Source organism: Xiphophorus maculatus, chromosome 4 (assembly GCF_002775205.1).
Source record: "Xiphophorus maculatus strain JP 163 A chromosome 4, X_maculatus-5.0-male, whole genome shotgun sequence".
NCBI lineage: Eukaryota > Metazoa > Chordata > Actinopteri > Cyprinodontiformes > Poeciliidae > Xiphophorus > Xiphophorus maculatus.
In genome coordinates this window covers 17,259,512-17,394,668 of record NC_036446.1, presented here as the reverse complement: position 1 = coordinate 17,394,668, position 135,157 = coordinate 17,259,512, and the positions used below count along the sequence as shown (strand labels likewise).

The 135,157-nt window shown below is 37.6% G+C and overlaps 3 protein-coding genes and 2 long non-coding RNA genes across 8 annotated transcripts; 2 read left to right on the top strand and 3 right to left on the bottom strand.

The window, feature by feature from the left end:
* Positions 1-4,360: 4,360 nt before the first annotated feature.
* Positions 4,361-8,580, top strand: LOC102228142 (histamine H2 receptor-like). The gene is made up of 2 exons (XM_005810432.2): positions 4,361-5,200; positions 8,084-8,580. The coding sequence occupies exons 1-2, from the start codon at positions 4,399-4,401 to the stop codon at positions 8,377-8,379; spliced, it is 1,098 nt and encodes a 365-aa protein (XP_005810489.1). The 5' UTR covers positions 4,361-4,398; the 3' UTR covers positions 8,380-8,580.
* A 5,533-nt stretch (positions 8,581-14,113) lies between these two features.
* Positions 14,114-18,124, bottom strand: LOC102225382 (cytochrome b5-like). 2 transcript variants are annotated; one of them, XM_005810423.3, is made up of 5 exons: positions 17,656-18,124; positions 16,603-16,731; positions 14,654-14,680; positions 14,525-14,556; positions 14,114-14,393 (listed from the first exon to the last, which is right to left on the bottom strand). In XM_005810423.3, exons 1-5 carry the CDS (start codon positions 17,845-17,847, stop codon positions 14,300-14,302), a joined length of 474 nt encoding a protein of 157 aa, XP_005810480.1. In that variant the 5' UTR covers positions 17,848-18,124; the 3' UTR covers positions 14,114-14,299. The 2 variants fall into 2 exon arrangements, with proteins under 2 accessions (XP_005810480.1, XP_005810481.1); XM_005810424.3 differs by having other exon boundaries at positions 14,114-14,390.
* A 909-nt stretch (positions 18,125-19,033) lies between these two features.
* dhx38 (DEAH-box helicase 38) lies at positions 19,034-36,853 on the top strand. The gene is made up of 27 exons (XM_005810425.3): positions 19,034-19,274; positions 20,193-20,527; positions 20,639-20,826; positions 21,046-21,207; positions 21,298-21,460; positions 21,727-21,845; positions 21,934-22,004; positions 22,110-22,265; positions 22,990-23,151; positions 23,433-23,540; positions 23,968-24,089; positions 24,184-24,321; positions 24,467-24,653; positions 25,517-25,702; positions 25,817-25,957; positions 26,285-26,395; positions 26,608-26,724; positions 26,822-26,929; positions 27,045-27,157; positions 28,175-28,383; positions 30,119-30,273; positions 30,686-30,841; positions 31,084-31,218; positions 31,624-31,749; positions 31,839-31,934; positions 33,159-33,280; positions 35,572-36,853. The coding sequence occupies exons 2-27, from the start codon at positions 20,196-20,198 to the stop codon at positions 35,651-35,653; spliced, it is 3,765 nt and encodes a 1,254-aa protein (XP_005810482.1). The 5' UTR covers positions 19,034-19,274; positions 20,193-20,195; the 3' UTR covers positions 35,654-36,853.
* Positions 36,854-40,990: 4,137 nt separating this feature from the next.
* Positions 40,991-97,636, bottom strand: LOC111608382. Of its 3 annotated transcripts, none has more exons than XR_002752638.1 (6): positions 96,353-97,636; positions 88,268-88,329; positions 63,902-64,002; positions 60,166-60,454; positions 42,144-42,215; positions 40,991-41,595 (listed from the first exon to the last, which is right to left on the bottom strand). It is a non-coding gene; the product is annotated as an uncharacterized LOC111608382 (long non-coding RNA). The 3 variants fall into 3 exon arrangements; XR_002752637.1 differs by lacking the exon at positions 60,166-60,454 and having other exon boundaries at positions 96,353-96,518; positions 97,203-97,636; XR_002752636.1 differs by lacking the exon at positions 60,166-60,454.
* A 31,825-nt stretch (positions 97,637-129,461) lies between these two features.
* On the bottom strand, positions 129,462-131,972 carry LOC111608383. The gene is made up of 2 exons (XR_002752639.1): positions 131,405-131,972; positions 129,462-131,308 (listed from the first exon to the last, which is right to left on the bottom strand). It is a non-coding gene; the product is annotated as an uncharacterized LOC111608383 (long non-coding RNA).
* Positions 131,973-135,157: the final 3,185 nt, after the last annotated feature.

Genomic DNA, 135,157 nt, shown 5'->3' with positions numbered 1-135,157 from the left:
TAGAATTAGATAGCATTACTGCCCACACAGCCCCTCTCACACACAAGCACACATGCACAGATCAAATCGATGGCTACCTTCCTCCACATCAGGAAGTGCTGCGCAGTAGGTGGCCAGAGGAGGAGGCTGCCCACTCACAGGATATTCAATTGCAAGCATGTATGAATTCATCCTCTCTCTTCATCTCTCTCATGTTCGCTTGGGATCAACCACATTTAAACATGCACCTTTGGGCAAGCGGGGCTTTGGCTTTGGCACCCACTCATGCAGACCCAACATAGAAACAAAAACAGATTAAAACACACTCCCTCTGTCGCATAAAATATCTCAGGATTAGTGCTGCCTCACATTTATTAAGAAGTTTTTGGTTTTATGAATGAACAGTGCTATGAAAATGATTTGCAATGCACTTCTTTCCATTAAAAGATTCAACACACAAACCATTTTAACATTTTAAAACATCAAGCTTTATGGTGAACGGCACAGAGAGAAATTAAATCTGTTGCAATCTACGCTGTCCATTTTTTTATTTGGATTTTGCATAGCGACTTTCCAAAATAGGCTCCCAAGTTTAGTTTATGCAGATACATTTTTCCCTATACATGAGATTTATTGTTTTTTAGAAAATCATAGATTTCACATTTTATATGTTTCATACATTGGTGTTTATAAATTCTGCTATGTGGAAGGAAGGGTTTAAGTGAACACACTTTCTCAATCTGTTTAAACCCAATCTGTCTTTTGGGTTTAAAAGTTTGAAAATCAATTAAATGTCAAATGAGTGGGAAGAAAGAAACATTATTATAAAGCACAACATGTATTCAATTCTAAAATTTACAATGAACAGATTAGGGATAACAACTAAAAGTGATTTTCTCTTGTGGGACTTTACACTCCCACTCATCTACATTTCAGGTGTAAAAACTTCAGTTTTGTCAACATTTGTTTACAAGATAATGCAAAATGAGCAAAGCCTCTTTACCATATCATTACAGTGTGAATCAGAGAATGTGGAAATGTGACCTTTAAGTATTATGTAGGATACATGCATTTTGGGGTCTTTGGGTACATGTTCATCTGAATACACAACAGAAATTCAGTTGCTGAAACACGGGTGGGGAGAGATGAATGTTTGATTATTTAATAAATGTTTTTACCTATTTGCGTTAGTGTTAACCAAGTTGCTACTTTTACTTTATTGACTTTGTTGCACTCCAAAATGTTAAATTACTTTCAGTAAGATAGAACATGTTGGTAAAATTAAAGGATTTCTTGAAATTTACAGTCTCTCAGTGGTATGAAGAATTTGCGGTCAATTGTGTAAGACAAATTTAAGCTCTATTATTGCATTTTCGTCTCCTAAAAGCCAATAAACTGACTGAAATTACCAGCACTTCTACCATAAACAGAGGGACTATAATTGGAATTTATGATATTTAGCTTGACTTTATGTAACATCTTATCTCTGCCAGTGATTAAAAACGATTTAAGATGAGTCAGTCTTTTCCTCCAGGGCTTGTGTCTGAGGTTAACAACAGCAATGGGTTTTATAGCTATACTAAAAGCATACATTGAAATTGTTCTGTATAACTTTACACTTTAATAAGGCCATTTTCACTTCTTCATTAGATTTATAAGAAAACATTTTATACTTTGTATTTGCTTTCTACATTATATATTCTTTATAGACACAGAATGAGCAATCTTTCCTGCGAAAAGAGGAAGAATGCATTTTCTCTATTTTCTGTTCATATGTGAAAAAATAAATTAAATATCAAAGTGTGTAGGAAGAAAGAAATTATCTTATGGTAAATGGACTTTACTTATAGCTTTATGAAGTCCCGAGGTCCCCAAAGTGCCTCATTCAGTCATTCATCCTTTCAGACACATTCATACAATGGGGCCATCTGACCACCAATAGCAGGCAAGGCGGGTGAATTGTCTTGCCCAATGACACAATAAGGGAGGCAGATGGAGTGGGACCTCAAACTGGCAACCCAAGATTATGGAATGAACTCCTACCTCTGTCACCCATAAATGCAACATGCATTTTTGCAGCAGAAATGCAAAGGGAAGAAAACAGGTTCATTTAGCACATTGCATAAAGTTTCATAAAACCTAAACCAGAACCTGTAATTATCACGTATCAAGTCTTTTAGACAGAGTCACACTAGCAGCTGCCTCTCAGCTCTGAATACACAGAAGATGGTGTTTGACTGCAGAAATTGAAGCGTGATTGGTTGTGAGACATCAGACTGCAATTTCTGTGGGACCTTTTGAAGAAAGGTGTGTAAACATAGTCCTAAACAACTGCTCCAACTGGCTTCAGTTTGCACTTGTAACAGTATGACAAACACATTATTTTCAGTAGTAATGACTTTTATTGTCCTGGGTTAAAATTCTGACCTGAGTTCTTTCTGCATGGTGTTTGCATGTTCTCCCAGTGCATACATGAGTTCTTCTAGCCCAAAAACAAGCCTGTTAAGTCAATTGATTTCTCTGAATGTGTGGGTGAGTGGTTGTTTATCCTGTGTGTCTGTGATAAACCTGTTCATGGTGTGCCAAACTTCTCGCCCAAAGACAGATGGAGATCGGCACCAGCCACTCCCTGTGAACGTGAATAGATAAGTGGGTAAAGATGATGGAAGGATGGAAATCTGTTACACTGCATAACATAACATTTGCACCTCTCTGTAGGTGTTAATATTGATGAATTACACTTGTAATACCTGGTACAACATATGCCAAATATCTTTCACAGGACCATTCCAAACATCAACAAACCACAGACTGCACCATTTAAAGCCGAACTGACAATGTTAAAAGTTGTTCTCTGTCAGCCATCAACTGCGCTTTCAGTTTCACAAAACAAAAGAATTAAAACACAAATACTGAGTGGATAAAATCTGCAAACATTCAAGGTGAAAACAGCTGGTCTTTTATGTTTCCAGACACAACTATGTTACAAGGCAACATTTTTATAAAGATTTCACTGACAAAAACATTAGCAAAAGACATAAGCTGTAACCTCCTGCTGTCTTATTTCATCCAAAGTGGAATGATTTTTAGTTCATTTAATGAGCTGAACTTTTCTTTTTGTGTGTGTGTGTGTCATTGTTTTTTGAAACAAAGGTTGTTTGTTGAAGCAATTTTTCTTTCCGACTATTTCCTGTAAAATTTCCCTTTTTCTTAGAGTTTCCAAATAAATGCTTATATTTATGAACAAAATTTGTGTGAATTTTGTCTCCCATCTCACCAACACAATATTTGCTGCCTGAATAAATTATAGAATAAATCTTTGATGATGTGTGGAAAAAAATGCAGTCTTTTACCTACTAAATCACACCAATTCTCCATGCATCCTAATGAAGAGGCCCTTTGGTATGATTTGTAAATGATTCTTGTCAAGCCATTTCCTGGTATTTTGCTATGGGGCTGTTACAGAAATATCGCCATGCTTACTTAGCAGAGGATATATGCACTACAAACAAGCTGTCACATATGTCAAAATTTGAAAAGTTTACAATATGTATTCCTTCTAAAATTTGGACAAGATTCTGCTTAAAATATTGATGAATTGGGTATTTCTGCACAAAATGGTGTCAGAACTTTATTTAACATTTAAGGTAGTTGAATGGAAAACATTTGTGTAATTCAGACCTTCCATAGCATAGGGTAACAGCTAAAAATAAAAAGATATTTAGCATACTCTTACCTGGATTTTGTATGGAAGTGCTTCAAGAAAGTTTTCAAATGGGTGGCCATATTGGACCTACTTTCATTACTGGGGTGGCAGATCACTGTCATTGTTAGCAAAGTGAGATGATGGATCAGTCAGTGATGGGCATTCAAAATGAGTACAGTATGAAGGAGAAAAACAGACATAGTCATAAATGTTCCAACTAAACTATTCTCTTTGTGTCCTTTCTTAAGTTAATATCGTGAAATATTTATATACTGGCTGCCCAAGGAGAACAGTCATATATGCATATATAATAATTTATGGTTTTGCATAAATGTGCTGCAGTGAGTGAGGGATTTTTCAGGCTGAAGAGGAAAATTTCTGTTCAGCCTGAATAGAAATTAAATATTTTACTTATTGCTGAATAAGTAAAATATTCAGCAGATATTTTACTTGCTGACTCCTGTATGCAGCGCTTCTCAGTCTGAACTGCTGCAGATGAAGCATTTTGCAGGCTGCGCTGCTGCAGTGGCTGTGACTTCCCGTCACTGATTGCACCAGGTGTGCAGCTGATCTTTTGCCCCACCTCTGAAAGAAAACCTGCAGTTTTGTTTCCTCTCCAGTGTAACTCAATCTATACTCATAGTTTTGTTTCCTTTTTCTCGCCTGTCAACACTTTTTAAGTGCATGATTTACTTACAGTTAAATAAGCAACAATGTACCTAACATTTAACTTCTCCACCTCTAACTACTCCAACCTGTCGGACGCAGACTCTCTGAGACTGCAGGAACTAACCCACCGCTCCGTCAAAATAAGCATCATCATTATACTGGGGGTGATGATCACTTTGGGAAATATAGCAGTTCTCCTGGTCATCACTTCCTCCGTGGCAGGCTGGTCCAGAAACTCCCGGTATTTCCTGCTGTCTCTCACCGCAGCGGACTCTGCGTTCGGGTTGCTGGTAATGCCCCTGAACCTCTGGGTGAGTCTGTTGAAGGACTACAGTGAGGGCCCCGACACTCTTTGTCATGTGGTTGCGTTTTGCAACGCCACCATCTACTCCACTTGCATGTACACGCTGGCCACCATCAGCCTTGAGAGGTATATCGCGGTGTTTTACCCCCTGCAGTACTCCACTCTTATGACCAGGAAGAGGACCCTGCTTCTCATCGCCTTCGCCTGGTGCTTCCCTCTCTTCTTGCTGTCGCCGATCACATTCCCAGATGGCATCATCGAGGTCCACTTCTCCACCGCGTCGCTGGTCTGCAACCCGTCCTACTCTACAAACGTTGCCTACACCTTAAGTTTGACCTGTTTAATATTTTTCCCCTGCTCCATTGTCATGACATATGCAAACTTGAGTGTGTGGTGCGCGGCCAAGAGACAGAGGCTGAAACTGCGCAAATATGGCTGTGCACTGCGCAACAGGCACAATGTTGCCGCAAGAGTGCTCGTACCTGTGATGGCAGCGTACTACACATGTTGGACTCCCTGCATGGCGGTTATGATCTACAGTGGTAAGCAAAGCATCACATCTGAACAGCATTTAATGTGGAAATATGAACAAACTTTTATTCTAAACTTGTTGCCCACACAGCGGCTTCTTATTTAGACATCTCTCATTCACTAACATTTATAGAAAGTGTATATTTGTATATTTTATTTCACAATTTTAGCTTTGTCTTAAATATTTACTAAATTTCACCACTACTGATGGAAAATCATTAAGCAACTTAGATTTTGTGTGTCTCTTTGCTCCTTAGACATTGGGATTTTGATTTTTAAATTAAGCAAAATTAGGCAAACTGAGCAACAGTCTTCTCATTTTTGTCTTTTGTCACAGACAAAATATTTCAGATAATGCCACAGTTTCAGGTGTGGCTTAACACAAGAAATACCGCTGTGACAGCCGATATCATGGCTACATCTGTGATGGCTCTTGAAGCTCCAACTTCAGAGAATCTTCCCCACTTGCTTGAATGGACTTTACTTTATGTTCCTCTCAAAACTGTGACAATCTCTGTTGCCTGTGCTCCTTATTCTACCACACTTACCTTCAACTAAACTTTCCATGATTGTGGCTTTCTACCCTTTTCATGTAAGGGTCATCCACTGTCTGCTAGGCTACTTTCTAGTCAGTGGTTTTCTGTAGGGTTTCATAGGTCAAAACATTTCCTTAACAATTGTTGAACAATCCTCGTTTTGTTATAGCCTATTCTTCAAAGAAACCTACATTTGGGTTTTCAATAGCTGTAATCAATGGTTCTAAAAATCTACAGAAATAACAACTGAAACATACTGCTCTGTTTGAAATGAATCAACATAATGACTTCCATATTTTGAATTGAAGTATGGAAATAACATTTTGTTGATATTCTAACAAATTGAGTTGCACCTGTTTGTCACTTATTGCTCTTGCATCAGTAACTCCTCTAACAGAGTTGTTGTGCTGTGTGTCACAGTGATGACTTGAGACATTCATAGCATGTAGAATCAAATATGCTTATGTCATTTTTGGCTATATGTATTGAATGATACAGAACAGATTTCTGCTTTTGTTACAATTATTTCAGATATTGATCATGTGTATATATGCTCTTTGCATATTATATCAACTTCATATGAGAAAATATTTTATTCCTTGTTGCTTCATAGTAAGACAGACATCTGTCTTTCAAAATTAAACATCTTATCATTTCCCCCATCAAATCTGTCAGTTTCTGCCAAGATTGTGGGAGGAATAGCTGTCAGAGTTATTCATGTAATCATGGGCATGATGTACTTTTTTAAGGCTGGCGATGACTCAGACTTGTTTTTTTTTTTTTTTTTCTTTGGCTTTTTCTAATTTACCTTGATCATGTGAGGGTTTGGAGTGATCAGTGTGAAAGTGGAGTTGTGGCAGAATATTTTTACAAGTGAAGACCTTTTTTTCCCTCTTTTTCAAGCAGGCCTCTAATCTATCAGATACAGATGAAAATCCTTGCAAAGTGAAGCCGAGAGTCTTAATTTAAACTGCAAGTGTGCACTCGTCTAAATGATCACAAGCCCAACAGTAAAGCACTTTACTTGGTTCCACTAAGTCTCAGCTACTTGACCATGAGCTAATTTACTGTAAAGCTCTAAGATATTCATAGCCAATGTCATTACTAGAAACAGGTGAGGCATGCTAGGTGTTTAAATTATATTGTTTTTTATCTGTCTGAAAATGTAAATAATACTTTGTCACTTGTTCATCAGTTTCTGATTGATGATTTAATGAGTGTTGAGTTTTAGGTCTTTCCAAAATGTTTTTTTTTAAATAAGCCCTTTGTGAATCTAATGACAAGGGTATTTAATTGTGTAGATTGACTTGTGTTTTCTACCAGATACTTCATTTTATTTTGTGAAGTTGTTTCTTGTTACCTAGATGGTTGATGTCATGGCTATAAGACTGCAAAGGAGGTTTTAAAATAACTCACCTTAGTAGATACAAATTACTCAACAATGAGGTTGATTTGTGTACCTGGGAATAAAAACGTTGCCACTGATTGCAGAGAAGAGGTCTAAGCAGATATTACATAAAATTATATTTCTAGACAAAAGCAAAGCTCAGCAACATGCTAGTTAAAAATTGCACAGTATAAAATGTACATGCAATTCACAGCACTAAAATGGTATTAAAAATAATTCTCAAAGAGATGATAGATAAAAGATACTTGGCATATGGTAGATAATCGGCTGAAGGATGATGCATCCTGATGAAACAGCCCCATTTCTTTCAGAGCTGTTCTGATACAAACAGAACAGCCCTTTAAAATAATTTTCCTGCTTTGCTTTTAGGCCTTAAAAGAGGGCACTTTGACAGTTAAGCAGTTAGTTTGCACTGTGTCCAGACACACTGTTTACAATGTTGCGGGGATGCACTTGACTACCATATTTATAACCCCAGCATTTGTAATCAGTGCAGAATATCTCTCTCCACGCTTGGCCTGTGTACATATTGAGTTTTTTTATGCTTAAGTTATAGGTTGTATCAGTGCCAAAAATGCATACAATATGCTCTTTTTTTTTTTTTTTAATTATCGCTATCTATTATTTATGTAGAGGCAACAAAGTGCAGCCCAGAAGGTGGAAAAAACTGAGAGAGAATTTTAATTTGGAGCAGAATCTGATATTCATGTCAGATTCCTGCAGCATTAGTCGGATGCAATGAACAGTCGTATTTCTTTGTAGTGCATGACCCTCACGCTGCCCACGAAGAGATGACGTCCTGGGCAGTGAGGCATTTTCCCCCATATGTCCAAAAACCGCCATTGATTATATACAATCAAAAGTGAGATAATATTTTTATTTGAGAGCTGTGCACACTTGTTTCTGTCACTAGGCGGACTCATATTTATTCAACATTTTCTGTCCCACAGCAGTCTCTGGGAGCACAGTACCAGAGTGGATTGAGTTCGTTGTGGTGTGGCTCCCAACCTCCAATGGTTTCCTCAACTGCATCTTTTACTTCTGGATAAACAAAAACTTTCGCAGGAAGTTCCATCTTATTCTGCAGAGGCTGGCTCTGGCCATCTGTCCTGAACTGGCAGACACCTTTGGGTGGAGCAGCACGTCGTCAGCACAGTTCGTCTCGGGAATTTTAGACAACAACAACATGGTTCATGAGCGTACCTCCAGTGTGTCCTCCACCTGCACCTTGCTGAGCTTGGCTTAAAACCCCTGAACCCAGAAACAACAAGAGCGTAAAGGACATGGTCAGTGACCTGCACACTTTTAAAATCCTTGCCCAGTTATTGGTGTTTTAACAAACTAAAGCAAAAATAAACGATCAATTTGTTTGCAGGGCAAATGCTTTAAAATTCTGAGAGACTGTAATGGTGACTATTTCTGTGTAAAACTAAAATACAGTCAGCATCAGTATGAATTACATTATTTTTTAAACTATTATTTCCAACTGAAAACGGATGCACCATTGTCAGGATTTAATTTTCAATCCAAGGTGGCATCCTAAATCAAATTTTTAGTTATTTTTACAGCTAGCCATCACTTTTGGCTGTGCTACGGATAGGCCTGTCATTATTCTGCATACACCTTTTTTTTTTTTTAAATGCGTCAAGCTGAAACTTATCTCAACATATTTCAGTCGTTCACAATCTGTCATTTAGCTCATCAGAAGAAAGTGATATTTAGGCTCCCTCTCATGTGAGATTTTTGTGAAGGCTGCAACCTGGTTTCAAACACTTTGAACTACTGAGGCTACCAACCTTTGTTCATTTTAAACTATTTGACATATACCAACGAAGAGAGGTTAACCTTTAAGTCGCAGCATTTCAGTGCATGCAAGGAGAAAAGTAATTAAGCACCTGGACTGCAGAAAGGTCACAACGTTCATGGCGGGAAGAGACAACTTATATTTGGAGGATCTTGGGCTCAGAGTCTATAAATAATCAGGAGGAATGAACACTTTAGTGTGTTTGTATTCAACATTGCAATAAGCATTTTTGTCTTTAAATAAAGTTTTGTCATGGTAAAGGTTGATTTTTGAATTGAAATATTTTATACACTTTTAAATTGCTGCTTGTTATAATCATCACTAAAAATAGGGAACATGACTGCGTTCATGACTTTTGTATCTGTGTTCCTATATTAGTTGGTACACTTATAAAGACAAAGAATGATTTGAGGATGATGTGCAAAATAAAGTATGATACCTTTGAGTCACTTGTGTGTGTTTTGGGATTTTTTAAGGTCCTATTTTCTGGCTGCATGTTGGTAAACTATTATTATCAATGATTGTCCAAAACCTTGCTTTTTTCCCTCAAATCAGTCCATTGCTTTCTCATGCTGCAGCATTAGAACCATGTGAACTTAAAACAGTTGTACTTCAAATGTGCCGAAGTGCAGAAGGTTTGTAAAGAGTGATTCAAACACCTCAATAACCTATTACCACCATACTTGAGAAACGTCCACATAAGAAATGTCTAAACCAGAATGAACACCGAACTGCTGCTTCATAAGAACTGCATACTCACTTCTGTGATTATTAAATATGAAAAATAAATACAATTTTAGTTTGTTGTAGTCATGATGTGCTTTGTGTCATAACATGTTGAATAATGATGAGTACTGAATTGAATTATGCTAATTTACACCTACCAGAAACATATTAGATAACAGGTTAAGCCACAAGTTTTATATTAAAAACATGTCCAAAATAATTTGAAACTGATATTCTATTTGTAACATTTTGCTTTGGCCTTCAGATAATGATGCTGCAGAAGGTATTAACAATGTATAAGGATCGAAAGGAATATTAACAAGCACTAAAAGCCCAAAAAACTATAATGTTAAAAAAATTTGTGGCACTGTTAATTAGTTCCTTCCCAGTGCATGCATTTTAAACAAATTGTAAGAATTATATGTAAATAAATTGCTGCAAAATATTTTAAAAACTCAGCCTCAGAAATCCAGCAACAGCTGCATCATAGTACTTTGACTGGTCCTTGTCCTTCAGGCAATACAGTGTTTTTGAAAGGCTTTTAGGAGACTCACAAAACTGCAGACTCCAAGCCTGGCAACCACAATATTACACTGTTGGTCTCTGCTAAAAGTCTGTCTATATTTGATAACAAAAGCAATTTATCACAGCTTACTTTCAACTGGATAAGAACAGGTTGACATGACATTTCAACTCTTCCTCTTAATCAAATATAGACAGAGTCTTTGCTCTTGTTGCATCCAAATGTGGTATTTTTTAGCTGTCCTGTGTTTGTTGCCAAGCAGGTCTCTGAAGAGGACGGTGAAGTGTTGCCCATTAGCACCCTAAGTTCTCCTTGAGGATGGCTGCTAATAGATGACAGGCGATTCAGTCATGGCGAGTAATGTTTATCTGATGTTCCTGCAGATGCAACATGCTGTTTTACTGAGCCTGTCATCTTAGTGTTACATCAAGGCCATCAAATACCTAACGGCCTTATGGAAGACTGAAAGTACAGGCAGCAAGAAACTAATGCATGGGTTGTATATTATAGTGTAGCAAAGAAGGACATTTCTAAATAAAAATTCATTTTACTTGTTTTTTATACAGTAGACTCCCAAATTGGTTTAAGAGTCCAATACCAGTCACAATTTAGAGAGTTGCTGTTTTAATTTTAATCCTTACTAAGTGTTTTAAAGACCATGTGTGACATTGATGGATTCACTGTTTTCGCTGAAACCCTACAGATAAACACACAGTCGCTAAATTGGCCGTTTCAGTAGAGATTACAGTAGTTTTTCACGGAAGCAACAGCAACATTCAAATCCTGGGTTTACACTGCCATCTTGCGGTTACATCAAATAATGCAAATAAGGCAAACGGAATTCAACAATTATGTCAGAATTTGTTAGAGAATTTCTGAAAGATTCAATTAATTTTATTACAAGTAGTATGAGTGTTTGTTGTATTTGGGTTTTTTTTCAATATTCCAGAGAATCAATGATAAAAACTGCAGTCACTTAACATCTTTTTTTTCTTTTTTTAAATCAGAAAACATCTTTGTATTTAGTTTTAAAGTAATAAAATGATGGGACTAGGCTGTTGACATCTCTCACTGACTTCAAGCCACAAAAAGGGTGAATCACTGGGTGTGAACATCTACTGTGTATGTTATCAGCCATAGCAACTCTAACTTGTGAGGGCTCTTGTTGAGGGTGCAGATGGAAAGGCTTTTATTTCAATAATGAGTTTTTCCTGCTCTAGTCCACTTACATGCCAGGAAAGTAGCTCACAGGAGCACACAGTTATTTGCTTTTAGAAGGGCTGGACTATAAAAAGGTTATATTGTTGTAATGTAATCTTCACACAATGCAGGATACAAGAACGTTTTAGCAATGACATTTAAAATGAAGTGAGGATTAACTCTGCTTGTAGAGCAAAACAATAGTTGATCAAATTCTGTGTTGCAACTTTATATTTTAAATCAGTTTATAGTTAAGTCTATTATTCAAAAGAATATAACTTAAAATTCTTATTGTAGAATCATTTAACATCTTACTTGTATGAAAAGTTGGGGGTTTTATAATGAGCTGTGTTATAAATGTAAACATATTCATTAATTAACGCTTCTCGTTATCTTCAGATATGCTTGTGTTTACCAGCTTTGACAGAACAAAGGCCCGTCGTTATGTGATTCTGCGACTCTGTCTCTTTATCAATGTTTGAACATCTGCTGTTGAGGATTTGCAGCTAAAACTACCAGCTTAAATTAGGAAAGCAACTTCAGTACATATTTAACAATTTCACATCGTGTGCAACTGACCTGGATCTTTCCCTTTGTGTCTGGGACTAAGGAGTAAAAACAGCAAAGCATGCAATGTTGAAGTATTATTTTAAAACTGTGCACTAAAATATGTTGAATATCACTTAATGGAAACTGAAGTGATTAAATGACACTTGGAAAAGTTTACTAAGGGTAAATTTCTTACACAGACAAAACTAAGTTCAGCGCGGTAAGATGCATCGGTTTTAGATTCTTAAGTCCAAAGATTAGGGTGATGGTAAGGAGGCCTTTCAACTTCAAAGGCTTGGAACTCGAGCAAAATGTTGGTCAACAATAAAAACAGAAATAATTATTTTCTATCACCATTCTACTTTTACATTACTTTAACGACTATTGATAGATTCCTGTCCTATTTCTTATCAGAGACAAACTTTTTGGTTGACTGAAAATAATTTAAAGACAGGGATATGAAAAATTTTGATCTACCTATAAATTCAGTAACAAAAATCAATCTTATGTGAAGATCCATTTTGGAAATACTGTACTTTGGTGCACATAGAGAGCAGCCACATGTTTGTCAACAACTGTCACAGCAGTGGGTGATGCAAGTGGTGGAGTCGTGACCGAGTAAAGTTAGCAGGCAGCTAAGTGGACACATTTTGACCACTTAGATGTCATTATTGACTATCAAAAAACAAATGTGCTCCTCAAGTGTCCAATTACTGTAAAAATGTATATATATTTTTAACACTTTATTTTGCTACACTTTGAATTCAGTTAAGTTTAGTCTTCTTCTTGTTAGCATAATATGAACCTTTCAGAGAGTTCACGCTTAGACCTTTCCCCGCAATTAAAAGGTTGAGATTTGATTTACAAAAAATTTAAAGCGGAGTTTAATTCATGTGAAGATGACAAGACATTTGAGGCATTCTGATTAAAATCCACCAAGTGATTAATCTAAGTTTTGTAGTTTTCTATTATGATCGTATTTTATTTTCTTGAAAAGGTGATCTGCAAAAGAACTGATTTTGCAAAAAGTGTAAAAATAATTTTACAAAAGTTCCTCCACTACACAGGCAGAAATAATGTATTATAGTTTAGTCAATAATGAAGCCTTTTATAAAAATGTCTTTAATCACATCATACCATTTCAGCATACATTTGTTTGTTTACAAATTTGAATGTAATAATTAAGTTTCTACTCAGTTCAAACAGATGTTCAGTAATGACAAAGAGCACAAAATGACAAAAAATGTACCTCTTATCTTAGCAAATGTTCATTGGATAAATTCAAGTATGAATTGAAGATAAATGTTACTACTGATGTTTAATGAAAGGCTAAAATGTAGTACCACAATCCTTAAAGAACTTTTTGTGAATAAAGATAAAATTCAAGACATCTTGAACTAAACGCTATGCAGAACGTATGACCTGAAAACAGATGATTATGATGATCTATGGTAAACAACTGTAGGCTATAAGACCCACATTTATGGTTCAAATGTTAGGAGCAAGTTCCCCAGTTTTCAAACAATACATAAAACAAGCTAAACTTAATGGTGAACTATTTTATCTTTACTAAATTTTTATCTGTAACCCATTTTAGAAAATGGATTGAATGAAGGGTACTAAAACAATATTACTACTTAATGATTTTATATAACAAGACTAGGGAAAGCACATTCTGTCTTAAATAATCACATAGTATACTTCACCATGATTAAAAAAAGACCAACAAATAAAATTTAACACCTAACATATATATATTGGACAGATTGTATTTGCAAGAAAAGTGACAGATGCAATCAGACATGGCTTAGACAGCATAACTGTACATTGAGGAAAAATTACATCCTTGTAAATGAAATTCTGTAACATTTCTCACTGAATGGGTAAATATGGTAGTTATCCAGAATAAAATGAAGGTGTGTCTGCTTTTAATTTGCTTTATGTCAAGCTGTCTATCTTCACACTGTAATGCTGGTCATGTTGTCTCTTGCTGTGGACATGTAAAAAAATCTTTCACTTGAGTGCTAAATTAGTTGGTATAAATTTCAAAGTTTAGCTTGTGGGCCACATTTTCATTTATTTATGAAAAACGCCATTATTACATAAAAAGCATAAGGCATATATATATATATATATATATATATATATATATATATTTTTTTTTTTTTTTTTTTTTTTTTGACTTTGTGTTTCATGCACACTATGTAGCAAAACAAGGACAAATATTTATGAAGTGGTTCCTTCTCTCTTGTAGCAGAAGATGCAAACAGTTGTGTTTTTTTTTCAGCATGAAATGGGTTTGGTCAAAAAATAAAAAGAAAGAAAAAAGCAAGGCCTCCAGATAAGAAGATTGAAATAAAGCTCTCAAGAAGACTTGTGTTCAAACATGAAGAAACGATACAGGACACCAACAACAGCTGCAGCTACGGTGGGTATCAACCACATGGCCCAGGAGCTGCTGAAAAGAAGGCATAGCAATTACATGTTAGTATTACAATCTGTCGTATATTTACAAAGATTTCTAATCATAGTATTTATTACTTCTCAGAATAAAACTTGTGAAACATCTGATAAAACACACAGTCTCACCTGGATTCTCCAGAATCTTTAGCGTCTGCTACCTAAAGCAAAAGAAATGATTTGAATTCAAACAAAAGTTTTGAAAACGAAAATTTTAATTATGTAAAAGTTGGAGGATCAGAGTGGACTGGTGCCTACCTTTGTGTTCTCCTTCTTCCTGTCCTCCTACAAACACATAAATTCACTATTACTGTTTTTAATGTTGCAGCACACAAGCATAATGTCAACATAAGAAAGTGTAGTTGAGATAATTTGTATAATAATTCAATATACACATAAATTCTTACTACATGACGCAGCAATATTTATAGTTTAAGAATAGTGTACAGAAAGTTGAAGTTTCAGAAAGCATCACCTACAAACTGATATGTGATGAATTAAATTATAATTCATCACATATCAATGATGAATTATTGATATCTTATCAATGGGATCATACAGGTTTTATGAAACTACAGTATTTACAAAAAAATATTTTTCATAACATAAATGTAAATGTAGCTGGAGCAAGTAAGCATTTATTGAACTCAATCAGTTTTTCATATGAATGTGCTCCCAACCCCCAGCCAATCACATCAGACAGACATTTACACTAATCTGGGTTCTGCAGGTTTAAACTCAAACTACATCCTTACTAAGGATGAGAAGTTGTGTAATGCAATCAACTGTCTATTGTCGCCACATACTTGCTCAAGAGAAGGGATGGATGACTCCAATCAGCTGGGCTTCATTTGACATCGTTTGCATTTAAAACTACATTTTTATTGCATCTAAGTCATTGAATTTGAATTATTCTATATGTTTAGATTGTGGTGGTTTGATCAGATTAGTATAAAACATGTTTTTCATGTAAAGTGCCTTGAGTATAAATTTGCTGTTAATCGTCACCAAATGAACTGGAGCTAAGGTAGAGCAGTGTGTGTGAAATCATACCTTTCGTCAATGATGACTCAATTTTAGCCTTTCATTAAACGTCAGTAGCAAGCTGCACACCACTCTAAATTTCCAACTAAGTTTTCTTTTTAATTAAATGAACGTTTTTGTTCAAGAGATTCAGAAACTTAATGTGGTGCCTTAAAAGCAAAATTATGGAATTACATGTAAAAAAGAAAAGTCTTTTAAAATTTTTATCAGCATTTTACTTAGATGAAAATCAAAAACACATAAAACAACTTGCTGTCCCTCACAGGATCAAAAACTGCTGCTCACATGATATGCTTGTGAGGGAGTGTGACAAATCAACACTTAAAAAGCTTATAAAACTTGAAATCAGGCATGACACAATCTATATGCATGACAAACTGTTACCATTTTATTAAGAAGGAGATGCAAACACCAACTGTTTGCTTTTATTGACTGGTAGTTTGACACTGTGAAAATAATCTAATAGAAAAGACTTGTTTTTTGAGAAATTTGCATTTTAAACGTCCCTAGTTTTCCTGACTCAATTCTTTACATTTTTCTGGGAGCTTCTTATGATAATATGGACATGAATGCAATCATGAAACAACAGTGCTGATTTTGTGGCATCTGGACAAACTTTGATGACTGCAAATCTATAGTTACTACAATATTATGCACTGTAAATATCCTGGATTAAATTCAGATCTTATCTCACAGTGTGATCAGTAACGCCATTCTTTCCCCAAATATAATTTCTTATTTTGAGCAGTTCTTAAAGATAGGCAACAAGATTCTATGAAACAGTGTCATTGTTTTTAAATTGTTTTTATTGTTTTATACTTGTGCATATGTATTAATTGTTTTTATCTTGTAACCAGGTTGCTATGTATTGCAAATTTTTTGCTCAGGTCCCTCTTGAAAATGAGATCTAGATCTCAATGGGGTTTACCTGATTAAATAAAGGAATATATATATATATATATATATATATATATATATATATATATATATATATATATATATATATATATATATATAATTTAAATGCTTTGTTTGGCATTTAATCTGAATCCATTGCAAATGAAATTCCATCCTTTTCATGACCATGTAGGAAACTCATAGAACCCCATAAGTATAACCAAAGCATAGCTAAAAAGAAGGTAAGAAACCACCTGTCTTCTTACCATGTGAAGCTCTCCAATGTAGTACTGCTGGAGCATCTCCCTGGCATCTGTAGAATGACCGACATCTTCAAAGCTCTCTGTGGCATCAGACCCTCCCTGCTCCAGCAAAACCTCCTCCCCTCCTGGATGCTAATTCAAAGAGCAGCAAACAGGGATGATTTAAATGTGGTGGGACATATCAAAAACTTGCAGGACAGTAGGTCCTGAGGACCAGGATAGGGTCAATTATCCCAACCTTGCAGGGTTATGGCCTGAGAAATAATACCTTAAAAAAATAAAAACAATCTAAAAAAACCATTACTATATAAGATCATGCTTTCATAACGTGAATTATGAACAGTGATGTCAAAATCCCAAGAAAGTTGTTTGGGTGAATTGGTTGCATTTTGAATGTTGCCCAAACACTAAAATACAGGAAGGTGCCACTGGTAGGTAATTATGTAAGAACATACTTTCTGGTAGGTAATTATGTAAGAACATACTTTCTGGTGGATAACTATGGAAGAACATACTTTCTGGTAGGTAATTATGTAAGAACATACTTTCTGGTAGGTAATTATGTAAGAACATACTTTCTGGTGGATAATTATGGAAGAATGTACTCCATTGTGTAGAGCGTACCTCTACATAATGGAGGTACGCTCAAAAACAAACGTTTTTAAGAAATCTGCTGTCACTCACAGTTACCTGAGTCACAGTTACCTGTGAGTGACAGTTACATAAAAGTGTTACTACGGTGCTGCCTCTTTAAAGCTGTTATATTGAGTCCTAACAGTTAAAATGTCTTAGTGCTAGTCAATTTTACAGAGATAGCTTAAAAATAATCTCATTAAACACGATGGAAACTCCAAATTAGACTTAGTACTTTGCATTCTGTCTCTGTTAACAGCATTAATGAACAAGAAACAAACTTTACACACAAAAGCAGGACATTATCAGAAATTCAGGAAGTAAGCTTACACGTCACATGTCTACAAGTAACGTAAAAGATCCTGAACGAACATTGATGTCAAAATAAATGCAACCAGTGCATGTAAAAAGAGTGCTTCTTACCTCCTCTAGAAAACTTGTAATGTCGTATATCTTATTATGGATGATTAGCCACGTGTCATTGCTCATATTATGCATTCGGACCTCCTCTAATGTGTAATACTTTGCTCCCCCGTCGGCAGTTTCTCCGTTGTTCTCATTACTGTTGGTGTTAACAGGTCCGCTGCCCGTATGTTCATTTATTTCCTCTCCCATTCTTACGTTTGAGTAGAAAAAAGACTGGACTCTAGCTCTTGTTACCGTCTGTTACCACGGTATTATGCTAGCCAACAAGACGAGCCTTTTCTTCCTTTTGGTAAGAGTTCAACGGTGTAAAAGAAGAGTCCAATGATATAATAACATAAATGAACAAACAAAAGCGATATAAAACAGATACGAAAACGAACCTAGCGCGGGTCACCGATGTATTTAGTCAGATTATCGAACATTTACACCGGGTACATCAGCAGACATGTGAAACAGACCAATGACGTTCATGTTATTCACCACAACGCCCACACATCACGACTGACCAATAGCGGAGTGACTTTTTCAGTGGTAGCCAATCAAATTGAGCCTTTTCAGATCATGACATGACACCTTTTCTGGGTGCGCATCATTTTTTAGCCGGTTAGGCAGTTGCCGCGCCGGTGTTAGTTGGTGACGTACAGCATTTTAAAAAGAATATCAGTGACTAAGATGTACCTGACTTATACAAACAAATCCGATATATATATATTTTTTTTGCTCTAATCTGAAAAAAAAGTCTTATGCTGAACATAGTCAGTGACTATATCGTAGTGTGTGTCTGGTATGCTTTATGGTTGTCAATTTATATTGACAAAGAGTAAACTCAGACCGGTTTCCCCTGTTTATCGTGTCGTTTAAAACCTCCCCAGTTCGTCCTCTTCATACAAGTATAAGTAACACAAAGTAAATTACACAAAAATGCAGCTTCCAGATCTCTGGTTGTGGTTAAAGACATATGGCTTCTGTTGATAGGTCAGATAAACAACCACAAGATAAGGCATAATCTTCTCTCTCTTCTCTTTCAGTGCGTTCAAAGGCAGATCTGCGGGGTGTTAGGGTTAATCAGTTAGAAGTGAATAATTGATTATTAATGTCTAGAAACTACTTTTTCGATCCCTAGGAAATTGACATACATAGCAGAAGTGGGAAAACAAGAAAATTCACAAATCTTTTTTTTTTATCGCAGTCTTAATCCATTTTATCAAAGATGTGGCATATCCAAAAACTAATTAATTCAATTCATTTATTAAAGCAAATTCCATAAAACTAATTTTAAAGCATTGATCAAATGTATCACAACTTGTCAACTTATTCTAATGCCCTGTAGGTGGCAGTAGCGCGTCTTTTCTGCTTACTGCAGCGGCAGAAGAAAACTGAGAAATATGGCTGCTTCCCTGTCTGTAAACATACGCGTTGGGTTTACGAAAGCGATTTAGTTATTTTCCAGGACGCCATTAATTCTGTATTTCCACTGTACGTTCTTGTCACTAGAGCACTAAGAAGTAATGACTTTTATTTAAGAGGTTTTGGATTTTTATGCTCAAGGGAATACGTAGCTATTTCTGTGTTGTTGCTTTTATTGTGACTAGCTAACATTAGCTTCTCAAACTAAGGTAAGATATATCGATTCATCAGCTATTTATACTGGGCTATAGGAAATACTTTAAACATTAATATGTAGATCTAAATGCTTATATTTGGTATGACACTGGGAATTTACATCATCTTATTAAGACGTGGCCTTTTTGTATTCATTATTACTCAGAAACAGATTGAATTTGATGCAGATGGTTTTACTTTAATTTTACTTTAAAATGCTGTGGTTAGCAGGAATATGTAAATTATAGTAATGTGATATAATACTACAATGAATTATAGCGATTACATTCTCAATTAAAAGCTGAATTTGCAGAACAAATGTAATGTATTTGAGTTTAAAAAGTTGATAAGTGGCATGTTTTCGAGAAAAACTGAAGGGCAACTAACCTTATTTCTTAAAGTTATTAAACCAGTGATTCATTTTGACTTTTTTATAACTGACCCAAAACTAACTAGTGATTTGATATATCTATGTGAGTCTTTAGTATTTTTTGGGGGGGAGATTCTGGGGGGAAGGGAGTTCTGGTTGTGTGTGTGCGCTTGTACTTATTTTGGTGCCTAGATTTAATTCTTGTGTAAAAAAAAAAGAAAGAATAGAATAAAATCAAAAAAATCCATGTGACATTTAACTTTTACAAAATCAGAGCCATAGTTTCTTGGAGAACCAACTTTTAGAGTCTCACTTTCTGTTGGATGGTGAGAAATGTAACTTGTTTTCCGTTTTTATGTAAGTATAGAGATTTCATTAGATTGCGGTATTATTACTAATGTTTATTGGGCCATACCAATCTCAAGCTGCCCAAACCTAATGTTAATGTGTATTAACTACATTTTTGTCTCATAATGAATTTGCAACACTTTGATTTTAACGAGCAAAAGTCAAATAGAATGGCAGATTTTCACCTGATCTGTATGTTGATATTTTCCCATAGATTATGGATGACGATGATGTGTCCATGCATAGGCTGGAAGGGACTCAGCCAGGTGCTCAAGTTGGTGGTCTGATAGTAAAGAAGAAGAGCGCTGCTTCAGAGCCACATGTTTTTCGGGCACCTACACCACGCACCTCTTTGCTGGGCTTGGACCTGCTGGCTGCGCAGAAAAGGAAGGAGCGGGAGATTAAAGAGCAAGAAGAGTCTAATGGCAATGAAAGAAACAGGAAGAAGTCAAAAGTTTCCTCCTACAAAGACTGGGAGGAAAGTAAAAGTGACTCTGGGTCTGATGATGAGGAGGATGATGATACAAGTAGTGCCACAAAGAAAGAGAGGTAAGTTATAGCAAAACATTTGGAGGAATGTCTGTTTTGATTAAGTCTTACATATATAGCACAGTAACTGCGACTGACTACTTTTGATGTATCTTTTTTTTTTGCCTGCAGGAAGTACCGTGTTACAGGCTCTGAGACTCCCTCCAATCCTGGAGGCGTCAGCGAAGAGTTCAGACGCCGGCATGAGCAGCGGGAAAAAGACAGGCGTGAGCAGGGAGTCTTTGCCTCCTCCAAGGAGGACAAGACCAGAGACAAAGAAAAGAGTAAAGATAAAGGAAGGGAGAGACGGAGTGAGAGAGGTGATTCCTTAAACCACTTATGTTTTTAATGAGAACAGCCATTTGATTATAGTCTAGTGTGTGGAACATGAGAAAAAAGTTCAACCATTGATAAAGCCTACTTAATATGTGTGCTTTGTGAATTTTGTGCTGTTTACTTGGTTGTGTTGCATGATCAACATTATCCGAAAGTTTAATTTCTTCCCCTTTTTTACCTTGAATTTCCCTTTTCTCTGACAGATGATCGAGACAGTAGACATAGTCGGGGCAACAGTAGCAGCCGGTCGGAGCGCTTGGAACGCAGCGAGAGGAGTGAGCGCTCACAGCGAGATGGCTGGTCCGAACGCATCAGCAGAGGGAGTAAGAGAGACGAACCCGCGACACCACAGAATCGCCCCCGAGGTTAGTTTGTTTTCTTTGTCTTCATATAAATATTAAATTTAAAACGTTCCTGTTTAGTTGCTTCACTCAACTCCTTTTGTCTTTATATAGATGCTTTTACACCTTCCCGATCTAACTGGGATGAGGACGATAGTGGTTATGGTAGCTCACGGCATTCCCAGTGGGAGTCTCCATCTCCTGCCCCCTCTCACAGAGAGTCCGATCGCTCTGAAAGAAGCCATCGTTCTGGACGAGAGAGTGAGAGGAGGGACAGGTAACTGTCATTCACTTCATTTTGCATGACCCTGAGCATTTACTATTACTTTAATTTCACACTGGCCAGCTGTTTTTCAATAAATTGAAAATCTTACTCCTGTTGTTGTTTTCAGATATTGTTTTTATTTCCTAACTTTACCGTTTTTACCTCCTCATGATTCACATTTTTTCTTTTTTAAAATTAAAATTATCATTAAAATTGTGATCCTGCCCCTTGTGCAATGTGCAACTGCTCAGGAACATTTGTCTTCTGTGATTTTTCAGATCAGTCAGAGGCCGATACACTGATGACACACCCCTGCCCACCCCGTCCTACAAGTACAACGAGTGGGCCAATGATAGGAAGCATTTAGGCTCCACACCTCGTTTGTCACAAGGGAAAGGTATTATTGTCTAAGTTCAAGTTGTTTTGTATTCCAATGCAATATTTGGTGACAGAATATTATACAATTTTATTTGTGTTTCCTTTAGGCAAAAAAAATGAGGGAGGAATAGCTTTTGATGATGAGGACGAGAAAGAACAGTGGGAGGAGGACCAAAAGGTGAGACTCATGCCGTTATTCCTAGTTATATTAGTTACACTGCAGAACATATTTCTTGTTTGCCAATGATAGAGCTTAATCGATTATTGTGGCTTTGAATTAAAGCAAGCTGACAGAGACTGGTACATGATGGACGAAGGCTATGATGAGTTTCACAACCCTTTCACCTCCACCTCTGAAGAATATGTGAAAAAGAGAGAGCAGATCCTCCAGAAGCAGACTCAAAAAAGAATATCTGCTCAGAAGCGACAGATCAATGAGGTAAAACCGCACATTTCCAGATAAACTTGGGCTAAATTTGAATTTGAAAATGTTTAAGTTTGAATAGATATGGGAAAATTGAGAATGAAAAAACATCTAATTTCCTTCGATTCAGTACAAATTTGGAAGAGGGCCTGTTTAACCTGGCTTCCTTCCCTTTTTTATTTGCCAGACTAAAAATTTAAATGCTTCCACACTAATTCAGTTTGTATAATAAACCGAAGATAAAAGGACACTTATTCAAAATTCTCTTTCTTTTTCCCTCTAAACACTCTTAGAATTTGTGTTCTTAAACTTGGTTTGATTTTATATGCTAAAGAAAGCACTGACATGGCATTGTTTTGTTTTTTTAACTTCACAACCAACTTAAAAGGATTAATAGATCTAAAGATTTGAGTAAAGGAAGATCAGTATAAAAAGTATGATAACCCATGCCAGATTATGTATGTCTGCTTAGTACAGATTTTATTTATACTGTGATGATCTAACAGTGAAAGACTGTTTTACCAGCAAAGCGGTTTTACTATGCAACTGAATATAAAATCAGCTTCATTTTATATTGTTTCATGAGTTGTAATGATGATAAAGTTAAACTAAAACTATGTCTTTTAAAACAGCTAGAATAATCTGAGAATCTGAGTCTGGAGAATGTATTAAGTTTTGACAGTAACACTTTGCAGGAGCTCTGAGTTAACTTGTAGATTTGCTTCATTTCTTCCTTTAGGATAACGAACGCTGGGAAACGAACCGTATGTTGACCAGTGGTGTTGTGCAAAGGCTGGAGGTGGATGAAGACTTTGAGGAAGACAACGCTGCTAAAGTTCACCTGCTGGTTCACAATCTGGTTCCTCCTTTCCTGGATGGGAGAATAGTTTTCACTAAGCAGGTAACCAACAATTAGATCAGTTTCTATAGATTTCAATGGCTCTGTGATTTCTAAAATCTATTTCATACTTGCTTCTTCTTCTTCTTCAACTCAAAAAGTTTAACAAAGTTATCACATTTACAACAAAGTTTATAGATGTACCTAATTTTGAAAATATTCTGATGTGTAATGTGTTTTTATAAAAAAAAGCTTTCTACGTGGCAGTTTGTTTTTGTTGAATTACATGTTTTTTTCATTCTTTGTATGCATGTGTGATTTTTATTCTTTTCTTTGTTATGCAGCCAGAGCCCATCGTCCCTGTGAAAGATCCCACCTCTGACATGGCCATCATCTCTCGAAAGGGAAGCCAGCTTGTCCGTAAACATCGTGAGCAAAAGGAACGCAAAAAGGTAATCTGGGTCTGCAGCGAGGAAAGGACACATCACTTTGTAAAAGATTGTTTTTAGGAGTGTACCAACATACATAACAGCAGTTCAGAAGAGAAAAGAACCTCAGATGATTAGTTTATTAGTTTATTTTTTGTTACCTTAAGCAAAAGAAACAACAGGGGGGAATTATAAGTGAACAGCCTATCATGATTGATTTTTATGTCAAAATAGAAGTTTGCTAAATTTATGTCTTTTCTTACCAATTGATATTACTGGAAAATATTTGTTACACCTTTTGTGGCTTACGTATTTGTTAAACATTTTTCTTAACATTTGATGCTCTGTTCTCTGTGTCTTAAGAGTTTTTATGAAAATGTAATTCTTTCTTTGATTAGAGGCTGCACTAATATTTTATTAGTCTTCCAATTAATTTTCCATCTTTTTCCAGGCACAGCACAAACACTGGGAATTGGCAGGCACCAAGTTAGGTGATATAATGGGTATCAAGAAGAAAGAGGATGAAGAACCTGGAGGCAAAGTGGTGGGAGAGGATGGCAAAGTAGACTACAGGTGAATTTACTGTCAGTTTTAGTTTTCAAACATATTTTTTGTGTGAATTTCTTAAAATTCTCATGTTAATAAATTATCTTTTCATATTGCACAGGGCTGATCAGAAATTTGCTGAGCACATGAAGGAGAAGAGTGAAGCCAGCAGTGACTTTGCTAAGAAGAAGAGCATTCTGGAGCAGAGGCAGTACTTGCCTATCTTTGCCGTCAGGCAGCAACTTCTCAATATTATAAGGTATCGATACTCAAGGATATAATGTTGTCGTTGCTCTCCTTAAGTCATGTTTCATCCACAGTATTTATGAAAAGTTGTTTTAAATCAAGTCAGCTCTTTACCGTTATTGTAACCGTTTCATCATTACATGAACTGCAACTTACAGGGACAACAGCATCGTCATTGTTGTTGGGGAAACGGGTAGCGGTAAGACCACCCAGCTGACTCAGTACCTGCATGAAGACGGCTACACTCGCTACGGGATGGTGGGTTGTACTCAGCCCCGAAGAGTGGCCGCCATGAGTGTGGCCAAAAGAGTCAGCGAGGAGATCGGCACCAACCTCGGAGAGGAGGTGAGACAGAACCTGGGTCTACGTTATCACACTGACGTTTCCCTCATGCTGCTTTCTCACAGGATGCAGAGTGGGTTGGGCTTGTCAGGAAGCTGGATTAAATATCCAGTAACCAATTTTTCCAAGTTTAGACTTGAATGCAGGTTGTTTCTGTCGGGGCTTCAGATGAAAGTTCTATCATTTCTACTGATGAAGAAGGGAAAAAAAGCAGCTAAAAGAGTCTAGGTTCAGGATATCATCAGAATTTGGAGAGTTTAGGTTTCTACAGAAGCTGCACTTAAAATACCATTTATATTTTAGATGGCTACACAGCTTTCCCAGTTAACCTTTTCTTTATAATAAGTAAAAATATTTAGAAAACAATATTTAGTTTTATAAAATTAGACATTGTTCCTGGAAACTGCTTTATTATTTCTTTTTAGTTATGTCTCAATCTGATGTTTAATTTTTTGAGTTTGTGTCAGAACTCAAAAGTCCGCAATCTGTGTTCAATAATTGCAATATATTCTATTGGAAATGAAAGTGGCAGCCATTCATAGGTGTTTGCATTACAAAGTAACAATTTAGCTTCACAAAAAAAAAATTGTTTTATAATTTGTCTCATAAGTTTGAGCCATAAACATATAGTAGTTATTGTAATACAATACTGCCATCTAGTGGGGGAAAAGGAAACTACCATTTGTGGTGCTTGACGTGTGAACAGAATGAAACAGAATGAAAAATCATGGGATGATTAAAAACATGGAAATAGTATGTTATTCTTATTATTTAAATACAAACATCATACAATTTTCAATATTTGCCTTGTGGTATCATCTGATTTGGTGAAGGAAGAAAACATCTTGAATATTCCTTCCTTACAGGTTGGATACGCAATCCGCTTTGAGGACTGCACTTCGGAGAAAACGATGATAAAGTACATGACTGACGGGATTCTGCTTAGGGAGTCTCTGCGGGAGTCGGACCTGGACCACTACAGTGCAGTTATTATGGACGAGGCTCACGAACGCTCCCTCAACACAGATGTGCTGTTTGGCCTGCTGCGGGAGGTCAGTACTGTTAATGTTACATGTTAAAGAAAAAAACATATAATGTGCAGATTGAAAAACTTTCTTTTGAAATGTTCAGCTCTAATTCCAGTCATGTTTGCTGTTTCATGCCAGGTTGTATCTCGACGAACTGACCTGAAGCTCATTGTGACCTCTGCTACTATGGACTCGGACAAATTTGCAGCATTTTTTGGCAATGTGCCTATTTTCCATATTCCAGGAAGAACATTTCCAGTTGACATATTGTTCAGCAAGGTATGTTAAAATCACAAATTTTCACATGATGAAATTTTACTGACTGTAATCAAGAGCAGAAATTCCTATTCATTTGTAATTTTCTTAAAAGAAAAAAGTTAAAACTTCCAACTTTGGGACAGAAAACATTGATCTTCAGTTTGAAATGTATCGCATTGGTCGGCAGGCCTGATTTAGCTTCATCTTTTCTTTGGTGAAAAGTGGAAAATATCGATTTAAATTTAGAATATAATCTTTTCTTAGGGTGTGAATTAGAAGAATGTTTGAGTTGGCTCTTAACATCATTTGTTCCTATTATTTATTTTGTCTTTATTTGGTATTGTGTAGACCCCACAGGAGGACTATGTTGAGGCTGCAGTGAAGCAGGCTCTGCAGATTCACCTCAGTGGGATGGTGGGAGACATCTTGATCTTTATGCCTGGACAGGAAGATATTGAGGTAAATTATCTGGCAGCGATGATGTGTCAGATGCTATTACCTATTAATTACACCTTTTTGTTACTGACAAGTTAAGAGGTTTCAAACACATTTCTTTGATTGGTGAAACATAATTTAACTTCTTCAAACTCTGACTGTAAAATAGTTGTTTTACACGTACATTTTGTTGTAGTCGTATCTGCAGCTTGCATGTGATTTTGTTTTCCCTGCAGGTAACATCGGATCAGATCGTGGAACGCCTGGAAGACTTGGAGAACGCTCCTCCACTGGCTGTGCTGCCCATTTACTCACAACTTCCTTCTGATCTCCAAGCGAAGATCTTCCAGAAGGTTTGCCTCAATCACCACAGCTGATTAGTTTTTTTTTGCATTTCGTCTGTGTGCTACATTTCTTTGTATTGACTTTATTTTGATCTTGCGGCGTAAGGCTCCAGATGGTGTTAGAAAATGCATTGTTGCCACAAACATTGCAGAGACGTCTCTCACTGTGGATGGGATCATGTTCGTTGTGGATTCAGGCTATTGCAAACTTAAGGTACTTACAGCCTGGATGTCATTTTTTGCTCCTTTTGTGTACAATATTAATAGAGACGATATTCAGCATGAATTACTCACTCGACCCCTTTTTGAAATTTTTTAAAATTTGACAGGTTTTCAACCCTCGGATCGGTATGGATGCTCTCCAGGTTTACCCCATCAGTCAGGCTAATGCCAACCAGCGCTCCGGCCGAGCCGGACGTACAGGACCAGGCCAGTGTTACAGGTGACTCTCAAGCCTTCACCAGCTCTTAAAGGGGACTTGCAATTCATGTAGCCATTGAGCTGAAATTGCTGCTAAGCTTTTCAATTCATGTTTTTTAAAGTTGCCAATTTTTTCCTAGTAGAACTTGTTGAAGCATTTTAAGTATAAATGTAAATGTTATTCGTTCTAATCTTGTAGAGCAAAATTACTTGTAAATAAAGTAGGGAATGGTGTTTAATTGCGATTTCTTTCTTACTAAGAAGTGTGAATCAAATGTAATTATTTGGTTCCCTCTTTGATTGTTCGATGCAAATGCAGAGAAGAGAGCGGACATTGATTCCCTGAGGATTTTTATCTAGTTAAACTGGGCAAATATGTCACAGGGGTCTTATTTCTTTTGCCTACAGAAAAGACTGTGACTCTGATATGTATTTTACTTTTGAAAGTTCATATTTTATAATCAATCTCATCCACTTGCCCTTCCAGAAACCTAACAGCCTCAGGCCGATTTTCTTTAAGCAGATTTGATGTGTTTGAGTTGCTGTGAATGCGTGAGATGGCTCATTGAGTCTGGGTGGGGATTCACACATGAAACATTCACACCTTATAAAATTATTAGAATAGAACATTAATGGGAAAATCCAGTATATCGTCACCAAAGAGAAAGTACACAGATATGCCTTAAAATTGGTACAATTACAAAAAAACAGAGCATACAGAACATACAATGTAAGAAAAACTGTACAGTTATGCCACAGCTGTAGATGAAGATTTTACAAAGTGTACAAATTAGATTATACAGTACAAACTGTGTTGTATATTTGTACAAAAACAGACCATTTCCTTAAAAAATAGCAGAGATGTAAACAGCTTTTTGTGTGACTTTTAATAAATTATTGATTTATGAATCTGACGTTGCGTTAAATCTAATTTGAACTCAGTTGCTCTAGTATAATGATGATGACGAAGGTTTATACGTAACAGTACAATGTCCTCCACTGTGGTAAAGTTTATTTGGTGTTTTTCTCCTCCACAAAGGCTTTACACTCAGAGTGCCTATAAGAATGAGATGCTGACCACCACCATCCCAGAGATCCAGAGAACCAACCTGGCCAATGTGGTCCTGCTGTTGAAGTCTCTGGGGGTCCAGGACTTGCTCCTGTTCCACTTCATGGATCCACCGCCTGAGGACAACATGCTCAACTCCATGTACCAGCTCTGGATCCTGGGAGCTCTGGACAACACAGGTGGGTCAACAGTGGCTTCACTTGGAAAAACTAAACCGAATCAGTTGCGTCTTTCAGTTTTTGTGGTTAAGACACATCTTCCACTGGTTCAGACAAGAATGTCTGAAATGTATTTATCCCTTTCAAGAAATAGTCAATTTTATCTTCATTTTTCAAGTATGATTTCAAGAAATTATAGACCAATACAACAATAAACCTCTCATAAATACCTTATTTTGTCACTACAATGTCACATGCGTTATTTGAAACTGTGTTTTTCACAATTTGAATATTTTTGCAGAGCATAAATCCTGTTTGGGTAAAAGTTTTGAACTGGAAAGTGGTAGTTTTGGCAGAAAATCATCACGTGATCTAATCTTCATTTAGTGACCCGAACAGTGACCACTAACATGATGATTCAGTTGAGCTCAGCACACTAACCTTTGGGAGCAATTTATTCACGTGGTGTTTTATTTGAGAAAAGATGGCTTGTAGGGGCGTGCCGTGGTGGCGTAGTGGTTAGCGCGACCCATATTTGGAGGCCTCGAGTCCTCGACGCGGCCGTCGCGGGTTCGACTCCCGGACCCGACGATATTTGCCGCATGTCTTCTCCCCTCTCGTTCCCCCTTTCCTGTCAGCCTACTTTCATATAAGGGACACTAGAGCCCACAAACAGACCCCCTGGAGGGGTAAATAAAAATAAAAAAAATAGATGGCTTGTAGATGACCTCTAGTGGCTGTCAGTGATACTGCACTTATCTTGTTTACTTCATATCCAGAACAGGAGGATTTGGCCATCTTTTGCAAACATTTGATCTTTTTTGTGAGACTAAACATATAGATGTTTAGTCTCACAACAAAAAACAAAAACGCTGAAACTCAAATGCCCAGGAGGGAATAAATTTGCTTTTTCATGCATTGATAGTGTCTCTTAACTTTGCTAATTAACATTTCTGTAATCTTTAAATTTAAATTTACTAAATATAGTTTGATAGCAATATGATTATTGTAATTAAACATTTTTACCATGGACATATCATTCATCCTTGTAGTTGGTTGTAAATGTACAGTAAGCAGGCGAAATGCTGCTTAATGATGATGATATAAAGTTTGAGATTCTTAGGGTTTATTTCCTCCTCTTTGTGGCACTTTGGGTTTCCCCAGACTGATAATGATGCTACAAATTGAGGCAGGATGCTGCACCGATGATGCTGACTCCACAGACGGGCCTGGAGGAGTTAGTTGTGAGGTTTAGCCAGGGGAGTAATTGCCTAGTTTCTGATCCCGTGTTTTATTTGACTGGTTGGGTCTCAGTTCTATCTCATCCTTAGCCAGATTCCTGGGGATTTAGGGATTTGAGAATAAGAGGAGACTTTTGATGATTCTCTGTATGGTGTGTTAACAGCAGATTATCTCTGATTAAGGCTTACCTGCCCTAAACTGGCTGCTCTGCTACTTTGCTTTTCCTCATCATAAGCTTCTTAGACTCTTTCGTTTAATCATTTGAATCAGAAACGGTAAAGTTTTTAATCTCATGGGTTTTTTTTATTGCCAAAAGTATTTTAAGCTGTCAGCAGTTCCTTCTCTCCTGTCGCTCTGATAGATCAATGTCACATAATGGTGATGCTTCCTTTATGCCAGCAGATTTTAGATAGAAAAGAAGCTTGTCGGTCTTCTTAATGTTTGTCTCTCCAGCATTTTTCACATTCCTTTTCACACTTGTAATGTTATACCTGTTTTTATTTTTTTTCTTCAGGTGCTCTGACCCCAACGGGGCGTCTGATGGTGGAGTTTCCACTCGACCCCGCCCTCTCAAAGATGCTTATTGTGTCTTGTGACATGGGCTGCAGTGCAGACATCCTCATCATCGTCTCTATGTTGTCTGTGCCAGCCATCTTTTACAGACCTAAGGTTTGTGCTTTGCTAGCTGGTATTTAGTAGCTTTCTATTTGTTTGAACTAAAAGTGAGACTCAGACAAGAAAACAACCAGAGTGTCACATCTGGACACTGGGGGCTACATTTCGTCATATACTGTGTGTTATGACCCAACAGGCATACATTTTAGTAGGAATTTGCAGTAATGTAGATTAAGTGTGTAATTTGTGTGTGTGCGTGCGTGTGTGACTACTTAGAAGGGGTAATTTTAGCGATGAATGCACAAGTGATTTTCACACATTGTTCACTAAATCTGTTAATCTTTTCACCTTTAGTGCAGAATAGCAACGTATCTACATGTGCTTTTGAATTTTAGCTGTGTGACTATTTTTATTCCCTTCTGAGATTCAGATCTATTTTGAACTAAAAACGTTTTTGCCTCTTCAGGGTCGTGAGGAAGAAAGCGACCAGGTGAGGGAGAAGTTCTCAGTCCCTGAGAGCGACCACCTCACATACCTGAACGTTTACATGCAGTGGAAGAACAACAATTATTCCAGCATCTGGTGCAATGATCACTTCATCCACACCAAGGCCATGCGCAAGGTCAGACTTGTGTGTTATTCATCCAAACTTGTTAAATTCCCACTGGACAATATTTTTATGTGTGAATTGTACATATTAATTTGTGAATACTTCCATTTCCAGCCCATTTCATGTGACTTTCACATGTAGTCCTTTATAACATCATGTAGCCAGTGTAGATTTTTATCTGTTGTTAGCCATGTGAATTGGTTTTACTTCCACTTCCAATGCGTTTCCTTTATTTATTGTATTTTTTTGTTCAGGTGCGTGAGGTGCGTTCCCAGTTAAAGGACATCATGGTTCAGCAGAAGATGAACCTTATGTCTTGTGGCTCAGACTGGGACATCATCAGAAAGTGTATCTGTGCTGCTTACTTCCACCAGGCAGCCAAGCTCAAGGTACTCTCTGCGCTCCGGGTTCTCCTCAGTTAATATGTTAGGCCCAGCGGCGGCCAGTTGTGGCAGATTTATAGCAGCATAATTACAGAGTGGTGAAATATCCCCCCTGGCCTCACATTAATACAACGCTAAAATCTGAAAGGGAATTTAAAGTCATGACTATATAATCATGGTTTTCAGTTTGACTTACGAGTAGCCAGCCAAACCAAGCAATCATATTAAACTTGGATATACTTTAGATTTTTTTTTCTTCTGCTGTCTAAGCCAAGTTGAGAAGCATATTAGCCTGCATGACCTGCTCTGCTTTGACCTTATGGTGCACCCTGAAACGCAGGCACATTTAAACTCCGGCACAGACTCTTGTATTGCAGTTTGTTAGTTATTTATGCATATATTTGTTCACAGGGCATTGGTGAATATGTGAACGTGAGGACAGGCATGCCATGCCACCTCCACCCCACCAGCTCCCTGTTTGGTATGGGCTACACCCCCGACTACATCATCTACCACGAGCTCGTGATGACTACAAAGGTAAACGCATGCGAAAGCAAAAGAACGATAAAGTTAAAAACATCAATTATAGATGTTTTTGAGTTTGAACTGTGTGCTTTGTTTTGCAGGAGTACATGCAGTGTGTTACTGCTGTGGACGGAGAGTGGCTGGCGGAGCTGGGACCCATGTTTTACAGCATCAAACATGCAGGGAAGAGCAGACAGGTACGTTTGGGAAAGGTTGATGCTCATTTATTTTCAAATTTGGCCTACAATACAAAAGTAAAATGTTTGTAGATATTTTTCTATCAGTGAAGGTGTGCAAGAATGTTCTGTCTCCCAAATGATGGCAGAACTATTTATTTGTGACTTCATTGATAAAATCGTTTATAAATAGCAAATTTTCACACGTCCCTTGTTGCTACTTGTTACATATATCCAAGGGTTGTGATCAGTACTGCTAAAAATATAAAACCTCTTAATTGCAAAGGTATATTAGGATTTAGGTCTAGGGTAAGGTTATTATCCTAGCAATAACATTTTGTGCTGTTCCCTCAACATGAGAAGATCTTTACCCAAGAAAGTAAATCTATACAGACATGGTAAAGTTAGATGTAAAAGAATGGAAGCTCTTTCCTCTTTAATAAAATATTTTATCCTACGCTACTTTTTCTCAAATAGAATTCAAATTGAATTCTTGGAATCAAAATCTCATGGAATCATAGTGATTGTTGCAAACTATGGATTTGGAAAAGGATGTTCAAATAGTTGCACAAAAGGTTTAATATGTACATTTTTCACTTCTCTTAATATACTCTACAGTAGGGCTGCACAATATATTACATTATTGAATTTCATCAAAGCTTGAAATTCAATAAATATCAGTTAACATTAGCTGCACCAGTTGATCGAAATCTGACATGTTTTTCTTACGCATCTCTAACAACAACTAATCAAGCATTATCCCATAACACATGTTTTCCTGTTACTGGGCAGTCCTGCTTTACATTTAGCCTAAACCTCCATATCATTACTGTCATGCTGAGTAAGTCTCTATTTTGCCCTCAAACAGCTGTAACCAAACAGAAAACTGATTAAGTAGGATGGGCCAACAGTTCATCGTTTTGAATCTATAGTGTTTTAGTTAGGCTCGCTTTGCACTGGTGGTACAAAACATTGTATCTGGGAAATTTGGAGGGCATTATAACAGCTTTAGAGAATTTCAAGGGTCAACATCCACCATGTTAAGGAGAAGCAGTTGCAGTGAAGCTTTGCTGTTGCCCTACAGGTGAAGAATGGGTCTGAGAATTCTGTCAAATGTCTTGTTGGGAGGACTCTCTCAAAGTAACCCTTACATAAGTGCCAAGACGCAGGTTTCACAGTGCTACTCTACCCACTGACACAATAATACTTCCTGTGCTCCTCCACCTGTCTGCGTTGCTCCTGTAGGAGAACCGTCGGCGGGCCAAAGAGGAGCTGAGCAACATGGAGCAGGAGATGGTCCTGGCTCAGGAGCAGCTGAGGGCGCGTCGAGAGGAGCAGGAGAAAAAGAGCAACGCCGGCAGTGTGAGGTAAGTGAAGCGTCTTCACCACATAGCCCTCAACTAGCAGGCGTTCCTCTCGGCCTCTCATTTGCCATGCACTGTCAAGATTAGAAAGGTTTAATTTACCTTCCTCTCTGCCTACCCACGTCTCCACCCTGCCGTCGCCGTCCTCCTCTCCCACTCTCTCGACTCCACCTTTCTCACTCTTCGTGATGAGCTTGTCTCACCTCTGGTCCCTCCAGACGAGACAAAAAGAAATAATATTGACTCCAGGCTGACCCCCATTACTGCAGCAATTTAAATTGTGCCACAGCAGAACAGAGAAAAGGAGGGGAACGTTCGTTTTCAAATTAAACCAAAAAATTAATTTCACACCCATCTGCGAGCCTCACACAGAGAAATGGGGCTATAAAGACTGATTTAAAAAGAACTTTTACTGTTAATTAATCAGCTGGTTTATCTGCTCCGAGTTTAGTGTGACAGATACGTTGAAAATAATCACACTGGAGTCTTAGGATTAAAAATTAGATTTAAGCAGGGGAAGTTGGTAATAAAGTTGAAAGCTCTCTTGGGTGTGTGTTGGTTCTTTGTCCTCCTGCAGGTCTCACTAGTGCCGTCTGTTTGAGCTCCCTGTTACCAGGATGGAATATTTGATCTGGTTTCCCTTGATCCGGCAGCTGCTCATCATCATTCTTCCTCCTATCAGTTAGTAAACAGCCCAGCGACTAGAGCTGGGCAGAAATATAGAACCATTTTGTGTGACGAAAGGGAAATGAGGCCTTTGTAGTTCTGGACTAGATTTAAAGGGAGATTCTTTTAAATCTGATTCAAATAGTAATAGCTAATTATACCAACAATGTTTGCACAAATAAAAATATTAAATTTATGCCTATAGATTTCAGCATTTTTTCGTTTTGATATAAATAAATTGAGCTCAATTTATTTATCGATGTTGGGAGGAATACAGTAAAATGTTAAATGGATGTGAATTGTTTTGAAAAGGCAAATTAGGCATTTCTGTGAAAGTATTAGATACATTTCTACCCAGTGTTTCTACTCTATTCTACTCCCTCTATTTTTTCTATAGAGGGATCCACAACAATCTCCCAAAGTAATCAGGAGCGACAAGGGGTGGGAATATTTTGGCACTTGGAAAATCGATAAAATGTGATTATAAATCAAATATCATAGACAATTTCAGTCTTTCCTATCATTCTTTTCAAAAAGTGAAACTTATTTATTACATAGATTATTTAGACACCTTTATTTCTGCTATTTTTGATGATTATGGTTTACAGACACACTTTTTCTTTCCTTTAAACTTTCTATGAATAGATTTGGATGCAACAGTCTGTGAACAGTCAGTTTCTGAGTGTAGAGCTCCTGACCCAGGAAGGCTCAGGAAACCTCTGCAGATGTTTTAATTTCATTAGCTGATGAGTATTTGTTCATTAATTGCTTCCATTATTTTGTTCTTGAAGAGAGATGTTTGTCTATCCCAACATGTGTAGTTCCTGCTGCAGATGGTGGCTCTTACACCAGAAGCCCCATGATGTAGAGAAGCAATAGACTGAAGAAAGGCATCAGTTGGTGTTTAGGGTCAACAAAAATCTAACCATTCTTGTCGCACTGTTCATTCACTTTAGACATGTACAGAAAAACAGAAATTTGAATGGATGGATTGATGCATTAAGTTAAATATAGGTTTTAAAATCTATTAGGTCTTAATTTAGGTCAAAATAGATTTTAAAACGCCTCAAATTTGACTTAAGCTCACAGAAACCAAGTTTTCAAACAAAATGCTGGAAGATGAGACACATTTGCTGCTGTTCAGCTAATTCAGCCTGTTATTAATGGTGAAGCTCAGAGAGAACGGCTGCCAAGTTATTAAGGGGGGTCCCAGAATATCACAAGAATAGCTTTGGTGAAAAAGCCCCCAGTGGCAGAAAGGAGGTTAAGCCCTGATGGTGTAATTGCTACATGTATGTAGGCAAGAGGGAGACATGAGGGAAGTGTGGGCAGTGTCATTGTCACGTAATTAAAGATGATGGATTGTTTTGTCAGAGACATCAGAGTCCATGTCCCAACACTTTCCACTGAGACACCGCTCTGCCTTTTCACTCTCCTGTCCTGCTGCTTAAATGTTCCCATCCTGCTACACAAACACAGCCTCCTCCTCCCCACTTATTTTCTGAAACTCCAGTCTGGTCTCCAATGCAAGAAATATGTGGATAGAAGAATGAAGCAGGCGGATAAATATGACTTTATTTCAGTAAATAAATGTCTCATGTGCTATTATTCCCTCTTTCTTGATTTAGGGCAGTGAAAATCTGCACACCAGGGAGAAGAGAGGAGGCACCCATGACACCCAGACACACCCCGGCCCGCTTTGGACTGTAAAACTCACCTCGACTTCTTAGAAGACACTGCCATTCAAATCTGGACCACACTAGCGCAACAACAACATCCACAAAAAAAGAAAACATTTCACTTTCCATCTCCCTCCGGTCTCTTCTGCAGTTCATGTGTAGGCCACAAGAGTGAGAACTTGCATAAGGCTTGTATGAGTCCTAAACAACACTGAGCCTCCCTCCACCTTCAGCGGCCACATGATACTAAAGGAACACAAGAACCACTGTTTTTATGTTCATTCTCTTTTTATATGCTCAACATTGACATTTGCCTGCTTGACAAAAAGTTATTTTACACTAGGTGTTGTACTAAAATCTTTTTTTTTTTCTTAATTCTGTTGTCAGAGACTAAAAAAAAAAAAAATTCAGTGTTGCTTCTTTGTGTAGTAGTTCTTGTGTGGTGGGTGGAACAGTGTTTGTCACCTTGAAGGGCTTCTCCACAGACTGAAGCGTCATTCGAACTGTACTGTCCCATACAGCTGGATGGCAACGCACACAACTGTCATGCAGGCTTTGATGGTTGACCTTTTTTCTTCTTGGTGTTGAACTCGCTCCAGCAAAGTAGTGCACTGCAGCATTGCTACTTCTTCATGTTAGCCGTTACAGTTTCATGGCTCTAATTTAAAAACACAAACAAACCTTTTGCTCTGTAATTTGTGCTGAAGAAAAATAGTTTTCAAGTGAATCATTTTGATGGACTCCCTTCCCTGCTCTCTCAGGTGGTTGAGATTAAAGATGCACCGATCAGGTTTTTCCTAGGTAAAACCAGTTTTTCTTCTCTTTTTATTTGTTAAAGAATTGCAAGAGGAAATGTGGTGCAGATTCTTTGATAAAAGTAGCAATAGAAAATGCAAGAGCTAAAAAAAAAAAATCCTCATTTAGCTTTAATGTGTTACCTTTATCTGGCTTTTATTCATCTAAAAAAAAAAATTACATGTTGATTGTTGGTGTGTTTAAAGACTGGAAATGGGGGGAGTTTATTTTGTTGCATTTAAGGAATAGAGGAAAAAGCAGATGTTCAAGAAAGGACATCTGATTCTGAACTGTGCCCAGTTGATTGGTTCATCCCTGGCTGAAATATAAAGCAGCTGTGGATAAATTGTAAACATTGTGTTTGTTCTTCTATCTCATGCTTCTTTTAACAATTGATGTAAATGGAAGAAAATAAACATTACATATTTTTTTGTAATCTCAGACAATCTGATTTAATATTTTAGGTCCTCAAAGGTCTTTTTTTAGTGATATTTGATTAATGTGCGCACGTTTAGGTTGGCTTTGCGGTGGCACAAATGATAACTTAATAAGTGAAAGCGATGCAAATTTACCCCATAAATTGCCTACTTGCAGGTTCAGTGATTTATATTTACAGATGCACAAGCAAGAGTAAACAACGGTGGGTGATTAATTTACAAGTTCTCAGCTGTGCACATGCCAGCATGCCAACAACTGAATTATTTTCTTCTGCCACAACCTTAATTAGGCAGTAGAGAAAATAAGACTTCAACAAATAATTGTGGATAATGATCAATTGGGAAGTTATGTGGACTAAAATTAATTGGTTTTTGCCACAACAAATTATACATTAGGAAAAAGTAAATGATTTTATATAGCCCTCTAGGTACTTCTCTCTCATCTAATTATTGACAAGGTCTCCAAAAATGCGTGTTTTGATTTTTTTTGAGTGAACATACCAACATAAAAAAAGTTTAAAAAGCTGGAGCCTAATGATTATTAAAGCAATTCCTTGTAACAATAGCGAGAAAGAAAAAAAAAACTTTCAGTGAACCAGCTTTCAAAACTTTATTGCACTCTGGAACTTGTTCTTTCAACAACCTTCATCTCACTAAGGTCTTGTTTTTGCAAAGAGAAGGGAACATAAAAATACAGCTCCACAATATTAATGGCTGTAATAAAATTCCCACTGTGTTTGTTTCCACAGTTTTGAGCAGAGGTGAAGGAAAATCAGAGGAAAGGAAAAAAGAAACCCACATCTGTCCTCCCATTTCTCAGATCACGCAACACATCTACCAATGTGATCCCTGTGCTTTTCAATGCCTCCAATGTGAAGATGTATCTTGTTTCTGGATTTGCCGAAGCTGTATGTAAAACTTCAGGTCACAAGACTGTTGAACAAAAGCTTGGATGATGCTCGGCTGTCTTTATCACAGTTGCACGTCGAAGCATCTGCTAAAACCTGCCTTTCCAACTGGCATGGATCCAGAAGGAAAGACAAATAAGAGCTCAGTAACTAACTACTGTATGTTTGTGTCTCAGCTGAATCCCACCGCTTCACTCCTTTCTTGTTGGTCAGTGATCATCTGTCTGCCGTAACCCTCATGCAAATAAGCACATTATGAGTGTGCCCTCAACCCCTTCGGTTCTCTGAGTTTTTCTTGATTGAGTGTGGCAGGTGGAGGAGGGGACGGATATAATGGACTCCACCAACTTTAATGAGACAAATCTCAGCTACAGGCTGACATTTTGAAATAGTCCTTGTGAATGACAGTGTCAGCAGTCACCTTTACTACAGCTTTCCGGAGAAGGGCCCTGTAATGATAGAGAGAATTAAAATGGCCTCCAAGGCGGTGTGGATAGGAGCTGCAGGATTAGGTGCAGAACCACGCCTCTTAAACAGGCTCCTCTGCCACACCCGGATGATTAAAGCTGCCGCTACGTAAGAGGCATCTGTCCCCTGCAGACTACATATTCTCGGCCCGAGACTTGATGAAGAGATTATGCTGATGTTAGATGTTGACCACTGAGAGATTTGTTGAAATGAGTTGTCCCTCATGTTAACTGCCCTTCCCGCTGGTTCAAAGTCTGCTGGCTGACAGCGACGAGCTCCACTGCCATTACAAACTTAATAAGAGCAGAAGCGAGATTGATGAGAAAAACAGAGGCATCAAGTGCTCTTTTAATTAACTCGTGTCCCATAATGTTGCCAGGACAAAGGCACTGAGCAAAGAATGAGACATTTTCTTTTCCCCACTACCCCCTTTTTTTGTTTTGTTGCCTCGCTCACCAGCAATAATGAACAGCCTTCTGGGACCCAATTACATCCAAGGCTGCATTAGGAGCTCAGCGGGCCCAGTGGAAACTTCAGCTGAGTTCGCCCTTATCCCCCCCCTGCCTCCACATGCTGTTACCCTGCTGGAGATGGCCTTCACTTGATTGAATTTTGAATGTTACACAGCCCCACACCTCACCCCTTGTTTTCTGTAGTCCTTTACGTTCAGCGGGTTTGAACCCACATGTGGTTTATGATGGAAACGGGAGGGTATGTATGCTCGTTGTTAGCTGTCCTTCACTTTATAACTGCTTTTTGTGATAGAGTGGCTTTCAAATCAGTGTGCGATGGCCAGCTGGAGCATTAATGCCTGTTTGTGTGTTGCATCCCTGTGACTAACAGCATGTTCACGGGGGGAAAAGAGATTAAAACCACTGAACTGTGATATTTTTGAACTGAATAAACAGACAGCAGGGGATGTATAAGAAAAATGAAACAAAACAAAAACTTCCCGCGAAGACGAGTACATACTTTTTGCCTCAACGATATGTTTCTTACTTTGCAACAAATACAATTATTTTAAAAATTAAATAAATATATAGTGTGTTTTATTAAAGCTTGCTCAATTTGGTACCCCACAAAATCCTGGTCTGGGAATAATGTCACACCCACTGCTAACCTTTTTGGTGCAGCAGTATACTATGTTAACATATTTGTCTCCATGTCATGCATTAAAGAACTGCCACAACATGTTTAAAAATAGAAACTACACAGAAGGTTACTAGTTGTGTCAGAAGACGGCTGGTTGGATACAATCAGAGTGAAAAAGTACAAATGTTTTCTGATGAGTAATACATGTATTTCACCTTTACCACTTAAGCATACTTGAGTTACTTTGAGGTCTGCCAATTGACAGTTTAGCTTATGAATATTCATTTTCTCTTTATTGACGCTATTTGAGTATCGAACTATATGGTCAGTGATGTCACTGACCATCCATTGCAACAAAATCTTTGAAGCTGGAAGCCCTCTTTGAAATCACTGTAATCATTCCCAAGACCAAAGTTCTCAGCAGACTGGTGTTGAGGTCTATTTTTCTTATTTATTTTGATTACTTGTCACACACTGACACAATCTGGAGCTGCAGCGTTTTTGTTTTATGCAGAAATGGGTTTTTTTCACCTTTTGAGTTGATAAAAACATTTTCCCCCCAATTAATCAGGGTAATTATGGAACTTTAGAACAACTTGGGACTAAATGAAATGATGTAAAACATTATATTTATCATCAGACTCACAATTTGCAAGTGGTATCAATTATTTTCAACTTTTAACTGTATACAACTAAAAAGTTTAAAAATCCTAATAGGAGTTGCCTATGTCATTATGTCAAAGTGTCATCTTAATCTTTGTGTCTGAGCTCTGGCCCAGTAATATTCACTACACCTGCATGACGTGTCACTAATCTGCAGGTAGTGTAGATTTCCGACACTACCTGCATATATATATTCCTATTTATTATGAGTCCATGTATTGGCAAATATCAGTTAATCCTTTGCAGGATATCAATAGCATGATATAGAAGGATAAAGATCACATCTAAACATGATATTATGGAAAGATCCAAGGTATTGAATAACAATACTTGGTAAGTTTTAGTTTTCTCGGACACTCAAAGTGTTGAATATTGACATTAATGCTGGAAGTATCTTAAATATGACTTCAACCACGAAAAGGTACCAAGTCATCTGTGTGTTAATACTAAATAAATCCATCCACAGTGCCACTAAGTCTATAACTGACCTCCTATCTCACACCATTTTAAAATTCAATTTATATTTTCTACAATCTTCTCCTGCAGGTCTGCTGCTGGTAGAAAGCAACACTTACAAATTTGTTGGGAAAACTGTGTAACATTACATAGTTGAACACTTTTATTGTAGAAATTAAGGGGGGAACTTTGTTTTACTCGTGTCCGTTTTAAAACAACAAAAATACATTTGCAGGGAATCAAATGGCAAGAATTGGGGGAGCGTTGTGGCATCCAGTCCTGCTTTCAAAGGTCCATTGTCTTATCCCAAACCAGCACTTTGTGTGTACTGTACTACCAAGCTTGATCTACTTCCCCATGGAGTGCATAGTTACTAACAGCTCATCCACTATTGCTTAGGGGTCTTATTTTGTTCTAGAAGAAAGACTTTATACTGTCAAACTCAGACATCCCAAGTGATTGAAGGCCGATGGGCATGGAACTCTCAGAGCTGCCCTCAGAGCTGCAGCGATGCCTGCTTGTGGTGGGTGGAGTGGAAGAACAAAGGCAGACTTGTTAAGGGTTTGATACCTTTATTATTCTTTTATTTTGCAGAAATTCCTTTTCTATCTGGCCAGACTCATTAAGATTTTGGCTGTTTTGACTTGTGGGCATTTTACTTTAGGAGTAGTTTCTGGGTGCTACTTAAGCATACCTTCTTTTGTAGATGTCAACATACAGAAATGCAATAATCACAATAAAGATCAATATATAAAAGATAAAAGTACAACATAGTGCTTTAAGGTACTCTGACATTAATCAGAAAAACTCAAAGTCTTCACAGAACAATTAGCCTGTGACTGTGATTTCACAGCCTTTATTCACTGTTCATTTTATGTATTTTTTTATATTACACCAATTGAACATGTTTTAGTTCTTTTCACTGATGATTGAAGGTCATTATAATACTAAAAGTAGAATCTTCTCAATCGTAGTAATTTCCAAAATGTTAGAAATGTCTGCAAAGGGCAGAGTCCCCTCAGGGATAAGGTCTTCAGAAGAAAGTTTTCCAACTCTGCAACTATAATAGCAGATAAAAAACAAAGGCTATGAGATTTTGATTCATCTGCTGCCTCTCTCCTCTTGCAATCAGCATTCCTCTTGTAGTCAAATACCTGCAAAAGAACAAGAAACATTCCAGTAACTGGATGATCAAAGATCACAAAAGGCTGTTAGAAACAAAAGATCTTCATCTGTATTTACAGATTATGATGACTCTGTTTTCTTTTACTTGCTGTTGTCGAAACTCAATTTTGTAATTTAAGCAGTAATACCAGTTTTTGTTCTGGTTGTAAGTGGATCCTCTCCCTCCAAATTTTTTATTTATTTATTTTTATTAAATATTTAATTTGAGCCCTTTCTTGAAATACCACAAATGAAAAGAACAGTCACATTGTCTTAACCAGTGCAGAAAATCTTTTCTCAGTCAGTAGTAACACAGCTTTAAATATTGTGCAAAATTTAACAAGATAATGAATGCACGTATTTGCAAAACATAACAATTAGTGAACTGAAAATGCTTCAAAGACAGTTTAAAATACTGTATTATGACTTGGTATGTTTACAGAGTTTCAATATCATTTTGGTCCATTTTTAGAGGAATACAAACTGTTTAACTGTACATGCCTGTTACAGTCTATCTCATTGCACACAAACACATCACCTGAAATTTCCAGCAGGTGTGGTGTCACTGAGGCCTGGTCGATATTCAGACACTTCAGGGAGGAAACACTGACTGTCAACAGGGGAAAAAAAGGAAAATCACAAAAATTAACAATCTTGCCAAAGTCCCCTGACTGCAAAAGGTTGTTAGGCTCCTTTTTTCGTCAAAACATTCCCTTATTACATGATTGGTTGATGGCGTTTTCATTTGGAAAACACGTCTGTAAGGAGACAGAAATTTTAACAGAATGCAAATTTGCTCTGCTTATTCTGGCTAAGCTTCAACAGCGTCCCAATCCCACTTAAGCTTCTTGTTGACCGCGTCTGCCAGCTTGCTGTACACAATTGGCTCCTCAGCCATTCTGACTGCATTGTTAATGTCTAGCCTTTTGTATGGCTCAGTTCCACCAGAAAGAAAACATCACACGTGCAAAATTATTCCACAACTCAGATAATTAGCTGAAGAAACAAACCCGATTGTGAACTGCAATATGCCTCGGTGACATTAGAACTTTTAAGCATCGCGAGAGGAAGGATTTGAATGCCAAGAGAAATGGGCTTATCAAATAAAGCTTGAAAATGTGCAGTGAATGAAATGAGTCAATCATTTTAATGTGGGATGGAAGCCCTGGGGAGAATAAATAAGCAATAGTCACATCATGCAGGGAGAACAAATGAGCATGGTACACAATTAGGCAGGGTCACATTCTGCCAGAGCTGTGAGCGTGGGATGAGCTAATAAGCTGTGTGAGGGAGTCTGTCGGCTTGTGTAAATGTACAGGAAGATAAACAGGAAGCACAAGATAAAAAAGGGGGATCCACAGCCCTCAATATTCGGATGTACAAACCAAGACAGCCAGACACACAGGCTGCAAGTCAGGTGGGACACAAAGATAAAAGTCCGAGGGGCTGGTGCAGAAGAGGTGGGCTAACAGTCGACTTGCCATCGGGGGCAAGCAGACATGCAGACAGACAGATCAGCGGGCAGGTATAACAACCAAGCAAACAAAAAGACAAGCAGTGCCTCAGAAGGATGGAGGCACAAAGCTTTCAAAGGCGACTTATAGTTATTAACTATTCAATCACATAAAGGAGAGCTGAAGGCGTGAAAGGTTGCGGACCGAAGCACTTTTGCTTCAGTGCATTAAGAGCCTGGTCCGGCACTCGGGGCTGCGTGAAAGAGAAATGGATTGCCTCCCAGGAAGATGACTGCTCAAAGGGGTAGGCTTTTTCTCCTTAATAACAGCAATCTGCTGTGAAAATCTAATCCCAAGTACCATTTACACCGAATCTCGATAACTTCTGCTCGAAAAAGCATACAATATGAATTTTTCAGACCCCGATATACAAATAAACACAACAAGCTCTGCCATCAATCAAGAGACAGCCTCAAAGCAACAGAACAACAATAGCAAATTGCTAATGAATATCGTGCTGCTCGACATTCACAATTTAAAATAGCATAGATATTTTACACTGGCTGAAACGAAAATACAATTCCTCGCAAGAACATAAAACACTTTTGCTCAGTCAGAAATGGGTGTAAATAACCCATATGGTCATGAAAATGTAAGTAAATAAAATAAAAATCTATGGTGATAATGTGAGTGACATTCTGAAAACGACAAGCGCAGCATGAAAACTGACCATGAGATGAATTAATAGCTTCATCTTTGCCATAACAGTCAGATATGGATGCCGCCTTTAAGCTCTGTCCTCTGCCTTTTGCTGCCCTAATTCCCCCTCCTTAGTGGCGGATAAGAGGGATCAGAAATACATCCATATGCATGGACAACTATCTGCAGAGGGGATGTAAGGTCTCAGGCTGGCCAGCTTTTTGGAAAGTACTGGTAATGACACTTAATGAAAGCTGGGAGTCGGACGCTGAGGGCAATAGGCTGGCTGTGTTATTTCCTCAGCCCCCGCCACGCATCCAGACCAGACCAGGCCTTTAGATATCATAAATAAGCAAACATGCTGCGTGAAAATAGATGTGCTGTTTTCCTAGCTTCTCTTTTTCTATTCCACTCCTTATTTATCTGCGCATAATTCCTTGTGTCTCTAGTTTGCTTGTAAGGCCAATGCTCCAATTATTGCTCCCCGAAGATTTTTGAAATGTTGCAAAACATTACCTGAACATTGTTCCAGTAGCCGTAATCGGCTGGGTTTCCAGCTGGCTTTATCTAATGTGGAACACCGGCTTATAAAGAATGCTGGAGGTTTCGCTACATCTTACTACTCTCCTTATATTACTAAATATGACTTATGGCCCCTCTGCAATGAAAACGCTAACTTGCTCATTCTAGCCCAAGTTACGCTGTCATCTTCTTAATTGGTCTGGATGACATACAAAGACATGTGCCTCCTGTGATGCAGGTGATCCAGCTGAGGGTGAGATGAGAAGGGTGCTTGTGTTGAAAGGAGTTGTGAGGTTCAAAGTAAACAGAAGGAATGAGGGGATAGAGAGGCTCTTCTTAGCACAAGCCCCTAATCAGTACAGTCAACACACGGCAGATTGGGTTCACAGCTTTCTCTTCGTACTCTCACGCCGCTTCTGTCCTTCCATCACCAAAACCGAATCCCTTCAATCAGCTCCAATTTCCCTGCTTTCAATTTAAGGGGATGTGGGATAAGAATGTATTGCAAGAAAATGCCAGGTAACACAAGCTGGGCTTACTCTGAGGCAAGGAGATTCTGGCTGAGGAAAATTACATTTTTTTTGGCCGTAAGATATGATTCCATCAATAAGCAACCCTTTCAAAAGCAACACATTGAATTCATATTTTATTTAGAAAGAGTTGAAAGTTTCTGTTCTGCCATAGGTTGGGAGATGTGTCCTGTGGGCTGTCAGTGACCAGTAACAGAGACACTTATGGAGAGTCCTTGGGTTTTCATTGTGGAAAGTTTGTAAACTCTGGAGGACCAAATTACCCCAGGGAGTAGAGACATTTTTCTCCAGTGCCTTTCATTGTCCTTTGATTATAGATTCTCTTTGTCAGTCTCAACATTTCCCAGCAGAAAAGTGTCTTCAGTGTTAACAAGCTTTTGCCATCAGTCATCAAAGGAGCACACAGGTTAGCTGCAGCCGAGCAGACTAAAGAGAAGGTCATTGTGGGTGAAGAACAAGAAATGTGCTAAATGTGTTTGTATGTAAAGGAGAACCTCTGCTCTAGCAGGGACATGGTACCACGCCTTCATTAGCGACAGGACCCAGAGGTTCCACCAGGGAGAATGGTGGCATTTCAAACACTAATGTTTTGGCTTTCCAAGACTCCTGGGCTGCTGATTTTACAGCCACAAAACACTGACCATTAGTCAAACAAACGCATCAAATCCTATGCTAATCCCAGGGCAAGAAAAAAATTCTCCACCATGACAGACAATAGAGTCCTTGGAGTTATGAAGCATCTTTGTTTTTCGGTGTCTGTGATGTGTTGCTGAGTGTTTCTATTGACCTGTGTTTTAGATGAGCCACTCCAGGAACACTTCTGCTCTGCCTGAAAGCTTTCTTCTTTGTCACTGAGGTCTCTGGAGTCAGCCAAAGTAAAACAGGGAACATGTAGTCACAGATGGCTTGTACAGGCTTGCTGTTCCTCTTTTGGGAGAGGAGCAAAGCCAGGAGTATCACAGTAACGAGATGATGGACTCCATACGTTGACTGAATTTCAGCCCTTCAAGCAACTTTTGTTCTTGAAAAGGAAGAAAATTATTCTTTGGTACTAGTAAAGCTAACATCAAAATAATCTAAAACATATACTGTTCTCATTTTCTGTTTCAGTAAACAACAGTTGAACTGTATAAATCTGTTGAATAACTTTTCATGTTGTATAGCTGCATTATAACTGCACTTTCCAAAGCAAAAAGGAAACAAGTACTGACAAGTTATCATTCTGTGACCAGCAAGATATCAAGATTGTTTAAAAATATTCAGTATTTTTGAATTTGTAAGTAAAAATATTCTTATATATAGTGATTGAAAACACTGCACATTTTTCCCACAACAAAATGTGAGGGAAATTATGAAATTTATTATTGAGCTTCAGAAAGTTAATAATAGATTGTTTGAAAATTGTAATGTTTGCATTTGTACTTTATCAACGTGACAGAAAATGCTTGAGAATGTAGCTTCTCTTTGAATATCTGGGCTAATATTTAGATGGAAATATGTTGAATAGTGGGGACATTGTGATGATGGGAAAGATAGAAAATTGTCAGGAAAATGTGAATTATTTCTAATCAATATCTACAGCTGTAATATCAAAATGAGATTTTCCTGATGGCGTACAGTGAGCAACTAGTCTAGGGTGACTGAACAACAATTTCACAAATTGTCTGTTTTTCTTGGTTTTACCTCAGAAACAGCATGTTTAATATCCTGCCACAAGTTCTTTGTTGTATTAAGGTCCAGAGACGGGGATGGTCACTTTTAACATGCTAACAGGTTCAAAGTGGTGCTTGCCTACTGGTGTGTTTTGGGTTGATCTTTTGTTGAAACACGAATTTCAAGGGCATTTACTTTTTGGCATGAGACAACACGACCTCTTCAGGTATTCTGAAATATTCAGACTTATACATGATCCCTGCTGTGTGAATTGGCCTGACACTATAGTGCGAGAAACATTCCCATAGCATAATGGTACATGTACTGTGGTTTGAATTCAGCTGGTATGCTGTCTGATAAACTGTCTACACCTGCAACATTGCTTCCATCAGTCCAAAAAAGGGTCACCATTTCACTTCAAACCATTCAATGTTTTCTGGAAAATTGTAATGTATTCAGCGCATCAGGTTATTTTTTCAGCGATACGATTTTGCACGGGCTTATTGCCAATAGCTTGGCTAAACTTTGATCAATTTGAATAGAGGTTTTCAGTTTTTTTTCTATGTGTTTCTGGTTTTGATTTCCATTTAAGAGATTTGACATCCATTAAGCACAGTCTCCTTTAATTTTCTGCAATACTTCACTTTTGTAACCACCGGCTTATTTAAAGTAAACAGTTCCTCAGAAAAATGTATAGAGTTTACTCAGATTTTTAAAGGAATGCACTACAACCAGCCTGTAAGACATTCACTGCCTTTGTCTTAAAATAAGAACAACCAGTTTGACTTCTGTTGTCAAAATAAGCTCTTAAATTAGATTCTAAATGGAACCAATTTGAACAGGCAAAATGTTCTGTGTCAGCTAAATCTATGTCAACTATGCAAAATAACATACATGTCATGACTGCTGTGTCTGTTCTCTATTACGCCTATTGGTAATATAGTTACGTAGAAATAACGTTTCTGCCAAAAACAGTGGTAGTGATGATGGACTACTGTTAGCTTAAATGCTACAGTATAGTGACATCAAATCTTTTTAGTCACAGTTCAGCATTAAGCACTGTTATAAACTAAACTAAGCAAACATATTCATTGACATTTATACCTAAAATAAAGCTGGAAGAGATGTGAACAACAATACTCTGTTTTTACAATATACCTTTATTTTCCTTCAAGCTCAGGCTTGAGACCAATGATCTTAATCTGATGAGCTCAATCTGATGAGCTCAAGCTTTGAAAAATACAAACACTGAAACTGTGCATTAAAATCTCCTGTGCATCACAGAGTAACAGTCACTACCACACTTAAGCCATTGTTTTATTTTCAATTTTTAAGAGTTTGGTTCTAAGAGGGAATAATATGTAGTTTATGATGTAGATTAAAGTAGTCTGTTTGAGAGAGTAAAGCAACCTTGGGGGCACAGCTGTTGCTGCGAGACATGATCATAACCTTTATTAAAATAAAACAACCCTCCCACACTGCCACTAATGTCTACACCATACATGGTCTCATTGTATGCTGAACACACACAACAGCCAGGAAGGAGATAAAACATAATGAAAAAATGTATGAGCAAAACAAAAAGGAAAAAAGCTAAGCTAAAAATAAAACACATTTGCAAATAATTGGGATTTCAGAGATTTATGTGGAATTACAAGGAATCTTACTTGTTAGATCGGAGATATTGTGTAAAAACTATTTTTGAGCTTAATATATATATTTAATGCCATTCCCTCATCAAAAACATACCTGGAGGATTACTTTGATTCTGTCATGTATGTTTGAGAAATCCTTTGAATTCCCGTGGCAACCATTCAGGGTGCCTAAACGCTTGCTCGTACAATGGGCCGCTTTCTGGAGCTGCAGTTTCCTGCCAAGCTTCTGCCTCACAGAGCAGTACTCCCAAACACGTTTCAGTCTCCGCTCAAAGAATCTTGAGGCTTTTATAACTAAACCTAAACCTAAAAGTTAAAAAGTGATGAGCAAGGAGTGATACACTTTTCCAAATTACACAGCCTGGGATAATTTTGTCAAAGCGCAGCGCAAAAACATTAAAGTCAGAGAAGTTTTAGAATAAATAAATGGAAATCCAAAGTTATTGTGTTTTTTATAAGTCACATTTGTCTCTTTTACTCGTTGATTCACTCACAAACTTTTATGGGAGACAGAATTACAAGGACGATAAATGGCCTGTGCTTGTACTGCACTTTATCAAGTCCAGAGGACACCAAATTATCCCATTCATGTGCATATTCGCACACTGATGGTGGTTAGCTACTACATTGTAGCCACAACCGCCCTGGGCCAGCCTATCACCTACAGAATAACACCTTACTTATTCTGCTGAATATGCCCTCCTTGAAAGTACAAGTCCCAAAAACTCTTAGTGCCACTAAGAAAATCTGTGGCTGAAATGCATAATGAAACTATTTCTCTGTGGAAAGTGAATAAAGTCATATTCAATAAGTTTGAGTATGTGTTCCAATGAGACTTGTTAGAAGTTAGAAGTTCCTTTTGGAAATGCCAACCTTTAAGCAGGTAGTAACCATAATTTTTATTGAGCTGACATTACTGTATTTATTTACTTTATTGGTCTGATGTAATACTCTAAACTTAAATGTTGTGTTTTCATTTAGTAAGTAAAACGTAATCATAAATATTACAAATATTTATGAGTGTATGTGTAATTATCTAGAAATTTTGTTTCACTTATTAAATGACTGAAATAAGCAATTCAGTAAATTTATTTGTGGGTCTGTAAGATGATCATCTTACATACCAATCTGTAAGATACAAGTATATCTTGTATCTGTAAAGATATAATTCTGATGTCTTATCAGAATTATTATCTGATATAATTCTGTCTTTACCATTGAATCTAATTTCATATTATTTTATAGATAACTCATTGCATGCTAGAATGATTACAATCAAAAATATTCTTAACACATAACAGAACATTTGTGGTTAAGAGGTTGAATCATAAGTTAAACTTTATTGTATTATAATTTAAACTATCAGTCACTGGGGACTTTTGTCAGAGCCGATGCTCCTTTTTAACTCAGTATTGTGAGCAGGAGATGCAAGACAACACGAAAATGCTGTTTATCTGAGGGCTGTCACCTTCTTAATACTTATTGGAAGAGCCATTAGTTCTCAAACAACGCCCAGTTCTTTCTCAGATGATGAAAGTAATCATTTTTAATAACAATAATGCATTTTCCATCTTCATTTTTCTTTTTAATAATACTGTTTGCATACAGGTTGTCAGACTTGTTATGTTTTGTATATTTCCATTGTGAGGCTGCCACTAAATGGGAATCCATCTTACTGTCGAGATTATACACTGGCACACGCTTACTTCACAGATTTACTTAAAAAATATTTACTATATAATTTGTAAAGACAGTACATACTCATTGTGGGTCTCTATTTCCCTGAAAGCTTCAGCCCCACAGCCATTTTCTACTCGTCAGAGAGGGTGACTGTGAGTACACCACTACCATCACAATGACCTTTCCACAAGCCTGGGGAGCAAGCAATGCAGAGGAGAGGCAATAAAAGTAATGAAAGAAGCAAAGGCAATTAAAGTGGTGTGTGTGAGGGGAGCATGGCAGAGATGAGCCTAACTGGAGGCAGCCCTGGAATGCTGTATAGCTCCATATCCCCCATAATCCCTGTGTGATCGCAGATCAGCCCCAGTCTGATCATCCACCTGCAGCATCCACCAGCTAAGCCATTAAAAAAAAGCTCAGCCATGCACATACTTTACACACAAACACACACACATTAAAGTGATCAGACAAACACAGACATGCACGCAGGAAATTTAATTACAATAGATGCCACACAATATCCACTGCAAAACAAAGGGAGGAAACAGCTAAAAATATATTATCAAACACATTCAGGCAGAAACACTAACATGCCATCTCTCACATATTCAACACTCGACTAGTAAATGAGTGCTCTTTCCAGCCCACCGCAGTGCAATTCCTCCATGCAGCCAGCAAGAATCATTAATGCCCTTCTTCTGATGCTCCCACACAACCAACAGCAATTATTTCTAAAAGCAAAAGTGAAAACAGAAATCACAAAAAACATACATGGCACATAATCATTATTATTATTATTTTGTCAGGTTGGTTTTGTGGGGTATTGAGGAGGGGGCAGAATCTTGGACTTCATCTTCTCTAGCGCAGTTTACTTTCTGCAAAATGACAATAATGCTTTTCCTAAACCAATTAAGAGGCTGCAGCGTTGTTGTTTCCATGTGACATTGACAGCACTTAAGAAAGCTGATGGTAGGCTTTACAGTTCAGCCTGAAATCTGCTCTTGACTCTAGAGTCAGCCAGCAATGCAGTCTAAGAGACACATGTCTAAGCAATCATACAAATGCTGTCACTCACATCAGTAAAGCAAATGGCACTGCAGAGCAAAGATCGAGTAGAAATATGTACATAAGGACGTGCAAACTGGAACAAAGATCTAACAAACAAAAGACGAAACAAGCACTTAGGCTTCCCAATTGTCTGCATTTAACAATACTTGCCACTCAGGCTTGTGGAGAAAGACTTCATTATCTAATCAGCTTTTGGAAAGCACAGAAGGTCACAGTTGTATGAAACAAAACAAGTTACAATTTAACCAATAAAATCTGTATAGCAATTTTCAATCATGTCAACATGACTGTTTTTCTGGTTACTGTTAGGAATATTGTATCTGCAGTTCATAATCATTTAGTGTTTTTACAATATTTTAATTACATAACATAATATATTACAGAAAGTGTTTACACCATGTATTTACATGCTACTGTGTAGCATTCAGGAGTCCTTGCAGCAAGGGAACTCTATGAAGTAGATATTTTAGATGTACAGTAGTTTGAGCTGCACTGTTCAGGTACTTAATGAAGAACAAAGAGACAAATCAAATGATTTATACGTTTTCGTGTGAGGTTCCCCATCCATCTACTAACTCAGAGCACACAAAGTACCACTGTGTTAAACCAAAGATAAAAATATCCACCTTTCACCCAATAACACCCCAAGTAACTACTGCTGTGTGACAGTACTATTCAGAACATTACTTATTATGTTAGTTCAGTTGAGTTGACATATGTCAAGTCAACTTCTCATAAGACCAAGTTAAAACAAAGGCTACTTCAGGGCTTTTTACAAGACTAACAAATTCATTTCAAATTCAGATTTATATACAGCCAAATGAACTAAATTGACTCAATTCTTTTTGACACATTGAACAGGTTGCTAATTAATCAAATATGAGCCAATCAGTTTATGTATGCTGCAGAGAATATAAAGCAAGCAATTGAGCTTTGCACAATAATGCAAGAAATAGATATAAAGAAGCAAGAAAAGAGAAAGAAATGATCAACTACTGTATGGGTGTTTGACATGGGCCAGCATGTCAAACTGTTGTAAAGCTACTTAGGCATCAGTCATTACCTTAAAACTGGTTTTAATAACTATTGTACACACAGTAAGCAATGGGCAAATTTTGGGTATAAAGGAGCATTGGAAAATAATGTATGTTTAATAACTAGGATCTGTATTAGGAACAAAAAATCTGGATTGGCATTTCCATCCTGTGATCAAAATAAACATTGTGCCCCTCTGTTCACTGTGACAATCTAAACAAAATCTGTCACTGTCAAAGAAAAATATACTAATTTTCTTAGCCTTATTGTTCTCAGCATAGTTGTATTTGGAGCCTGCAGTACTGTTTTCAAAGTGCTGCTTAAAGCATGATCCTGGCCAAATGTCTAACCTAGTGCAGTAACTGGTCCACTATTTCAGTCTTTGTTACTAATGAGTGGCTTAATTATCATTTTAGTTTCAAGCTGGGTCTTTTCCTGCTGGCTTCTTCTGCCAGCTGGTCATTTGGATAAAATGAGACATCACATAGACAGCTAGTCAACCAACAACTCTTCCTGGTCACAGACAATTAAATATGGACTGTATGCTAAATGGATCTTCACATTTACTTGTTCTTTTAATACAAAACAAAAAGTCCAGGGAATATTTGCACAAGTGCATGTCCTTTTGTTTCTGACTAACTGTCAAAAAGCTACACCATAAACAAAATATATTTCTATTCACAATGAAAAAGTCAGGCAATGACAAAACAAAACATCTTCAAGGTAGACATCTAATAGAAATTAATTGTTGGTTCTTATTCTGTGAAGCATAGGCCTAATAGTGTTGTATGTTTAGATTGGCACTTAAATTGACCAAAAGTCCCAAACTGCAAAGATAAGCTATGCTGCTAAAACTGAGATACACAAAATGTTGACAGTAGAACTTTGCTGTGGTTAAAAAGTACAATTCTTTATTAAATATTTCCAAAAGAAAGTTATGAAAAGCTGATTTGGTAATGGCAACTTCAAGACATTGCCTGTAGTCCAATGCTCAGAAACAGTGTAACCCATTCTTACACACAAATTGTTTTCAAATTTTTGAAAACAATTCCAGCTCTATAACAAGGAGGTCGTAGAGCTCCTTTCTATGCACTTTGATATTAATTGCTGCATCAATACCTTTTGCAAAATTCTGTGTATTACAATTGTTCTTTTCTTGGTAAAGTTGTAAACAAGACAATGTGATAAATAGTTTGAATTTAAAACAACACGATTCAACCCTCTAAGAGTTCATTAGTTTGAATTCACCTTCTGTCGATAGGCGCAGCTGCTTTAGCTTCTTCTCCAGAGACATCTAAAATCATATTTTATGTGAAATACAGTTAGGTAGAACTTAATTTTTGACTAATAGTTTTGGCTAACAGCTGATTTGAGCTTTTATTAAAGGAACTTAAACTTGAGAGAAAATACTTTTATTTTCCATAAGATAAACTCTGGTAGCTCATAACTGTTCTGGCTACATCTGTCTAACATCTGAGGAAACAGTAATGGAGAGTGGACACTCCTCATGTCCTGTAATCAGTTCTTTTATCTAAATGGAGCTGCATGTGTGTTGGAGTCATCTGCGGTTTAAGAGTTCGTTTACCTTTCGTTGACTTTTTGTGACAGATTTAAGGACACAGACAAAAGACAGTTTATTCGTAAGATCAAATTGGGATTAAGGAGATTAATTTGAGCAGAAAAGTTTTTCCATCAGATTTATCTAATTTTCTGAAAGATGTTAAATGTGGTGTGATTGAATCGGCTAACAGATGAATGGTAGGTAAATTGCAGCGCTTCAGGCTCCTGTCCCTTTGGTTGGTGTTAAATCATAGACCATCGAATTTCACCACTTGTGAAGATGTGACTCATTTCTCTTGGTTTTCTCTGGGGTTAAAAAAAATAATTACGAGATTGAAAACACAAATTCAGACAAAATTAATTCAATTTGTGAGCATGGCTGGAGGGTAACTGAGTGCTATATAAACGGTTGCAGCTTGGCTTCAATCAGAAGACAAGCATGGAGGGACAATCACCATTCAGAAATGTCTAAAAGACTTTGTAAGTCAAACAGTTTAAATGTTCTAGTTATATGGTTTTGTTCACAAACTTATGGTGTTAAATACTAATAACCAAAACTCAAGCAAGTTTGTATTTTGCACTATCTAAATAACAACTAATTACAGAAGCTAAATAACAGGCTTATTATTTTAGGAATAATAAGTTTGTTATTGAAGCCAAATATAATATTTAAATATAATAAGAATGAGAGAAACATTATACAAAATACATTTTCTTTTCTTCATCCTTTTAATTATTAATAATAATAAAAATAGCAAAAACCCCCAATATTTTTAAAATTAAGTTGCCTGCATGTCCGAAAAAGTAAATATTGACATAAAACAGAAAAGTTATACAATTCCAACACAAACGCATTTGTCATGGAGAATGTCAAAGAAGTTAAATATATTCAGGAATTTCATAAATACATTTTGACCTTACTGAGTTATGTCAAAACTTCTCTGAAGTTATTGATCCTTTTTGCTTCTTTTTTTTCTGTTGACCTGGTGATCGAGCATCTTGGCCTATTCCTGCTGAACAAGGCATGCTAACACGCTGCATCCATTTATACAGAAAGAGTCTGTGAAAATTTCAATACAGAGAACAAACTGAAATTCTATAAGAAACATAAACAGAAAATATTTAACTAAATTTAAAACAAATATAGAATTATTAGGCCGTTACACAAATAAAAGGCGCCGTGATTCAAATGTGAAACTGTAAAGCCAAAACTGCAATAATAGAGTGCTGAAGATAAAAAGATTTGAGTCCAGATAAGATTCAAGCAGATAAAACATGCTCAATGAAACCAGCAGTGTGTTTACAGAGCAGCACATTGAGACACTTACTTCCATCAATATATTGATGTTTTGTAATAGGCTCTAAATGACTCAGGCTAGTGACTGCTGGCCAACAAACCTTCTTACTGCTGCTGTTTCTGCAGCTCATTTCAGCACAAATGTGTAAAGAGAACCTGAGACAGCTCTCATAAACTTCTGCTTTATCAAGTTTTACTCAGAAATATGATACAGCTATCTGTCAGTGACACTTGCAGTCAGTGGCTTCTGTTAGTGTAGAGAGGATTACAACCACTTTACTGGTCTCAATTGAACCTCGGGAGTCACCTATGTGAAAATAAAGTTGGTTCAGAGATATGCAATTTATATGCAGTAATTCTACAGAAACATGCTGTGTCACAGACTCCACTAGTGTTTGGATGTGTGTCAGACGCTGCTGGTGGTGAAGGATACTGTGGGAAAAGCCTGGAGGTTTTCCAATGCTCACCTCTTTCCTCCATTGACAAGTGAGGTGTAGTAACAGCTAATCGATGGCTAGTGAATTCCCTGCGTACCCCCCTCGCCCGTCTGATCAATATTCCTGGCAATTAGAATCCCCTATCTGCATGGCTAAAGGGACCTTGGGGTGGCTTGCCAGCCCACAAACACCCAATTTAGTCCTCACCCTATCACTTAATTACTAAATCTGCACTAATGCCTATTGGCAGGTGGCGTGTTTACTCACAGCAGTCCCAGAGGCTGAGTGAACATCAGACCTTTGGCAATGTGCTGGTTAAGATGCTCCTGTCCCACTTTAGCAGGCCAGTTAAACACCTGATTGCACAAGAGGACTCTGACCCGGAATGATCTGCCTATTGAGCCACAGCCCCACATACCCACCAAGCTGCTGAGAAATGCAGGAAATGGGATGGGAGAGAGACCACTGAACACGCAAACAGTCAAGAAAAAATAAATAATTCAACTCAGACATACAAAAAATGTTATCATTAAATCAACAGTCAAATGACTAACTATTATTTATGCTTGTGATCAATTTAGCAGGATAACATACTTTCACCATAAATAATTGACAAACTTTGCTAAATGATCTAAATGTTAGCATCTCCACTCTTATTCATAAAGGGTACACTGAACTTTTGGCATAAATACAAAAGATTTGCATTCAGTCAATTACAGAATAACAACAGGAGCCATCCTGCAATTTGTGGTCTCCACCTGACAAATCCAAAGGGTCATAATAAATGAAGACCAAAGTTTAAGTATTTCCAAGTACTGTGAAGAAGTTTAAATGCTTACTTTCAAAACAGTTTGTATTATTGTTGCCTGGATTTGTTTATTGCACAAAGAACACAAGTTGAGGTGATTCAAGTTCAAAGAACACTTTTAGCATTTAAAGGCGAATGTCTCACAATGTATTGAAACCAGGGCACCAGAGTAGATCACATTATACACATTATACTCTTTAATATTTCTCCACCAAACTAATATGATTTCAATCATCATCTTTACTTTTCATTCTATGATTTAATCCATTTTGAACTACATTAGATGAAGAGTGACTGATGGGACGTGAGAGTAAGGCAAAAACAACAGAAAATAAAGTGAGATATTACAGTTTGACAGAAAAATAATAAAAGATTTAACCTTAAATAAACTGAATTTGGGTTACAAGCATTTAGAACTGCTTGTAGTCATTTCTACAAACCATTGAACTGCATGATAATTTCTCAGACTGAAGGCAGATATCTTACATCATTCCAGGCCATTCAGTTAGTCTGAATGGTAGCCTGCTGGGCCTTTACATGTTATATTGATGACATAATGCAATCAAGCTGCATGATACTGTTTTCTCTATATAGATTTCTATATTTTCAACAGATTTGTCTATGCTCAGTGCAGTAATCCATATATTAGACTACAGTGGAGAGAAGTGTATCAGAGCGCCTGTGAGTGAGTGAGTGAGCCGACTGCTCTATTAATTTGCAGAAAACTGGTATTGGTTCCATTTGCTGTGAGCTCCATTTCAGTGGTATGGCTGTGAGCAGCCTCCAGGTCTCACTCAACTGTGGAAAACCATCTCTAACCACAGCTGTTATCTCTGTCTGACTATATTGGCCACTGATGGGACCAGAGCCTGCAGTCAGCTGCCTGTCTGCTAAAGTCTAAAATCTCTTATAAAGAATTGCTCAGCAAAGACACATATAACTGCAAAATGTTCTTAAGAGTTGCTACAGTAAGTGTAACTTACTAAACAATTAACTTTCTGCAATCAGCAGCATACATGCCTGACAAATCTTTTCTGAGGTGAAAGGATCTCACTATGATGTATATTGCACTCCTGGATGCCTTGGGCTGGGGGTGAGCCAGGTGAAGTGAGCACGTGCACATGCACACACAGACACACAAGGCATTGTCACTGTCCTGTCACATAACCATGGAAATGCCCCGAGGTTAAATAAGGATAGGTGCTCCAAGCTTTACATATTGTCTTGAAGGACAGAGCACAGAAGTGCCTGCCTTTTCCCAGCCTCCAGCTATCTGGACACCTGCTGCACTGCACTCACTCAGTGGCATGCCGCTAATTTGGAATTTCCTCAAAGATGACATATGTATCAGGGAGAGCAGGAAATGTCCTGGGTCGGTAGGGATCGACTCCCTGACAGGTGTCGCCTCCAGTCTGTGCAGGCCTGCCTCAGATGTGTTAACTATTCAATTAACCAGCACATCGCACTGAGTGGGTGCCACCACCTAATTACCTCTGAGACCTTGGCTGTGAATGGAGTAAAATGCGTTCATCTGTGCGCCTGCATGACAGGTCACACATCACAACCACCTTGACATTCACATAGAAAGAGTGTTTTTTTTCTCTTTTTTTTGGCGACTGAGACAAAGAGAGAGCAGTAAAAAGGCTCATTGTGTTCTCTTCCATTGTTAGTTACAGTACATCTCTGCCTCATCCTAAAACCGGCTCTGGGTGCAAACCAAATGCAGTGAAAACAAAATCCTACTGCTGGGAGTAAAATATGACTCAAAATATTAAATGAAAATAAAAACAGTATCATTTAGCAACACTTGAAAATGACTCCCCGCCATGGAGCCTCTTCATCTCACACCATTAAAATAATGAGGTGTCACCGTGCTCCGGCTCCATAGCTACGATGTTGACACCCATCAAGACAAATCTATATTTCATGGCCACTTGCGGATGTATAAATAGCCAAATGAGGTGCACTAACCATCTATAAAACGGCACTAAAAGGTTGCCAGAAGATGGCGAGTGTCATGAGCCAGTTGCTCAGGTAATCAATCTGGTGTGAGAAGAGAAGACAGGGAGGAAGAGGAGAAGAGTGGGCTTCAGTGCAAGGCTGGAGGGAAAGGCACAAGGCAGCACAAGAAGCAGGGCACTAAATCACACATCTACGGTGCAGTCGCCCCACTGACACACAACCACTTCAGCTGACATCAGGCTACCTCGACAGGCTGATGGATCACCGCACCACACTCCATTAAAGGCAAACAGGCCTGACGAGCCCTGACATAACAAACAATTAGTCACTGCTGTGGGTACAGACTTTATATGCAAGGGCTTTTCACAGTGGGCACCTTTATTTGGGTAAAGGGAAATGTTAGGTTCACAGTTCTGTTGATTACAACAAAGGCTACCTGCAGATTTTACAACTGCTCGACATATAAAACAACCACAAAATATCGTATGTGATTAATCTCAAAATCAAAGGATGAGCATAATGTTGTATTTCTAGAATTGAAAACAAAAGTTTTTCTCTCTGGATGTTCTGAAAACATCAATCTCTTTTTCAACTCCAACAAAGCAGATTATTTTAAACCAAACTGATTTTATCATTGCCAAAAACTTACATAATAAATAACTAATCAAATGTGCTTTATAAAACATTTTTGTATATAGAAAATAAGCAACAGATACTTAGTTGAGCATCCATGAGTGGGTTCTTAATGCTCAAAATCATTCCAATTTGACATTTTAGCACTAATGAAAATTCAAAATAAAACTCAGAAGAAGAATTTGCAACAGCTTTCCAAAAAGCAAAAAACTTTCTGAAGGTTGTGAACCTTAGTCAGTTGCACTCAAAAAGGGTTGAATATGGCCGAGAGGAACAGGAGCCGATCAGTCGAGAGCTGTGCATACTGTATCTTACTCTGCTACAGACAGGGGCATTAACGTTATGAGGTTAGCAGTGCATTGACAACCTGCGACCTGGATGATCTGCAGTATTTCAGACCAAGTTTCCATCTTCTTGGCTTTGTCAACCTGTTGTCAGGTTAAAATACTGTTTTCTTTTGCACATTTGATCTCAAAACCTTTTGTTGTGGCTCCATGGAAACTCAAATCTCCATGCTCCCTTTCTCAAAATAGACGAGTGTACATTGAACTTTTGGTCCAACAAACACAACTGCTGCTCTGCCTGTTAACACACATCTTTCAACACTTAATCAGCCAAGAAACTACAAGTAACTACAGAGCTGAAGAAACAGGTTTTCTTTTTTAAACAAAATAATTTTATTGTGTAAGTAAACATTTGCAATAACCAAGAGGAAGATGGCAGTGGGTCATGATTTGCCCAATTTGTTTTGCTCACCTGGAACAACCATAGTGAAGGGAAAATGCAGAGTGTAAAACATGGGGGCAGCGGGTTAATAAACACAAATTCAAGATTACAGCTGACAGACAGCTGAACAAATTTATGAAGGTAAAGAAAAAGCTAATATACTTTAGTGTGTGCAAAAGAAAAATGATGTTGCTTGGTTCACAAAAATGAAGAGACACTTTTGACCTATAGAAACAGAAGGCTACTGTCACTTGAGATGGATAAATAATGGAGCTCAACGTTGGCTTCATGTATTGCCCTTCACCTTGCAGACCTCACTTGAATATTCAGGTGCATCACTGGCTCCTTTCTCCTTAATAAGAACTAAAGCATGCTCACAGGCAGGCAGGGCCGCCACTTGCAGGTCCATGGAGAAATTGTTGATTAGCATCAATGTCTCCTGTCTGTTTCCTACCAGCCTCCACACAGCTTTTCTACCTGAATCACTTGAAAAGAAAAAGTAAGCCCACTTTATTTAGTTGGCATAGTGAAATATAGATGTATTACTCTGAAGTTTGCGACAGAATGAGAGTGATGCATTTTCCTTTATCAGGAACCTAATAGACTGTATTTTAAATAACCAAATGACCCTAATCTAAAAACAAAGTGTGATATTATTAACCCCTAATCGTTAAAGCATTCCTGGAGCTCAGTGTCAATTCACTTTCTGTAAGACTAAGATGTCATTAGCAGACATACCCAGGTTGCAAGTGGAAATCTGAGGCTGTCTAATAATTTGTGTGTGAGCAGGACAAAACACAAATATTGGTGGGAATTCAGAGACAGAAAGATGTGTACTTACCCAGCATCTTCCAACAGCTCCACTGGCAATTTAATGACAACAGCCCTAGTATACATTAGATTATTAGACTCCAGAGTGCAATATCCCAGGCTGGATAATATTACTTTTCCTCTGGCTGATGATGCATTACAAAAACAGGGAATGGTGTAACAGATGTCTCTTGGGGTAAAAATAATAAATCACGCTGGCTCGCAACATGGTTAAGAAAAAAATGGCACCAAAACACTCGCATGCCCATGAAACAATTCAGTGATTCATCTACTCTGTTCATTCCTGCTGAGCTGCAAGCCTGCAGAGGAAATGAGACAGAGAAGTGGGAGAAAGAGATTAGTTTGCATTTAAATTGAAAACATCATTAAGGCCATAGTCCTAATTGTGTTGTTTTAAAACCAGTAAAATCTAATAATGACTTCATTAGCGAGTAACCGTAATGGTGAGTCTGAGGGTAAAGGGAGAATAAGGACTGAATATGCAGAGAGTCTGTGTGTGTAAAGTAGAAGACGTGACAAGATAGAGGAAAGAGTAAACCAACAAAGGCTGAATCACCATTTCGATACAAAGCTAACTGCACACAAAACGATGCACCACCAAGGGCTAAACAAGGTAAATAGAATATGAGCAAATCTCAGTTGGCTTTTAAGAAGTGTGTGTGTTTGTGTGTATGGATCTATGGCTAAATGTGTATTTCCTGTCATGCAGGAGGGGACTGTTGGAAAAGGGAAGCTCTAATCCATAATACGGCAGCTCCTTGCATGGCTGCATAAGTTGGTGCATACATTACTGCATCAATCAGTGCTAAGCTGCAGTGTAATTTTCTGACTCCTCATTTCTCTCCCCACCCCATCACAAAGACAACACCCCATGGCTATTTCTGATGAGATTCAGAGCTGAGGAGAGGGAATGGGGGTGAGGAGGGTGAAGGGTGTTTATGGAGTAACCTATCTCCTCCCCTCTTTTCTCTTCTCTTCTCTTCCCGTCTTCTCCATCCAGCCCCCTGATTAATTTTCAACTAGATTGCTGGGCAAGCAGTACTATTAGCATAAAATTTCCATGGATTAAGCCCACCTATAAATCCCCCTTACCAAGCTGCTTGTCAAACACAAAATTTCAGATCTCATTTTGTTTCTAATATCATTTTCATATGGGGCGGGGGTGGGTGATGGGGATAAGGGTTGAGGATGAGGGGAGAGAGAAGGAGGCTGGTACCAAGGTGGTGCGACAAATCAGTGGACTGTTATTCCAAAGATAAACTGAGTCATCAATCAAAATTAAAGAGCCCGCTGGGTTTGAAATGGCATTTTGTCCAAGCAAGCGAATATGAACGCATGTGTGTAAGCCTGCTTGCATGTAAGTATGCAGTGACTCCAACAACCAAGGTCAATGCTGATGGGTGGATGGTGTTGGTGACTTAACCTCATTTGACAAAAAAGACATGATCTTAAGCTAATCTGTCATGTTCTGGTGATTTATGTGATTGTTCGATGTTTTGTTTTTTACTTTCCTATCACATCACAAACCTCCACCTCTTTCCAAATTAGTTTGAACGTAGTTACATTAAAATCCAACATTGTTAGTGGTGCCCTCCTCCACAGCCACGAACTAACAGTAACATTAATTATGAAAAATAAGTAAGGAGAGCTTGGCGGAGGTTATTTAATAAGGATACAGAATCAATGCATTTTGATCAATCCAAGTTAATTAGAAAATATATATTGAGAAACAATCAAGGTGCATAAACAAGATTAAAATAAATGAAGTGTGCTCTAATTAAATGATACAAATTTTCATTCTGTGGCAGTGCTGTATTTGCTGACATCTTGAAGAATAGAGTACGACACACCTGACCAGCCTCATGGGACCTACTTCTACTGCATTTTTAGTATGGTTCATTAGTTCTAATACAAATACACCAACATTTCTCTGAAATAGCACAACGAAGTAGAAAACAACCCTTTTTCAGACAAGCATTTTCACACCAATAAATGCTCTTGTATGTGCAAGAAATGCAGATCTTCTGAAAATGCTTCTGCATTGGGCATACAAGTGGCAGTGAAAATGCACGATGTGGATTTTAGAAATACAAAACACTGTACACATCCTTTATGAGATGTTTCAGCGCTTGTCTTGGGTCTTTGAGTTATACTTCTTTTTGTCAGGGTCAACACGCATATCTTTTGACATTTTTGTTCTTAAGAGCGCATATTTTATTTCTTCAATTCTTGAATTGACAGTGGAAAAACAAGTCTACTCTACACACAGAGGCCCTCACACCTTAAAAAAGTGGAAGCTAGTTAGCAAACAGAAATGATAAAAATATCAACGGAAACACGCAAAAAATGTAAAAAGGGTTTGATTCCTGTAATGCCAATAGTAGTTTCTCCATCAATTATTGAGAATGGTATTAACATACTATTTATAAATAAAACAAAAATAGATATATAATATCTTTGTTAAATTTCTATTAATGAGAGCTTTTTTTATTATCTGTTGAGAGATGTCTGTGTCATTTCCTGTCAGAAACAAGCTTCTTGGTTGAATGAAAAGTTTTAATCTAAATCTGCCAGGGTGCAAATCATTTTAGGCTTAACTGTATGGCAGCAGTAGCTAAAAGACACTCATCACAGATTTGTCGCCGAAAGGGAGACACTGTAAAAGGTAAATCATCTGAGGCCTCTTTGAACTTCAGTTTTTGTTATGCTTGCTTAGTTGCCATGCATAAGAGGATTAAACAAAGTATGAAAAGTACAATTTAGGAATTGTGAACATTCCTTTCATAAGATGTTTAAAAATGGCACAAAATGTTTCAAAGTTCTTCAAAACACCATCACCATTTTTTGATGACAAGAGACAACAGAAGTTGTCTCTAATAACAATGACGCTGACACAGGTTTTAAACACATTTGCACCTCTTTTATAGATCTTGTCTCATCAAATTAAGTAAATTCAGCTGTAAACAACAGAAAAAAATAGAAACTGCTATTCTTTTCCTGAGGCAAAAACATAATGCAAATGGTGTTTATGAATCCACAACATTACACATTATATTTCCAAAACTAAACCTGCTTGTTTCTTTGTAATATATGTGCTTCTGCCATTTATTTGTCCACACCTGTATAATTATGAATTTTCAGAAAGGTTTTTTACTATTGGAACAAAGCAGAAGTTAACAAGCAGTGTCTCCTAAAAGAAGTGGAAGATAAGACCATTATCTGCACATGATTAATTTTTTAATTCTGTATTTATATGGAGAACAGTAAAATATTTATATGGAAAAGGCTGTAAAGATTTTGTATGAGAATTTAAGAAGTTTGTTTCATACTAAAATGAACTAAAATGAAAATGAATTAAAATGGCCTGATGAAAATAGACGCAGAAAATAATGCCAATAAAGGCAGCGAACATTAATTTGTATTTCTTCACACCTATAGATAAATATTGAAGATTAGTTCTTTACACATAAATATTTTACCTGCATCTTTCAGGTTGCACAATGACTTAATTTTAGCAGGCAAATGCCCATATGACAAGACAGGTCATGAAAAATCTTTTTATAGTTGTTGACACTTCATTATAGTGCTTGTAGTGAAAGTAAAAACTTAAACAAAAACAAATAAAATGTCCCCTCAAAATATCCATTGTCTTAGCAAATTTAGATATTTAAGAACTTAGAAACAGAAACAGGGAGTTCAGGGGTGTTCAAATATGAATGTATGAGACATGCATTAACTCACTCTACCTTTACTGCAGATGTTTCTCTCAGGTCAGTTTCTGATCATTTAGTTGTTTTCTTGCCTCCAGCACTAAGTCAGACTCCAGTCCTGTCTGCACTGCTAGCCTCTAAACAAAGAAAAAGAAAAAAAACAGAAACTTATCAAAATGTTGTCGAAATGAAGGCCTAGAATGTAAATCACAGAAACACAATAATAGACGTGCACACCAACACACATCTGTGTGTGTTGGGGTGTGCGCACACAGACGTGTGCACACCACACATTTTTCTTTAGCACAAAAACCTAATTACAAATTATTTTTCTGTTAGCTATTTGTGTCACGAGGCTCATGCTTGCTCAGACACAGCAACACAATAATTTAATGTTCAGTGATTTGTTATCACTTATCAGGAATAATTATTAAATGTTTGCGCAACTGTGAAATTAAACAAAATCCCAGACCATACAATTAAACAAAATACAGCAAACACAATACTATGAAGAAGTCACAGGAGCACGAACCTGAATAACGGCAACCACAGTTTATTATGCTCTCCTTTAATCTGAACCGCTGACTTTGATTAAACCTGTGGAGGGCTGTCTGGGTGCTCACAACTTTCTTGACCACTTCTTTCTCAGTTTTATGTTACCGTCATCTGGAGTCTCATGAGGTTTTCTATGTTTTAACCTGTTTTTAGCTTTCACTTGTCTTTCTTCCTTTTAGTTTGCTGACCTCTCTGGATGAGTAAAAGTGACTCTTGTGAGTCCAAAGGAGCAATTACTAACAAGCATGATGTGCAACCCACCCTCTTCTCCCCCTTGCGTTGGGAGGGGATAGAGTGAGGCCAAAAGCCCTTCAGCAAAAATGAATTTTCCAATTTCAGTTAGTTCTTCCATGAATAAATAAACAAATGAATAATTGAAGGGAGCAACATAAATAAATAACATCACAAACATTTCGCCGGTACTCATAAGTATTCTGCAGATAACTTGGGCTGCATGCTAATGATAAAAACAGTACATGTAGCAGGTTGAGATGCATTATTCACCACTCTCCTTTCACCTAAATTAAATAAATAAAAATCTTTCTCGCAACTCAAAACATCCTTTCAGCATTGAAGTGACAGGCCTCTCCCATTTATAAACACACAAGGACACCACAGAAAACAAATAACTGACCAGCCGGATGCTACGGGAAATAAATAAAAGAGAAAGGACCTGGCTGCCAGGGAAAGGGACTCCAAAACCTCAGTAAGTCATTGAAAAGGAAAACATCTAACTGGTGAGAAAGAAGCAGACCTTTATGAGGCCCAAATACGATTAATTCTCCCCTTGAACACTTGCTTTAACAGCAGTACAACGCAAAAACAAACACACAAAAAACTTCTCTGCGAGTCTTTTCTGCTTGGGTCAATCAATATAAAAAATGAGAGGGATGTGAAGGTCATCATTTCTACCATAAAAGGCTCCGTACCTGCTCTGAATATTAAATCTGTTCACTCTAGCTGACAAATAATTAGAGGGCAAAAGTTTTTACATTTTAATCCTTGTGCTCTACTCTGAGTTGAGATATAAGTGGCTCCAATAAAAGAAGACTAAAGTGGGGGTCATCAACAACAACATAATCTGAGGTAACAGTGATGTTGCCTTCAGCATCTATTACAACTCTTTGAAGGAAGCTGAATAATATGAGTTACAACCACACTGAATTTCCTGATTAAAGCAAATGGGCCACGTTAGAAAGCTGTAGCAGAACTTTGTGACACACTGAGAAATTTTTGCTACTAGCTGATTAAGGTTTGTTGAATGAGAGACGCATCTGAAACATGAAAGACACGAGTCGACTGAGGATTTTGTTTACCTCTAAATTTAGGATCACTCATTAGATTAATTCAAACCCATGTTTTTATGATCAAACATTTATTTGAATTTGCTAACTATAAAATAACCAGAAGCAGGCAATGATGATCCAATAAAGTCAGATTTATGTACCATGCTCAAATACTAGCTTGATGCGTGTCAATACAGAGTACCTCTTTCTGGACTAAACCTGTACCTTCTCAAAATAACTTATAACTAGTTATCTCCAAGTTATCTCACTAGGAGATAACTTTTTTATTTTGTTGTTTTTCTGGTACGCAGCTAGTTCAAGCTTCTGTAGGAACAAGAACACAGTTTTCTAGGTGCTCTGCTTATTTATCTTAAGTAGTAATGATAGTTATTTCTATTTTATTGATGTATAAAGTCTATTATGCTGGTCTATAAAAATATCATCCATGACAAGCAATAACAATTAGGTAATTTAAATGAGGTATAATCTAAATGCTTAATCTACCAATATGAGTACAAAACAAACAATAAAACACTTAATCTTCAGGTTGCCAGTCTCGAATCATTCCTTCTCAGGGTCATCTAATGCATGTAAATACTGAACAAGAAGTAAAACCCTGGTTACTAATCTCCTTGTACTACAATAAAGAACTAAGCATCAGCAAACATGGAAGTAAGTTGCCCTTTATCCACACTGTGGTTTCATTTAAAAAAAACTCATTAAGGGCTACTGTTAACATGCTTTCCAAGCACAAACTGTTAATTAAAAACACAAGAATAACATGCATTTTAACACCATAGGAGGAAGAAAAAACTAATTTGCTTTGTGGCTCTACTGATTGCAGTCTTTGGTGAAGCTGATGTTAATTAGAATCCTGTGATCTGATGTGATGAGGGCCTGACCACACAGCAGCTTCCCTCTATCAACAATCTGGCTGCATCCATCCACCAAGTAAACCCATAGTTCATGTAAAACAATCACACACAGCCTATAGGCTGTACAGGACGCATCTCTGTTTCCTAACATGCGTAATAGATCTGAGCCTCCTATACACATGGTCGGGATTTTTTTTTTCATTTTTAAGAGCACCAACAGTAACTTCTTATGCTGTATACCAGATCCATCTGTAAGTCCATCTTTCTTTTTTACATGCGGTCATGTAAAAAAAAAAAGAAGGACAGTGGTTTCAAGTGCAATATTATAAATATATAATCTGGATCAGTCAAAGGATAAATAGAGTAGCGATAGCATTATTTATGTATCTTACACCTGTCTGAAAAAGATTGCAGAGTAGATCTTGAAGATGTATTTTCCCAAAGTTATGCAGAAGAGTCTGATATATGTAAATGCTGTTGCCCGAAAGTCACACTTTGCTCCCATGATACTCTAACAAGAAGTCTGTAGGAGCTTTAATACATTTTTACTGAAAGACCGTCAAAGAAGGGAGCCATTTTTATGAAGTCACAAACTCACGCAATGACAGGATCAGCCCATAAAAGTCCATGTGAAAGAAATGAACAAGTGTTTGCCGGGTGTGAAAATATACTGCAGCACGCACCTCTGCAGACCCTTCTATTAATCAACCTGTCCACACTTTGTTTTGAGAGTAATCTCACCCAACCACCAGAGAAGCACTCAGCAGTAAGTGGCGCTTGGCTGTGGTTTGAAGGCCGAGGTTTATTACTATCCCAAGGCAGAGCAGAACTGTGCTGTAAAAACACATCATTTCAGAACTCATCACTTGACTTTGGCAACACGCCTCATGTATCGGGGAATGCAGCGGTGATCTGAAAATTTTCCTGAAAAGTTTGTCTATCATATCAGTTTCAAACATTAATTGTGAAACCTCCAATATATTCTGATCAAGACATTTAGAGGAGTTGGGTTTTCTAGGTAGGGGTTGCAGGTTGCGCTACTCTTCCATGCTGTGTGATCATGAGATATTTCCTGTTTTTGTATAGAAATTCATTGCTGGCCCAAAAATATTAAAAACAATACGTATAACTCAATCGATATTGTCACAATTTATAATTATTTTTTTAACCCTGCAATGTTTGGATTTAGATCGTGCAGTCCAAAGATGAATGCCAATATCCACACATGAACTTTATTGAAGAGGAAAACCCAAACAAAGAATAAAATTCCCATCATACCACACTGTTAAATCCACTTAACAGGATTCTGGCCACCCACAGTGAACCAGTGAAGACCCAGGGGATCGTCACTGGTTTTAGTCATATTCTTCTGATGGCAAAAAAATAGTCCCATAGTTTTAACTTTAAAAAAATCAAAAGTTAAGAGTTTTTTGTATTAAAATAGCAATTTATACAACTTACTCATCACCGGAAGCTTTTAAATTATTAATATTATCGATAAAGAAATTTTGAATCTAGAATTCTTTTATTCAAATGAGAGGAAACATCAATAGGATGCATTTTACTATTTCACTTTGATAAGTAACGCCAATCATAGATACTTGAACGAGTCAATGGGACAAATGACCCAAAGCCTTTCTAATAAAACCTTGATTATTTTGTTTTATTCTATTTTATTTATTTATTTATTTTTGGAGTACTGTGAAACCTTTTTGCTTTTCCTTGGTTTATTTGTTGCAAGTAGACGTTAACTCCTCTAGGCTATTTTTTAGCTATAGTAAAAGTCACATTAAACTTCAACTAAACAAACTGCCTTGTCTCCTTTTTGAACTTCTCCAGAATACCTCCTTAAATATTTCAATGATAGAACAGAAAGGATGGACTGAAATTTCCAGCAGAGGTAAATAAAGTGCTGAAAAATTGAAGGAGACTGTGGTGTTTGGATGGGCAGTGATATAGTGGAATCAAGTTTGGATGCAGGAGAGACTTTTAAGCTAAGGTTCCTATGGATCTGTTCAGTTTGAAAGCCATGACAGGCATATTAAACTTTTCTAACTTTTAAAGGCCTACGGTAAGGACGTGTGTTTATTGATGTGCGAATATAAGTTGGCTTCTATGGCAAACACAATGTAATACTGAGCTGACATTTAAAGAAAAATAATTAAAATTCAAGAAAGTGTGTGTATATATTGTGGATGCAGAGCAATGCAGGTATGAGCCAATGGCCGCTCTTAAATAGGTGACCTACATGCTATAAAGAGGACATTACTTTGGACTACTGTCTAAACACTGTGTGTGAATCCAACATTCATTCTTCAAGGGCATGAAGATTGAATGTTTTCCTCCTCTACAAGCGATGAAAAGAGCTCTTGACCCAGGTCTTATGGGTAACATATTGGGCACAGCTGCAGCTCTTCACAAGCCGGAGATTTTTTTTCTCTCAAAAGACAGAGGTCAGCAGGTCATGGCATAAAGGCCCACAGCATTTCCAGCCTTTTCCAGCTTTGCTCTTTGAGCTCAATCAAAAGGCCTGAACTACTTCCAAAGGTAGGCATGAACACTTGTATGTAGTGGCAAATCCATCAATTGACACGAAGAAAAAGACAACATCTGCAACATCTTCAGTCAATCGTTTCTTTCTCAAAAGGAAAAAGAAAGCCATTTGTTGAAAACCGAAATAGAAATTGAACATGGCAAACAAAACTAGAGAGTCAGATGCTAAAAAGCTTAAAAGACAATATCTGGGTAGATGCTAGCAGCCTTTCCTCCCTTGCTTTGTTAAGAAGACCATGGTGTTGTGCAGGCAACACAAGACTGATTATGTTTTGTCATGAGTTCTTTTTTGAGTTTCCTTCAGGTACAGTAGTACTGTTTTGGGAGCACTTTTATTCCAAAAATTAAAGAAGGTGCTAAACATGGTTTCCAGATGTTATACATGATGTGTGCAGATATTCTAGACTGTTCTTTATTTATAACTTCACTACATTTGATTTCCTATCATCAACGGCTAAAATCTGTCTGAAAATGTTGACATTCTGTACTGTTTCACATATAGCAGTAGATAGTCCCTCTTGTACAGTCCTTTGCTGTCTGACACATGCTGACATAATTCAAGGCAAACCTCTACAATACCTGATGTTATTGATTTTAAGTCCTGTTCATATGGAATTTTAAATTCTTTTTGCTTTTTTAACAATAGCTTCGTGACAGCCACTCTTCAGTTCAGCATATTTTCTTCATTTCTTATAAAGTCTGGCAAGCAGAACATGGACAAAGGAAAGATCAGATGCATATTTCACATTTTGAATCTGGTTTGTGGTGGAGTTTTCTTCCCCTTGTTTTCAGACGTCAACATGAGGTTGCAGGAAGTACAATAAGCAGTTTTCAAATTAAGATATTATTTATTATTAATTATGTGACAAGGTAATTGTCCTCTAAACCTAGTTACTGGTTTTTCCTGCATCAAGCACTGAATTTCACAATGCAGAATTCATTATGAATGCAGAATTCATTATTCCATCAATATATAGCAAGACCTTAGGATACAAAGCAATGCAAGGCCTTCATAGTACCATTACAATGCTTGACTCTCAATATGGTCTTTTTCTGAAATGCTTTATTTTGACAGCAGATGTAACTTCTACTTTTGTTTCTTTCAGATCACAGAAAATATTCACAAAGGTTATGTAGACTGCCAAGATATTTATAAGCAAATATAATGTGGTGTTTTTAGTTTTTAGTTAGCAGTGGTTTTTACCTTAGATGTCTCCCATGGACACAATTCCTGCCGTGTGTTTTTGTTGTATCATGAACACTGAAGTAGTTGAGGCGTCCATTGCTTTAGCTGTTCTGTGTTCTTTGGTGACCTCCTGAGTTGTCAAATTGCTCTTGCATTAATTTTGGTGGACGTGTAATACTTTGGGAATCTATGCTATTGTTTAATGTTTTCTCCTTTTATTAATACTGAAGCTGTCGCTTTAATAACTCAAGGTTCTCATGTTATTTTTGTCTGATTTTTAAATTTGTTTGATCACTTAAAAATTGAGACAAAAGAACAAAACAGCAAAATAAGGAAAAGTCTGTGAGGGGACAATTTTTTTTTTTTTTTATCAGTGTGAAAGTCAGGCGGAGGAAGTCAGAAATCAAAGGGACATGAGGATAAATGCATGCAGACTTCCCATGTGTACATTTATACGTGCTGTTAATACAATGACCACTTACATTTTTCTGCAGTTACCAATGTTCTTCTCCCATGTACCTCAAAAACCTGTGCTTTGTTCTGCCTCTTAGCTTTCTCCAGCTCAACACTTAGACAGAAACTACAGAGCAGAGGTGAAGCGTGTGGAGGATTGGAAGAGTCTGTTTTTAAAGGTGTCAGCACACCTAACTTCTGCATAATTCATGTCACACCTCAGAGATGATCCATTAGCAGGTTACGCCAAGAGAGCTGTGCAATAAGCTGACGAGATGCAGCTCTCGAGGACATTGGCAGACTAGCATGTCTGCCAATGTCATATACATGAAATATCCTACACTCCAAGAGCCAGAGAATAGGGTGGGATTTTCCTCTTGGGGCAGCATCCTGTGTGGCTATGCTTTAAACCATTTTTACTGAACCGATTTCTGGGCTTTGACATTGAGGTGCCCAAAGAGAGAGCAAAATCTGTGACGAAAAATGAAAAGAGAAATAGGGCAAAGGATAAAGAGAGGTAGAAAGTGGAGCACAGGGAAGAAGCAATTCAAGCTACCACAACCCTCCACACTTCCAGACGCTGATTTATAATTTTAATATCTCTAATTTCCACAGCAGCACCCGTTTTCCAAATGTCATTTTCCAATTTATGTCAAACCATGTGACCATTTTTCTTAATACAGCTTATGACAACCTCTGTGGCAAAGCGGATATGCAATTCAGATTGAGTGTCTTACAGGCCTAGTGGCAGACACACTAGGGTGTTTATATGTTTATCTTTATCAGTGTCTGCTCAGTCTTTTGGGGGGGGAAACACTGGGAGCATTTTATACCAGGAAAAATTGGGTTCGCTGCAAAATATGTGCCCTCTGGGAATAAAGCCATAATTTAGTCATAAATCTAATAATTACAGTTAACATAATAAGAATTATGATAGTGAAAATGATAACGTATTAAAATATGAATAGGAGGCTAAAATTAAATGTGGGCTAGTATTAAGATTATTACATGAATACTGATGTTAATTAAAACAGAACATATCTTTTTCACATAACACTCAGTCTTGTTGTAATGATCTTCAGCTGCTCCAAACTTCAGCCCAGATGGAGCAACCAGTCATTACTGGTAAGTCTAATTTGCAGAAGTCTTCCTGTAAGGGTTTAAGGGTAAGTTGATAAAATGCCAAAGCTAGTGACATCAGAGTGACTTACATAGTAATTTTGCCTTACAATAACAATATTTTAGTGCTTGAAGCCCATAATTATAAGTTTTTTTCCCAATGGTTTAAATGGTTGAAGCCCATGTGCTTCAACCATTAATATCAGGGAATTAAAAAGAAAAAAACATAAACACAAAGCTACATTTATAAATGCCAGATTTATAAATTGGCACCATACCAATCACAAGAAGGAATACATTGTATACTTTTTGTATTTTTGCTGCAGTGCATGTGTTGTATGACTACACTGGGAATGCTGTTGACTTAAAAAACACAGCTGTTCTGTGTGAAAATTTCATTATTTTGCACTTTTCTTCAAGTAAACATTTCATGTAACTTTCCACTTTAGCTCTCCCATCCATCTGTTTATGTGTTTATCTTTATCAGATAAACGTTATATTTCATCATTAAGGTGAAATGAACCACACCATCATCGTACGAAAGGTCGTTATTATGATGATCAAAAGCTGGGACGATTAGTTGCTATCAATTTGGAACAGTTATACAATCTAAACAACATGTTAAATGTTGACACAAAGAGGACTTGGTAAATGTCAACGATCTAAATAAGATTATGCAGAAACTTAAATAATTACCAAAGTGAATTTTTAAGAGAGGAAAGACGCCCAGCCCCTTATTTCCTTCACTAAAACTGCAAACACAAATAAATTACTTTGTTTTAGTTGTATAGTTGTAAATATTGCTAATGTTAATGTTGAGAAATTGTGATTTAACTTTGAGTAAATATCCCAAGTAGCAACTGTCTTTATACAAAGCAAAGTCAGCTGATCAAAATATTCATTTAGGTTGAACGGTGCATCATCAAGGTGCAACACCGCATCTGTTTAGATCTGTGTTTATGGTACAACTTGCCTGTCCTAGATCACCCCAACCAACAAAAGCTCCAAGAACCAGAAACATGCAGGTAACCGAATGCGATGGCATACTGCTCTTAAGAACTGACTAAAGTAATCTAAAGAGTCTCACCTTTATCCCTTGTCTCCCCTCTGAGCCAAACACTTATCGACTCTCTGAGTAGCAGAGCCCGCCAGTGCATGTTCCCAACTATTGAAAGAAAGGGTAAAAATAACAGGAACAAGTTGTCGGAAATGAAATTTCAATTCATCCAGTCCCTTTATACACTGGTGCGAGAGCCTGTCGTTGAGAGGGGGGGATCAATAGTGTTTAGACAGCGGGGCAGATTTTCTAAGCGTCGGATCAATAGGAAGGAGAGAGGAAAAAATACCCTGGCTTTTCTCTGGCTGTTGTAGTAAATAGGAACAAATCAGTGGCCTTAGGCTAAATGGATTGACCAGCTGTTTCCGCGTTCTGTGTTGTAAATAAAGATCCATTCTGAGGTGTGTAACTGAGGCCCAAAGGCACAAGTGCTGCTTTTCAGGTTGGACTTCCATAAGATGTGCTGGGCCACACAAATGTCCTCATCAAAGGTGAACTGTGACAGAAACAGAGAGCAGGTAACCGAATGTGATGGCATACATCTTAAACAATTACTTGAGATGAGAGCACGAAATGCAAATGTTCTTGTGAACCTATTTTGTTGGTGTGTAGGATGTGAGGGTTCTATCAGAAATACAAAAAGGCATTACATCCTTTACATGCCAATAGTTTTTTATCAAATCCCTTGTTTGATTGCTTTTGTTGAGGAGCACTGTAAATGGGGAAAAAAAACTTCAACCAGACTGCTTATTTTTGTATATTTATGTTGAGTTCATTTATAAAAGACTTATCCCAAATACACCTTTCAAATACATAAAATGTAATTGAAATTGCAACACAGAGCAGAATAAAACACCACATTTTTCGGTGCCAGCTAACGCAGAACGGTGCACAGCAATCTTAGAAATACAGAATTTTAGCTGAATAATGTAAATCATTGCATGAAGAATAACATTCGTTCATGAGGTAGGCAACTATAGCAATCAGAGTGTAAGATCCTGGCAGGATGACTGATGGTCTGCTTGCTTTGCCTCACCTCTGGACTTATTAAAGAAAAACACCACAGGCGAGGCAGTCATAGAACTCATTGGTCAACCACAGTGGCAAGAGTGATAGGTGAAATTCATCACAGAAAACCCTTCATACCAAGCAAAACAAACACTGGAGAACAAAGTGACATGAGAGTGCATGGTCATTATAGTGCTGGTAGCCTCCAAACATAGGGACAAGAGACTTCATAGGACTCTGGTTTATGGAAAAAGACAGCTGCTGACTGTAGCTTCAGGGCTGACAAGGAAAATTTGAAGTGCGTAAGGGAAATCTGAGGATTTTATCATTCCCTCAGATCCTGTCATGGGCAAAGATAGCAAAAATTGCTTTCTCATCATAGCCTTTGCTTCTGGCATTCAGAGTAATTGCTAAACAGAAAGGATAGCGCTCCTTTGGTGTGTATAAACAAGTAACACTATCTACTGTTTCAAGAGATAATGTAACAGCATTTTATGCAGGTAAAACATAGAACAGCATGCTAGTTTTCATGCAATAACTGCACAGATTCCATATACAATGCATATATGCCTTACAAAGCATAACCTCTGCAAGAACAAAAAGAGCTAGACATGTCATATGACTCATTTGAGAGCCATTTCATAATATAATTGGAGCATTGTGTGTGCATGTTTGTGAGTGCTGCATCTCACTGATTAAGAGGTGACCTTACATTGTGCATTTACCGCATCTCGAACTGAGCAGCAGAGGTTAGAGCATAACTCGTTGGCTTCCTGAACACATTACCTTAATGATGCCATTCCTCACGCCTCCATTTCAACACATTTAGAGACAGAGCAGTTGCAGCTTCTATTGAGACAATCAAATGTCTCCGCCAGCTATTTATGCACAAAAGGGTAACCTGATTTAACAACACTAACATTCCTCCCATCCCAAACACATAAAATATATAGACAATGCCATCATGTTGGAAGAGTCATTAAAAATTTAGATAACACTTTTCTTTCTTTCCCAAAAACTCTCATCTGTGGCTGCTTGTTATTGTGATAAGATTAATATCAAGCTGTGCATTACGACAAATGACAAGAGACTCACTCTAAAGGCTGGGCTGGTTGTTCTTCTGTTTCTCCTCCTGTTTAGTACTGATGAACATTCACCAAATGCAACTTCTTACAACAATTTTGGACTAAAAAAATTACGATGTGGCTGAACAATATATAATGTATATTAAAAAAGTCTGATGAGGCAGAGATCATTTTCTTACTCTTGACATGTCTTTTTTATCCAATGAACTGTGCCTGCAAGTGGCTGGTCTTTAATGGGGCATGTCCCACTAGACTATCTGTTCTATATGAAAGTCTCTGTAATAGTATATTTCCACCATTTTGAGATATTTGGGGTGTTCTTGAGAGGAGACAAAGGCTACTGAGAGTGTTTATGTTTCTGGTGAGTACAGTAGCTTCTAATGTGTAACGCAGGGCACTTTAGCATTCAGACGCCTGGGGCTATTCTTTAAGTGGTCTTTACTTTGAAAACACAGGTACCCTCCAGGGGATGAGGAGTGGTTTGTTGCATGCATGTGTCTGTGCATGAGGAGTCAGTTGGCTAGGAGGGAAGGAAAAAAAAAAGAGCAGAATCATTCCAAGGGCCATGCAATGCACTGAATTATATATCCATACATCATCAGCCCATGTCAGACTTTGATTCAGTGCGGTGGTCTTACAGAAACCACTGTGCTATCATGTTTAATAATGCAAGCTGGGATTAGGTGCTTACTCTCTTCTGGTAAATGCGGGCAAATGAGTTAATTCCACTGATGCCCTCTAAGCCCCCGCAGGACTCACATAGATCTAAACATTAAGCTTAGATTTCTTGTTCTTTTTCTGCATGTAGCAAAACAGTTTTAATGCCTCAATTTAAGCCAAAGCAATGTAAGAAAAATTGGTTGTTGCTATGTAAGAATTGAACATGACTTTTGATGTTTGACAATCTAATAAGTTATTGAGGGAGCAAATACATTCTTTGCTTAGCTTACTGCTGCTTCTTGCTGTATAACAAAAGAAATATTTTTCATAAATGTAATAAAACATGAGGAAGATCTCTCACTGTAATTATAGTGGGAGACAAGGAACCTTGGCAACCATGGCAGCGCTCAAAACAGCACAGTGTAACATAAATATACAGTTGTCATGTATATACAGTACAAGTATGCCATTTTCTGACAGCGTTCTTGATGAAAACCAGCTAAGATGAGAAAAAAAAATAAAAGAAAATACGATTTTGTTTTGCACTTCAGAGAGTTAATGGTGTCAGTGAATGTAACAGTGAGGCCTCATAGCCACTTTTAAAGGCATTAAACCACTTAGCATATCTCAGCTGGTCCCAATGCCAGTGACCTTGGTAATGAGGAGCAGCTGGTACAACAGTAATTAGGCCTTGCTTTCTCCGCCTTCAGGAATCTTTTATTTCCATAAAACCTTTTATCCATTTCTGTCTGTGCTGCTATACAGTCTCAAGCCAACCCATGCAAGGCCATTAACGGCTACAGCAGTATAGTAAACGTCATTACATAGTTTGTATCATCAATACTTCTAAAAACAGAACATCAATAGGAATGGAGGCAGGGCTGATACAATATGTTTCTGGTAGTTTCACAATCTTGTAGGTCTAATTAAGCTGGGTTTTACAGAAAGGCAGAGCAAGAAATGAGAATGGAAGGAGAGGGTGACCCAATTAAATCTACACTGAAACTCAGAACTACTCTCCAGAACGGTTCAGTATCCATGAAATAAGAGAAACATATAAAAACAATGAGAACAAAGCTTATTAGTTCCTAAAAGAAGCATGCATTAACATTCTCAAATTATTTTTTTCTCCATATCTTCCTGACTATCCCATGAATATATATATATATGATTCAATGACAAGTGAAAATGTGCGAGTGCCGAGAAGATATGAAGAGTTGCCATGGTGATATAGCATGGAATCTGACTGTACAGTTTATCCGTGGTCATGTGACTGATATGTGGAATGCTGCTGTGCTCGAGGCATGTAGACCACAGGCCACTTAACCTCAGTTGCTGGTAGCGATCACAGGATGATTGAGCTGAATTTGTTGGTGGTTTCTGTCTGTAGGTCAGGCTAGATGTGTATTTGGTTGGTGCTACTCCAATCAAAGCCCAGGCATTCTCAAATCTTCTACGTTTTAATAAGGATGACAGAGGATGGGGCAGAAGACAATAGGATATTCATACATAGCTACAACATCTACTTTCCATAAAGACATTCTTTAATGACACAGAAGGAAGAAGGAAATAACGGTGATGTCATTCTTTCAGTAGAAACAGTCAACATTAATGCGATTAGCACATTTGTCAAGGACTGCTTATGAAGGTTCTGATTTGCAGTACTGCTCAAATTAAGAGGTTCAAAAAAGCTTTGAACATTGTCTTGCCTTTGGACAGTCTATTAAGAGAGTCTCAGCAGGAATGTTTTTTTAAAAACAGTGCCCCACTCTGCAATCTTTTGAGGATGAGGCGCTGAAGCAAAATCAACTTTCTTTATTGTTATATCATGTTATAACACATATACCCAAAATCTTGTGTGTCTTGAGTTCATACAAACTACTTCTCAGTCCAAAGAACTGTCGTAAACGAAACCATGGAGAAGCATTATTGTGATTACTTGATAAATGTGAAATGTTGGAAAGGGTAGAAGCTTCTTAAAGACATAAAGGTCAATTGCAAGGCATCATATATGGCTATGGTGCAAAGTAAAATTTGTTACGTTTTTTAAATTTATATATACTGTATATATATACAGTACAGACCAAAAGTTTGGACACACCTTCTAATTCAATGGGTTTTCTTTATTTTCATGACTATTTATAAGGCAAGAAATCCCACTTATTAACCAGACAGGGCACACCTATGAAGTGAAAACCATTTCAGGTGACTACCTCTTGAAGCTCATCAAGAAAATGCAGAGTGTGTGCAAAGTAGTAATCACAGCAAAAGGTTGCTACTTTGAAGATCTAGAATATAAGGGGTATTTTCAGTTGTTTTACACTTTTTTGTTTAGTGCATATTTCCACATGTGTTATTCATAGTTTTGATGCCTTCAGTGTGAATCTACAATGTCAATAGTCATGAAAATAAAGGAAACTCATTGAAGTAAAAGGTGTGTCCAAACTTTTGGTCTGTACTGTATATATATATATATATATATATATATATATATATATATATATATATATATATATATATATATATATATATATATATATATATATATATATATATATGTAGCATTTTCATAACTACTGAGAATAACTCAGTTACTTGAGTTATTCAATCAATAACTCAGTTACTTGATTGTTCTATACAATGGTCCTATGCATCTGGAAAATAAGTAATATCCCCTTTTAGGACTTTAAAAATTTCTAAAGAAAAACCTTCTTGGAATCTGACATGACAACCTGGTTTAAAGGTTACAGTATCACTTCAAATTAGTTTATTTATATATCAGTCCAGCAGAAACTGTCAGCAAAAGCAATACAAATTCAATTGGACCAGAAAGGTCATATTTTTGTTTTTTTGCATTTGTCTAAACAACAATATCCACTAGGTTACACTTAAAATTATTTAATTATGTGAATGAATCACGTAAATCAGATTTGGAACTATTACTGGTCAACCACAAAGGTTATTATGATTGCCATTTTAAAGACAAGTGAATGCGCTTCGCTAATATTTCAACTTAAGGTAATCAGAGGTAAAATGCAACACAGAGAAAATTAGGGGTGCCAATGATTGTACTACCGGAATGAAAAATGTGGACAAAAGGAAGAAGGTAAAGGAATAAGACCAAACAAACTCAAGAAAAACATCCCAGTAGAACAATTATGAATCTAATCAGAGGTTTCTGAATGAAGCTACAGCTCTCGTCTCTCACTAACATTTGCATCATAACAGGGTGTGCAATATTAATTTCTGAGTTTACTGCCTATTGGAAGTGCAAACTATGAAAACCATTAAGAGCCCAAACAGGAAAGCAATTTGCTGTCACATGGATTTGCCTCTATTAAAAAGAAACATCTTGTTAACCATGTGGAATTAGAGTCATTTGGCAAAAGGCAGCCTGCTGTTGCTCTCTGGTAAAATAAGTAATTGTGCTATTTCTTTCTTCTGCCCCTCTCTTTCTTTGATTTGTGCAAGCAAAGCGGGGAGTAGTGGATAAAGGGAGTGACTGGATGCAAAGGTAATTAAAGTTGCTGGCTATCTATTTGGTTAATGTACGGATCAAGCCTGTCAAGAGCCTTGGAGGCAAAGAGCAAGATGAGAAACATCTATTTTTTCACCAAGTATTCCAGCCTCCAGGCTGACCCAATCTAATCTATACATCACCTATTCCAGTCTGGCAGTGCACATATTAAAACAAAAACAATCATTTCACAAAACCTGGGATTAATTCAACAAGCTTATCTTACTTCAATTAGCTTCCAAAGAATAAAATCTTGTTATAACATCTCATGCTTACTGTTTGAATTCATACACCTTTGGAGATGTTTAAGCAGATTACATAGTAATTCCTTCGCATGTTGCCCATTTGTAGTGATTGTGACCTTTCACACGGATTTCCAATAAAGTACTTCTAACATGTATTTCACAGTTAGCTGTAAAGAGCCTCATATCTAACACTGATGGCACAAACAAGTCTTTAAAATGTAGATGTTATTACGACTCTGAACAGTATGAATTAAAAAAAGCAAACTTGTTATTACATAACAAACTATGTTGTATATTAATGGCTTATTTCTGATATTTGAGAAATTTGGTAAAAAAAAAAAAAAAACCAATTTGAAATAATCCATGGAAAGTTATCTTGCTCTGAAATGTAAGTCTTTTTTTCGCTCAACAGACTAACTAATATTTTGGTGACGGTATTTGACTATAAATGTTCAAAGCAAAATTTTTTAAAACAGTTAGTCACCAAGCTTGGAAAAACTTATGTAACCAGTAAAATGCCCTGAAACATATAATTCAACCTGATATTCATTAGTTTGGTTTATATGCCCAAGTTTCACTTAATGATCTAATCCATGTTGCTACAGTATATATAGAATCAATATCAACTATGTTTTTGTCAGATTAGTTATTTTAGACAATTTTATATTTACTTCCAACTCTCACTGAATGGGAATCAGACAGAAGCAGCTGTACAAGATATTAGCAGTTTGGATGTGGAGGGAGCTGGTTTGGCTAAAGCTCAATTGGAAAAGGGGCCCATGGCAGCAGGAGTGGACTGGCATATGGGCTACTAGGAATTTCTTAGGTGGACTGATGGGTTAGCCACTGGAGAAGGAGTTGAGTTCACCCATGCAGCATTCTGTTGTTTTGTAGCACAACAATGCCTAAAACTATGCTGTTTTTCTCAAATGCCTTCTCTACTTGTCCTGCACTCCAGTAGCCATTTTACCTCCAGTAGCTCAGCTCTGATCAGAAAAACTTGTTCCATGAAGCCTGGTCTATGGAAACAAATTGCCTCTGTGGTGCTTATTAAAAACCAAACAGTCACTGCGCAGATATGCCCTGTCCCTAGTAGTACCACAGGCAACTCAAAATATTTCTTTCCAGGAATGTGCTGAACTGTGACTAAGAACACAGAACCTGTAAAACAGAGAAAGACAAACAATCCTGACAAACTTGTCACTTTTTGGTCGTGATATTGTTTGGCTTTTAGTTAATTTTGTTACAATTTCTCTGCAAAGAGTTATGTTTTGTTTTTCCTCCACACTTCTAAAAGTCACTCTTTGAGTTCATTGTGTAATGGAATTCTGAGTCCAAATTGAAGAGCCTCCAGATATCCCAAAATCCAGGAGAGACCAACTATCATCACATACTGTATTTTCTAGTGATCATTTTTGGCAAAAGGAACAGTAGTTTCAGATGAACTGATTATTCCTCCACTTGTAAGAGTTACTGAGGTGGTAAAATCAAAGAAAAGAAAAGCAAAAGGTTCAGAGAAACTAAATAGATTTCATCTGACACACATTTGCAACATAAATTTTCTTGATTTACATCTAACATTCTTGTTCAGTTTTTTGGACGTTCACTTAGTTTTCTGAAATTGTGAAATTCTGTTGGTGTAACATTTCTGTATTTTCTGTACCTTTGTAAAATCACCTATTAAATAATATTTTTTCCTGCTTTCTCTCTCCTTCGCCTGCTCCTGGGTACAACTTTAGATACAACTGAAGCAACTCTAGAAAACTCTGAAATCTTAAGTGCTTGGAATAATCAAGGCGACAGTCACAGACTCAGTATGGAACTGGCTAAATCACTTGGGTATAGAGTAGATTTTTCTTGTGTAAGGTTTCCATACGGGACAGTTGAAACCATAAAGACTTGTTGCACTGCTGCTTTTCAACATGAGCTCAGTTAACACTTTCCTCAATCAAAGCCTGATGCCTCTGGTAGTCTCTAAAGTGTCTCAAAGAATCATCACTACAGGTTTCTTTTCATTAAAGTACAGTGACTGTTTTGTTCTCAAAACTGCAATTAGATTTCATGGTTCAAAATAAGGTCTTGAAAGCACGATTTTTAAACCCCACGGCAGGAATGAGTAATATCCAGGGGTGGAACTACATATTTTCTGCGATATATGCAGTATGGTCCCCATCATACTTGGTAGATTCTCTCTCATGTTATTATGATACTTCCACTTTCCTGTCTGCTCTTTGGTCCGATCCTTGTGCCATCCATGACAGATATGGCATTTGTTTACTACATACAAGGAAAGCACTACTGATATGCGTACGGTACTTCACTTTAGGAAATCCAATGTATTCTTTTAAAGTCAACTCCTACACTGAACTTCTAGATAAGTAATATTTCCTGTGGATTGTCATGACCTTATAATCACCAGCTCGGTGGGTTTTCCTTCTAACATAAACTAAGCTCACCTAACTCCATCAATGGACTGAGGAAAAATAGGAACTTATTGGGTGGCGTGTAAGGTGTTTTATCGTTGGACCAGGAGGGCCCATTTACCGTGAACTGCATGCTCAGTCTTGACCACAGGTATTGATTGCCAGCAATGGTCATGGCGTGGCTGACTAGTTAAAGCCATGCATGTGCCCTCAGTGGGAGATGAAAATGAGGCCTTTGTGTGTAATGATCTGTGTATGAGCAGGGAGAAGAGACCGCAGAGACGGAGAGGGAAAGAAATGAAACGATTCCCTTTCTCTTTCATGAGAGGAACTGCACTGAGCCATGCTTGGCTGCTTAATGTGAAATTTGTTTTTTGAGGGAAAATTAAAGAGAGAGAGAACAGAATGAGATGGCAATCAGAGGAAAGGGAGATAAATGCCTGAATATGCAGGCAGTGAATGAGAGCATCCTGATGCTCAGAGCTGAATGTGAAGCCGTCTATTGGGGATAGACCGTGACATGATCTGTCTAGAAAGTGGCAAGCCCAGGTCTCTGTCATAACACTCAATGTGAGTTGGCCACAAAAACAATGGTCTCTAACAAGAAAGGTGGAAATGATGAATAAAAGACAGAAGTATGTTTTTGTTTTCGAAGGTGCAACTGCAACTTTTTTCTCTTCAATAAGAAGCTAAGAGTCACGACTTACAAATGTGCCATGAACCAAAGGCTTGAGTCCACATACACCATCCAGCAGTCCCCAACTCCAGTCACTATATGTTAACCGGGCAAGCTTCACTACATCACTGCTTTACAGTAAAATTGCGAGTCACAAATAAGCAACACAATTCCACTGTGAATACCACTTCTATTCATGGTCTGAATTTGTGAGTAGTCTGCAAGATGTGCGAATTGGACAATCACACATTGTCAAAATCGTTTGGAAATGGGCTGAGTTCAAGAATAGAGTGGCACTTCCTTTACAACAGCTGAATGAAACAACTTAAACAGCAGTGATGGTGGGTGTGAAAATGCCAATCACTGGGAACAACAGATAGGGCACTGTATTCTCAGAAGGAAGTCATTTAAGGCAGAAAAAAACATTTCTTCAAATCTGGAAATAAACAAGTCCAAATTATCAAAAGATCTGCATTTAGTTTAATTACAATGCAGGAAAAGACGTTATTTAAAGACAGTAAACTTGAACGTAGCAGATGAAGTGTTACATGACCTCATCCCCAAAGCCTCTAACTTCCAACCTGCAGGGACAAGTGTCTGTTCATTTCACCACAAAGGCCTCATTAACACAAACCCTTTGCCATCATTAAGACATTTGCAGTAAAATTAATTGAAAGACAGATTAAAAATAAATTAAGAAAAATGTGTTGCAGAATGCCTACGTGCACTTCATAAATCACCCTGGCAAAGCCAGGAGCTGCCTCCCCATAATTAACTGCAGACTATTTATTTTATCCTGACGGTGTAAATTAGAATTCAGACGCACAGATTATATTAGGGGTGTCTGCCATGCGGAACTGCTGAGGGGTGTGCAGAATATTTTAAGGATACAAAGAGGAGAACAGAGAGAGTACGGGAGAGAGAGAGAGAGATAATATGTAGAAAGGCAAATAATATGTAAATGCACACAAAGCAGAAAGATTACATTTGCGTACCCGTAGTGAAAGTATTTATTCAGGCACTGCATAAAGAAACAGGAGACAACACAATTAAGAGCGACAATCAAGTGTGTGATTAAATGAAACTACAACGCTTGATTAAATGAACCGTTCCATCAACTCCTCATCATTAAGAACAAGATTCAAATTCTGTTGCAAGTTTAAGCAGTGTTGTTGGCATGAAGCCTGTGATAAGTAATAGTCTGGTGACATAACACTGCCCAGGAAATTTCTGCTCATTTTCCCCTGCTGTTTCTTGCTGCAGAATCACAACCTGGGCATTTCACATGCAGATGAAGACCGAACCTCTCCTGCCAATCAGCCTCAGACACCCCCCACAGACACACTTGTGTTCTCCCAGCATCTCTCTTGCTATCTTTGAACCTTTCAGTGTTACAGTCAGCGTTGGCCACACACTGCCTCCTCGTGGGCACGTTGCCCATACTGGCACAGAGCCAGAGCTGCTCTGCCACACTTGACGGGCAAAACACACCCTCCCTCTCAACTTGCTCAAATTCCCCATGCATTCTTTTATCTGAATGCCTGCGGCCGTCTCCTCCATTTTTTTTCTGCACCGCAGCTGAGATCAACACTTTGAAAGTATGCCCTCTAACCAGCCTGAGAAAAATGCTAGCACTCATAGCTCTAGCACTGCAAAGGAACAAATGAAGCCTATTTGAATTCCTGGCTATTATGCAATCAAACATGACACTAAGTTACCTTTAAACAATGTTACATCAATGCACTGAATCAGGTGTACGGTGAAAAGATGGATAATATTACTCAGAGTGGAAGTCAAATTTTATTGTGAAAAAAGAGCCAGATTTGAGTTGTTTATCCAAGTATTGATTAGACGATATAGTTCAAAACTCCCAGCAAAGTGAACATTAACCACACAAAAATACTATAATATAATGTGCAGTGGAGCAGCTCACCGTCGACAAGCACAAGTAAAGCTTCACTATTACGCCTTACTGTGAATAAAACCCTGAAAAGCAATATTTATTTGTAATCTTTTGCATTTCTAAGAACACTTAAAATAGTGGAAAGGATGTCTTGGAGTAGGTTTTTCTAAAGAAACACTCAATCCTACTTCCATGTGAAGCCTGCAGTGATTTAACAAAGGTCACTGCAATTTCCCCATCTCTCCACCAATTTTTTTCATTTGATCACTAATATTTTTAAACCTATCACTACTGTATTGTGTTACCTGGGGCTTTATCAGAAGATATTATGAACTAGGACAAAATTAGGCAGTGTATCTTTAAGAGTTAATTTTCCTTGCTTGTTCTGTGAAACATGTCCCACTGTGACAGCCTCGCAGAGGGAGACTTGTGTACTATGCTGCTCCCAACACAGACTCCATTTAAAGCCGACTGTTCCACAGGGTTAGATCTACCTCCCCTCTGAGTGTAATTTCGGCTTCAGTGTTTGTTGCATATTTCCGTATTTTGAGCTTCAAAATTCCTGCTGTATTTTTTATTATGCCTGAATAGTGGAGGGTGGCGCGGCATGGGGGGGTAAGAGGAGGCAATGTGAAGGATAAGACATGATCCAAGTGCCGATCGCAGCAAGCTTGCTTGGCGTCAGATATATAATGGATTTTTTTTTAAAAAGTACATATAATTTATAAGTTATGAAAGATCAGCATATCGGCTGTCAACACTGCTGCTAAATCGACACTCAAAAACTTTACCTGGCCAATGCTAGCAAAGCTTGTATCTCAAATAAAAAAAAGTGAATTTTTAACAGTCATGGCACGGAGAACGACCAGTCTGCCTCAGATGTATAATTTGGTTTCCTTGGTGAGTAAAAAGCCTTGGAGGTGTGCATACACAGCAGTCATGTTTGTTAAGATACATGGCTAGTGCCGGCCTTTCTTTACTAGCACAGGGGAAAAAAAAAAAAACAGTAAATCACCATAAAATAAAGTAAAAAAATATATATTTATTACATTCTGCACACTGGATACATTTGCTTCCTTTACATATTGCACAGGCCCAGCGCAAATATGCAGTGCTGCACATGGGCAAAAACATGGTATGAAAAATGACAGCAGGGAGGGGTAACTGCAGACTGGAATATAATGGTGTGCTGGAGCGAAGGAGAAATAATCATACCTAGTGAAGGGGGAGAAAACGAGGGAGGGAGGAGCAAGAAGAAGATGAGTCTGTGCCCTGTAGCAAGGAAATGGAGCTCCACTGCTTGGCTGCAGGATCCCTGATTCCCTGGTAACACTGCCCAAGAATTTCCTTCAGAAAGGTGCAACACTATGAAGCATTTGTTCTCTACAAAAAAAACCCAAACAAACAAAAAAACCCACTACCTTCACACTCTAGAGGTACAGATAGTATGGATGCTCTGGATTGCTAGGTTTTCTACCTTATTTTATGTGTATGTTTTTGTTGCAGAAGTAAATATTTAACCCTAAAATCAAATTGCTGAATCAAATTCTGAAGTGACACTGATATTTTAGCTGCTTTCTGTTCTCCAACTACTTATGATTAGTCCAAAAATCCTCAAGCAGTTCCCTCTTTTGCCGTTAGGTGTCTCTCTTTCACTTCACATCACTGAAACGCTCTCTCTCTCTCTCTCTTGTTCTCTCTCTTTCTCGTGCTTTCTCTGTCTGTCTCTCTCACCAAAAAAGGGATCCTCCAGTCCTGAACTCCCATCTACACATAATATATACACCACCATTTGAAAATGGCAGCTTTTTGAAAATTCACCTTGATTATCAGACATTAAAAGTGACTTCTCCAGAGCTGAGTGTCTGGCTAGGGGGATGGCTGCAGACAGCAGAACAATGCAGCAGGCTTGGTATTAATGCCTGGTTGTGGTGTGCAGGGAGGGGAGAGGAGCCAGCCCTTTGTTCTCTCCTACAGCCAATTATTTTTTACGTGTGCCTCTTTTCACAACAACAAGAGAGAATTTAATTTTAATGCACTCTCTGGAAAGAAGGGGGGAAAAACATCTACAGTATGAGAGGGGACTAGCGTCAGCAGTTAAGTGTATATGCACACATTTCTGTATGAGGCAGAGATGGATGACAGGGGAAACAAGAATGACATCTACCCAAACACACACAGGCGCTAGAATCTTCTCATGCAATATGCTAAAACATCAACAGTCTTAGTCCGAAATTCATACCAAAACATAACGGTGCGCTACCTGTTAGAGTAAAAAACTCTAACAAAGAAGAGAAAAAAATAGACAACCACCTAAAACCGCGTAAGCATAACACTGCTCATACACAATGCATTTTAGCATGTTCATACCCAGAGCATGATGACAAAAAAGCAGGGTGAAAATAGCAAGAATTCCTGATCAAGAGTCATAAACAATAAAACCCTAGGATTGCTGTTGGTAGGTATGCGTTCAAATATTTTTCTAATTGGAAGGGCACTTTATCTTGCTGTCAGAGAGGCAGTAAAAACCAGTGGTGTTCCCAGACGGAAAGGAACAAAGCTTGCTGGCCTTTTATTAGTACTAGAGCTCTGATATATGCCTCTGCTCGAGGCTTTCATCAGAAACCTGGACCTAAGCACATAAACAGACACACATATACACATGAAGCAGTCTTACCAGCTGGCTGCAGTGAAAAGCCAAAGTAACTATTGTCGAACATTTCAGTTGCTGCTTTTTTCCCTTACACACATATTTTAGCGAACACCAGAAAATTACAACAAAAAAAATGTGGCCAGCAGGAATAGAAAAAAATGTTCAAGGTTTACAGGTTAAAGCAATGATAAAACATTGGGGGGAAATATACACAAGAATGACTTCAAATCCAGTAACAACAAAAGCAGTATACAATGAAAATAAAAACTTCAGTACAACCAGACAGAGGGAAATGCTGCAGAAACCAGGCAATGTGCAAATTTTAGGTCACAGGAGAATAAAAAAACACACATACACACAAAATACAGTACACACAAATATAACAGCACAAACATTTATATATCCATCAAGCAAAGCTTTTTATTTTTAAAGCTCCACTTTAAAAATACTAAAATCACACCAGCAAGCTCAAAGAGAACCATGTTCACATGTACACCCAGCTATGCACACTCACAAGCAACCAGAATGGCTACACACAAGCTAAATTAAATTTCAGTCCTTGGGCAGACAACTAAACTCCTTGTGTCCGGCACCTACTCCCCAGCAGGGTAAAACCAATTCTCTGGAGATGGCGAAATTAAAGGGCAGATTCCTGCCTGTTTATGGTTCTCACTCTCTTCGTCTCTCAATCAAATGTTTTATTGGCAATCATTTGGTCCTAAAAGTCATGGTCTTGTGTGTCAGCTGGCAGGGTGACAACAGCTGCTGGACAGACAAGACCCCACTCCCAATTATTTACACCTGCATGAGAGGGCAGTAAAAAGCTCTAATTAACCCTGAGTATAAGGGTTGCACAGACCTTCTGCTTCTGATCTATCACACACACACTTTTATACTGTTAAAATACATTTAAAATCACCACTAAAAGTTGTTATTAATATGAACACAAGAAACATGATTATCAATTTGTTCTAAAGGCAGAAGGTGTCTGGAGCTGGCTTGTGGAGAGGAAAATTTTAAGACTATTACTGTTACCCCATTAATGCAATGATTATATATAAAAAACATAATACACTGTGCACTACTTTGGCAACATCAGACATCAGTGTTTTGATTTTGTTTTGAGGTCTGTGCAGCTGTTACTATACCTGCTGAGGGAAGGAGCCATGTTGGATATTTTGCCATACAGTGGGAGGGTCTTCACTTTGGTCTAGAGACAGAAAGAAAGAATGACAATTTAAAAAACATGCAGCATATCCATTCTACAAAACTATATTTGTGTGCTTTTGTTGTTGTCCCATTGTAGGTAATTTAAGTCACAGAAAACTCTTTGTGTTTGACATATTCTATCACCTTGTAGGTATTTGTTTTGATATATTTTGCAGTCAAGTGGCTTACTGATGTGAAAAGTCACACTAAATATAGCAATCTAATTTGAACTGAACACATACAATTTAACAAACTAAAATGAAGCTTTTACAAGTTATATTATTTTTTAACATTAAATTGAAATTTTCAGGATTAAAAATGTAATCATATTGTTGGTAAGCATTCTCTGCATGCCTTCTCCATTCCTCTGTATATTGTGTCAGTGAAGCATCGTTTTCTCCCCTGCAACCCCCACTCCTCTCTGGTGCTCTCTCCTCTGGTGTCTGGCAGCAGTAATCTGTTCCTGAGCTAGCGCTGCTGGGATTAGGTAGTTGACTGAAGGTAGGATGTATGCGTCATTAAAGCGGCGAGAACAGTGTTGCAGGAGGAGAGACAAAGTCAACAAAGGTGACATGGAGACAGAGGACACTGAAATGAGAAACACACGTGCCCACGCCCACACGTACACACACAAATGCACATCTGCATAAATAAAACAACAAAGAGAAAGAAATAGAACACCAAATCTTTACTATATGTTTTTAGAAACATGTGTCAACCTGCATCAGTAGGCATAAAATAAATCTTCTTGTCTTTTAGATATAATTTTCTTAACCTAAAACGAAAAAGAATAATGTGCTGTTGCTGTAATTTACGTCTTGGAGAGGGGGCATGCATTAAGTCAGAGGCACTAATGCATAAAACACTATATATATACACTATAGATAGATAGCACCAGGAATGGCTTTGAAAAATTTGCAATGTCAAATTAGTGGTGCTGCTTGTTTACAATATTCCAGATGTACCTTATTTTCCTCATCTAGTTGAATTTGCTCATTGTTATTCTTCAAAAAAAAAACACAACCTTTACTAAGGCAACCTACAAATGTGCTGATAAAAGTGTGTTTCCAGAAATGTATTTTTCACAGTGTAAGGAAGCAGATTTTATCATTCTAGTATTATTTAAAGAAGTATTTTTAAACCTCAAACAGCAAAACACCTATAACATGCAATCATTGAGGGAAATATGCATTTCTGTAATAAGGTAGATTACAACATAATGTGGGTAACATTCAGTCCTATAGCATGGATAATTGCCACCTTTAGTAACACAATTTATTTTATACTTAAAAACATAATGAAGGTTTCTATTAATTCCCAAGATGATAATATACACAGGATGTAACAAATAGTTGGGATATTCTAGAACAGCTGCATGAATGTTCATAGTAAAGCCTCCAAAGGAAATCTAAATTTAGATTGACCAGATTGTAGTGTGTTTGGAATGGCTGGATAAAAAACAAGTTGACCAAGCATGACTAAGGGTATATATTCACACCAGGAAAGTCCTTTTGTCGGCTTGTTTGGTCTGGATTGAAAGCGGGCTTTTATTATTTTTTTTCCATTTGGTGTGGTTTTAGCATTTTAGCAAGTGGACTGTAAACAAAGCCACGCAGGTGACAATCATTCCTCCCATGTGACAGAAATGACAGGTGGCGGGACAGAAACAAAACAAATAAAAAAAACAAACTTTGAAAGTTCTGCTTGCTGCAAGTCTGTTAGGCATATTTGTGGTTTTATTACAACTGCAGCACAATTTTGAATGTCAAGAGCAGATCATATGATGCAGGTGTTGCAAAGTTATATTAATTTTGGAAAGGCAACTGCAAATTCAGCTGCAAGCTGAATGAGTCGATCAAATATTTCAGGACATGGAGAAGCAGCGTTAGCAATAATGAAGGACTCGCTTTTACCACAATGATCAGCAACGGTGGCTCATTAAGTCCAAGCAGATATAAGTTTCTGTTGTTGGTCTGAATCAAGGCCAGCCTGTCTTCACACCAGAAGCAAACCGTACCAGAACTGTTTGTAAGCAGACCGAGACCACCTAAAAAAAAAGGCGCGTCTTGATCCGGTTCTTTGGTTTGAACCAGGATTCGTTTGAGTATCTTCACACCTGCATAAAAGGTCCAGACTAAAAGAGAAAGCAAACTGTGGTTTGTTTAAAGTGGACTAGATGTGTCAGGTGTGAATACACCCTAGAAGCTGACCTCTCAAAAACATATATTCTTCTGCTTTTCCATCTTAATGTTCATCCCTTGGTTGATAGAAATTTTGACTGGCTCTATAGAAGGTCTCAAACTGAATTTACCCGGGGGTCGCTTTAGGTAGAGTCTGGGTGAGGCTGGGCCGCATTCACACACACGGTCTCCTTAGCCGAACCTTTCTGATTGCCTATTACCATATTTGGCCGTAGTCAGGCGCTGTAACAGCCGTAATTGTGTAGTGTGTCTTTAAAAGATACTCTAGTATTGCTAATGATGTCAGAAGTATGCGCCACGGCTTCTCTGTAGAGAGCGTGGGAGAAACGTGCTAGACGGACATGTTAGCTCCCTAACTTTTTAGTAATGTTACGGGTTGTTTGGACGCTGCTCAATTCTCATGTTTGATAATATAGCAGCCGTTCAACCGGGCTTTGTAAGGTTGGTGAAGAGCGTATTTATTAAAGGACAACACTGTGGAATTCCCAGTACCAGTGTGGTTGTGAGTTTTTGACCGTCCTGACGAATCTGCCGCCTCCTCTCCTCCCTTAAACACAACCCAAGCGTTACAGCGCCTAACCTTAATTACGTTACACTGATCAGCAACTTCCAGGTCTAGACTGGATGCTGAAGCACGTGAAGCGGGAGCGTCCGCGGAAATTGCGCATGTACCGCATGCAAATAATGACAAATAGAAAATGCAAATAGGCCCGGCCGATGTCCCGCCCCCAAGAGCAATATACTCCACCATGATTGGTAAGTTCGTTCAACTCCGCACACAACACTGAAAAGTGCCAATTATATCAAACTCGGGGGCCGCACTAACATTAAACTTTCATTTTAAGGCGGGGGCCACAAACTATCGTCCCGAGGGCCGCAGTTGGCCCGCAGGCCACGAGTTTGAGACCCCTGCACTATAGTAACCTCTCATAATCTATCTGGACATGCTAGCGGTTCTAGGAGCTGATCTCTTTCCATCCAAACAACATAACAGTTGGTTTGAACATTGACATCCAGATGCTGGTCAGTGGTTGGTTTAAAGTCAACCAAAGTTTTAGAAGTAGCGGAGACTATCTCCACTCATCAGCCACATTTAACAGTCAAATTGAAACTGACTTAATTTCCAAAATATTTGTCAGGGTTTGGTAGCTATTTTCTTAAGATTGTATCACAAGAAAGTATCAGGCAATCTATGTTTTCTGACTACATCAATTATTTAAGACAAAAAAGACCAAATTAATCTGTATTGCCTGACACTGTTGTATACTTTTGGCAACTGTTACTCATTAATGTGCTCCATTTGCTCAAGCATTTCACACAGTGATAAATTCTGCAAGGAATAAATATCAACCATGACTTCTACACCTAAAAACAAGACACCGGTAAGTGTCTTTTAAAAAAGAATTGTGCATATTAAGTAAACAATTTTCTTTTAGCTTTTTTTAAAATATCCTTTAAAATTTGACAAAACTGAGGGACTCAATTTCTATCCGTCTGCATTCTTATTTATGATGTGTTCAGCTTTATTGGAGTTGAGTGGGCTCATTATCAATGCCTCTCCATATAAAAAGGGAAACTCTTGGATCGACATATTTGATATATTTTTTAAGCATTCACAGAACCATCTTCAAAAATGTGAGAAATTCCACCTAAGCCACATTACATTTTTAAGAACATTTTACGTCACAGTCTCCAACCAGAGAACATGACATTCCTATGATAAAGACATGCAGTTCTTAAACTGTCTGGCTCTAAATCTAGCTTACAAAATGTGACATGTTCAAATTATACAGAATCTGCAGAATAGTGCTTAACTTTTCTGTGTAGACTATAATCTTGTCAACTTAAATTTCTGCACCTGAAATTATTGCAAGATTACAAGCTGTAGATGAAACATCAGCTGTCAAGAAAAAGAATGTCTACTAATATATCTTACATGTATACGTTAGTTGTGTTTCATTTAATTACTCTCTTTGAAAAGCACTTTGATGAAAAATAAATGTAAACGTTTTAAGCAAAACAAAAAACAAAGAAAAAAGTTGACATTTTCTGTAATCAAGGTTTTTCAAGTATCAAGATACACTGATCTCACTTGATCAAACTTTATCATCAGTAATCCACCCACAGAAAGAAAAACAGTTAATTTCTCTTCTCTCACTTATACAATACGTCTTGAGTAGATTGCCACCTTGATTACATCACTGTAAGACCCTTATGCAAAAAGTTGTGGCCAATTTAACTTGTTGAGCTAAAATAAAGCTATTATGGCTTTCATGGATTGTAGTCTGATTGCAAAACATGTGCTCTTATTGATGACTCATCATGTGGTAAGTTATTCATTTGCATCTAGGATACTTAGGCTTTAGAAGTCACAGTTTTACATCATTAACTTTACCTTTTCATGTGAAAAACTTATCTCAATGTTTTGGAATGAATAATAACAGTTTCTTTAAAAATATATATGTGATAGCCCTGCAAAAGCATGTGATGAATCCATTACTTAGAATTACTACACTTTTGTTTTATCCTGACTTTTCTTTCTTTACTATTACACTTTGTTCCTATATCTGGGAGTTTTGGTATATTAACCACTAAAAGCATACATTTGGTAAGAGGAGTAAGGGCTGTTAGATGAATGCATTACACTTGTAATACAGCATTCAAAAATTACATCTGATCAGTTATTTGTGAGTGCGATACTCAACACACAGGCAATGCAATGGAGATTGCAATTTGATGTATATTGCTGCATATTGAAAATTGTTTGTTTAGTTTTTAGGGGTTCTTTTTGTTTTGCTGCAATAAATGGGACTGAGTCACTATTCAGTACATATTATAACAAGGAATGAGGAGCCACAGTTAATTAGGTAATTATGAAAAATCACTAGCAACTAGATAAAAGAATGTAATAATATTTTTTGTCATAGCAGAAAAATGCAAGTTAGATGGTTCAACAAAGTCTTATTTGAATTGACTGATTGTGCTCGATTTAATCTCTACTTCCATCAATACCTCAGTCATCATCGTAATCTGCAGAAGAAAAGAGAATAACTGACAGGTTGTTGTATAGAGTTAAGTAATATCCATTTCAAATATATAAAATCAATAAATTTGACATAAAATACTTACATTTCTTGGCCATAACAAAATCTATTGCAAAATCTACATATGTCAAACATTATAAACCAATATGAATTACAAGTTTGTTTTAACCTTGAAGTAAAATATAGCTTGTATCCTACTCAGGGGTTTTGCACTCAAAGTTGAATATGGCATGAATGTATAAAGCAGATATATGAAGATTTTTAATAAAAATATAGATTTTTCTAATAACAGTCAGTTAATGTTTTATTTATTCTAACCCAAAGTATGATACAACAAATTAAGTGACCTGTACCAACATGAAAACATGTACTTGTGCAATGTCTGTTTGGATCAGTGTGTTGCTTAGACTCAGAGGTAACAAAATTTCACCAATGAGGTAAAATAAAGGATATTCTGTTTAATTTTAAATATTACTCGATAGATTACAGCCACTGGATTACAGCTGCTTTATAGGATCTAGATTATGACAGTCATGGTAGATTTAATTTGATTAGGCTCCAGAGAAAAAAAGAGAAACAAAAAGAAAAGGTTCTGACCACTTAGTACCCCATTCTGGTAGATCCAACTGAGTTTCTGATCTGTCATCAATAAAAACATATCTTATTCATCTCTTGGTTCTGTTTTGTTCTGCCTGCTCTGGTGATCATTTATGAATTGGCTTTGTAAGAGAAGCTATCTGCTATATCACTGAGACAATGGTAAGTGAAGGAATCTTTACTAAAATTACTGCAACACAAACATGACAAACAGCTGTACTACCAGAGTTGTACCACTTACTGCAACCAAGGTAAGCAGAATAACATCTCTGAGCACACAACACCTCAAACACTGATGCTACAACAGCATAAGACCATACCTGCACAAAAAGAAGTCACCCATATCACCTAAAGCAGAGGGTACAATTCACAAAGATTCACTCAAATTTGACACTAGACCCGTTAACATAACCATACAGAGGTATTATGTGTGCCTATAAAATACATAATACCATTTAAAGGGGTGGTATTATGTGTTTTGTAGGTACATAGTGCCATTTTATAGCATCCAGTAATTATGTTACCTTTAGTTGTTAAAAAAATGCTGTATATGTACAGTATATATCAAACATAACTTAAAAAAAATGTCAAAACGTCATCACATCAATGCTTCTCTATTAATCCTTTTATAAATGTTCTTAGAAATGTAGAACAGAGAAGGGGTCGGTATGATGATGTCAACAGACTCAAAGTTCCACCAGGTGTTTGCTAATTGCTGCTGCTGCTAGTCTGGTGGAACTGAGCAGGTGAGGCGAGGGAGTGGGATGGTGCTCTGTGAGGCAGAAACTCAGCAGGAGGCTGCAGCTTTGAGGAGAAGCTTTATGGATATAGGCAGCACTTTGTGAAAGCAAGCGTTTAGGCACCCACAGATGGCAGCCTCAGGAGATTAGAGGATTCCTCAAACATGCGAGAAAGAATCAAACCAACACTCCAGGTATGTTTTGGTAAGGGTATAACATTGTAAGTACAATGTTACAATGATATAAAGCTCAATAAAGTTGGAACATTCAGATGACACATTCACTATCGGCAAAAGCAAGATGAAAGCATGAATCCATCCTGCTTGTTATAAACATATTTTTATAATTTAAAAACAAGTTTGCTGTCCTCCCTTGGATAGAGTGTCATCACATCTCTGGCAAATAGACATTGTGGCAGTGGTACAGCAGGATATCTGCATCATAAATGGACATCTGCACAATAAGTAAATATGGATGAGCAGTGAGCAAATCTGCAGGTAAAACATCTCTGAGGCATGTTGATAGCAACTTGTTGAATCTTTGCCAAAAGGAATTGGTGCAGTTCTGAAGTAAATTGGGTCTAACCTATTACTAGCAAGGTGCAAGTATTTATCAGTAACTGATTTTTTTTTTTCTTTTTTTGACAAAACCATTCAGACAATCTCTGTCATTACTTTTTACAGATAAAAAAGAATAGTCTTTAGGGTTTTGGCATATATAACAAATTGCCTAATGGCTAAAAACTAAAATCTAATTTATATTTTTGTTTCTAATATAGAATATTAAGCCCAAACATTTACTTGAAGCCATGTGTTCTATATAAATGCATTTTCAAAATATAGACCAACACTTCAACGTTGTGCATTGCATACAATAACTGCAATTGAATGTCATTTGTTTCACTTTTATGCTTTGCACTTCCATGTCTTTAAGACAATTAAATATATAAACATATAGTGATTTTTGAAAAGGATTATAAACACTGCAACATTTTATGTTTTTATCATTGTCTTTTCTATAGAGCCATATCCATGCTGGAATAGCACATGAACAAAAAATCAGTCTGGTCTGAACCTTAGCAACAGGTGACATATCCACCATTGATCTATCAAGTGTCAGTGTGGTTAGTTATTTTTCACTGTGAAAACACATTGGACCTTTTTTTAACATCCAAACATCAAAAAACATTAATCACTTGTTAGAGTCCTATGGACATTTAGCCTGTATATTTAACATAGAAAAAATGTCCTTATTCCACTAACTGGCACCACTGTAGCCTCTTTGTTTTGATAATTATCTTTCTCTTTCTATGACTCATTACAATATAATAAGGTGTACTGTTGAAATTGCTGTCCTGCTCTGAATTTACTCATCTTCAGTAGATGGGACTGAATTTGAGGCCTTCTGAAATATAGTTGCATGCTTAGCAGTAAACACTGTACCTGACACTAGAGCTCTTAGGCATGGTTGAGGTCTCAACCTGTTTCAGGTGTTCTGGCATACAGCTGGTCCTTTAAAGATCCATCCACTTTTCCAGCTGGTCAGGCAGCAACTGAGAGATATTTGCTCCAGGATGTCCAAATGCGGAAACACAAAGGAGGCAGGGTGCTGAGAAGAGGAGAAAAATCAATCTGGCACATACCCTTTCTGTGCAGCAAACTCGCTTACTCTTTGCTGAAACTACGATGCACAATAGATCCCTGTGTTTCTAAGAAGATACTATAAAGTAAGGAAACCTACAGTGTCCTGTCCTTCAGAGGCAGGCCCAATGTATTCAACTACAGATTGTGTCATGGAAATAGCAGAACAGACACATATACTCAGGAAAAATATTACATATAGGTACAAATACCTGAAAGCTGAAATGAATTATTGATTGTGCTAACTGGTGTATATATATATACAGTATATAGCCACACTGGTGTCAACTACATATACAACAAGGATGGAAAGTACTTTTTATGGAATTTTTTTTATAGTGCTTCATAGAACTGAAGAATATATCTGTATATTTAAACTAATTTCCTAAAGTTTAAATTGCAATTTTCCTCTGTGCTTTAACACTAATCTACATCAGAAAAGTAGAATAGTTACTTGCAATTCTTGACAAGTCTAAAAGACATCCAATAATATTAAAGAGGCCAATAATTAATACAAATCACCGGAGGTAAATCACTAGAGAGGAAGGGTTGGAGGGGAAGAGAGCAAGCGAAAGACAGAGAAAGAGAGAGAGGAAAAGGAGAGAGGTTGGGTGAAAGGAAAGGAGGATAGCATGCAAAAGAGGAAACAGACCAAGCTCCTGGTTCAGTTGGACGAAGGCTTTGTCCGATGAGCCAGATGCTGCTGCAGGTGTCATGGAGACAAAATGGACTCACGGACAGCTAACAGGACCAAAACTCTTTAAGCATCTGTATTTGGACTGGCAAATACTCCATAAAAACATGGAACAAGAAGAAAAAAGGCAATTTCTGTTGTGCTCAAAACAATGTTGTAATTTCAGCGTCCATCTTTACCTCCCGCAGTGTGTCACACAGAAGAACCTGGCTGTAATTCCTAATTTAAAAATGCAGTTTATGCAGAAATCCATTTTACGGAATCGCTTAAAACGTGTCTCATCCGTTAGCAGTCTCTTTCTTGTGTGCGATCCACACCGATAACCCTGGTCTAGCTTTCTTTCCCTCACAATCGCTCCCTCTCTCTCCATTCTCCCCTCCTAAACTGATCAATACTTCATTTAAATCATGGCATTAGCCCACCACTACTGAAGGGAAAACGTAAGAATAAATACAAATAGGTAATGTTATACAGTATGTGATGATTTGTGTTAAAAAGTACATTTTTTCAAATATAACTTAAGAAACAAAGAATTTATATAAGTGTGAAAGGCTTCAGTGCTGTTTGGATTTGAGGTCCTAAGCTTCACACTGATCAATACACATTTAAATTGAGGCTGAAGAACGCTTTCACAATGTCTCATCTCATCTGAAAAAAAGCAAACATACTATCCCAATTATCATCTCAAATGACTAGCTTTAGAGACACAAGCTGGATGCTGATAGAAGCAATATTTCATATTTATTCAGCAGAAATTTTACATTAGCACCCCGGTGTATAATTATCTAATATATATGCACACTCACGCTTTTATCTATTCACATAATTCACAATGAACAAAATCAATACTGCGCTATCCTCATAAAGTGTGTCTGCATTAGATCAAACAATAAGCCGTTCAGAAAACTTACAACAAGTCTTGCTAATTTTCCGCGGCTCCCTGAAATGGCAGACTGAAGTAGATGGCTAATACTTCTGTTCATCATTAAACCCGGATATTTACCTGAGCGGCCATTGAATAACGGGCCTGGTTTAAAAGAAGTACCACTGCTGTTTTCTGGATGGTGTCATTCTTCGGGGATGGCTGGAAAAAGCTGATCAGGTTAGAATTTCTCCATTGCGAACATGGACGAACATAACGAGAATGCAGGAGAAGAGAGAATGGGCAGGAATAGGCTGTGAGTCCAACACTAGGAGGGTAGTGGGTGGAAATGGAGCTGAAGTCGATCACCCGGGGGAACATCACTTACATATAGTCTGGCGCCATTGTTGACCAATGAGCAATTAAGCAGACAGACTAAAATTATTGATCAAGGGTTCAGACTCTTTTCTGTGGGCTAACTAGCCTGCCTCAGGTTGTGTGACAGCTGCTACAGCTGTGGACTGCGACAGGGGAAGTAGGAGGAAGGGCAGAGCTGGTCTTTTTCTCCTCAGGCCCTGATTTAGGCAATGGATATCATCATTTAGGCAGCTATCGATTGCTACAGGCTTGATAAACCATCATATTGAGCAGTCACACACAAGCAGAAAGGCACTTAGAAGAATTCAAACATCCAATCAAAATATATTATGGGAAGCAAACAGTTACTCTTATTGATACTTTGAACGGTGGTTCATTATTCAGTGTTTGGAATAATAGGAAACAAATAAAGACAGATGCTAACAATACATGAAGTCTCAACATGCAAAAATTATGTCTATAGATTTTGTTTAGCATAGAGTAACCACAGTGCTTAAGTAATAATACCAAAATGGAATATTTAGCGCATTTTCTCAATCAAAGATACCTATTTTTTTAAGTCACAAAAAACAAATAGGTGAGCGACCGCCACCTTGGATTGGAACAGCAATGTCGAAATTAGTAAATAAGCTAATGAATAAGATTAGGCAATAAGGATTTAAACTTTAACACATTTCGTGGTATTTATTGTGCTATAAAGCATATAAGAATGAATAACTTGACATCTCAAACTAAGTCAGCCTTGTCATGATGAGAAAGACAAATGTCACAATAAATCACTGCTAATCATCACTTACTAATAATAAATCTAATCATTTGGATGGCATTTCACTATGTTTTATGCTCACATCAAATACAGATATTAATAACTAACTAAGGCATTAAATATTGTGGAGTCATTCCAATATAAGTACAAGTATGTTACAATCAAAATTGCTCTAATAATGATAACTATGTTGTTTGTGCAGCCTCAATGTAATCATTGTTACATGCAACATGAAATTTATTTGGGATCAAATCAGTGCATTTAAAAAGAAAATGGAAAAACAATCATAACTAGCATGAAACAATAAATGGTATAATTCCCTCATTTCATTATTATAGATCCAACGTGACATCAATTAATAAACATATCTACAAAAAAAAAAAGTAATGTAATTGAAATATTTTTCTACTTCAAGTATGTGTGTTGTGTCGCTTTAAAACTGACATCAGGAAGAGCATAGGTAAAATATATCTAAATAAAATGTTAAAGATACTTTCTAATATCTAATGTGGAGAGTGCAATATCTTCTGCCATGATTGGCAGCAGCAAAGCAAGAAATTTTACTAAGTTCAACACATTTATTAAAAAAGGGTGGGTTTCTTTGATGCTCTGCTCTGAAACGTCCAGAATAAATTGTGCAAAGAAGCACGTCTCATAAGATGAATAGCTTAATTGACAACCCTGAACCTCCTCTTTACAAGACAATAAAACAAAAAATGTCTTCAGTCAGAGACTTCTTCAGAGTGATTGTAATTCAAACCGCTACAGGAGACTCTGAAGAAACTCAGTGAGGGATGCAGTAACATTCAATTTATATTTGGGATTAAGAAATTATTTCTTTAGTTAACATTTTTAAAAATAACTGTAAATCATTTTATGTCTGACATTCAATTCAAAGACATGTTTTAATGTGATAATACTACTGGGCAAATTATTGATTTTGTTAGTGCATTACCATGCACTTCTATGAAAAAAAAAAAGTGCCTAAAAAAAAAAGAAAAAAACCCAAAAATGTGCCTAAATGTCAAATGTAATAAACATTGATATACACAGGCAGTGTTTCCACTTTTCCCAAAGCTTTCTTTTTTCATGTAATCCTTTCTTATGTTTTGAAAACCAATTCTGCTGTTTCAAAAGCGATAGCCATGATAATAAAAAAGGGCATAAAAAAAGTCTCTCTGAGGGGATTGCTCATTCTGCACAGCTTTAATAGCCTCTGCATCAGAAGGACACCTTTAATATTTGGACTTTCACTTCACTCTAGGCTAAATCCCTAGCAACCACCATAGCAACATACTCAGAGTTCAACGTGAAATGCATGGCAAGTTGCCTCCTGCCACCAAACAGAGAAAAAGGGACAGAAGATCTTCACAAAGAACAGAGGCATATGTGAGAGAGGACCAAACTGGATAAGGATTAAAAAGCACCACATTATAAATGGGTACATACAGATTGAATGATGCAAAAAACTCAGCAAAACTGCATTTGTTTGTTGAGCTTATTTCAGTGAAATAAATCTTATTATTGTTCAACAAATGCAGTTTAGCATAAAGGCTATAAGAATGATCTCAAATATTTTTTTGGACAATTAATATTGTATTATCAACAGAATAATAAAACAGGAACAATGCACTGAACAATGCATATCATCACCATAAAATAATGGCAAAACTGATTTTAGCAAAATAAGTAAATTAAAAATAAAGATCTCCTTTTATTTGCAAAAGACTGAGTATGCAAAAAAAAAAAAAAAAATCAATTTTGGCTAAATCAATTAGGCCATTATTTTAGGAAGGTACAACAACAAATTTACACAAACAATGTAAATTTGTTTGTGAGGACACACACACACAAATGCACTTCAGCTAAATTAAGACAAAAAGTAGAGCTGGGCAGACAATTAGAGAAAAAAGGAACAGAGAAAAATTGAGAATTGTAAAAAAGTTGAATTCTAATGAGCTAATTAACTCAAAACAACTGGAAAAGTTTCCTGTGCCTCTAAGTAATCTCTCAGTCTGGGTCACTAGACTATTAAACATTGGGGAGACCGCTAACTGGACAGATGTCCAATAAGACAGTCGTCAACATCCTGCACAAGAAGGGCAAGTAACAAAACACCCTTGCTAAAGAAGCAGGATGTTTACAGAGTGCTGTGCCCAAGCATATACAGGGAACATTTTATGAAAAGAAAAAGTGTGGTAGTGTGGTGCACAGCCTTGAGAGGATTGTCAGAAAAATGCCATCCAAAAATTAGATGGAGGCAGATTTCCAAGAAGTAGACTGAGACTGGGCTCAGCTGGCAAATCCTACATACAGGCTACAAGGCTAAGGAAAGAAAGAGACTAGACTGTTGCTCTGTGGTCCAGTTCACTTTTTAGATGAAAGGAAAGTTTGCATTTCATTGAGATTTTAAGATCGTTTAGTGGAGGAAGTGCAAAGAAACACAGAATCCATATTTTTGTGAAGCTTTCACAGTCAGAGATGGTTTGGGGTGCCATGTCATCTGCTGGTGTTTGGTCCACAGTCAAGGCAGCCATCTACCAAGAAGAAGTAGAGAAACGTCATGCTTTCTAATGTGCCGACAAGTTTTACTGAGATTCTGGTTTCATTTTCCAGCGGGTTTGGACACTTGCCCACACTGCCAAGGATATCAAAAACTGGTTCAGTGACCGTGGTGTTACTGTGCATGATTGGGCAACAAAACTGGCCAGACCTGAACCTCATAGAGAATATATGAGTTATTGTTAAGGGGAAAATTAAAGATAATCAGCCCAATAATGCAGATAATCTGCAGGCTGCTATTAAAGTAACTCGGGCTCCCATTACATCTCAGCAATGCCACCGGTTGATTGTCTCTATGCCACGTCCTAGTGATGCAGTAACTCATGCAAAAGGAGGCTCGATTAAGTATTGAAAACAGAAATAAATGTAAATACTTTTCAGAAGCCTGACATTTGACATTGCTGAGAATTTAAGCTTTCATTATCAGGAGGATATAGTCAACAAAATTACAATAAAAGATGAAATATTTAATTCCACCAATCTATACAATAGTATCATTTTTGGAGGTGAAGAACAAAAAAAATATTGAACTTTTTCACAATATTTCATCCAATATGGTTTACATTCTATTATAATCATCATTCATATAGCAGCATTAATCTGAAGATGGCACACACTATAGTGGTACAGTATGAGTTAATGCAATCAAAAAGCAATATATATTTAAATGTAAATCAGACAGAATCCTTTGGCCAAGCATTTAGCCTTTGAAGCAACAAAGTCTTTGTGAGGCAAAAGGTGAGAAGGGCTGAAAAGAAAGGCCTGAATCAGCTAGATTGCATCCAATTTTAAATGTAATTAATGACTCACAGAGAAGGATTATGCTGACAGGATTATTCTTGACAACAATGTAGAACCCGCTGCCACTCACAAAAACACATACTTGCTATTCATGCAAACGTTAACCCTCTTTAATCCAAGATCACAACGGCTTTCTAATGAACACACATGCATGGATTTAGAATAGTTAAGTGTCTCTTTAAAGTGACCATTCAATAACTTTCATTACTGCTTAGGCTGATTATTTTTCTTCATATTGTCCTTGTATTACCTTAATGCAATTCTGTATTTTTAAACTTTTACTAAGGCAAGACAGTTCTCTTAAGGTCTTGCCAACAATAATCTACTGCTTAAGCAGTGCAGTGCAGGCAACTCAGTCAAGTCCTGTGAACTTTGCAGAAGAACAGAAATGTTTGCTTTGCCCTGACATTTGATCTCATGGCCTTGACAAGGATCTCAAAACTGTCTCCAGGCAAATAAGAGCTGTCTGGTGTTTCTCAGGGCAATGCAAAATCTAATTAGTGAAAGTCATGTTAATTTCAAGCAGCATTTCATTAAAGAGAAAAACATGATCAGCAACAAAGAGTTCATGTCTGATTAATCTAATAATGCTTAGTTTGTTTGTTTTAATCACATTTAACGATTAAGAAGCAGAGACGGGTCTAAGTCATCTAGACAGAAGGATTTCATAATCTGCTTGTCATGGCAACCGTCTGATTTCCTGCCATTCGTCACAGTATGGATGGGCAGGATGAGCGGGTGGTGTTCCAACACTCCACTTACAACAGAGCGTTGCTCTAGCCTCAGGATGAGACTGCTCATCTTCAGAGGAAGCTAAGGTATCAATTTACTTTAAAGAGTCTCCATGCCAGCATGAAATTCTGATGAAATGCACCATAATGAGCATGAATAAAAACTAAATTATCTACTAAAATTATCTACTAAAATAAAACAAGCTCAGTATCTCTCAGATTCCTGATGCCAAGCTGTGTCAACAACCACTTCCAAATGTGTGACAATAAAACATAACTTTAAAGAAATAAAAGGTAAACACTGAACTATGATAATTATCTGTTGTTCTGTAATGCTATTCTGGGAAGAAATTCAGAACACAAAAAGTGAGGATCAAACTTTTAGTGGAAGAGCTATTTAAGGTGGTGTAATGATGCAATGTATGTGATTGTTTTCTGGCTGCTTAAAAACAAACTAGTCTGTGCTGTGTTGCTATGGGACTGCCTAAAATACAGATCTGTGCCTTTCTGTAGAGCTAAAATGGCTTTGTTGGGAGGAAGACATGGAAAAAGCATGCCGTACTATATTCCTCGTCATTCATAACAACAATAAAACAACACATCAATTGTATTTGAAATTTTTAATGAATGTTGTCCGTTATATTCAGGAAGAATTCCCACTTTTAGGATACAATGACATAATAAGAGTGTTTGTCTAGAAAATTTGGTTTGTTTGGTAAGGTGTGAATGTGCAATTGATTTCTGATGTGGGCCAAAAAAGCGAACTCTGGTCTACCTAAAAACCTATAAGTTGAAATGAACTCTCACAAGGTTTTCAATGCATATGTGAATGCTAAGCGGAACCACTATAGAAAAGCAGGACGAGAAGTACAGTGCAGGGCATTCTGGTTAAATGCAACTAACAAATGTTTGTCGGTCTAACAATACTGGGAAAAATGGCTCACGGACGACAAAGGAGAACTCGTACAACTGCTAAAAATCTCATGCCACTCCATTTTTGTTTACATTAGAAGCAAGTTGCCCTCAATTCTTCTTCAGAGAAGAACCTTCAGTGGTTCTTGGTGCAGCGCCACCGCAGGCGAGGGGGAGAACAGATTTTTCAAAGGATTTATTTGGTTTGACACATTGCAGTGTGAAAGCAAACCACACTAGCTGAAAATGTGACAAATGTTGCAACTTTTGTCCCAGTCAAACCAAGTCTTGTGTGAAAACGAGTACTTTCACTATTTTAGATATGGATTATATTTATTGCATTAGACGTTTGTCTATGTTTGTACATGTCTAAGAAATCTAAATAACAGTGACTAATTCTAAAAGAACATACTATTTCTAAAGTGTTTTGCTGCATCGCAAGGATTTATGGCAACCATTTATTTATGCAACTACACTGTAGGGGATAGTGTGCTGAATAAGGTATAGGCCATGAAAATACTTATGTTGAAATTTTAAAAGAGCTCATCAGATCCTCCTCCCTCAGGAAAAAATAAAAAAATAAAAACTCATTCCTCATCAGTGGGTGCTATCACTTGAATGGAATCAATCAATTGTGTTCCGCTTGGCTTTGCTCTTCTTTGCTCTTCGTTTCCAAATCCAATCTCTTCCATGTCATCTCAGAGCACATTTATAAGGGCCCAGCTTCTTGATTATCTCCCTCCCTCGCCTCAACTCCCCCGCTGCTGCATGCTCCAATGTATTAAATTAAATGAGGTGTCTGTCCAGGTCACCCCTTACCCCAGCTTCCAACAGCACCCTCCTTTGCTCCCCCAACACCACCACCTCACTGTTCTCACTGCTGGTAATCAAGGGAGAAGACCCTCCCTGCTAGTTTTGTGCCAGCCTGACTGCATAAATTAGCATTAATGAGAGCTGAGAAGACCTGCAGTAAAGGGAGGGAGAGCAGGACTGAAAGGAACAAAAACAAAACAAGGGGAGAGAAAACGGCTTCAAATAGAACACTAAAAAAGGTTATATTTCTATGTCATCATACCATCTATTTACTTTCCAATCTGTCCATTCGGACATTCTGTACGCTAGCTTTTCTCTTTTACAAGCCATCTCCTGGAGGCAAACCCTGACAAAGCTCTGAGGGGCAAAACAGCTGTGGCTTGGGTTCTTGTAATAAATGAATCATAGATGAGGTTTTGTGAACACCGTTACCATAATCCCATGGCTCGAGCTTAAAATGCGACGGGGTGCAAACGTTTTTGTTGTTTATCAAATATTGATGCATACATAATTATTTGAGCATAAGTGTGCAGATTGTGTGAATATGTAGATGCATGTCAGTGGCAGAGCCATTTTCAGTACAGGCTTTACAAAAGAAAATATGATTCAGGTGAATCGTATTAGACTTAATCACCTTGGGGATGGATATAATTATCTTGTCATAACAAAGCACTGAACATTTGATGTGTTTTATTTCGATAGTATTTATATGTATTTAGTAGACTATGATGCCTAGTAACCAGATTGCATAAAACTGTCAAAACAGCAGGCTAACATAAGCCACATTAATGCTGCTTACTCCTCTTCCCTGCTCAAATCCAACAATCACCATTACCTGTTATAAATGTAGGAAAGAATCGCTAAGTCACTTCATTCTGCTGCTCCCTAACTTTAATTGCTTAATGCATTCTTTAATGCAGCACCACTCAGCTTCTCTCAGCTCTCCCCTTCACCCAATTTTTCCAACTTTTCCCTCCACTTTTCTTTATCTCCTCCAGTGCCACCTCATTTACTACCAAGTTCTTCCTGGTAATTAAAGTTGAACTAAATGTCAGCTTCTAGTTTGAGGATAGCAAATTGGCACAATCACCCAATAACTGTCCAGTGTGGTGTTTTCCCAAAAGTCACACAGGAGCGACTTCTAACCAGATTTTTAATTAGAGCCTCCCACATTCAGTTACATGACCAATGAAGCGGCATGTCTAATTTAGGCATATTGGACAGTTGTGTTATACTTTAATTGTATTGTTAGCAGTTGACACAGATTAGGATCTGTTGCAAAGGACAGGCTCTTATTGGTGTTACCACACTGGAAAAGGCAGAAAATAATTTAAACCAGTTGTCCTCAAATGGTGGATGGCTCTTCATATCCCACCTCAAACTTATTCTTATTCAAATACAACTGCTAGATTTTGATTAAAAATATTTCTAATCTATATCCTTTTACAAAATTAAGCTCATTTTAAGGTTCAGCAACTCTTCAAGATTTTGTGATGGAAGATTCAGGCTGGTTGGTCATTTGTTTTGAGAGAGCAAAGATAAAATAAGTTAAAAGATAAAAGTTGCAATTCAGTCATTTAGAGCCTCTGAGTGTTCATTCTTCATGTGTTTAAAAACCTATTCAGTTATGCTGAGAGACAAAGCAAAACTAACAAAGTCAATATTCACTACAGTTAAACATTATTCATAACCACTAACAAATAAGGACGTTTGGTTTAATGAAATAATAGATGAATATTCCGATTATGATATTGGTCGCTATTAACCTACACTATACTTAGTCTTCACTATTTGCTCTATTTTACTCCCTGAACTTTGCATCCCGGTCATAAAGAATTATACTCCAACATAAAAAACAGTCTGCTTGTCAACAAACATTTACCTTTTGATATTACCTTTGCTAACTAAATGTCAGGATGGACTATCTATTTCAATATTGACTTTTAATTTGTTAGTCACAAAAAGAATAAAACAAATGAACCAAGACTGCATAAATTTATCAGGCTCCAGTCAATGATCAGATTCTTTTATGGGAGAGCCAAAAAACTAGTCTGCTGCCTTGCCTCACTTTAAAGAACTGAAGAGCATTTTCTGTACAGGCACCTACTATGGCTCAGAGTTTTGATATTTAACAGCTTTTCTCTTCCAGAAGAAGCAACTAACGGAACTATTCCTGCCATAAACTTTACATACTCTCTCCAGTGCTTATGTTTTCTGTTCCCTCCAGCCAGTTGCAGCTGCAGGGTCCATCCTGTTAAAAGGAAGTCTGTCTTTCTGTTGCCACCACATACTCGCTCAAGATGGTTCTCTACAGCGGCTCCATTAGGTTCACCTAGTTTGACTTCTCTTGGCATTATATGAGCAACTATCTTTGAAAGTACATATACTATATGTATGGACAGGACCGTACCGAACTATACTGTACTTGAATCAACAGTTATGATTGTTAATAATAGTGATTCATATTGATATGGTAATCTTTCATTGGATGACCACCTTAGGTAAAACTGTGTTAGAATGATATGGATTGGAATTGTTTGGTCCCTAAAGTACCATTGGATTATTGAATTATTTAAATTTGGTATGAATTGAATATAAATGATTAGTAGAATTGCATCTAACACACAAGAATAACAAGGACACTATTTAACCAGGTTAAGGTAATTATGTTTCTTCAGAGATCCTTTGGAGTGTTGCGCTGTCAGACATGAAAGCATAAACAGGCAGAGCCTTGATTTAGTGTCTAGGATGATAGATTAGAATTGTAAGGACAATAATGTTCATGTCCAAAAGTGCTGCCGGAGTCAACCACAGCATCGTAAACATTTTACGACATCCCAAAATGGTTTACTGGTTTTAAGACGAAAGTGATGATGTGTGTTTAATACTAAGCAATTTACTGCCAAGGAACATTACTGCAATCTTGTCATACATCCTCATCATTACAAACAAACAATAAAACTGATATGCTAATTACAATCAGAAAACCATCCTTAGTACACAGATATACTGTGAAGTATATTTGATATACATTTAAACAGGACAGTTAATTGTCTAATCACTTTACTAATAAAGCTATTTTATATAAACACAAACGGCTGCTCCCTTTCACAGTTGTTTTCAAACACCTGATTTTCCTCACCTGTATCTAGTGTCATTCGTGACTCATCCCTCAGTATTTAAGCTCAGTGGTTTTTAATTGTCCTTTGCTGGTTCCTTCCCTTACATAATCTGTTTCCCTGTCATTCCACTGTCTGTTTTTTCTGGTCAGGCCCCCTGATCTGTATGCTTCTGTTGTCTTTTATTTAAGACTCAAAGCAACCTGGGCTTCCTTTGATATCAACATTTTAAACTACTTTGAATAATTAACTACTAACTGTACTGTTTGACAACTAGGACCAACTGGAATGTATGTGTGAATGAATTGAAATGACTACTAAAGTGCCTGGAGATTTGTTGTGAATTGGCACAATATAAAGTTGAACTGAAAACCTTCACCTTGATCATCCTGAACTTCTGCATGCATTTTGGTCCAGCTAAAACTCATACATCATGCATGTAAAAAAAAACAAAAAACAATATGAATGACTTTTCATTTCAGTGCAGTTAGCATCCGTCCACCAGTCTTGAGTAAAGAGCTGGACTGCATAATTTAAGACAGACCAAAGCAATCAGAGTTTATCATTACAAATGTTATATGGAGAGACAGTTTTCCCCCATACTTTATTGTAATAACAGCAATTAGTATCATTTACATGCCTTTAAAAAAGCTTGCAATTGTGCGACTTATGTAACATTTCTAAACTTGTATAGCCATAGCCATCAGCAGAGATAATCAGGTAATGTTAGACAAATAAGGCTATTTGTCTATGGCCGTAGTTATTGCAGTCAACTACATAACAAAGACCGAGACATAGTCAGGTTCAAAGTTCACTCTGTGTTGAAAAGAACTGAAACTGGGGTCAACTGAGAATGAACATTGAACATTCTTATGGAGAGACTTTATATACACAAGCCAGCACACCCTTTCACATACCCACGCCTAAACACGTGTTTAGATTCAGGTGTTTCCAGGTACATTGGGTTGTGGTTGCCACTAGGTACATCTTATATTACCTCTGACTGTGTAATTTTCAATTATGCTATAATTGTTATTGTATATGCAAGGGTTGGTTTTTGCTGTAGTTTCTTGGTTCTTGTATTTCTAGGTGCAGAAGCAGACTTCTATAGTGTTGTCTGGTATACTCTATACTTCTTTCTCTCATCTACTCTTATCTCCTCCTTTCCCTTTAAACTTTGTACCCTACCTTTCTCTATTTCTTTTCCATTTTCATGTCCATTATGTTTGGAGAAAAAGATAGAAAATGACAACCACACCATGCATGATGTATTAATGGACTTATCCTTAAGACAGCAGTTAGCTTTCTTGAATAACTGTTTCCTTTCAAGTTAAATTTATCCTTGAACCACTAAAGCTTAGCAAAATTTTAGAAACATTATGTTTCTCCTAATAATTGTTTATTTTGATAGTTCTGTGCCAGAATTTTCTTTAACCGACCAGTTACTACTTATTAGAACTATAGAGAAGTGAAAAGGGAAAGACAGGTATTGAAACTATGTACCACATGACTTACATGAAAAGTATATAAAAGTAAACAAAGAAAAAAGAGAAATGACTGCAGATAAAAGAGGTGGACGGCTGCAATATAAGCAAGGAGAAGGGAAAAGGGTGAAAAATGGAGACGAAAAATTAGGTTATGTATATTGCTGGCAATTCACACATGCACATTCCATCTGAGATCCCATCAGCTGTCAAATTGGGAAAGAGATGGTGATTTGGGAGTGGCAGGAATCTCAACAAGGCTAGGTCCAGGCACACCACTGAGACCTAATCAAAACACAATCACGTTTTGGTGCCTGAACAGACGAACACTGGCCCACACCAATATCACTTAAGGTCTCCTCTCACATTCACACCCAGGCAACTCTGAGGTCACTATTTTTATCACACACATAATCATGCACATGCACACAGAAAAAACATTATATTGTAGTCACACATGAACAAACACATTCTGTCCCACGTAATCAAAGTTTGGCCTATTTCAAACTAACCTCTGCTTTAAGTTGTCGAGATGATGTATGAAACTTCCCAGTTAAGGATGGGCTGTTATCGCTCTGTATGACCTGTGACTTCAGTTTATCTCCATTATGCAGTGGTTCATTTCAAAACCTTCACCTCTGTTGCTAGTTATTGGTGTGGCAGACACAGATAGGAGCTGCAGCTGGATATAGGAATAAGACCAAATGCTTCTTCAACTGAATTTACCTGACCTCTCTAATTCCCTGTCCCTCAAGACAGCCCTTGTGTGCCAATACTCAAGCCCACAGCCCACTCACTGAGGTGTGACAGCCTCACGACTGACCGACTCCCTGGTCAGCATTCTCACTGTTAATCCACACAGATAGGCCAAATGCTGACCACTAGCAAGTAATTGCTTGAAGGAGGCTCTGGCAAAGCCACTTGGATGTGGGAACAGGTGTCTGAAAGCAAAAGGAGAGCTTTATTTCCTGTGATTTTCTCCGTTCTGCTGATCTAAGTGCTTCCATTGGGTAGATATCAGTGGTAAGATTAAATCTCCAATGTTATGAATTTATAATCAAGGGTTTTGTGAGTATGCCTCAACTTTAACCCAAATACTGAATGTTTACATTTCTGTCCTAGAAAAAAAACAAGCTTGTGTGGAAAATAAAAAGTTTGTTGTTCTAACAGGGAAGACTGTGAAGACTGTAAAGCATTTCCTTATTTACTGCCTCCTATTGAATTTGGCATCATTTTCTGAGAGAACAAAGAGGGTCAATTGTCAAGGCTCCATTGTGTCAAGAGCCCTATAAAATCCTCTTGACTTCAGCAACAAGAAAAAAAAGACAGTGGTGAGAAGATAAACCCTTGATGTGATTGATGCTTTGACTTTTCTAATGCAGAAATGTCATGAATTAGAATACGCTCTTAGATGGAAACCTAGTCAATGTAACATCTGTTCTCTTCCTCTTTACATTTTATTTTAGATTATTTTAGTAATTGAGTAAGCTGCAGATTATTCTGACCATTAATAAAGTAACTGAACAAAATAGTTTAATAAAATAAAATTTTGGTAAATGTTGTCATAACAGCAGTATTAATATTGGATATCAATATCGGCCTAAATTTTAATATGAATGGATGAAAATATTAATCCCAGAGGGAAATTCACATATTTCAGTACAACCCACGCACTTTGCTGCCATTCGCTCCGAACTAGCCACTTGGCAGCAGCTCGGGGAGGCTGTTGTATTCCATGCATTGTGCCAGTCAATTTAAGAATGCCTATGAATGCCCGTAAAATGACGAAAACCCGGACATGTCCAGGAAAAAGAGGACATTTTGTCACGTTATCTTATGCCAATAGCAGATAGTATTTGTCAACAACTCATTGGCGGACGTAAGAGCGTTGCAAAACACAAATAATTATCCAGACAGAACAAATGCTGCTAAGTAGTAAAACATAATTTAATGAAGCTTCAAAATAGATCATTTTCCTTGAGGAATTGTAATAATAGAGGTACTTGAATCACTCAATGAATTGTTATAGCCCTACTTGCAACAATTTCCAACAAATGGCTTAAAGCTACTTTATAGAATGATGGTTTATTTTTTTTAAAAAAACAACAAAAAAAAACCTTATCGAATAGTCACGTAAAGGTCAACGAAAAAGCTTTTTTGTGCAAATTAATGGTTCTAACCGATCTTCAGTATGACAGCAGGTGTCTAGAACAGGCAGTCTGAAAGAAGGGATAAATGCTGAAACCACCCAAAGGTTTCAGGGTGTCTTTTGGGTCCAGGGAGCAGACTAAAAACACAAGAGAATGAGGAAAAGAAGCAAAAATGCTTGGGTTTAGAAAAAAAGAGCAGTGAATTTTGATCACACAGACACTTAGCTGTCCTTTTGAGAAGGATTATGGAGTTTAAGTGCTACAGTGTAGTTTCAGATATACTAGTCCACAGACAGCACCCCAAAGCTTGGTATCAACTTAACACTGACACACCACACCATGGCTTCAGAGATTACAAGGGGTCTAGATGTGCCTTTTTTGACACAAAGTGCAGTGGTGTATACTTTAACACTCTTCTTTCTCTTCATTTTCTTTTCCTCTCATCTGCTCTTGTCTCCCTCACAGACCCTTTCTGTGAAGTGGCACAGAAGAGAAAGAGCTGAACGCCTGTGTCTGCTTACTGGAGCAAGTGAACATTTGAAGTGACAGAGGGTGATGCTGGCTTGAGTGCTGGAGAAAATGCCTCTAAGCTAAGTGAAGGACCATTAGGGAGACAGTGTTAAGATGCATGCATGTAGACAGGGCCTACACAATGTTCACCTTGAACAGTTTGGTTTCATCTGCCTAGGAGAGCAATCACATGGGGAGAGTGCAGCATCAAACTCCAATCAAACTCTATCTCAGCTGACAACAAAATCAAACTGATGTACTCATGTCAAAAGGTCCAATGACCCACACAACATGTTATTACTCATGCACAGTGGCTAGCTATTATTGAGATACCTTCTCACTTTTTTCAGCTGTTTTGGTGTTTAGCGACTCATCAGAACCTTTCAAGAGTGACCACAACACTGACGGTCTGAGATGAACTTGTCAAAAAGCAACAATTTAAAATGAAGGCAAAGACTGAAACAATTTTATATACTGATGTGAGGGACTGAACTCTCCACCTGTTCAGGTGAACAGGTTTTATTTCTGATACGTTTTGGAAGAAAATGTCTTTGTAGTCTAATGTGTGTTATAAAATTATAAAACACACATTAATTTTAAGATAATAAAGCACACATTAAACTGTAAAATCTTATTCTAAAGAGCAAGATTTACAAAATTAAGGGTAAAAGCAAAATCTAGATAGTGAAAGCTATCTGGTTTTTTGTTGTGACTTTTTGTTGTGCCTTCAGCCAAGAAAAATCCTGTCAGAGCAGATTACGCAGCAAAAGTATAACTACACACACCTGAAAAAAGTTGACTAATCAGTTTGTGAGTTCATGATTATGCAAAAAAAAAAAAAGTCTACAGTGAGTTTGATCAGAATTATTACAATATTTGAGTTAAGAGACGCCATCTTCTGCGATATTATGAATGAACCTGGAGAGTGTAAAAAGATCAGGTCAGATAGGCTGCTGTTTGACCAAGAGAAGCACAAAAGTAAAGTGACCATGAGGATGAAGTCATCAACAAACTTTTAGCCTTTTTGCAGCTGAAGCTATGATGCCCTTTAGTTTTGTGAAAAGGTTAAGGTGTAAAGAACTGAAAATAGCTGTTGTTTGACCAAAATTGAAAACGACTGACTAATATACTGGTTGCGGATTAAACCTTGGAGGTATTTTGCTTGGTAAATCACTTGTTTGTCCATTTCAAAAGCCACAAAAATATATTTTTCTTCTGCACAGTTATGATTACCAACTCCGCATTTTTCCTCACAAGTATATTTTAGGTATGAAAATTAAATCTACACTGAGACAGTTAATAATCTGTTGGTTTGCTTTTATTACAATTTTAAATGTTTTTCTTAAAAAATGTGTTTGTAAATTGAACTGTTCCGAGTATGTTCTGCCTCTTACTAATTTAGGCTTCTTGTCCCCCTCCTCCCTCACTGCACACACTCTTGACCCTGAACAGAATAAAATGAACGCTGAAAATTATTTGGAAATGAAATCTGTAGAAGTAAAACTTTTGATTTTTGAATCACTAAAATTAGACACTGGAAAACAGGTCAGGATTTTTACAAATGCAGCAACACCAGAACAAAGATAAAGAATTAAGCAGCCTCGTCTCTATCTTCTCTCTTCTAACCAGTTTTTGCAGACTTGGAAATTTCTTAAATAATTCATGTTGTTAATAACCATCTTGCTCTCTCTTGGCACAGAGCAGTCCTGTGCAAATATAGCAATGTGCCTTTGTGTACACTTGTGACGGAACAGCAAAGTGAAAATGGAACTGTGTTTGAACAGTGCAGTGAAGGTGTACGTATGAATGTGTATGTGATTGCAGTATAAGTTATCAAAGAGTAGGCAGAATTGACTCATCTGATAGTTGACTGTGGTTATTAGGTGAGCTATTGAGTCAACACAGAGGAAATCACAGATGCCTTCCCACAAAGACAAAAAACTCAAGGTCACAAGCTGAGCTGTTTTTGTAACCGCCAAGTAGTTGGAGCAATGATAATGGCGCATGAATAGTGCAATGACAAAATATAAGAAAAACTCAATGGTTGCAGTCCAGATGACAAAGTCACTTAATGAAACTCTCATTACAGTCATTGTTAGCAACATCACATCATCGTCATTTGGTCTTATTCAAGGCTGGTATTGTTCTGGATTATGTGTATTACATTCTCTTTGTTACTGTCTCACAATCAGAGCACTTGTGAGCTCACCATTTTATAAGTCCATCTGTTTCTCAAACGGGTGGAGGGGAGTAACAATACTGGGCACATTCTCTGCAAAGATGACCTTGGCGCGTCTGATGATTTGCAGAGAGCAGCAATATCAATAATAATGAAGAAATTAATAAGTCGGTGCATTGGCCTGGGGTCCAGACTAAAAGAGACGGTGGAAGGGGGCATGGCTAGCAGAAAAGAGAAAATGGAAAAAAGGTTAGGGTGGTGTACAAGAGGGGGTGGTAAGTGCACGATTTCCTTCGCAGCAGTGTGGTGCTGCAGTCCGCGCTGTCACACGTCAAAGAGGGAGCAAATCAAAGGCAGCTCTTTTGATGAATATAAAACAGAGAGTCCTGCTGAGATGCACTCTCCCTCCCTCCCATTCTAATCACACAGCCGCAGAGGAGACTGGCTGCACCAATTCAGCCCCCCACCCCCCTACACCCCAGCACAAAATGAAAGGCGAGAAGAAACAAGGAGAAGGGGACAGCGAGCACACACAATCACAACAAAGCCTGCTTCATAATAGCAATAAACACTTGTTCTCTCGAGACATCTGCGCAGAATGCTGGGTGTGGTGTGGTAAGATACAGGAGAAGCTGAAATGGCATCAACAATTTCTTACCCCCCACCAACCCTGAAAAAAAGGTTATTTTTCAACAAACAACAAACAATCCAATATTTCTCTATGTATGAACTGTACATTTCTCTAAGTCTTAAGGGAAAACATCTATTTTATATTTGCTTCAGAGCAGCTGCACTGCTAACAAAAATGGTGAATTTAAAATGTTCTCCTTAGCAACACTAAAAATGCTAACTCAGTAACACAGTCAAACATTTTCCCCTGATAATAAACTCATAAAATCTTTCAACAAATAAACCTAATATTATCTTTAACAAACAGCTAATGAGTATTGTGTTTTAAGTGTTAAGTATAATTGCTAATGTAATGATCATTAGCAATTACATACTCTCCATTCCTCCATTTTTTATCATTTTAGTATAAACCTCTAAATAAGAATTTTCTCTAGTTTCAAACAAATCTCAATGTGCATCATGGCTTCTATTCCCCTGGGAATTTGCTCCACCATTGGTCCCCAGGCAGTATTTGTGTGTGACACCAAAACCCACTCCCACCCAAGTCCTGAGCCCAGAAAGTGGCACATGCATGGGTGTCGCTGCCGTTTCACCTCCTGCCTGCTGAGGTATAAGGCAATTTCCTCAGAGTGGCGCATGGTGAGGGAGAGTGTAAAGGGCTAGCCGCAGCCCAGCTCTGCTGCTCTCTTTGATACTGTCAAGGAAGAGTAATGGCTCTCTGCAGCAACAGCCACCACCAAACTAATGTAGTGTGACTTTGGTTCTCCTTTCCAACAGATTACCACTACAGTGAAGAAGAAGGAGATGGGAAGATGACAGCGAAACTGTTAAAAATGTAAAGAGGAACAGAAAAATCTATACAAGACATAGCAGAATCATCTCACAGTTAAGATTAAAATTTCCCAACTTATGATACTCATGTGTCCTCAGCATGTTTGCAGTTGCCAAATTCCTACTAACCAAGCAAGGTCTAACTCCTGTTAGTCAGAACGGCTCTGAACAGTAAATTGCCAGAGGGATGGCAGCACAGTAAGCCAAAGCAGCAGGGTGAAGAGTTTGTACAAAATTTTGGTATGGTCAACTTTATTTTTATCTCCAGTGAACATGGAAGTCAAATTGATTTACATTTTGATTATTATTTTACCCTAATAGATATGGAAAACATACTAGACTTTTCTGATGCTCTTAAAAGTTGCTGTGGGTGATCTTGAACGAGACCTTGAACACCCAAGTTAATTTTATGTACTCAGATAAAGGAACACCAAAACTAGCCTGTGAAGAGTGAACACGTTATTATGGCAGAACTAAGTTAAGCCAAAAAGTAATGGCAACCACCTAGTTTTGTGTTTACAAAAAAAGACGTGGCTTGTACAGCCACATGGAAACATGAAACCAGTGAAATGCATCCACTCTAGATTTGTATTTCAAAAATGATTGTCTGGTCTCCCAAGACCCTGAAGCCTTGTGGATACAAAGCCTAAATGATTAAAAAAACAACTGCGTTTTCACCTAAAATTGTCTCTGTGTGGATAAAGCCTGAAGGCTCCCACATACTCTGGGACAGGGGTGTGAAACTCCAGTCCTCAAGGGCCGCTGTCCTGCAGTTTTTAGATGTGCCACAGGTACAAAACACTGGAATGAAAAGGCTTAATTACCTCCTTCTTGTGTAGATAACTTCTCCAGAGCCCTGCTAATGACATAATTATTCTATTCAGGTGTGGTGCAGCAGAGCCACATCTAAAAGTTGCAGGGCAGTGGCCCTCCAGGACTGGAGTTTGACACCTGTGCTCTAGGATATGGAGCATATTCTGTGAGCCATGCTGACTCTGGGCGGCCGGTTGGGATTTCATAGTCAAGCATACTGATAGCCTATATTTCTCATGACAAATTCTTGGGCTGCACAGTGGCGCAGTTGGTAGCACTGTTGCCTTGCAGCAAGAAGGTCCTGGGTTCGATTCCCGGCCGGGGTCTTTCTGCATGGAGTTTGCATGTTCTCCCTGTGCATGCGTGGGTTCTCTCCGGGTACTCCGGCTTCCTCCCACAGTCCAAAAACATGACTGTGAGGTTAATTGGCCTCACCCCCTAGGGGTGAGTGTATGTGTGAATGGTTGTTTGTCCTGTATGTCTTTGTGTTGCCCTGCGACAGATTGGCGACCTGTCCAGGGTGTACCCCGCCTCTCGCCTGCAACGTAGCTGGAGATGGGCACCAGCAACCCTCCCGACCCCATTAGGGACAAAGGGTGAACAGAAAATGGATGGATGGAAATTCTTTTATTTCCCACAGTCCTATTGGATACAAGCAAGTTTGATGAGCTTCTTGGGCATCTAGCCCTGTTTCTTCTCCTTCAGTTCAGTCAACGCAAACCTGTGTGCGGGACAGAGAGTGGCAGTCATGCTGCACATACCTGCAACTGGTTGCACTGGCTCTCAACCTTATCAGCTCGGTGTCACATGCATAATTGTTTGATATGAACACTGTTTCCTGCTGAGCAGTTTACTGTGCAACACAGAGTATGCGTACGCGGTCATAAAAATTGACCTTTGCGCGCACATGTCCAGCAGACATCCGCATAGAGTCTGCCTCGAGTACGCGCAGACGTCTACGGAGTGAAGTTCACCTGAGAATGTTAGGGTGTTTAGTTTGCTCTAGGTTTTGACTTTAACAAGTTATACAATTAGAAACATACTTAACAACCAGCCATTCATAGACTACTGATTACTTATCATAAACCTGTAGGCTTTTTTGTAACTCGTGTATTAAAAATTCACAAAGACCATTATATGCCACCTGGACTGAACGAATCTTTCTCAAACTTAGAGTAGTTCACAGTTGTTTATGTCAAATTTACCTTACAATGTCAAGGTAAATTGTCACATTTATGGTCAAATTTACCATACATTAGGCAGATAAGCCACAGGGCACAGGGATATTGCATACAGATATCCCTCTTGTTTGCAAGACCAAATAGAAATCAAGTATGCGTAAGAGGCATACTTGATTTCTATTTTGATGTTGCAGTTAACTTATTGGCATTTTTAAAAACCACAATCAAGCAACTACAAATATACTTTTTAGATTATTCAATGGGCTTCAAAAGGACATTTCAGTTTGAGAAGTAGGGATTCTTTAGATACTTAGTTATTACCTAACCTGAAGTTGGCAGTAAGCTCCATAAAAACTGAAACATGTTTATCCTTGAACACTTGTTTAAATTGTCAGAAATGGTATGAATTTAACAATGATGGAAAAAAACAAAACAAAGGGAAATGGTTCAAAGGAGAATCGGATGAGGTGAGTGTAACAAGGCAGGGGTTGTCTGAAGCCTGTGGCCTGGGGCATTGCATAGAGAGAGATGAGGTTGTGTGAACACTACAGGGTACCGTTTGAACGCAGGGGCTCCTCTAACAACTATGAAGGCCAGGCTTTCTGCACCATGGGTCACAACTTACAATAGTCTGGCATCCTTAGACATGGGTTTCAATGAGACATTAAAAAACACAGAAGATGGTAAATAGAGAAAAAAAGAAACATTCAACAGAGAAAGTAAACATTTCACAATCAATGCATTATGAAATTGTTATTCCATTTGGTGTAAAGCAAATGTCTTTTTAAAAGTGCAGCCTTCCCAAGTACCCTCAAGACTGTTTCCTTTTTCTAACCAAAGTCAACGCCCACCTCTGTCAAGGCCTTCCGCCCACTCTTTATTTGTTCAGTGTTGACTTGTGAAACACTGTGACCTGCCTTCATGTATACCTGGGCTTCTCTTAATCTCTGGCTTCCCTGAGGTTGTCTTAGTAAAGCTGCGCTTCAACTGAATAATGTCCACATTTGAAGAGTTTTGCGTCTTTAAAGGGCAATTATGCAATACTCATTATTTCTGACCTCCTACCCATAGCAGACCCAGCATGCTGCCTTTACTGGGTGTTCTAGATTTCCTAAACCTCAGCATTAAGAAGGTTCTTTGATCCCTCCACTGTGACAAAGCAGCAACACCAGTCTTGCTAAATGAACCACACAGAGTTCATGCAGCAGGAAACAATATTAAGTAGAGCTTAAGAGAAATTATGCAGATCCCCTGAGAATAAATAAAAAGAAAAGATTGGAGCAGAGTTCTGAGTATAATTAATTTAAATCAGTTGGAGGAAGATGTTTGATTCTGAATCACTGAAGAACAGTCTAATGCCTGAATTTTTAATGAACTGTTCTTGAAATTAGGAGTTTATTTAATAGAAGCCTAACATTTATTTCATTATCTTGGAAAGTTTACAAAACTACACTACAAATACTTCAATTATATGATCGTAAAGGGATTTTAGTACCTACAGTGGTCAAAGTGATCTCAGATGACTTTTAGGACTAAAAGCAACTCTTTAACCAAGATTCCTTAAATCTATCGATTTTTGCAGTACATTACAAATTATTTCTTGAATAGGCCTGCCCTCAAAAAGCAGTTTTAAGAAGAGCAGGTGATCTCTTGACACAAGCCTGATACAAGTCAAGCTGACTTGATTTAAAACTTAGCAGTAGCTTTGTTTGTTTATGTATCCAAGTTCAACTCTAGACTCTCAAAGATCTTTAAAAATTTCCTAAATGGAAAATCATGTTTTCAAATTTATACTAAGAGAATCTTGCACACTGTTCAGTGTGAGCAATTCTGAACTTTATACCAATGAGACTAATCTTCCTCCAAAGTCACCAAACCTTCAGTCATCACTATTTCAGGTAGTTTCTCTTTTAACCAAACACTTCAGAGTAATTGCTAAATGTCAGTACTTTCATACTGAAAGAAATCAAAATGATAATGACTCCTTATTAGAAATACTACATGGAAATTTACACGAGAAACATCAAAAGGTTTTGACAGGGTTCATAGGGGCATTGATGAGGCTCAGTCATTATTCGCATCAAAGCAGAAACTCAAAGAGGGCATCCATTGGGAACCCAGACTCAAACTGGTGCAGCAAAAATAAATACACGGATAGCAATTCTGCAATTGGGATAATTCACTCCTCTGAAATTGAAACATATTATTGGTAGCCATTACCAAAAGGAAAAAGCACTTTTAGGGGATGGGTTTATGAGTCCAGTTGAGAGACTGCCAGTGGAGATAGGTAGAATATAAATGATAGTAACACAGTAAAATGACATAAAAGAACTAATAAAATATATCACCTGGAGGAACCATGATGAATGTACACTGCAAATGTGCACTTCAGTAAACAACCAGACGATGTCAATTATATCAAATTGGGCCAGCTATGAAGCATTTCTATTCTGGTACTGGCACAATCAACCTTTTGACAGCAGGCTGTTAGATGACATCTGTCTGTTGTCCTCCAATTTGAGTTCCAAAACAAATAATTTTTGCATTTTCTCACTTCCAACAAGTCAAATCATGGTGAAATGGGAGCTGTCTGTTTTTTATATAAATTTCCAGACAAGTATACTATTAGGCTGAAGCATAAATGAATTTTAAGTTGTGTGTACCCAAGAAGTAGAAGATAATTACTTGAGAAAAATCTTTATAATTCCAGTGATTAAAGATTTTAAGTCATGGCAGTGACCTCTTTATCGACAAACCATTTTATCTCGGGAAATAGGAAATGTGTACTGGAAAGCCAAATAACAACAGCATGTTTCAAGGCATCAAATAAAATTGCATACACAAGTTGTTTTGTGTTTCTAAGCAGTTAAAATGTTCAAGTCATAAAATGTATGCTGGCAATGTTTTGTACAGAGGCATTGCTATGAAAATGTATACATATTAACAAGTAATTACTCAATTTCTTAAATCACAATAATCAAAAACTTTTTGCAGCAATAAAGTCCTGTGTTCAAATCCTGGACTGGATCTGCTTTGAGTTTGTACATTCTCCAGTATCCTCTCACAAGCTAAAACTGTGACTGGTAGATTAGTCTTTCAAAATTGCCATTAATAAAAAATAAGCATGTACATCATTGTTTGTTTTGTGCTGCTGTGATGCCTGTACATCACAAGGTTACATAGAGGCACAAAGTATAGTCCAAAACACACAAAAAATCTACCAGAATAAGATGACCTTTGCGGGGTCTCGGAGTGCTCTAGGCTGCATCAAGAAAATAATGTGCTCTCAATTACAAGTGATAGAGTAAAACAAATATTTAACTGTTTTGAGCATTCACCAAAACTCCACAGATTGTGGTGGTTATATGTAGAGGTGGCTGAATGCTTGAGTATAGGGCAAGGTTCAGAGGAGCCCATGGCTGCAGTGGTAGTTTATTTATGGCATGTGGTCTGCATACACTGAGATGGATAAAACCATCATCACAAAGGACAAGCAGTGCTTTAATTACTGTAATGCTTTGGCAGAGAGGATTCAATGTGCAGGTGCTTAGGCAGCAACCTAAAAGCATCTCAATAAGGAGCTGAAATGAGCAATCCATGATACCCATTCAAATAAATACACCAAAATATTTGCATGCTAGGGTAGGGCTCCAACTTAGGGAGAAGTGGACAGATCTCCAAAAAGGAGAATTCCTAAATAATTAGATATAAAGCCTCTATGATAAGAGATGCATCCACTTCAAGAACCCAAAGAAAGTCTTGTATTCTCTTAAGTATTGTTACTTTGATTCACAGACAAATATTTTAAGGGTCTTTATCTACTGTCTTAAATAATTAGGTCAAAAATGTCCAACTATTTCTTCTGACACTCCGTTCATGCTTACAACTGTTAAACATCCATTGGAAACAGATTGAAGCAGTTTAATTTAAAAACTACCTCAATCTGCCATTAGAAAAGATGTAGAAAACATCTTCCTTGAAGGCATTAATCAAGGTGTTCAATGCTAATTTTGAACTCTAAAATTGCATATTTTTGAAAAGTTGGCTTTACATTAATAAATAAATGTTGCTAAGTAAAACAATGAAAAGTATGCTAAAACCAGAAAACAATCAATTTGTTCCAATGTTCCTTGTACTCTACACCTCCAAAAAAGGAGAACCCCACCCCCACTCAACAATCCACCAGGTTTCCTCTTCACATTTCTCATTCCACTATATCCCCACTCACCTCTCATAACCTAACCCTCCACCTACAAACCCCATTCTTTAACACAACTAGGGAATTTCAATCCTATTTCATATCCTAGAACAAATTCCTTTCCTGATTACTGATGCAGGCATCATTATATTTTCAGACCACTTTCTTTTAAAAATGTACTGAAAACCTTTATTCTTGTTCCCAGGGGCCCCCTTTTACTCTTCTGCTATGCTCTTATTAGTCCGTCTCTCCTGCGGCCTGCTGGGGGATTCTCATCGCTATTCATTTTCTGTATCTCTGACCTCTGTGCGGATGGAATTCATCTGACCTATCCCTTGTTGTTTACATTACTTTGGAGAAAGGCAGAATCTGTCTGGTGCAGCTATTAAAACATACACACAAATAACACAAATAAATGCACAAGAGCCATGGAAATGCAGGAAGAAAAATAAATGGTGTATCTACTAAAGTCCAGTGAACCAGGTTTAAAAAAAAGTACTCATTACTACTGATAAAAATTCTAAATGCGAATGGTTGAAAAAGTTACAAAAATAGAAAAATAAAAATATATTCCATCTAATATATTTTTTGTTACAACAATGTGAATTGTAATGCAAAAGTATTTCCTAATTAAAATGTGCGTTAGAACTTAGCCAATGTGTTAAGGCTGTAAAACTATTGAGAATCCCCTGTACTTAATTTATAACGTACTTTCTTCAAAATCTCTTTTTTTTTTTTTTAAATCCCTCTAAAACGAAGCTTCTACAACTTAGCTGTTAGGATCCTGAAGTGTTTTTGAGGTTTAATTATTCTGTGTTCCTTATTCTCCTTATTTGATTAGAGCAGTCTTATTTCTGTTTCACTATAATTCAGTCCTTCTTAGTGTTTCTAGTTATGTTTTTTTGTATCTAGTTAATTATGTTTGTTAAGTCTAATTATTCTTTAGTGTTAGATTCATTTCCTGGTCCCTTGTGTAACTTTCTCTCACCCTCCTCAGCCTGATTTCTGCTCTTCTCTTCCCAAAAGCCCAGGTCTTTTGTTCAGCATTCAGTCTCCCAGTACTTCAAGCATCTCTTCTCCTCTTACTCCTTGCTGGTCTTTCGTTACCATAATTCCATGGGGGGGTGGGAGGGGAGCCACGTGGCTCTTTGCTGCAGGGGTTTTCCCCTCTTGGAATTATGGTTTGTGTTCTACTCTGGCTCCCTGAGATTTTTGTAGGTTTTTTGTTCATAATTTTTATAAAATATTCTTCAGCTGAAAGCTGCTTCTGCCTGTCTGCATTTGGGTCCACCAACAACTACTACACATCATTACATTAGCGATGTGTAGTGGCTAATGTCATAGCCACTACTTCCAGATACTTGCATCTCAGCCACCATTTTTAGATGGGTTATACAACTTTGGTATATTCTCAAATTATACAACTTTCAATATATTTGGCATTGTTCTTAACATTGTGCTTAAAAATATATTTTAGGGCATCAGGTTTACCTTTTCCTTGCCTAAATGGTCACACAACCCCACTCTAGCAGTGATTTTGTTGATATGTATCTTAAAAGTTTGAGAACAAATTACTTATACTCCTCCACTGCTCTTAGTACATTAATAATTTATACTTCAAAAGGGTACGTGTTCATGTTAAGTTTCATCTAGTGCATCAGTCTTTTCTCTATAGAACAATGATTTTCTTTCAAAACAATACAGTTTATACTTATAAAGCAATTTTAAAAACACAACTGGCCCTAAGTGATGACATAGAAACAAAACAATTAAAACATTAAAGCCAACACCTCATGCTGAGTCAAAAGCCTAAGAGGGAAAATGAGATTTAAGAATAGATTTAAAGAGAGAGAATGACTCTGCCTGTCTGATTTTCAAAGACAACTCATTCCGAAGTTTAGGGGCAGCGATTGAACATGCTCAATCCCCTTCCAGACAGCATGTCTCCTCCAGATGACCATTGGAACTATGTGAACAATGTAGAATATTGTTCACATAACTATCTGTGCGGTGTCACAGTTTTAAAAACAAGAAATCATTGTTGTTCCTTCTTTAACATACTTCTCAAAAAAGTATAAAACTATGTGAAAGCTGTTTTATTTATTTTTCTAACTTATTTGGACGTATAGATATTTAGCATAAAGCTTAAGGATACTGAATAAAAACAGCTGGATGCTATGTCACCTAGCAACAAGAAAGTGCTGGGTTCATTCCTGGTTTGTGGATGTCTTGCCCTCTGACGGACTGGCTGTTAAAATCAAGTGAGACTTAAAAAAACCCTAATCAAATAGCTTGAAAGAAATATAGGACAGCCAGGCAGATCTTGTGTAGACAAAGTGCTTTGCAATGTTTGCTTTGATAAATGCTCACTCTTTCTGATTGGTAAGCAGTAGACTGGCAACTGATTTTCTCAGCTTGAAAAGAAATCTTGCTCACAACACTCAAATTCTCTGGTAGATTTTTGATCGAGTCAGTCAGCAAACAGAAGGAGAAGTTATGAACAATAATATGGAATTTCTGCACTGTTTAATAGTTGTAATCTGCCTATAGTTTTAGGAATGGTAGTGGAGGAAGTGAACAAAGCCATTCAGTTCATGTTGGTCACACTTCCAAATATTGAATTAAGATTAACAGCCACCTTGTTAGGATTGGAACTTCGCTCGTCGCAGTGGAGGATGGTTGTTTACAGCGCAGGCAAGTTTCTTAGCGACTGGTGCATTATTTACGTGACAGGCAAACATTAGCAGTAGAGTAAAATTTAAAACTTCAACAGAGTCCAAGTCGTCAGGAAGCTTTTCTCAATATCCAAGAGCCCACATCGTCTGTACAAAGCAAATAGCGTGGGACAAGGGGCTTGATTGTACGTAAGAACAAAAATCTAAATGACATTTATTGAGCAACCTAAAACAGTTAATTTAATTGAACTTTCATGCAAATCTGAACAGCATGAAAGTTCAGATCTGATGTAAATAAAGATTTTGTTTATACTACTATTCTCTAAGAGTTTTGCTTATATGGCTGTACAATGAATTAATAAAATTTGAAGCCCAATTTTTCAAAAACAAGGGCGAAAAATATGTACTGATGGCGACAGAAATAATCAGTCATAGAGGAGGATTTTTTTTTTTTTTGTGCAGGAGTCTTTCATAAAAGGTCTGAGTCATTGGTCTGTCCAGGAAACCCTGCAAAGAACTGTTGGAGTTGATGAGCTTGTCCAGCTGAATGATATACATCGCAAGCCACAGGCAAGAGCTGTCCATTAGTTAGCAGGGTTCTTGTAATGCCCAGCTCTAGTACATTATTTCCAAATGCATCAGTCAGCGTTGTGCAGCACAGATAAATTCTGATGCTTAGGATCTGTAATGCATACACTCAACGCTTCTATATTACGCGACAGGTTAGAAGGGCAGGAAGAGAGAGGGGGGAAAAATGTAATTTATTTTTTACTGCGGCCAGTATTCTTCCCATTAGCTTCAAACGTGAGATAAGTTATGGACTTTAACGAGCACCTTTTGCCACCAGAGCACGCTGCACACAAGACTGCAGGCAGAAAAGGTGCACTAAGGGCTAGAAGAGGAAATACTGGTAAGAAATATGTGGAACTGATGACCAGGCAGAAGTTTCCAGACAGATGTGAATAAAGATCACCAAAAGAGAATAAATGAAGTTGCTTGGTGTTAAATACCAAGAAACTCTCATGATAACGTACTGCATTTGGTTTAGGGGCAAACTAAAGAGGAAATTTATAAAGTAAATAAAAAAATTTTTAAAAACCCAAGTTGGACCACAGTGTTCTCCATCAAAAACATAAAGAATCCCAAAAAACATAATACTGAAAACAGTAAAATAAGATTATAAATTAAATAAACACAAAAAAAACAACAAATAACCATGACCAAACAATGCCATGGTAGACAACGAATTATCAAGCTAGAAAGTACTCAAAAGCATGTGAAGAGAGTCACAAGTATGTTGAATAACATGGACTTACCCCATTAAGCATGTTAAAATTAGTGCATACGCTAAAATTAGCCAACATGTTAATGTTAGCCTAAGTACTGCCAGTGGAATGTGTGGTATAACTAGCATGTTGTTGTTTTACATTGACTTAATTCATTCAGTGTGCTGAACATGGCTAATAAATTTTAGAGAAAAGGCTACTGCTAATGTGGGCAGTAGCTACATTACCAAAGGTTGTGCTAATGTTAATGAACAGCCTTCTGATTTTTACTTTTGCAAAAGTAAAAATCAAGTTCACTTCGTGGCACTTGGTTACTAGAAAAGGGGCTCATCTCTTAGCAACAGATTAACACCAAATATTGTTGTTGTTCAAAAACATAAGATTTCTTCTGCTCTTTTGAAATACTCCTTAACCAGAATTGTTCAGTTTTTTAATTTTTCAGAAGTGTGAAATGGTTTTTCTTTTTTTATCATTGGTGGTAAATATATTACAAAACAAACATTTAACACAAAAGTAAAAATCTGATTTATACTACGTGGCAATTCGTTACCACAAAAAAGCACAAAATCTCTTAACACCCAATTATTAACAACTAATGTTATTGTTTATAAATCATAAGCTCTTTTAAAAATACTGCTTATTTGATTAGACACAAGAAATTTACAGTTGGTAAATTTTACAAAAGTAAAAATCAGATGTTTACTTCGTGGCACTATAGTTACCAGAAAACGTGCTCATCTCTTTGCAACCGATTTAAACCAAATATTGTTGTTGTCAAAAAAACATAGGATTTCTTCTGCTATTTTAAAATACTACTTATCTTGCACTATTTTACAAGAACTGTGCAGTTGTTGAATTTTGCAAAAAAGTGAAAATGTTTTTTTGGGGGGGCGGTGTCCTTGGTGGTAAATATATTATAAAACATATATACTTGTCTGTAGTTGTTCCGGCAATGTGGCTTATCTGCAGTTCTGACTGGAAGCTCTTCCCTCCTCTCTAGGAACTGAGTGTACCATCATCTCTGTAGTTCTCTACATCTCTGCCCACCTCAGTGTTCTATTGGAATAGTAATTAATCCTCTCTGAAAACTGTCATGTGTGAGTGAGACACAGAGGGGGCAAAATTCTATCCCTCTTTTGAGTCTGACATAAAGCAGTGTCAGTTAGAATTTGTTTTGATTTGAATTTGGCTCGTCGCCATAGTAACTCGAAATGCCAACAGAAGTAATAGCCTGCATTCCGACATCCAGCCAGGTTTTGATATATATATTTTGTGGGGGTGCACGCAACGTTACGAGCCGCATTAACGGTGAAAAGAAGCAGCAGTTATTTTGAGGTGTAGAGTAATAGCTGCCTTCCATGCATTGCATAGAGGCATTGAAATGCCTTGCTTTGTAAGGCATTTTAATGCTCTCCTGTGTTTTGCTATGGCAGGCCCTAACTAAATGCATAAAACAAAAATGAAGTGATCTCATCTAAATAAGACTAGACTAGCCTAAAGTAAGTAAACCCCAAACCCAAACAAGCCAAGACTGTGGCAAATTGGTTGAGTTATCCATTTCAAATATGCTGTTATGTGTGCATAAAAAGATGAATGCTGGGTTTGACTTGCCAAATATATATTTTATTAGAGCTATCAGTTCAGAAGGTGAATTACTTTTTCTCCAAACACACTTTGATGGACATATATTAAATAGCTATTCCAGGTTTTCCTGTCATTATCCATATTTACTTAAAAAACTATGCTGAATGTTCAATATTTTCAGCCCATATACCTTGTTACAACTAAACTAAGATGGTTAAAATCAAGCTTAGCAAATAAGAAGCAAGATCCACACCATGCTTTGAAGAAGGACTTTGTTTTCAAGGGGTTGAGAAATTTTTTTTAAGAAAGTTGCCTTTTGTAAAATCAACAAAAATAAAATGCAGTTTCTTTTTTATCATCCACACAAACCAAGCATGGGCTAAAGATGTAAAGATGAAAAGACAGCAAAGCTATGCACAAGTGCCAAGCTGTTGTATCTTACATCTCATCATGTGCCCACTGTTTATTCCAGCAAAACTGATAAAGCTTTAATGCAGATAAATTATAGAGGAGCTACATGAGTCTTAATCTCTCAGTCCAGTTTAAATAATGCATGATTGCTTACAACTACATTAATATGCTTTGCATGCAGCAGTTAATTGTTTAACACAGCCCCAAGTCACTTCAGAGTCGTGATTGTTTCACAATTAGACTCATCACAAATGTGCATGCTGGTGTAAAAAAAATATGTCAGTTTCCTTTAAAATGGAATTCTAAATTGTGGCGATTCAGCGTATCAGCTGGCACTGTACTTGTATGCCCTTGGGCCTTGATATGTGGAACATCAAGCTGGAAAAGGGGCAAATTTGAAAGAATAGGTTAGTAAGAAAAGGCTAAGGATATAGGCAAATATGGACAGATTCAAGCAAACATGAAGATAAAAGCATGCTTTAGCTCCCACTATGGTGAATTTGTTCTGCATGAGCACCAGGTTGACTTGGTGGTCTTTTTAAGTTTCTGATTTAGGAACATGAAATAGGAATGCTGGAGTTAAAATTGGAGTACGAAGGGGTCGCCAACTTTCTGCAGCGTAAATTTCTTATGGCCTTCAGATTAGCTCAAAAACAGTGAGCAGAGAGCTTCATGGAATGGGTTTCCATGGTCGAGCAGCTGCATCCAAGCCATACATCACCAAGTGCAATGCAAAGCGTCGGATGCAGCGATGTAAAGCACGCCACCACTGGATTCTAGCGCAGTGGAGGCCCATTCTCTGGAGTGGCAAATCATGCTTCTCCATCTGGCAATCTGATGGATGAGTCTGGTTTGGCAGTTGCCAGGACAACGGTACTTGTCTGATTGCATTGTGCCAAATATAAAGTTTGGTGGAGGGGGAAATATGGTGTGGGGTTGTTTATCAGGAGCTGGGCTTGGCTCCTTAGCTCTAGTGAAAGGAACTCTGAATGCTTCAGCATACCAAGACATTTTGGAAGTTTCAAAAACACCATCATCTAATAGGATAAATGATAATTAACAAGGATCTCAGCTAGTCCAGGACACAGGCGTCACCTCGCTCATTACAACTGCAAACTCAAATGTTTTGTCTTATACAAAGAGACAAGATTCCTCCTCTAACAGTGGGCTTTTATATTTGTGCTAAATATATTTTAATGAGTGAATGACTTAAATATTACTGACCTAGACATATTTTTAAAAGTATATAATCAAGTGTTTGCTGGAAAGTTAGCTATTTTACAAAATGCTTGGTGCCAAAGTGGTTCAACTTTGACATCAAAAAGCAAAATTAGTCAAACATGACAAGATGATTTCTTTTATTGAAATTTGCATGGGGATAAGTGTTACATGAAAACAAATACTGGACGCTATTACATTTATACCCTTAGCTAATTTGTATTGCATGTCCCAAGATGGGGCTTTAACAACATAAATCAGCTTAAAAGACAATAAAACATCATGAGATAAAATATCAAAACATAACATAAATGCTAAAATAACTTAAAACAGAACACAATAAAACAAGAACCATTGTGGAACCTAGCTGTGTATTAGCCAAGACATAAAGATTTTTGCCATTTTATAGTACAATCCAGTTGCTATGATACATTCAATTATAAAAATGTTGTATACAACTTGATAGAAATTTGCTTCTTGAAGAAGCTCCTACTCTTCCCGAAACTCCGCCTTTAGAATGTTATCACAACAGTGTTCATCCATTATGTTGTTTACAACCATTCTTAGGAGTGTTGGACTGAGAAGTGGTTCATATGATAAGCTCAGCAGATGTCCAGTTTCACCAGTCATCACTAATTGCTGCTGTTGCTAGTCTGGCAGAGGTTTGTGGGGCAGGTCATGGGGTACTATGTGAACCAGAAGCTTGGCTGCAGACCTTTGTGGAAATAGATGGCGCCTTGAAGGAGCAAGCATTTAGGCACCCCTGAATGGTTGCCACGGGAGATTCAAAGATTTCTCAAACATGCATGAAAAAATCAAACCAACACTCCAGGTCTGTTTTTGGATGAGAGAAGTACATTCTAGCATGACATACAGGTTAAAAACATAACATACTGTTACCTTTTGAAAGTGGTAGGCAGTAAGTAATTCAACAAGTGTCTGTATTTTTGCACCTTGAGTGCCATCCTTAGGTCAATTTCCATTTAGTACTAGTACTATGAATCTCAAATATTTTAGAGTGTTCATATTAAATTTTAAGTATAAAAGAATCCATACCAATAATAATAATAACTAAATGTTGTTTTATTCCGGTTGTAAGGAGCAAAATACAAACAGATTCAGTTGTTTAGCTGTTATTTTTACCAAAAAAAAAAAGTCTGAAAATTTCATGAGTATGCATATTAACATGACAGGACCCTGATCTCAAGTCATTATGACAAACTTATAGTTCTGAAGTATACTTTTTACACATTCATAAGCAATCAAAAAAGTATAGTGTAAGGCACATAATACTTGTGAAATGCTGAAACAAAATTAAATTACCACACGAATAACATACGTAAAACTGATTTAGTGTAAATGCTGTTATGTGGGACGAATTGTAAACGACTACATTTAAAAAATACAGACAGAATATTTAAGTCAAATTAGAAAAGTTATGAGCTGAGATTACGGAGATGAAAAACAGTTTGAGAGTGTATAGAAAAAGTTTTACACAAAGACAAACAGCCCGTCCGTGTACATGTGTGGGTGCGCGCATCAGTGCAATGAGGGTAGTTGCTGAATTACATAATGACGTTTCCTTTGTCCCTCTGTCCTTAACACACAAACGGGCATTTGCTGCAACAGAGTCAATTTAAAATGATATTGAAATAGACAAGTACAACTGTTTTTGAGTTCAATTAAGTGTTCTTGGCACTGCCATAAATCTATAACTATAAGCATGGCAGTGTCAAAGTATTAAGAAATGCTGACACTTACATCTTCCAGATCACAATGAACATAGATGTGTGGTGAAAGTCACAAAAATATTACATTTCAGCAATTTTTCTTGCTTGACGACCTGAGGAAGAATCAGATTTTCTTTTTTCAATATGTCCTCATTGCAATGGACGGTTCTTTTTCCAGCGCTGTCCTCACTGGCTTCTTTTCTTCAAGATTGCCGCAGAAATTTCTTTGTCTTTTGCTATCTATTAAGCATGCAAAGCAGACCAATCATTACAAATGATTTGCATCGGAATAATTGCCGCAATCATGATCCTCCTGGGAAAATAAGGTGGCCAAACCTCAGCAGTTTATACAACACTGTCTGCTTCTCGTCTCCCTGGATACAGCCTGGATGCTCTGATCTGGTCTTGGCTGGGTTGAGTGGTGGCATCACAGGGCACTGGGAGAGACTGACTGGAACCCACACACATGCCTTGAGACATAGCCTCTCTCTCCTTCTGCGCTTCCTTCTCTCGCCCAGCCAGCTGCAATCATTGAACTGACTCATGTAGAAATCCTCCACAACAGGAAAAAGCTGCCAGCTCCAGTCGTAAGTAGAAAAAAATCCACATAAAAGCGGGCATCAAAGAAAGGACATAACATTCGCTTTCCTACAAGATAAATAAAAAAAGTCAGAAACTGCAGCTGTTGTGCCCAGTTGAAATCTTCCGCCTTTGTTTTGCATCTTCATTTGTTTGGTTTCGCAGAGCTTTTTTTTTTAGGGAATTAACATTTTCTGTTGAGCATTTCTAGTGTGATTTGTACCCCTCGAAACATTTCGCCCATACTCCCCATACCTCCTTATTTTCCCACCCATCTGCCAGACAAGTTTTCCCAGTCAGTCACAGTACCCAGCCTGCAACCCCTTTTGTGGGTGTGCTTGTTTAGTACAGGTCTGGTTTGTGAGTGTGGCGCACGCCATGCCAGCCGGTATAGGAGGGGAGACGTGTGAAAAAAAAAAAAAAAACTCTTTGTAAGTTATGAGAACACTGAGGCAGACGCAGGCACTCATAAATTATACGGTTCATTTGCATATTCAGGGGATAAGACATTATGCAAATCCCATCAATTTGCATAATGAAGTCCTCTTGTTGCCTCAATTGCCCAGTTGCTACTTTTTAGTTAATAATAAAATAAAGAATATCTAACAATAATGAATATTATATTTAAATCCCTGTAAGCTCTTTGAGTTTAAGTCAAACCTTTGTCTTTGATTGAACAACCAAAACAATCACAGAATGCAAACAGGATAAACAAAGATAAAGCATCTCAGAGTTAGAAAAAATAACTCATGGAGTCATTTATAAATACAAGTAAAACTTATATTAATTACTCAAATCTGTTTTGACTAATTAAGCAATCCAGTGCATTGCTAATTAAGAACACGCTGCAATTCTCTCAAGGGAAAAGATCCCTTTATCTATTAATTTAACCACTTCTGTTGCTTGCCTTCAATCTCGTAAAAGCCGTAAACAAAAAATTCTAGAAAGCCATTGTATTTGAGATAGTTAAGTATGCAGAGTATTATCAAAACTATTGCAATATACAATTATTCATAAATTGTTTATTTGCCATGTCTCACACAAGTAGCAGTAATACATGGGATTAAAATACACCGTTAAGCGAAACAAGCAATTTTGAAAAAGCTAAAGAAACCTAATGAGATTGTTAATAGGGGGATGGGAACTATCTAGAGTGACAATAAAACAAGAAAGACTTAATTAGGGAAATTGCAAGACAAGAAGAGGAAGAAAAGGGAGATTAGATGAATGACGCTAAATATTAAACTGCCTGGCCAATATTGTGCAGTAGGATTAGCCAGTAAAAGTCCGCTTTAATCAGCTACAGTCAGGTAGCTTGAGGTCCTTCACTTTGCACTGTGGCACAAACAGTCCACTCTGGTTTTACTGCACCAAAATGAGACTGGATTGAGGACCAGTGCAGAGGAAAGGCAAAACTGAGAATCACTCACGTAAGGCATCAAGGTTAAAAGGTTTGACTCAGCAGACCTGATCAAAAACTTTTATTTACAGCTATTATCTTCGATCTCTGGCTATTGGAACCAATTAGCACAAATGGTAATTAGTGTAAAGCAGCAGACAGGAAAAAAAGAGGGCAAGGAAGGATGGGTGTAATGGGTGCATGTGGAAGAAAACTACTGAAGAGGAGGAGGGTGAGCAAGAGAGGGACAGAGATAGAAAGGGGATGGGCAAATAAGGGAAACAAGGAGCGAACGCGCCTAATGGCAGGGAAAAGTTGGCACAGTGCCATCCATTCAGTGCTAGTATCAAGACGGACTACTGTTCGCTCAGGGATTTGCTGATAGATATAGCTCGGAGGACAAAAAGGCTGCTGTCGTTTTGATAGCGCCAGACTTCTGGATATTTTTATTTTACTTTTCTAGGATAGAAGGTCATCTTATGATTGCAGATATGGATCACCAGACATCCTTCCATTCTATCTTCAATGCCGATTTGGAGGACTAACAAACTTACGTTGAAGACTTGACAATAAAACCAAATGTTAAGATGTACTGAAATGGAAAAGCTGTTAAAACCTAGCGCCAAAATTGAGGTAATGGGGTGGATGTTCAGCTCTCTAGAGTGCAACCATAGAGTTAATTACCAAAGATGTGAGACCGGAAGTCCAGTCTTGATAATGGATGCCAAGCACACAAGAAATGGGAGGTGGAGACAGAGTTGACTCAGAATTTATGAATAACAACATTCTATAAAAAAAAAAAAAAAAGGCAAAAAACTTTGAGCTGTTTTGTTGGGATAACGGGGAGTGGCGGTGGCACAGAAAACTCCTCCCACTGACTCATTCTCACTCTCTCACTATCCATCGGAGCTACCGCTTGTGATGCCAGGCAGTCAGCCATCTGGGCAGGAGACACCATGCCATTCCTTTCGTTAGGAGTTAAGGATGTACCCTTTGGGAAATGATGAACCAGTCTCACGGTTGGCATTTAAATACGCAGGCAAAATTTCCTACCTTGGAGGATTGCCAGGGACAAATAATTCGGCAGTTTTGAGTCTCGATTGGTTTACCGGCGGGAACGTGATGGCATCTGGCATGAAAACTGGCAAAGGACACTGGAGATATACCGTTATTAAACCCAATCGGCACGATGGGATACCCTTCGCGTATCAGCTGGTAAAAACAAAAGAGAACGAACAAACAGGAGGAGACCTTGCAGAGAAGATAGGACTAATTAGAGCAAAATTAGCATCGTTAATTAGGCTGTCATTCAAAGAAACAATTTTAATATGTAAACAATAGACTTCATAATGAAGAAGAGCAGCAACATCAGCAAAATCAAAAAGGAGTATATGTCACGAGGAAAGCAGCAAGGGTCTGACTTTTAGTAAAAGGACATAAAGCGAAAGCTTTCTTATTCCATCACCCTTCCCCTTTTACTCATCATTTTCCCCTGTGTAAACTGCCATTCTACACTAAACTGGCTGGCAGCAACATTCAGTGTCTACCACTGCAACAGATGCCACCAATCTGCTAGTGGCAAAAGGAGGAGGAGGGAAGAATGGACCTGGGGGACTGTGGCTGATTCTCAATGGCAGCTGTTTACAATGCCAAAGACATGAAAGAGAGAGACAACAAAGATACAAACATAAGGATGTATCTTAATCAACTCCAAAAAGAAATTATCAATGGACAGTTGGTTATACTAACTTTTATCCTTATTTTAAATGTGCAGATGTAAAGAAATTTTACTTGCACTGTGGCAACATCATCATCTTGTAAAGGGACATATTTCTGCACATAAAAATAGCACAGTGGAATGCATTCGTTTCCGTTATACATCTATATGTAAAATGATAATGAAGGTCTTTAAATACTACAGATTCAACCTTACCAGTATTACAATAACAGTGAGATAGTTGGCACAGAAACTACTGGGGTGTCGTGAAACGGGCACACAAGAGATTGAAATGAGGAGGAAACCTGAGTACGAGAGACATTCAGGGGGGAGGTGCTGGCCTGCATGCAACCACACTGGGGGTACTGAGGCCGTGGGAACTCATTACATCCTC

Coding starts and splice junctions, on each gene's coding strand:
- LOC102225382 (XM_005810423.3), bottom strand. CDS start 17,847: ATGGGAGAGGAAATAAATGAACATACGGGCAGCGGACCTGTTAACACC. Junction 14,681..16,602: donor ACATTGGAGAGCTTCACATG/GTAAGAAGACAG, acceptor ATGTGTTTGTAG/GAGGACAGGAAGAAGGAGAA. Junction 14,394..14,524: donor AAAGATTCTGGAGAATCCAG/GTGAGACTGTGT, acceptor CCTTCTTTTCAG/CAGCTCCTGGGCCATGTGGT.
- LOC102228142 (XM_005810432.2), top strand. CDS start 4,399: ATGTACCTAACATTTAACTTCTCCACCTCTAACTACTCCAACCTGTCG. Junction 5,201..8,083: donor GGCGGTTATGATCTACAGTG/GTAAGCAAAGCA, acceptor TCTGTCCCACAG/CAGTCTCTGGGAGCACAGTA.
- dhx38 (XM_005810425.3), top strand. CDS start 20,196: ATGGATGACGATGATGTGTCCATGCATAGGCTGGAAGGGACTCAGCCA. Junction 26,725..26,821: donor AAGCGAAGATCTTCCAGAAG/GTTTGCCTCAAT, acceptor TTGCGGCGTAAG/GCTCCAGATGGTGTTAGAAA. Junction 30,274..30,685: donor CCATCTTTTACAGACCTAAG/GTTTGTGCTTTG, acceptor TTGCCTCTTCAG/GGTCGTGAGGAAGAAAGCGA.